The sequence below is a fragment of the Homalodisca vitripennis genome, chromosome 6, assembly GCF_021130785.1.
Source record: "Homalodisca vitripennis isolate AUS2020 chromosome 6, UT_GWSS_2.1, whole genome shotgun sequence".
Classification (NCBI taxonomy): domain Eukaryota; kingdom Metazoa; phylum Arthropoda; class Insecta; order Hemiptera; family Cicadellidae; genus Homalodisca; species Homalodisca vitripennis.
The window spans coordinates 110,372,449-110,516,627 of record NC_060212.1 but is presented as its reverse complement, the minus strand read 5'-3'; the positions used below and the strand labels follow the sequence as shown (position 1 = coordinate 110,516,627).

The window sequence follows — 144,179 nt, the reverse complement described above, 5'->3', positions numbered from 1 at the left end:
GATTTATAGTCAATAACAAACTAAAAAAAAGAAATGCTACTTCACTTTGGCATAGTGCAAAGCTTAGGACGTATTTCGAAAACCTTTTTGGGTGAAGTGACAAAATAGTTGGAACATCACGACATAATATAAATTAAAGTCGATTTTTGTGTTGGTCTGTTTGTTCATCGATATTTTATGTACTATTTATCGAATTTTAATACGAATTTCACTGTCGGTTTCGTTCAGAACTAGGCTAGGTACCTAAATATGATATATCAATATTTTAACCATATAAAGTAGAGAAAAGTATGATGCGAAAATTGTTATTTTGAGCGCTTACATTGATTATGCTGGCAAAACCTTATCTCATATAACAAAACAATGTACTATGGAATTGTACCTTTAAAAAACCACAAAAGAGTCCGCAGTGGCATATAGCTACATCAAAAAATCAAGCCACAATAACCATTTCTCTCTTTTATCTATATATATAAAAATGAATGTTTGTATGTTTGTCCTTTATGGAATCGTGAACTATTGGACCGATCATGATGAAAATTTGTACGTATATGTATTTTTCCACGGAGAAGGTTTATAAGCTATGCCCATCCCTTTCCCGATTCAGGATTCCGCCCCACTGGTTACAGAAATACCCATAAGAAATGCATTGCAGCAAACATATGTTAACGTCTTTTCAAATTTTTAATCAGCTGTTCTTTGTAAACATATATTACACTTATAGTTTTAAAGCATAGAGTAAGCTTAAGAGAAACGACAAATTTTGTTTAAACTGTTTTTGCAATCACTGTTAAACATAGACTTTACTATCCAGATAATACAATTCAAATTTGACGTAAAAATTCACCTTTAACTGCAATATTTATTTAATATAAACCATGCTCATGCTTGATCAGAAGAGTAATGCAGATATCATAATTACTATCTTACGTTGGCTACAAATATAAAGAATGTTATAAAATCAACCTTAGTTGTTTTTTTTGACAGAAGTATGGTTCTCAAAACTCCGTGTGTACATATTCTCTCGATCGAGACAACAAAGCAAGCTCAATCGTGGCATCGGAGATATAACTAATTTAATCTAAAATTTATTATAGTAAAAAAAATTTACTAAGTAATATAAGGACTTCGGTTCTTAAGATTTGCGTGCGAAGCCGTGGGTAACAGCTAGATAGAGGCAGGAATATGGTACATACCTTCATAATACGCCCAAGAGGCTCACGATGGAACGACTATCAATTATCTCAGCAATGTTTAGAATGTGATAGAAAAAGAATAAGTGAATATAGTGTACTGTTTTCAACGGGAAATTGCGTGCGAAGCCGCGGGCAACTTTTGCAAAAAATTATTGAAATGCGCAGCAAAGCGCGCCGGGCCCGCTAGTAGTTTATATTTTTATTACCATTTACGAAGCTTTTTCTTGATCGGGATGAAAATCAATATTACTTATACCACCAGAAAAATAGAAGACCGCAAATAAACGCTTTTAAATTTAAGTTGGGTTCCAAAACCCACACATATATGTGTGTGTGTGTGTGTGAGTTTATTTTCTTGGCAATACAACAAAATAAACTCAACTGTGGAACCGTAAATAAATTAGAGCGGAAGTGAATTTAATCGGTCGTATCTGACTCTTTTGGACCGCAGTAACTTTTCGGTTATACGTAAGTTATATATTTTCTTAATCTGGACAAAAAAGGAAACTATCGGTATGTCACTTGAAGAATCTTAGACAGAAGTAAAAATTTAAAAAGCCGAAGATGGACACTTTTTAATCGAAGTTAGTATGTTTACTTATATTACAGAAAATTGTGGTGTTCCATTATTTTACATCATAAATGCATTCACTAAGGAAGCTATGCCTTTCGATTTTGAATTTTGAATTTGAATTTCGTTAAAAGCTGCGGGTAACTGCTAGTGTTATCACATGTATATGTAGTGTACCTTATTAGGTAAATGCAAAGATACACAGATAAAAAGAATATGTGCATATCAAACGTTTCGTGTGAAATGTCTACTGACTAAGTCTTTTAATCTCCACTAGTTTGCACTGTTATCTATGAAATTACTGTTCATCTAGTTGACAGACTATAAGAAACAAGTATTATGGCTCACATTTCATCTTTAATGTACGGCTGACCCCCACATTTTTACTTTCTATACACAAATGGATATACTTATATGGTATATACTGGATATGCTATCGTACCAAAGACATGCGATTTGCATTGCTGATACGATGCTGCCTACTGGTACCCTTTACCTTGCACGCAACTTTGAATATGTATCTGAGGTCAAGGAATACTCGCTCTGGTGTTTCTACTTTGCACATGCCACACCACACCATAACAGTCTTCAATAAATCTTATAACAGCACTGCTTGAATAATCTGGAATGTCTTCCTGAATCCACTTGCGCAATAGGTATCCGTGTAGGTTAATTGGTGTTGATTTACTTGACCAGATTATCGTGGTGGAGAAGCTAAATATCTCTAGATGTGACTTAAAATTATGTACGCTAATTTGTGAATTTATATATACGTGAGTGGAAATTCAAGTATAATTACCTATTTATTTGTTTATGTCTGTAGTATGCGTATGTAAAATCTCTTCCAATTTTTTTATAGTTTAATTAGTGATAAATTAGTAATTAACGTAAAAAACAATTGTTGGAGTAGATTTAGAGGTTAATTTCAGTCTATGTGACTGAATGTGTTTTTAATATTACTTTATTTTTATTAAATGTTAAATGATTTATTTTTAACGCTTTTTAGCGTCAATGCCATTTTAAAAGTTCTGCAATTTTTAGTATGTAACAGGGCGCCCACTTTGAAGACTGACCTCGTTGAAGGTGGTGAAAATTGGCGAGTGACTGGAATGGATGAGTGCAAAATCTGTATATGTGGATGTTACACTGAGGCATAAATCCAAAATTGTATATTAAATGTCTGACTTCTGCTATATAATGTATATTTTATACGTCAATAAAAGATTTGAATTGAACTGAATGGACTATTTCCAAAGTATAGCCCTTCTTTAGTTGTGATGAAAAAAACTAGATAAGTCAATTGCATATACATGATAACGATATTTAGTCAGTGTCACGTACGAACAAGTAATGTATCGTAAATCCTAGTAAAGCAAACTGTTGGAATTTGTATCTCTTTGAATTGTTAATCATATAATACTACGTTTAGTCTATATACATCCTTTTGAAATATTTTCTTTTGCTAATTATCAACATTAATGGTTACACAAACGACCAAGCCTCCTCTGAATTGTCAACACTACAAGATTTTTAAAAGTAGACCACAGATAATTATAAATTCCACTGTAATTTACAACGCTGCCTGAGTAGCGTCACTCAGACACCGTGTTCTCAATTATCCTAATGCATGACATAACATAATATAGCCATAATGGGAATATAAGTAATTTTGATAATTGATAACTTCTGTTTCTAGCACAGAATATTTTATGTATCGCAGACTGGGAAAATTACGGTTGTTACTGGTAACTACTTCTTTTGGCGGACTATGGATGTATGTTTTGCACGGGTAGAAAAGTTTGTTTCGCGTCACGTAACGTAACGTCACGCTTGTTCGCTCTGTAACTGCTAGGGGTGGGACTAATTTGTATTTCTTATTTATGAAATACAAAATTGTACTGACAATAATACTGACCAAAAAAATGGAAAGGTGAATGGAAAGCCAAACGATCACTACATTTTTATGGCCATTATATTACAAAAATGAGATTATGGGTTTATAATAACTGAAATAAAAAATAAGATTTCTTGAATAAAATCGTTGTACTGTGTTTTTATTGTTTGAAATTGTCAAATTTAATTTATCTTTTAAAATGCTAATTAATGATTTTGACGTTTCATCAGCAAAATGTGTTAAAATCTGTTTTTACGTAATTTAATTTTAAGCGTATAAGGTAAGGCCCAATATAATTGAGTAAAGGTTATAATTATAATAAACAGAAATACTAATTTTCTTCCATGATTACACTACGGCTTTGTTAGACAAGATGTAATCAATTTATTTTGAACCCTTTTTTAAATCTCGTCAGGACGAAACTAGTTGTGAACTAGTAGGAATCAATATTAACCGTGCTGAAATTCAATTTACAATCTGATGAACTTTAACATACTGTAATGAAATTATGCAGTAAGTTAATCACTTTTACATTGAATTAATTAATAAATAAGTTAGTAGAAACCAGTATTTTCCCGTATATTTTAGTCTTTGTCTGGTTTTATTCACAGGTCGTTATAAGAAGTAGTCACTTCTGTCGGTCAGTCCCGCGACTGCCTTTCCATTTTTTATCTTACACTCAGAGAGATACATGCCAAAAACTTTTTTTAGTACTTTTCTTTCTTCGCTATCGATTATACAACGAAACACCTCGGTAATTTATATGAAAACCTTCAACGGTAGCACCAAACAAGGGCGGCACGACTTACAATACATTACAAAATATGCGCTCTGGCAATTTGTTAAGGATGTTACAAGAAAATACTTTTACAACTCCTTGACATTTGATCTGAAGGTGACCTTCACACCTTGAAATAATGTACCATACTTTGGCTGCACCTTCGCTTTGCTCCACACTCTCTCGTGTTGACTCACTCGCACAGCTCATGGAAATTTAGAGGAATTGCTTTAGCCAACTTATCATTTTGAGGTTATGTTCGACAAATTCTAACAGAACACTTTAATCTCTTCTTTTAAATTAATTTAAATAGCTAAAAAATATTCTCAATGAAATAATATGATATAGTATAATATTTCGTATCTTGTTTACACCAACAACATTTAAATAACCTAGAACAAACCTGCATACAACCAGGTCTTACGAGAAAATACAGCTACATGTGTTACCATGATACATGCATACTCAGTTTTTTCACAAATACATATATTCTGCAGTTTTCTTATAATTACAAACAAACCATTATAAACATCAACTGACCTACATAACGTGACCATATTAGAAACACATTCAATGGCGCTCAGTTTTTTGTAAAATATCTAAACACAGTTTTCTCCAAAAGAACAGTTTAGTGCATCACGAGATCGGAGAAAAGTTAAAATTAACAATAAGTCATTTTAATTGGTCAAATTTGAATACTTTTAACGTATTGAAACGACAGAAACCAAACCAGTTTCTTGTAGCTATTAGTAAAATTGCTCACCCATTTAAAACACCAATCTTTCATTTACATTCTCCTTCAAAACGTTCTTGGGTTTGACATAATGTTTTTTGGTTCTTTTACAATACAATGTAACCTTCATTCTAAGTCCCTCTCACGAAGCTCTGAAGAAAGAAAAGCTCTGAAGAGGGGTCGTAGGTGATTCATCGATGAATGCAGACCTGTATGTTTTAAAGTTAGTGAAGTTGACACACAACGTGGTGGTTGTAATTTCTGACAGGCATGTCACACGATTTTTTTATTTTGGCCTAGTTTGTAATTATATGTTAGGTTAGTTATTTACTTGAAGAAAAGATCAGACTGCAGACCTCGAAACGTAGTGTTACTGATTTTTTGTTTCACTGAACGATTGCAAATGTCCGAACGAATTCCTGTTTCCTTCACAATCCTTCAACTGTCAAAAATAAACTTCAAACAAAGAAGAAAGACAATGTAGTCAAACTTGAACTAACAGAATTCAGTATCTTTATTACAATAAACTCCTACATCCTAAACCTGAAGCCGATGAGAATGTGCCTTAAAATGTGTTTTAGATTCTTCTTCTAGTCCTTGATTTGCAAATCCTTGCGATCATGTGATTCACTTTCCTCCCGATATCCGGAGTGACCTCGACCACCTATCGGTCCTCCGCTCTGATTAGGTCTACCAGAGCCTCGATGTGCCGAAGGTCGAGAGGACAGGCGAGGAGTCTTTGATGGAGATGACGCGACTCCCGCACGTCACGGCGTGGCCAGGTAGGGCGCTCTTGAACACGTCCCTTTCACGGAGACCCTGGACCTGGCAGAGGTCACGTCTGAGTCACTGCCACGACTTCATGTGAACACAATGCCACATTGACTCGATCTGAACGTTCTTTATGAATGGAAGCGGGCGGTTGCCAAGAGCGTAGCCAGGAACAAATTTGGGGGGTGGGGTCCAGCCAACTGATATTTCCGTAGTAGACAGAGAGTAAGGCCCCATTTTGTTCCTTGAAAAGTTCTTGACCCGTTTCTTTTTTTAGAACGATCTTTCAGCAGTACATGTCAGTGAATCGTTTAAATAATAATAATCGTTTACCAAAATACTTACTGAAAATTGGGGGGGTCCGGATCCCTTGGATCCCCTTGCTGGTTACGTCTCTGTTGATTAACTAAAATCGCGATTATGAGAATTCCACAAATTGTAGGAATTCTTTGTATCTGAATGTTAATTTATCCCCAGTTCACCTTCCTGTTATTGCAGCGTCTGGTATCTGACGCTGTCTCAAACTTGATTACTGGAATATGGATTCATGTTCGTCTGAAGGGTTGAAATAAAGTCAGCGACGAAGAAGCTGTAAAACGAACCTTTACATCTTTTTGACATCAGAGACTATACTATAAATAGGTGAAGTGGCAGTTTCATTGTCTCATCAGGGACACAATTGAGTGCACTACGGTTTGATAAACACGATCTCTAAGCACGTTAGAGTAACCGAGTTGTCTACACATAACGTAGCTATGGTAGGAAGGGTTTATTAAATTTGAATGTTAATTTAAAATTTAAGGAAGGAAATCGAGCTACATTAACAATCAAATTTAATCAACCCTTCCTACCATAATCTACATTGTCTCTATATCTGCTAATCAAAACATCCATGCATTATTCAAGTTTCAAAGTCTCCTACATAGTAGTAGGCAAAAGAGCTTGAAGATTGCGGCCAATTGGTGTGTAAGTTCTTTAGCTATACAAACCCTACTGCCTGGTCGAACGTCTGAACCTTTCCTTTCATTTTTTTGGTATTTGAGATTAGAAATAATTGCAAATTCTGAATTTCGTTATACAGTGTGTCTTATAAGACCTCCCTCTCCCCACCCTCCCCCCGCTATTAACTTTCTTATGAATAGAAACGAAGTGGCTTACTTTGACGCATTTATATGACCAAATGGGGAGTTTGTTAAGTACGATCATTTTTATTCTTCCAGTTGGGGTAGTTTGGGGTAAGTCCAGATTTTAAAATAAGAACCCCTAGTATGTGACACATTATTTTAAAGGTATTGAACTAAGAAAAAGGATGGCAAAAACTACAGGTCTCCAGAGTTACTCTACCGAATTTGGTGGCTAATTAAATTTTGAATCGTTATATAAAATTATTACATGTGAATAATTTTGAAATCTCACCTTATTTTCAATCAGATGATATGCTCGAAATGACTACCATGTACTTCTTGACAAAAAGAAAGCGGAGGTAAAAAATTGTCATTCATCTAAATCTCCCCAGTTTGTTACATAAACATGCCCCTAACTATATCACTTCATCTCTGTTCATAAGAAAATTATTGGGGGAAGGTGGGACTTTTAAGACACCCGGTATAGTGTACTACATTATGTTTCAATATCTCAAAATATCCATTTTGATCCTGGGTGCAAAGTTATTAAGGCAGGATAACTGGGGTTTGTCAATCTAGACCTTGGTTACTCATTTAATTGGAATTGCTCAGCAGCCTCTTCCTAGCAGGTGGCCTTGTTACTCACCTGTTTTTGATAGCCCGGAAAACACCTTCTGTCATCATACACCCGGTTAAGTTCTAGTAACTGTAGTCTCGTTTCACATGGTAATGAGTTGACAGATACACGCGAAATCTATCTTTCAACCCTCTGTCGGAAAAGACTTTTTTCCCGGATCGGGACAAAGTCTATGAGGCCAAAATCGACTTATTTTCTGGCTCCTATCTGGCTATTGGCAGAAAGGTGAAGATAGGTTCTTTAAATCTTTGAACATTTCATTTATTTATTTCCAAACAATTCATGAATACAATTGACTTACAAAATAGTAAAACGAAAATTGGAATAATACCTGCAGAGACTCCACGTCTGTGTGCAGGATTAGAGTTCTTAAGTCAGTCCAGCAGCACTAATAAACTTATTTAATTGAACTTTGCTAGCTTACATTAACATTAAATAAATGAACTTCTAAATGTGATATAATTTTAAACTAAAACATTGTATACATCCTGCATATATAAGTAAAAAAGTAAACACGACATTCTACGGTATTCTATTAATTAATATAGCTAAAGAGAGAGTTAATCCAAGAACTAAGAGAAAGTTATATACGTTACTGTCAGAATAATCGGAGCTAGTCAAGCCAATCATAAATTATGTTGCAGAATAGGTGCAAGGAAGCGAGTTACTTGTAGGTTTTGTGCGCGTGCGTGCGTGCGTGCGCGTGCGTGTGTGCGTGCGTGCGTGCATGTGTGTGTGTGTGTGTGTGTGTGTGTGTGTGTGTGTGTGTGTGTGTGTGTGTGTTGTGTGTGTGTGTGTGTGTGTGTGTGTGTGTGTGTGTGTGTGTGTGTGTAAGTGCTTGTGAAAGAGTGATCGAACGTGAGTGCAATTTACCATTATGTGTATGGCGACTGAATGAGCGCCTCCGCTGCCGCCCAGCCCAGGCCGAGCAACCACTCGCCCACCCTTCGCTTGTATGCAGCAGCACCACCACCCTCGGCCTGCAGTACATCAGTTGGGAGATTCCTATAAAGTTGGTGAGCTAAATAAAACGAAATATTAATTTCCAAGGTGTGTGCCGGTCTGGGAATATCAAATCCAAAATTTACTCTATTTCTTGTTAAGTATGTATGGGAACTTTCTTGGAACATTGTATTTTTATTATTGCGAATATATATTAATAGGGACTTAATAAAAAGCTGTCTTATATTTAAAACAGGAAACCGCTCGAATAATGATTCAGTAGGATATCTTCTGTTTTTCATAAGGATAACTTTCATTATGGATCTCTGAGCAACCGCCAGCGGCTCGAGAGTAGACGAAGAGGCCGCCCCCCACGCCAGAATGCCGTACTGCAGTGTCGACTGTACATAGGAGAACCTCCCTACACTGACCAGCAGACAGCACCCGCGCCAGCTGCATGAATGCATAAATCATGGTTCGAAGCTTCTTTTTTACATACTGGACGTGTGGAACCCAACTTAGCTTCCGATCGATAATTACTCCCAAGTACTTGTATTGTTCCACACGCTCAATAGTGCCACAGCCGCAAGCTATCGCACGGTGGTCACCGCAGGAGTGCATCCTCAGTTGCCTCGGTCCTGGATCGTTCTTCATGGAAATCGGTAGGTGTTTTGTTTTGTCAACGTTTACGCTAAGCACATTGTGGTCAAACCAATTCTTAATTCTCATGAGATCCAAGGACGCGTGGTCATATGCCTCCTCCCAAGTGTCACCAGTTGAAACTAGAAGGCCGTATCGTCCGCAAATAGAAATAATTTCCCTTTTAAATCAATTTTGACAATGTTGTTTATGTAAACATTAAACAGAAGTGGTCCTAGGGTACTTCCTTGAACTACACCATAGCTTACAGGTATGGTGTCGCTATTAATGTTGCTGATAGAAACCATTTGGGTTCTATTGTTAAAGTAACTGTTAAACCAATTAAGAGCGTTGTTTTTAACTCAAATAATTTCCAGTTTTCTAATGAGATTTGTTCTATTAACGGAATCGAAAGCCTTAGCTAAGTCTAGGAATGTCACTATAACATGTTTTTTTTCTCCAATTTTATGTGAAATTAATTTAATAACGTCAATTAAAGCATCGGATGTATTTTTTTCTTCTCTAAAACCATACTGATCTTTATCTACAATGTGAAATTGCTTTAGGTAACTCGCTAACTGAATTTTTACACATTTCTCGAGAATCTTATCTATTGATGTCAAGAGTGAAATTGGTCTATAATTACTGTGTTGTGATTTCTGGCCAGACTTATAGATAGGAATGACTTTAGCGATCTTAAAAGCGTTAGGAAATTTTCCGGATCGTATACTTAAATTTATTAAGTGGAGAAGAGGCTGTGCCAATATGCAAAGATTGTTTTTAATTAAATTTGTTGGAATTGCATCCCAACCAGGAGCCGACCGCGAAATTTTCGACCCTGAAAAGTTCTTGTTGAGTGACAGGCCTCAGTTCAAACACGGCATTCAAAGCGTGGTCAGCGTCCTCGACCTCAGAAGGCCCACTGGGGTTGAGATTGCCCGCCAACCGCGACCCCACTGAGGCAAAATAAACATTAAATTCGTCACATATGGTTTTCACATCTTGAGGTGTGGCAAGGCCGCCGCGCACACAAAAAGCTTCAATCGGGAACCGTTCCTTTCCCCCGAGGCTTCCCGCAACCTCTTTCACCACAGCCCAAAACTTCCTAGCGTCTCCGGCAGTTTCCACCATTTTATTTTGATAAAAATTGTATTTAGCCCGTTTAATAGTTGCGTGGAGAGTGTTTCGGTAACGTAAGTATCTATTACGCAGACTAACGTTAAAAGGTTCCTTATTCAATTTAGTATGCAATTGATCCCTACGCCTAATTGATTTAATGATTCCTAAAGTTATCCACGGTTTCACTTTTTTAAATTTAGATGTGATTTTGATTTTTTTCGTGTATATTTCTATCAGCTCCCGTAAACTTTCCATAAATCCCTCAGTAGCAGAATCTAAATCTTCATTGTCTGTGATATGGTCCCACTTTTTATCTTTTAAGATCTCGCCAATTAGGTCCTATGACAGTCTACTTTTTACCACATAACTTATTTCTGTTAAAATATAAGTAGTAATTATTTTGGTTTAATTCAAATGATTAATTCTATAGAAACTAAAAATTAAATACGTTTCCCTTGTGGGAAACGTGTTAATTCGCATTAAGAGGTCATCGATGGGAAAAACGCTAAGTATCATATTAACTGTTCATATTTTACTTGTTCAATACATAATAATAGTAATCGTCACGACTCCTTATTGCCGCCTGCAGGACGCCTTCCTCCCACCTGACTCTGCAGAAGGCAAGTAGGTGAAGGACACAGACATGTCAATGTTAATTTCCTGGGATCCTAGGCTCCTCAAGTGTTGGCAAGACGCTTTAAGGACCTGTAATGGTACGTAACAATTCCCGTACAAATATTATTTGCCTCCTTGCCTTCCTTCCAAAGTTTTAGTTTTGAAAAAAGATTACAGATAGTGATTGTTTTAATAATGTGTAAAATTTAAACTTAGAGTAAACCAGAAGCATTACAGAATCTGTAGTGTGTGTAACAATCCTCGTAAAATCTTAGTTACCTCCCTGCGCTTCTTCTAAACCGTTGCTTTTGAAAAAATGACCAAAATTATTATTTTGATAAAGTTTAAAATTAAAAACCTAGATTATTTAAGAAGCATTACAGAATCTGTAACGTGTGTAACAATTCTCGTAACGTACCAGTAACCTCCCTGCGTTACGTTCCAAAGTATTGGTTTTTGAAAAAAATACATATAATGTTTGTTTAAAAAAGTTTGAAATTAAGAACTAAGACGCTAGCACCTGGGATTGGCAATTGTGCACCTGATGGGATAATGAGAATACTCCTTCATTTAGACTCCACAACTGTTTTCTATTCTGGATGTCTCTGATGTCGAGACGATGCAGAGGGTTCGTTTTGAGCTTCTTCGTTCTTCGTCGCCGACTATTTTTGGACCCCATCAGACGAACATAATACCGGATTTCAGGAGTCAAGTATGCAACACCATTAGATTTAAGATGTTTCACGTAAGAGGAAGTTGAACTGGAGCTAAACTCAACATTCACATTAAAAACCTAGAGTTATTAATAAGCATTACAGAATCTGTAGAGTTATGTAACAAGCCTTGTAAAAGTATCATTTACGTTTCTACGCTTCTTCAAGTTTTAGTTTGAAAAAAAGGAAGAAGTTATTGTTTTAAAAGTTCAAAAAGTAAATTCAAAGCATGAAAATTTTGAAGTAAATGAAGTTCACAACACGTTTAATCTTACTGCGGTTACACGTGCGCTGATGTATGGTTACTGAAGTAATGATTACGTAACTATTCATTGTGTAGTGCATTGTTGTTATGTAACTAGCTATCTACTGGTGTATCTGTACAATCTAGCTGTAGTTACCGTCTTCAAGCATTTAATTTAATCATAAATATTCATTTTATTACTATAGCTGTTTTAACGTTTTTTAATCAATCGTATCATTTTTGAATATTGTTTAAAACATTTTGAAAAATTTGTTACAAGTATGATAATTATTCTTCCTTCAAGTGTGTTATTGACAATGGAAGGTTTGTAGGGATAATAGGTTTTGAGACATTGGCCACCGTTTGTAACAGATAACGATGGCAAATGTAAATGGCATTTCATTTTACTAATTTATGACGTTGATATCGTTTTCTGTTGATAGCAATGGTACATCACATAAACCCGAGGAATATTTATGTTTATTAGAAATCTAGGTCTAAAACATTTACTTTAAATAAAATAATTGTAATTCTTTTTGTTAAATCCAAATCTCCAATTATATTTGTACAGTTGTTTTAATCCTTTAATATTATGATAGGCCTACTCTTGTGTTTTTAAATGTACAAATTAATAAACAATCCAACGTTTTAAAGTGGAATTATTTTGTGAAACAACTTGAAAAGGGGTTTAAGGAGTGGAAAAATTACAATGGGTAAATTGCAAAATACTATTAATATAATGTAATTTATAGACGTGTTAGAGAGGATGGATTTTTAAAGTAGCGCAATTATTGATGTTGGGGTTGTAAAATTGTTTTTATGTTAAATTCATAGTTCTTTAAGAAAACTTCCCAGAATACAGAAAAAAGCAGATTTTTTTAATCCTTCCACGTGAAATTACGTGCATTAAAATCAGGCAATTTGTATTTATTTTGTAATCAGACCCAAATAAAATCGGCTGATTTGAGATACAAATTTGAATTTTACAGTATGTACATTACTTACAGCTGTTGAGAGTGACATGTATTTTATTCATGACTTAACAAAGCTTAAGAGTGCCTTTAAAAGAAACTGCCCACATTTTATCGTTATGATAGACTACTATTTCAGTAGGACATATTGCACGGATCTTATATCATTTATCAGTCTTTATTGATTCTTAAAGGAAACACCCTAGTTTGCCTCATAGATTACCGTGCTTGCTCATTTCGCTTGCTTTATTATTGCAAAGTTGTTACTTAAGAGCCTGTACTTAAGGCTGTACAGGAATGACTGAGTTTTACTCCACAAGAATAATGACTTCGTGCATTATTGCAGTCTAGAACAGCCATGAATAATAGATGTTTCATTTTAAATATATAATTAATATACATCATAACACTGTTAGGAAGTGTTTTTATTAAAATTTGTTATATAAATTATGTTTTAATGTTTAATCGATACAGTAATAAAATGTATCAGAATTGTTCTTTTAATAACCAATAAAAATATAGAAAACAATATAAAAGCGTTTGTATGCATGTTAATTATATATTAAAATTAGACATCTCCCATAATTAATTATATTATTGACAATAAAGACGTAAAAATGCATGAGGTTTAAACATTGCTCTTATGAGCCACAATTAAGAGTGGTAATCCTCTGTGAAAGAAAATATTCAGAGTTATAAATGTACACTGTACAGTACAAAGTAAACCTATATGAAGACTGAGTGAGTGATTTAATCAAAGTATTACTACAAACCAAGACGAATTAAACACAAAATAAAGTTTTAACACATTATTCCTTGGTTTATGTCCACCATATGAATTAAAATACACAGTGCTTTTCTTATTCCTTTATTTAAAATAAAAACAGTTATCTCGTAACTATTGAAAGTGATTGAAACATAACGTTTGTCTTAGTCGAAAAATACATTTGGCAGCAATATTTGTCGAAGCGGATATTGTACAAATCATTGTGACATAAAAGGCAGTATTATGCTGGTAAAGTGTAAGCTTTCACATTAGCAACACAACTGATAAGAAAGTAAAGAATTGTCGTACTAAATGGTATAACACTTCTTGATAAATACTAAATTCTTTTAAATTTTAATATTTTTACTTCTATTGTTATTTTTTATTAATAAATCGTATTTTATCTTGCATGGTCTTAATATGTTCTAACGGATGCGCCATTGTCTATTGCATGAGTCCATAATCCACGGTCCCTCAAAAAATGTTGAACTTGCTCTTCAATTTAGTAATAGTCAAAACTTGACAGCTATTGTGTCCTTTTAATTCTTAGCTGGACTCGTGACTGGGACGACCTCAGAGCTCAACCGTAAAGCGATTAAGAACCTTCTTAAAATTCGTGCTACCCTCCCGTCAATACGACAACTACTGATAGAAAGGTCCTTGAGACTTGAAACTTAGTAATTTCGTTACCCTTGGTCCAAGGAAGAACTCTATTAATTTTTTAGTAAAAAATAAAAATACAGTCCTTCTGTCTGTGCGATAACTCTTCCGTTATGTTATATCGGATCCTTCGATACTCCGTTATATTGGTATACCTATGTAATATTTAACGAAACTGCACTTAATACAACTGCACGTATTACAAATAACAATCATTTTTCATAAAAACGACAATAACCTTCTACAAGTACCGTAATTAATCTAATGAGTTTCTAAATTTCTACCCAAGAAATAGTATTACTAACCTGTAAGACTAGAGAACAGTAATTATGTCCTTTTAATGACCTCTTTAATAATAGGCTTTAACTTATTGCCTAACCGTTCCGCATAGCTGTAGTGTTCCTTTTCTCCTGTAGCCACTTAAAATAGTTTGGAAATAGAAAATTTACTCACGTAAAATCTAAAAGATCTAGTAATTTACTAGCATTTAATATATTGAACAAAATAAGAAAGAAATTTTGAATAATTATTTTTGGACAAATTAAATGAACTCTTCCTAGTTTATGAGGCTGAATATGTTTAAATTACTCTTTGAATTTAGGTTCGTTCAAAGGTTTTTTTTATTAGTACGGAAAAAAGTACCATCATTAAACACCTCTACGGCTAATATTCTTAATCTAATCCGGATCAAGAGGCTTAAACAGATTGAAAATAACAGTACGGGTTTTTTAATTTTTACAATATTTGAAATACATGATTGATAATGAGCTCATATTTCTTGCATTCATTAGATCATATAGAATAGAATAAAATAGGATAGAAATGTATTTTTTCACATTTTACGTTAAGTTTTCAAAACATAAATTAGTAGTAGTTTGTTGGTTTGTAGAAAGTAATACTAAACTAACATATTCATTGTTTAACGTATATTAATTAATAGACATTACAATTTATAAGGATAACAAACTTACGGGCGTATGCTGCTATCCTTAAATGTTGTTAAAACAGAAGCACGAGTTTTAGAAAACTTGCATAAAATCCTGAAACATAGGGGTGTAGCGGAAAATCAATTCCAACACCAAAACTGGTGTTGGAGTTACCAAAGTCAAAGTTGGCAACAAAGAAGTTGTACGTCAAAACCACGAATATTCTTTTTAAATGCCTTATGTTTTAGTATTCACGCATGACGAAGAGAGCAGATACTATTTTCGAAACGTCGTGCTTCAGTCGGCGTAACAAAGTCCATAGTTATATAGTGCTTTCAAGCTAACATAAATAAAATAGCCCATAAAACAAAACTGTAAGCATAAGAACTAAACAAAACGGTTAGACCGTGATTTTCGCGACCTTGACTTAAAGGAAGTGCGGGAACTGTAGGTGTGAGAGATGAGACAAGACAATGGGATGAGCAGAGTTCCTGGATGTGATGCCTGGAGGCACCGCTGTCCTTGGTCCGCGGCGCTCCGTGCTGCAATGGTAATTTAGATCGGTACGTGTGTGTGTGTGTGTGTGTGTGTGTGTGTGTGTGTGTGTGTGTGTGTGTGTGTGTGTGTGTGTGTGTGTGTGTGTGTGTGTCGTGTGTATGAGAGGTGATGTCACAAGTTCACGCCCCTCAAGGTCGCCGAGCCCTATGACCTTGCAGTTGCTGCACCAGTTTAATTCACCTCACGGATCTTAGAGGTACGTCACCTCCTTGAGGAGTTCTCAGCATCCGTGAACTAGCTCTTCATCACACTCCTCACGCTTCATCGCAACTTCATTATCACGAAATGGTGAACGGTACCTTTCCTGAACAATAGAAAGATGCTAATATAGCATACTGTACCCAAGACTCTCACCTGGTTGGTTTTGTTACGAGTGCTTATCACAAGTGTCACACTATCCCACCATTTTAATATTTCAGTTAAATTTTATAATTTATAATTTTTGATTGCGATTTGGTATTTACCATACGATGTCGGTAACACTTTTGAATGACTTTAAATCGACTTTAATAATTCTACAAGCAGAGATGACAAACCACGTAAGAGATAAATCATTCATACAAACGTAGTCTGATCAGATGCGCGAATTATTTCAGTTAGTAATGAGATCCGAAGCTAGAGTTGCGCCACGTAACTTTGTTTTTTTTTTTTTTTTGTTCTCTTTTAAGCCTCAGCTTCAGCTATGTAGGCTTCGATTTACACTGGTTTATTTTCAAAGTACATACACTGTTTCGTGTCTATACATTGTTGGCCCTCCCCGGGATTTGAACCTGTGACCTCTCAGTTAGAGAACCGAGACTATAACCATTAGTCTACGGAGGAGGACATAACTTTGATTGTTACGTAGATTGATTGTTTGTGTAAATATTTGCCACCTGACCTCTTACTCCACAGATGGCAATCTGAGCACTCACTTTTGCAGTGCCTCAATTTATAGCACTGGATGAGTTCTCTTGTGTAACTAATCCAGTAACCCTGTAGGGTTCACTTCTGGCTGGTTTATGAGATAATGAGATTTATTCCGAAAAAATATAGACTTTACAAACATAACTTTGATTGTTACGTAGATTGATTGTTTGTGTAAATATTTGCCACCTGACCTCTTACTCCACAGATGGCAATCTGAGCACTCACTTTTGCAGTGCCTCAATTTATAGCACTGGATGAGTTCTCTTGTGTAACTAATCCAGTAACCCTGTAGGGTTCACTTCTGGCTGGTTTATGAGATAATGAGATTTATTCCGAAAAAATATAGACTTTACAAACAAGATTATTAAGGAATATAATCTAACCACATTAACAAGTTGCGTGGTTAGATAAAACTAAACAATAGACAAGGAAAGGTCTGATAACAGTCCGGTCTTCTCTGAAAAGGACTTGATGTGCAGATCACTGCGGTAATTGAAAGTTTCTCACTACATTTAACTAAAGTTAACCTGAAAAGAAAAATACATTAAAGTTGATAAGAGCACAACTTAATAAATGTAAACTCTAGTCAATCTTATTTTTACATACAATGTTTAAACATACATAAAAGACTGATATATTGAAGACTTTAAATCATCAATTTAAAAAATACAATTTATATAATGACAATATTATCTTGACATTATAGACTATTGGAAATAATATTAAGATTATACAAAATGTTTTGTTATATTGGTTACTAATTAAAAGAGAAATACAATACAATCAAATACTTGTGTTTGAACATTTATTTCACATTTTTATAACGGTAGGCTTCAACTTAAGCCCAACAGGGCAGTGGTCTGTTAAACCTATGTCAAAAATGGCACTATTGAATAAGTTTATATTTTTGAACTTTATAAAAATATGGTCAATGTTTAAACATACATAAAAGACTGATATATTGAAGACTTTAAATCATCAATTTAAAAAATACAATTTATATAATGACAATATTATCTTGACATTATAGACTATTGGAAATAATATTAAGATTATACAAAATGTTTTGTTATATTGGTTACTAATTAAAAGAGAAATACAATACAATCAAATACTTGTGTTTGAACATTTATTTCACATTTTTATAACGGTAGGCTTCAACTTAAGCCCAACAGGGCAGTGGTCTGTTAAACCTATGTCAAAAATGGCACTATTGAATAAGTTTATATTTTTGAACTTTATAAAAATATGGTCCACACAAGTGGAGCTGTGCAGAGTAATTCTTGTGGGATTATTTATCACCGATATGAAAGCATTATTCGACATTAGGTTCATATACTTATGCACACAAGGAAGATCTTTTAGAAGATCTAAGTTTGCATCGCCAATGAAAATTGTATTGTTAGTTATATTTAAAAGTTTGGTTTCCAATTCATTAATAAAATTATACTCAGAAAATTCGTGTAATCGATATATACAAACAATTTTGAAATAATTGTTATCAAGTTTGACATTAAGTAAAAGGCAATCCGCAATTGTTATTGTACACTCCACTTCCCTAGCATTAACATTTTCGTTACAAAAACACAGCACTCCTCCGGCCCTGTAAGTTCACATTTTTTTCACTGCATTTCTTCTTAAGTTGGCCTAGTAAATGTTTCTTTTCTGGTGACAGGTGTTCATTCACGTATACGGCTTGCTGTATAGGGAAGATAGGATTAATATCCGATGCCGTCAGGGTTTTCTTCTTTTTGAAAGCTGTGATCCAGGCATCCCGCTGCATCCTTCCCGTAAATTGGACCACGATGGAGGGCGTCCTGTCGGCCTTGTAGGTTGGAACTCTGTGCACCGCTGACACCTGGGCTTCCACCAGTTCCTGTCCCATAGCTTTCCCTACGTCCTTTAGCAGATTAAGGCTGTTCTCGTTAGGTGTCTGGGGAATTCCACTGATCTCGATATTATTTTTTCGAGTGTACTGTTCAAGGTTTCTGACTCTGATTCTTAAATCAGTCACAGTTTCATTCAGTTTTTTATTTTGTTCTTGCAAATGCTCGTTTTCTTTCCTCATGGCAGCATATTCTTCTCTCAACTTAGCAGTTAGATCATTTGACTTGTCAATATTGTCTGAGAGGAATTGTACAGATGTACGAAACTCTTCGAATTGCTGTGAATTCTTTTTAAGCTCGCCTGGGACTTCCTGCTTAAACGATTCCAATACTGAGATTAGAAACACTTTCGTCACTATAGTAGTGAGACTTGACGAAGCATTGCTACTTACAGATGTAGGATTATCCCTTTTACAGTCATTATACTTGAAGTCCTTCAGGTTCGTTCTGGTAGTAACTCCATCCGTCTTAATGCATTGCACGTGGAACACAGCCGAACACAAACCACTACACTTTATAACATTTTTATCACCTGAGTGACATTCCTTCACACAAATACCGCAGATCACTGGCATGCTAGCAAATTGAATGTAGTTTAACCGTAATTATCTCAGGCTTTTACTCGCACCAAAGCAAACAGTCGCGTGACCTTGAACTTGATAGCGCAATACGCGTCTTATCTCCTTGGCTGCTAGAGCCGGACTTATACCTCCAGTTGAACCCACACTGGGTACAGTAACAACTGATGTTTCACTTAAAACTGGGCAACCTTATGGGTGTCCAGGAGCGGCACATAACTAACAGAAAATATTAAGATTCTGGGATGTAAAGGTAATTCGATAGGTCTAGTCTACTGCGGGAGATGACTTTTGCAGTTGGTGGGGTTCGTTCCCTAAGTATCAAAGGTCTTGTTAGCCTAGACAGAAGAGTGTGCCACTCCCTGCCTGCTTCGACCTGAGAGGCTGGTCCAGAGCTGGCTTCCTCTTCTTCCGAGAGGACATGACTTGAGATTAGTGCTCAAGTTATTCCTCATGGATCTCGACAGGAGGCGGCCTATACTCCAACCTTACCCATCCGGAATATCCTGTCACTCCGGAAGCAGCGAGAAGGTCCTTATAGGACTAGGTTCGAATTTTAATCTTCTTGTCCTAAGTAAAATCCAAGTCAATATATATTTATTGAACTAAAAATTCTCTTGACACTTTGTTGAGTTCATCTTGTTGATAGAATGTTAATCTATTTTGATACTTTAAACCCCATTCTAACATCCCTATATTGCAGAATGAAGATTTATCCTCTGAGATCCATCGCCCATCCCAAGTTCATCAACCCCAGGGCCGCCCACGGGGGGGAGCAATGGCACAAGTTGCGCCATTGAAACAAAAATTAGGGGGGATGAAAATTTTGGGGGGGAACTTAAAAAAGCGGGTTTCGGATACGTTATTTACAAAGTTAAAAAAATGTACAAGTTTGCAGTAGTTTTAAAAAATTAAAGCTGTGAGAGGCAAAAAAAAATAAATAAAAGCAAATTAAACTTTGCAATTCAAACGAGGCGAATGCAGTAGTTCTATTTTTAGACCAACAGACCCCCGCCTTGCCAAGGTCGTTGTCAAGGGGAAGTCCACGCACCTCATCCCTTCCGCGCCGCCCAGTGCTCAGTCAGTCACGCATTGTCTTCAAGTGTAGTGTGTAGTGTGTAAACATAACCTCAACACAACACAATAATTAGTGTCTTTACGAACGTAGTGACCACTTGAATGTCGTGTGTGCGTTTCTGTTTCGTTTTGTTATACAAGTTTAGTATTAAGTAGCTACTGTATTTCTGTGCTAACTATAACTTTTTGTTTTATAGAATTAAATAATGCATCGTAAATTAAAAAAGGCATTCAAATATAAGTGTTTGGAACTAATGTGCAATACGGTGCACCGCCATGACAAGCGGCTAGAACACTGTAAAAAGAAACACCTCTGTAAGTTCAAAAACAATATTGATATAAAATATAAAATAACAGAGGAGAAAGAAGGTGATGGACCTTGGATACCCTACACGGGACGTGGAGAACGTTCTACTTTAACTATGGACGACGAACCTCAACCATCAACTTCTGCGCAATCATCGGCTATTGAAAGGTACCGCAATATTACAGTAACAAAATGTCCATATCTTAGTTTGTTCAATTTTATAAGCAGGGAGTAAACACATATAGGCTATGCTCTATTAATGACTCACTCCTACAGCTTTCAAAACATTAAAACCTTTCTAAGTAACAATTAATTAAGGCATTGAAGGCCATAGAAAAGGACAAAGCTTATAAAAGAAGTGACTAACAAATGATAAAAAAACTTCAAAATGCAAGTAAATATTATACTGTATTGAAGAGATGAGGCCTGCCTGAAATGGTGACAAGCTAAATATATGTAAATATTAGCATTTTACATTTACAAACATACTATCAGCCAAATATTAAAGTAGTATTGGTCCAATACGTTATAAGCAAAAGCATCTAATGAAATAAAACTTCAAATACAATTTAGTTTAATAATGCATAAGCCTATTGGTCTATAGAGTTTTTGTAATTAAAATATCAAGATCGTTTTACTTGTTACTGTTACAGCTTAAAGCTTTTGCTTTGTCCCTTCAACCCTATTAACACTCTTTGTATGTAGAAAGGAGTTGCTATCTTTAAAAAAAACATTTTGTCATAATTACCACTTTAGTATGATATTACCATTTTGAGGTGCCCTGAGACAAAAGAGGTTTCTCTAAAAATATATGGCTTTATGTGTGTTCGTTTATCTCCTGTTCGGTGTAGCAGAATGTGGCATATTATTGATAATAAACTCAAAAACAGTTCTAATTAATCTGTACTTGAAAAAAGGGTTTATAGATTTTACTAAATTTTGACTAGCAGATTATTGATATTAAAGTTTACAGTGAAGGTATTTCTCTATATTTAGATTGGTGGTGCCTAGGCTAGAAGACAATCCACATTCTGGAACATCAGCTGTCCAAGACCGCAACGACGAAGAAGTTGAGCTGCAGTGTCACCAAAGAGGAGATGGATCTAAATATACGCCTCTAATACTTGTTCACGATAAAGAAATTGAACTTCCAACGTCCTCCATGGAAACTAGCCTGCCAATGTCAACACCAGAAGAAGAAGACGAAGTTTTAGAAAATATAGAGGACAACATAACCACAGAGAAGATACCTGAACCTATTACTTTGACCGAACTTCAATTCTCTACAATCGATCCTTCATATCCAGCATTTTATGCGAACAAAAGACTCTCTGCTGAACTAATTAACGAAGCACTAAAGCTGGAATCTCAAGACCTAAGTATAATAGATTTTCCTTCCTCATCTGGTAGAAAATTCAACCCGAAAGTTAAAAAAAGTCTTTTACCTAATGGAACAACCAAAGATAGGAAGTGGCTTGTTTACAGCAGACATTCTGATGATGTATTTTATTTGCATTGTTTGATATTTGCTTTGCCATCAGAAAGAACAATTTGGAGTACCACAGGTTATAGGGGTTGGACGGATCATAGAGGAGATCGAGATATTGAACTTCATGAAAAATCAAAAATCCATATTTATTCTCAAATTGGTAGATTGCAATGGATATCCAAAAAAAGAGTTGATACTGATTTGACTGAGCTAAATGATAAATTAGTCAGCCATCACCGTGAGGTTCTATCGGTCGTTATAGACTGCTGTCGGTATCTGACCGAGGAGATGTTGGCTTTTCGAAATAAAGAGTCTCTAAACGGAAAACTAGTAAATTTATTTCGATTGCTTGCTAACTATATTTTTAGTTTATTTGGAGAAGCTTGATAAGTCAAAAGAAAATAAAACTAAACTTGGTTCTAATTTTCTGAGTTACAGAAACATTTATGATTTAATAAATCTCATGAATAGAATTGTTGTTTCAAGAATTGTGGATCATGTTAATGAAACTAATACGTATTCTATAATTCTTGACTCCACACAAGATGTTAGCAAGAAGGAATGCACAACAGTGCTAATTCGATATGTCGATCACAGATATACATTCGGAGAAATCAAAGAGAATGTGAAGCCAGAAGACCGGCTTGTCAACGTTTTTACTAGCGGAGACACAACTGGCAAAAACTTATCAATTGAGCTATTAAAAAATCTCCAGGAAATTGGATTTGATAGGAATGGTATGATTGGGCAGAGCATGGATGGTGCGGGAAACATGCATGGTCCATTTAGTGGGGTCAAATCATTTGTCCTCAAGGAATGCCTTAAAGCATTCTACATTTGGTGTTGTTCGCATAGATTTGCCTTAGTTGTCGAAAAATCAATGGAATTGTGCCCACAAATAAGGGACATGTTCTCAACTCTGCAAGAACTGTACAATTTCATGTCTGGACATAAAAGACATCATATTTTCGTAGAGAAGTTAGAAAAAGGTCCATGTCAGGCTAGAGAAAAGCGTTTGAAAAGAGTCGATACAACAAGGTGGTCAAGCAAAAACGATGCCGTAAAAACCGTTATAACTTGCTATGATGTCCTAAGAGAAACCCTGGAAGACATATCTGATAACACTCAATCTGAAACGGACTCAAGAACATCAGCAAAAGGACTTCTGAAAGCATTATTTGATTATGAATCTGCTGCAGTTATGATCATTGCTGCCGAACTATTCAAAATTCTGTCACCAGTGACTGTTTGTTTACAGTCTAAAATTATTGACTATGGAATGATTCCGACAGTGGTGTCTGAAACTATTTCTAAACTCCAATCTATGAGAACCGACGAGGGATGGGACAAAATGGTGGGCAGTATTAATCATTTTGCTCAAGAACACAATCTCCAGAAAACTTCAAACTAACGAATCCGAAAGAGAAAAAGATTCATGGACTAACTTGCCATTGATGAAATAATATTAGATCCTATGGCAAAACTGAGGACAGAAGTCTTCTTTAAAGTGCTTGATTCCGTGATCACACAACTACATGATCGTTTTCCTGAAAGGTCATTACATTTTGTGCAGCAAATGACTCATTTTTCTCACGAAAAGCTGCTAAACACTGGGGACGACACTCTAACCCCAGGCATTGTCAGTGACCTGTGTGGTTATCATGGATTGGATACCGAGAAACTTTGTGAGGAGTTTGATGTTTTCAGCCAGTTATACAAAGGCAGCTATCAAAATATTGACGTGTCAGATGTCCTTTCTTCAAAAGATGATAAATACAAAAATGCAAGACTAACCAATGAAGAAGTTGAAGTTGAAACCCAAGATTCTTCTGATGAAACATTGGATTGTACAAGTACAATTGCAAAGCAATGATATCTTAATCAATGGATCAAGAAGGGCTTTATAAGACCCTATCGCTGTTTATTGAACATATCTGGGTTTCCATATTTGACATCATTGTATCAGATAATTCTCGCCCTGCCAGCAACAAGTTGCTCAGCTGAAAGAGCAATGAGCAAACTTAAAATCGTTAAAAATAGATTGAGAAGCAGTATGGGTGATGCCTGGTTGTCTGATATGTTGGTTTTGGCATCCGAAAAGGATATTTTACAATCAATTCCAAACAGTGAGATCATAGACAAATTTGGCATTTCAAGTAAGAACAGGAAAAAACTGCTGCTTTACAAAGGCCATCAAGGGTAATCAAGAGTTAAGTTCATCAAGTTAGTACCTTTTTGAAACACCTCTAGCCATTTTGACTTTTAATTATAGTACTGTACATTGATTTATTATTTTGTATGGCATATGTCTTGTTTATACATTTTATAAAAAAAATTGACAATAATTATACTGTATAATTTATACACCCCCATGAATGGTAAATTTTTTGGGGGGGAATGCGCCATAGCCTTTGGGGGGGATGGGCACCCCTGATCAACCCTATACAATAAAATCCAAATTTCTGAAATCCATGTTCTACTAACATAACTATGTCTATAACTTACCCAATTGTCATAACCCAGTCACGTTTTCGATAATTTAGTATGTATAGATTACAACTCACTCAAATATGAATTGTTACATATTTACCTCGTCTGATGGGGAAAACGAGCAGCTTGCAGAAGCTTTCAGGCATGAAGAACGAAACTGGTCTTGCTGCTCACGTACCATTTATTTGACTTCTGGTAAGTCAACTATACATCTCAAATTGTACTATATAAAATGTAAAATAACATTGTACAGTATAAAACTCACATTTAAAACACTCGTTTAGTTATCGATGGATAAAATATTGCTGAATCAAAATTAACATATTTAAAATAATTTAAATCGGCACAATTCATTTTTTCCAAAATTATCTGTTGACGGTAGATAGCTTTAGGAAATAATACAACTACGGACATTAAAGATCATTATGTTGTGTTACAACAGGCTACAACGTTTCAAGAACTGGCGTGTTTCCTCTTCTTCAGGTGCCTGTCAAATCTTTAACGATAATACCTGTATACATTTGAGTTATGCCATTATTTTTGAAACTGGTGCTGGAGTATAATTATATACTTATTGTTTTAATTTATTCCTTTTTGTTACCAACTTTAACTTTGATAAGGGATGTGTCACTTGAAGAAGAGGGCTACACCAGTTATTGAAACGTTATATTCTGCTGTTGTAACATATGACATATTCTTAAAACAAAATCAAACAGTGATAGAGAAAATTATGCTGTAATTTTGATCACAATTTAGTGGCTGAGCGTTAGTGAAGCCTATCACTCGACGGGCTGGAAATATCATTTCGGTTTTTCTGTCCGCACGATAGGTCGACAATTTAACATGAGGAACACTCAGTTAGATGATGACGCATCTCGCTACATAGGCTTTGGCTGAGCGTTTTACATTTGTCTAATAGGTAAACATGATGACAACGTGAAAAATAGATGAATAAACAAAGTACACTCAAAGAGATTTTGACATGTGACATATTACATATGTATCCTAACTGTTTCAACACATATAAGCCTATCACTCAGTAAACCGACACAATGTATATTTTGCTTGCCGGGAGATGTACAAAGTCTTTTCTCTATGATTGCATATCGTTCTATCTACCAGTAATGTAAATGTGCTATAGACTTAAACTTTTCCTGTTGAACCTCAGCGAAGCCTGTTACGCAACATTTGTGGTGTTATTTGAGATTATATTTTAGTTTGGAAATCTTGGAAAACATAGCAAATGTGACATGTTACTAGGTTAAGAACAATGCCATAACTTGTTTTATCTCTTGAGCGATTTCAATAAATTAGGTACAGTTTGTTTTAGAATAAAATGTATACGATTTTTTTTATTCTAGTATATTTTTATACAGGAATAGTTTTTATGAAATTCATTATCAAAGATTTTAACAAGTCGTCGTTTTGTGTCTTGTTGACAAAACATTTTCAATTTTTTAACAATTGACGGTGTTTACTAGAAGCATATGTTGAAAATTTTAACTTTCTTCCTTTAATGATTGTTTAGAAAACATGTTAATGTGAAAAACACAAACAGGTGGACAGACGGAAAACGATGCATTTTAGGACAAACATTTATAGGAACTTTTTTGTTTGTTTTGACCTCAGGAACAACCCCCTGAAGTTTGTCGGTGTGTTTTAGTTACACCCTGTATATTTACCTCGTTCACACACACTCTTGTCTGGAAATCGTTAACCAGGAGAACGTTACATTTTCAACTTTCCTTTCATCTACACACGATTTTCTTTTATAAATAAGATTCTTCTCATTACTTTGAATCTTATTTTATCACTTCACTCGCACATCTAAGATTCAGAGAGAGAGGAAAGTTACTGCAAAATTGAAGAAAATTGCAAAAAATGTAACCTGTAGATTTGAACACATATACACAAATTTGAAATGAACATTCGAAACGCATTCCTAAGGCAAGTGTTGATCGTCTGAAGTGTTTTTTTAAGAAAAGACCCCAATGATTGATTTTCCTTATGGGAACTTGTTAAAAAGTACGGGTTAGAGGTATAACGCAATGAAAAAGATGTCGATTGCATATCAAAGGTTCCTGGTATACGTTTACAAAACAAATAATAATATCAAAGTGGTTACAAATGTATCATGTCCAAATTTTATGTATTTTTTTATTTATGCTATTAGTACAAAGTAGGAGTACGCAATACCATATGTCGCGTAAAAAGCTTAACTGAGGTCGGATGCAAAATCTTTAACTACATGTGTTACTATGTTGCATTGTTACTCAGTTTTCTCACATATTTGTTTATTCTGAGATTTTCCCATTGACTCTATAGGAATAATTTTAAAATATAATAACCGAATCGCCTGGAGTGTCACATACACCATCTTCAAAACTCGATGTTTCTTATATAGAAGTGAAGTTTCATGCAAAATTTCAAGACTATAGGTTATTTTGTTCTCGAGATATCGTGCGAACAGACAAACAAAAGGAAATAAAGTTTTACCAGCTAGCTCTTAGCCAATAATATACTATAAAAGGGTTTTAATTATACATCTTTACTTTTTATGCGTTTCTTTAAATGTTTTATTCAACAGGAACGGCCGAGTAGCAATAATTGCAATGGTATTCCTGCCATTAATACCAACCCACTATTACCACGGATCGCCAGGCAGAGAAGCGCCCGCTCCCACAGTTGGCCAACCTGTTAGCATAATACCGCCATTGTGTCTGTTGAGAAACCGATTTCCCGCCAATTAATCTTACGATTATCAATCGCTTCTTAGGAAACATCCTGCGGTTGTTTTAAACTGGCAGCGTGGAAGAGATACGGCGAGAGAATGGACCCACGGATCCTCGATTAATCGACCTGTCATCTGAAACACTCCAGATCTGTACGCTTTCGGAATGAGGATATATTTCATTTTCTTGAAACCCAAAAATCTGTGAGCTCAATGGTTTTGTATTTCGATAAAACTCTAGTAAAAATGTTGTGTATGATGACAACACCAATTGTGATGACGTAACTAATGTAGGCTTTATTTATTTAAAATCGTCGGAAATTGCTCTTCATTTTCAGCTTGAAACCATCGTGGTTTTTGTCCTCAGAATTATTTCACAGTTAATAATGTTCAATGTACTCAACGGTTCATGTTAAGACTCTGATCTGTGTACCTTGAAAATTTTTAATTCTTATTTCTCACCACCAAGTATGGTTTTGTTCCACTTTAATTCGGAGTGTGTGAATTGAAAACTGAGTCGACATTGTGTAACTGCTGCAGCCGTGAAACTAACTAAACTGTTAATTCTTGACGATGGAAGGTTTGACAGGATAACAAGATTTCGGACATTAGCTATCGTTATGGTTACAAAAGGTATAACACAACATTTCGAGGATTGGAATCTATCCTCATCGTCAGGTGGGGGAGGTAAATTGTTAATCTGCACGTAGCCACGGTTCAGTTAGGTTGGCTGGACTTATCACAATGGAATATTCATGAATTGCAATTAGAGCGGTTGATTTGGATTTGCAATAGACTGACAATGGAGCGCATTCATTCTCTCCATCACTTAAAAGCTGCACGCCTTTCACTATTTATTTGCTTTCTACGTCAGTAACTATCACGTGGTACTTTAACTGCAAATGTTCAAAATTGATTTGTATTTCCTGAGAATGGAATTCATGCCGGATATGGAGCCGCCATCTCGTCTCTAAATAATGAAAGAACTCTACCAATTTCAAACGTTACCTTATTAAAATAATTAAATTAACTGTCTAAGGAACACCGTTGGCGTCAGACAAGATCTCAAGTCCACACGATGACAGGACTGTCATCACGTCCATCCTCAATGTCAGACGAAGGTGTGAATGACTGGGCTGGAAGTAATTCTTCGTTACATAATAGGACGCCACGTGCACGGAATTTTGTCAGCTCATCCTTCCAAAGATGTCCCTAGTCTTGACCTCTTTGGGCCTGCAAAAGCTGATTCATACCTCCGAGCTCAAAGATCTCTGCAGTTCCACTTCTATTCTTCTGTATATCCGAAGAATTGTACCTTTTATTTTTTTTATTTAAATCTACCTTTAACAAAGGCAATCCAAACCCAAACGTTTCATCGAGTTAATAACAGAGACTAGTGAAAATAATTCGCAACTGATACAGAATGTCACTCCAGTGGAATAGCTATTATTATTTTTAACCGGCATTTTAACTATAAATGATATATTTTTAATAGCTCAAAACCACAATTTGTATTCATCTTTTCATTTTGGACGTCTAAACGATCCATCCATCTGTCCATGGAGGCATAAAATAACCCCAAACCGGGTAGAGCACAAATCTTCTTCACTTCTTCCAATAGGTAGCTCTTATCATTGGATGATCTTCAAATGTACTTTCCACATACGCACACCCTGTATCCATGTGCCTTTCAAGTAATTTGGCATTTACATACTTTGCAATAGCAAAAACCAATTAAACCTTAGGATTTGAAAACTTTTCATTATACTTTGCACTGTGCACCTGATGAGGCAATATGGATTCTTCTTCTTCTGGACTACAATGGATAGCTGATGGGCAAACGAGAAAAAGCACATTTGTGGCCTAGGTGTCTCTGATGTCGAAAAGACGCAAAAAGTTCGTTTTGTACGTCTCTTCAGACAGACGTGGACTCAAGATTCCAGGAGTCGAATCTGCAACAATGTCAGATCTCAGACGCTGAACTAAGGGGAAGATTAAATTGAGGTAAATTCAGTATTATCATATAATCAACCCTTTATTCCTGTAGTGGTATAAACATATTTCACATAGGACTTTTAATGTCCGATAAAAAGTGTTTATATCCTTAAATGCTTTAGTACTTTACTCGGGAAATTAATCAGTGTTTTTATATTTATTGGAATTATTTGTTTTTATCAATTAATTAAAGGAAATAACATCAGCCTATGTGATTTACACAGCTAAACCATCAATTGTTTCAATCCCAATAGAAAAGTACTGGAAATGAGGTCTTTTAATCTTCAATAATGGATTTTAAATCACAACTTTGTTATGCTCAAGGGGTCAATGTAAAATAAAAAACATGAGCTTGGGTACCTTAAAGACGTGTTGCGTAACAATCGGGTTCAATTTCTCTTTCGCCTGCCTGAAGAATGTAAAATTGTCTTTACTGAATGATTGTCTGTCTAACTGTCCACCAGATATAATTGAGGATATATTGAGAATGAAATGAGCCATAGACTTTACATATTGTAAGCAACTTCTGTGTAGCCTGTTAGGCGACACGTGTTGTGGCGTACTCCTATCTTGTTTATAGTGTAGGAGCTAAGAGCCAAAAATTGCACTGTATATGCACACAACATGGTTTTTCCTTGAAATCGATGGAAGAATATTATTCTTGAGAAAGAAAGCGATCGACAGCCGCACTAATTTTGAAACAGGAGGTATAAAAAGGGTTAAAATATGAAATGGTAATTTTTTTCTCAGATTATATTTTTTATACCTTGATACAATTACAACCGACCGTCAGAAAAATAAATAATAGATATCACCGTCATACAACTAGATAAAGAGATTGGAAGACTTCTGTAAAGGGTCTGTTTATGGTTTGTTGACACTGATTAAATATTAATTTACGTGCCTGACAATTAGCTTTAAATGTGTCGAGCTAAAAATTATGATCTGAGAAAATAATTTACATATCATATTTTAACCCCTTTGTACCCTCTAATTTCGACCTTCACCAAAATAGCAAGGCTGTCAGTTGATATTTTCCTTAAGAGCACGCCGAATTGCATTTACACTCTATCTTAAAGGACACATTACACAAGCTGTAGGCCATGCAGCTTTTTTTATTTTTAAATTTTAGTTTTTTCTAGTTCCTCACACAATACTTGTCAAATATATGAAAAATGTGTAGAAATATGACTCTTTACACAAATATTTTTGTAGACTTCTTTATTTCATGTATATTTTGAAATATCAAATAATATCTGTGTTATGAAATAGATGTAGGTACATAAAATATGTGGTAACAGTTTTTTTAACTTATCTCGAACGTTTTTTCAAAATGCGAGCCTTAAATAATTAAATAGGTTTTAAAGAATCAGGCAAAATGTAACAGCAAAAATTTTACATTTACCTTTTACTAATGTCCTCACCAATAAATGTAAGCTTATCTGGATCTTCTGCTGGTTCATACATGTCCTATATTCTTATTTTAAGTAATGTCCTTTTCTGCCTTATCTTTCTTCAAGCTCAGTAACAGCCTTTTCAGTAACCTCCTTAGGTTTTACAGCTTCAAGACCAATATCTTTCAATATCTTTATTTTAGTTATGTAGCCATTATTAAGAGACAATTCTGCTTCTGATACACTAGACTTCAGTGTTGGTATGCTGACTAATGTTCTGTTCGGAATCAACCAGATCAAATTATTAGAGATTCGGCAGGATTCTGGGTTTTTCCTTCTAAACATTTTGTAGCAGTTCAAGATTGCATAGCTGCTTAAAAAGCAACTTGATAGTCTGGGAAACGGAAGTGATTGTTATGGTCATAGATGGTGATTCCGATAAAAGAGTGCATTTTGTAAGGGTTGATAGAGGATTTGAATAGAACCATTTTTATCCAATACACATGGGATCGCAAATGTTTCGTTTCTGAGGAAATTGCGAATTTGTGAAACGCCTCCTTGTAGGCAAAACCTTTGAAATTCGGCAAAAAAAAGCAAAGCTGCTGAAACAAAACTTGATTTCTTTCGTAATAACACATAAAAGAACCACATAATGTGAACAAGAATGTAAACAATTATGTTCAAAATTTATTCCATTTGTGTCTATGCAAATCTGAGCTCTTCGTAACACCGTCTGTCTTATATTTTGAAAAAGTTGGGTGTTTTCTCCCACTTCTGCTGAAATGTTTTTTTATTTGTGATTAAGAAGGAAAATACATTTAATTTCAGTAGCTTTGCGTTTTTCTGGTATAAATTTAAAGGAAACAATACGTGTTACCTACAAGGAAACTTTTCACAAATGCTCAATGTTTCCGGAAATGAAACATGTGTGAAAAATATTGGGAAAAAATTGTATTCACATCTTCTATCGACCCTGAAAGAATGCGTACTTTTATCGGAATCACCCTGTATATTTCTATGGTAGCTAAGTCTTTGATCGTTGGTTGATCAAAAATACACTCTAAGACGTATGTGACACATGTGTTTCATAGTTTGTCTTAGCACAGTAAAGGTTTTTTATTCTTAGTGTCATATATCTTTGCAACGAGGAAATTGCAGCGAAAAATAATCAATAAAAACTGAAAATCTGAAAAAAAAAAAAAAAATACTTTGCAAGTTTACGCTGTTTTTTGGGGAAATTTATCTTTCGATTTCAAGAAAAACCATGTTGCGTACGCATACAATCCAAATTTGCACTCAGCTCAGGGGCTATTTTGATAACCAAAACACGGTGCTAATTTCGTACACATCTAAATTCGACTTCGAAATAAAAGTATTTCAATGTGACGAGTATAAGGAATGTACAGTGAACTTCACAACGAGGTGTTTGAACAGGACAACTGTAAGAAAGTGTTCATGAATAAACTAGAAAACGAGCACGTGTTGGTGTCGGTTTGTTTGCCGTGTTTGCTCACGCCGCTAGACCACTTAGCGGGGTGTGGGGCGACTCTTACTTTCTGGCCAATATTGACTCGACTGCGGTCACTCTCCAGGGGAAGTGGTAACGAAGATAACGGGGGAAAGTGCGACTTACAGGCGGGAGATTAGCACAATGCAGTAACACTGACCGCCATGCGATACATTGCGTCATTTCCTATCGCTAACTCATGTCATTGAAAATGTTACGCGGGTCATTAAAAGAATTGTAGGACCCATCGAATAAAGATGATAATATTGATTTTACAAAGTGTCTTTCCATAATTTAACATAGAGATTTAGATGTCTTCATACGTGACATGGACTTTTTCTGATACATAGCCTACTAGCAGTTACCCGCTGCTCCATAAGCAATTTCGTAAGATTTGCACGTCTATGACCACTTCTGGTTGAAGTGAATTATATTTCCGACGCCCATGTTGAGTTTGCCTTGTTGCTAAGACCAAGAAAATCAGTCAAAAAGTGTATATTTATTGTCATTGTAATTCACTCCAGTGTTTTAATTTGTTTTTCCATAGTTTATTTTGCCTTCTTTCTCCGATCAAGAAAACATAAATACATACACAGATGTGAGAAGCCTACTTACTTTTAGGCCATTGTAATTTTCTTCTAGTCAACAATATTTCTAGTGCCAAAATTGAATTTTTTTGTTTCCCTGATCAAAAAGATACATAAGCATGTATGAGAAGCCTACTTATGTTAAAAGACAACTAAGATAGGTTTTATAACAGTCTTTAAATTTATAATAAGATTTATATAATAATTTTGCACTGCATACTCAATATTTGCTAAAACGTACAGTTAAAAGTTTATTTTTCCTAAAATCTTCAATTTTATTTTCTGGATATTTTTTTGCTCTGTGCTCAACAGCGGTCGGAGAAAATGTTTAAATAAGAAGTGTTGTTACTCTATGCTTTCAAAACTATAGATGTAAAACATTGAAAATCGTGGTTTTAATAATTAAATAAAGTTAATAAAGTTAAGTTAAATTAAGTTGTCCTGTTATAAAACATTTTGACAGACCAGTTGAGTATATTAATAGGTTCTATTTAGCAACTTTAGAGACCACGATGGCGACTTTTCACTACTTTAGAAACCAATGGGGCGTAGCCCGAAAGGGTTTTCTAAATATCGGTTGAACAGTTTACGCGTGAAATAGTGACAAAAAACAAAACCCCTATCGCATTTATAATATTAGTTACGATAAAATCCATATGCACAAGAACTGAAATGAATTACAGGGAAAAAAATGGCAACATGGACAATAATGCATTGGTGGAATTTGGTATTTAGATACTAACTTTATGTAGATAACTCAATTATTATGGTATAGGCTACATCTAATTCATTGACTTGTATAAAATAAATAGCAATTTCAAGATATTCAATCATTTATGACTACTGATAGAGATTATAAAAAGTACAAAATAATAAAAACATTTAACACTAAATTATGAACTATTAAAACTACACTTTCCCAATATAATTTATTTTCTGGACGAGGCCTATCGAAACCAAAGATTAAATGCTTGGAAATCTCTATACATAAACAGGAATAAAGAAAACATAATAACAAAAGAAGAAAGCCCTATTGAAAATTCAATTTTTTTTAAATTTAATTTTATTAAAAAAAGCTAAACTGTAATCATATCTAATTTTTATACTGGCTGAAATATTTCCAAATTTTTTATTTGCATATTTACATTACATAGTATTTTAATATTAATTGTACTAAATAATAATAAAGTCAATATTTATTTGTGGAGACGGCAAACATCTTTGGTTGTAGCCTGACGAAGAGTGTTGTTTACAACACTTTAATAATTGTTTATTAATTTCAAACCTACAGTCGTATTGCTTCTGTCCCAAAAATTAATTTAATTATATACACTTATTTCCCAGTAGCTTAACCCGAAAAAATGTTTAGGCCGGTGAGTTATTAAACTCTTGGTCTTATCCTTACGAAACCCCAGCATTATTATCGTGTATTTCGAGGGAGGGGGGTTAAACCCCTAACACCCCACCCGCAAGCTACGGTAAAATGTGATGGTTCCGAACGTAACAACACATTTTACAAAAAATCCAATACATTTAACAACTATCTTTACGCTATCAAAACATCAGTTTCACTTTATTTCCGTCCTTTCATTATTTTGATAAGATGACCACCTGAGAAGTTGTTGGGTTACTCGTGGGGCGTCTTGAATAACGTCAAAGTCTTTCAGTTTTCAGTGTCTAAACATCCCAAATAATTATCATCTTGAAATATTTCGACCTCCCGTGGAGGAAACATTTCAAGAAGATAATTGCGTAAGCAATGTTTCTACGCGATGTGACCCGAAAGTCCTTCTAACAGGTTGACATCTTAGTGGGTTTGTTTATTTGGTCAGTTGTTATCTTGTTTTAATCCGGTTTAATCCGGTTTCAACCCTGGTGTAATCCTCAAATCCTTCAGCTACCAACCAATTTATAGTAAAACGTCTGTGAAGTCCCCACACACTTAAAATAAAAGTTGTTATGCCAAATCTATTTGTATCAGAAATCCGGAAATGTTTAGCGTCACATCGGCAGCCTCGCTGAAGATTCGGCATCCAAACTAATGCAACAACATTGCAGTCATTGTCTAGCGGTTCCTCTGCTGGTATCTTAACTTAATATCCTTCTTAGCAATTCAATTTTGCACACCAGATAATAAGTTCGTGGAGCGACGACTGTTTGTCAGTAAGATGTAGTACTGATCGGGTTAACAATACATCTTCTTTTTTTAAGTAAGATATCACAGTAATAACTGACATGAAATCCAATTAATTTGAAAAGATCGTTTTTCCTGTTAATACAAATGTGTACTGATCTGAAAATAAGCACTTGTTTATATCGAGTAAAGTCTTGAAACCTCCAGAGCCAGCATTTACTCAGCGAGACAAATCCGCGTAACGTAAATATGTATTTAAAACAGGCTGTAGTAGCAGCCATCTTGATTTTGTCTTTCTTATATCAACTATAAATAACCAACACTTACGCCCTTATTTACGCGCAAAGAGTTAAGGAAGATGTGTAATTTAAAGATATACCTAATACGTATCGAAACGCAATTTATTGTTTGGAATATTTTTATTTCTTAATTTTTAATTATATATTTCAACTGTGACATTTCGCCTAATTCTAACTTAAAAATAAGTAGAAGTGTTTTACAGTGCTCGGGCAGAATTCAAGGTCATTGTGTTATGATGATGTTAGCGCCATGATGGCTTCTGGTGTAGCAAATATGATTATATTTTGATTCAGGTGCAGTTTATCGACACTTATGATGAATATCGGAAGTCCAATACGATCTGAAAAGTAAGTCAAGGATGAAAGTAGCCAAATACTTAGATGTTCATTCGTGAAGACTCACATAGGCTGCGCATCGTTAGGTACTGCCCTTTCTTCTCCTTCTTGTGGCATTCAGTCAGCACTGTGGGTACCAGCACATGAAGTGCAAAGGTAAAAGGAAGATGCAAAGGACGAGCACTATGAGGGATGAGGATCTTAACGTCGACAGCGAGCGTGATCAACATCGATGTATCGATGGTAAGAGAGCCTTGTCAGCTGAGAATAGTGCCAAGGTTTCTCCAGGCTACTGAGAACAGCTGATAGTCTTTCACCTGGTGCATGCACAGCTGCACCAAAGAGTCCTAAGTATGATTGTTCAATGAAATAAGTAGAGGCTTTGACGTTCCTGAGAATAGGTTTTGCATCTATATGTGAGCCAGAAATGTTCGGTAACGCTACTTCTGTTTGATGAAGCACAGATAGCGCTACTGTACTAATCTTTTGTCCAGAGTTTTTATCCTATAGCAATCGCCTCATTTTTATGAACTCAATTTAAAATTTTGAGTACTTCATACTATTGTTAAAGTTTACTCCAATATAACAGAGGTACTTTGATATACTTAATGTTATAAATTTACAAACGTTGTTTCCTTCGTTTTTAATTAGATAGCGCACAACCATGTTTCAAGTGGCACCAGATTTTAGCATTCGGTGAAGTATCTCCTGTAGAATAGTACAGTATCAATGGTATAGGAGACACCATGTTGTGGATTTGCTGTTTCTGCAAGGGACAATATTCAGATATTTACACAATTAATTGTGTAACAGTTGTTGTACTGAGCTGTCCAGAAAACGACGGGAATGTCGAAACTGGATCATTTTGTTAATTTCACATTCATTAGCATAGAAAAAATGCAACACTTTACTTTACTAGACCATCAACAATGCCTAGTAGAATTAATTGTCCAGGAGTCTAGATACAATTTGTATTGCACATTATGGGTTTTCTTAAAATCTATAGACATATTCCCTAAGAAAGGAATCGATCGATTTAGTTTTTGGAAAGGTCGAAATTGAACAGTGTAAAAGGGTTAAAAATATAAAATTTAATACTATTTTCTCAGATCATATTTTTCTTAGCTTGGAACGTTTAAAAACAACCTCCTTAAATCCTCCACCGCTTAAATCGGCGTTAGCTACTCATGTACAAACCCTTTAAGCGGCAAGTTTCAATCTCTTTATCTAGCTATATGATGATGATATATCTATTATGTGTTTGACGGTAGATTTTTAGTGTATCAAACTAGGAAATATATAATCTGAGAGAAAAATATAGTTTCATCTTTTAACCATTTTGATACCCTACCATTGCGACCTCCTCCAAAATTAGCGCGAATGGGGATCGATTTCTATATTTAAGCAATTCCTTTATTGAAATTCCTCCACAAAACCCAGATTGTGTGCTCATCAGTTCAAGTTGGGTCTCGGCTCCAAGACTATACGTAAACCGCTCGCAAAGAAACCTGCGCAGAAGACAATATCTGAGCAGCCACGCGCATGAGGGGCCCCTCTAGTGGTGGTGAATGAGCCAATCATCTCCTCGTCTCTGTGTTATCAGATGTGTGGGTCGTGTTTCGCTCACGCCATTTTGTTGTCACTGCAGTTACTTACAGTATATTGTATTTTTGTGTCTAGGCATATACAAGCGTAAAATACTAATTGAACAAACTAATGTAGCCATAGACATATCCAGGGAGCATGCATTTTGGTGTGAGGTTAGCCGCTAAGTGACAGTGGCCAGTTCAGGGGATAGAGTAAGCGGGCGAGTGCCGAGCAGTGGTGGGAATACTGTGAGAGGGCGGCATCGCAGCGGCGGAGGGGTATTTACCCCACCCTGCGTGAACTTAAATCGCCCAGTTTTTTTTTTGTAAGCGGTTTAACTTATAGAAGGTATCATCAGCACATTCAAAATCACAAATGTATTAACTTATTACTCTATTTCATACTTAATCTCCATTCGTAAAAGTACCTTAACTGACTTACTCTCTCATTACTTATTATGACAGATGATAAAACTCGTAAATTGCATTTATACGTAGGCTACTATAAGATGATTATCTAATATTCACTCAACTTATTGTTTGATTATGATATGTACAAGTATGTATATCAATATTAATGTTTTGGTGTTAACTTAATTACAGTTAAACTTTATCTTTGTTAAATAGATTTTACTAACAATCGCGACTTTGCTATTGAATAACAGGTACGCCATATTCATATCCTTTATAATGGCTAAACTCTCGAGAAAATTATTGATTGTCACTGGAAGATATTCAAAGATCCTGATCAATTTAAACATAACTAAAATCTAAGTTATAAGGCAATTAATGTTGGCTTTCATTGTTATACTTTGTAATAAAGTGTGGTATGATGCCTGCTCGCTCAATCAGAATACAGAAGCCGTTCTTTGGCCATTAGACGTGCAACCAAAACACGCGGGCTTTTAAACGTAATACCTATCTACTAAAATATTAATTGAAGTTATTTGCTTAAAGAGTAATTTTATCTAATCGTTACGTATCTTAATATATTGATATGGATACTTTGTTGATCTAAATAGCTTCGGAAATGTTAATAAAAATATGAACTTTAAAAGAGAAAAATGGTTGTTGTGGGTTATTCTATATATATATATATATATATATATATATATATATATATATATATATATATATATATATATATATATATATGCCACCGGGTACTTTTTATATGCCATTTTGTGATGAACAATTCCGTAGTATAAATTATATTGTTATAAGTCGTAAGGTTAAGCAATATTAACAATACAAGCGCTCAAAAATATAAATCTTCCCTTTATACAAACTTTTCTTTACTTTCTATGAATAACATATTGATTTTTCGTACTATGAACCTGCCCTAGTTGATAACAAAGCCGACAGCGAAACCCGTATCCAAATCAGTTGAGTAGTTTGGATAATATCGATGCACAAACAGGCCAACACAAAAAGCGACTTTAAATTATACTATGTATTGATTAACTTTTGACGTATCAACTCAAGTTTCTGCTTTTACCTTTTTATGAGGACTACAAAACGTATCTCCAGCGACATAATAACAAATATGACACTTCATGTATTTACATAATCGTTCAATGTTCTTCATTTCTAATTCGTTCTCGACACGATAGGTACGTCACGCCGCTGTGGCTGGAACCCAGGTGTAGGCTCTATCCGTAATGATATAACTCTCCTGCATTTAGTGCTGGAATATGAACCTATTGAATTTCCTTATTCACTTAGGGGATTGCCCTGTAGTATTTCCTATTTTGGCAAAGAATGTAGACATACCCATTATTTTAAGGGGGTTCGGTAGGCCCTATCCTTACAGTGCTATATTCCTATATTTTATGTACCTTCTTCTCAGGAACAACTGGTTCGATTACAGTAAAATTTTTATGTGTTATTTTTTAGGTCCTTATCATGAAATAGAGCGCAAAACATTTTGGTTTTTAAGAAAATTTCATTAAAAAAGAATTTTTTTTTAAATACATGTTTTTTTGAAAAAATTGTATGTTATTTATTTTTTTGCGTAATTATTAAAGATTTTTTTTACAATGTTACGCGCTTAAGATGTGTATATTGGTGGCATGTACAAGTGGTTTTTTTTTCATAATGATCCATCTAATACTTCCTGAGATAAAGGTACATAAGTAAGAAAAAAATTAAATTCCGGGAAATCAACGTTAAAGTTAAAATATACATTTGGTCTTACTTGGTAATATGTAACTGAAGTTAATGGCATCCTGCTCCATAACTGGGATCATCAGGATCCTCCAAATCTTCCCATTCATCTTCCAACTTCCTTTTAGCACTTTCACGGGACTGTCTGCTTCTTTTTGCAACTTCCGAGATCATGCGCTGAGCTTTTTTAGCCGGGATATATCTTTATTTTTCATAGCATCACAAAAATTCTGCCCAACAATCAATCCCAGTTTCTTAAATACCATACACCTTGCTATGTTTCCTTTATTAAAAGTATTGATGGCATCATATACACCTAAGTGAAGTGTGTGAATGCTTAAAAACACGGTTTTCGGTAGGCGAGTCCAAATTATTTGGTTCACAGACTCATTGGGATTCTGTGATTTACCATGTAAGCACTTTTTTAGAAGGTCAGGAGCACTAAGATCTTTGAAAATAGGTTTTAGCCTCTCCATTATGGCAAGTGGTAGGTGAAAATGTTTTTCATGATCATATTTTTCATTTTGGACCAATGATTTTTGATATTTACACCAACTATCACTTCCTTTCGGGCAAAGTCCATGTTGAGGATTAGAGTTACTTGATAGTAAATGGTAGTATTCTGCCCATATAGCTTGCTTCATGTCATTCAAATTACCTATATTTCTGCGTATGGCTAATCCGTAGTATTTCTGAATTGATAATATAGCAGCATCTGTTAGTCGGTTGCGACCGCCTAAGGTTTTTCCATCAATTTGTTTTGCCTTACCTTCTTTTAGTTTTAATGTCCTTAGGCGTGTGCCCATACGCTTTTGGACATGTCCAATGCACTCTAATTTTGTAACTGGACAGTCATTACCATAAGGCATGCTTTCTAATACACTAGCAAACCCTTTATAGTCGCCGTCTCCAAGATATTCAATATAGCGAACATCATAAGTTGGAACGGACCGTTGAAATATTTTACAGGCTCCTACCACTTCCATACCCCCACTTACTCCTTGGTAATTAGCACTGCAATTATCATCATGATGGCCAGTAAACTTGCCTCTACAACGACAGTACTTAGACAGTATGACGGCATCTACAACTTTACCAGTATCAACACTTGTAGCAGTTACAACGCCATTTTGAGATGTATGTCCACGCTTTTGCCAAGTGCCGTCGATGGCAACACACAAATCCCTATTTCCATCATTTATTTTCACTGCTTCTTCTACAGCCTCTTTCATAAATGAAAAACATATATCCTCAGCTGTAGACCCTAGAACTCTAATGTATTCACTAAACTTTGTAGGAGGTTTAGGCAAGTTTAGCACGCCGCAAAGAGTTTCACAAGCGACCTGGCCCCTTCCAATAGTACGCATACCGTACACTAACCTAACATTTAGGTCATACATTTTATTGTGTGATGGGTTATCAGGTAAAGTACAGCAATTTTCATATGAAGCTAATGTCTTTGTACTACAACCTGAACATGTAAAATCACCTGAAAAGAAAAGTCCAACACGCCTACCGACTTTGAAATCAATTGCTTCATGGCAATGTTTACAAACTGCTATATTAGAAATTATTTTCAACAAACTATTCAAATCAACTATTTCATAGGCTAGACTAGGCTCACCATCAACAATAGATTGGTAGTTATTGGAAATATTTCCTAGTTTTGCTTTTGAAGCACTAACTGGTTCATCTAGACTAGTCATATCTTCCAAAACATCAGCATTAGGACTATGCCTAATTTCAGTTTCTACTGTCTTCTTACAAAATACTCGTTTCCTTTTCTTGAAAACACTAGCACTCCTAGGCATTTTGAATAATATATTCTTCTAAAACACTAGACACAAAACTTTAGAAAAATAATTGTAATGTGTATTTACTTTTGAGTTTTCACAATAAAGAATAAACTCATGAATGTAAACAAACAATGTTTTCTTACTTCTCTTGTCTGCTGTTTATTGGCACAATACTTCAGGTTAGCCAACCATTGAAAGAAAAACAACTGTTTCTGGATGCTAGTTATTATAACAAATAAATAATAGTATTGTCGTTACCATAGATACAATTCTGGTAAAAATTGCAGCTGTGCAGACAATATGTTGTATATATTTCTTTAAATACTTCCCATTGTCAGAATTAAATAATTTTTATGTCAAAATGTTCAGAAAACAACACAGAAAAATAAATTGAAATAAAAAAAAAAAATTTATAATTTTTTAATTTTTAACCTACCGAACCCCCTTAAGGAGCTGTTCAATCATCTACCAATGAGACAATAAGTCCTATAATTTTCAGTTAAAAGATTAAATATTGGCAGATTAAACCAGACGTTTAATGTAAAACATCATTTTCAATTGCGGTTAGTGATGCGCCGCTCCTAGACATCCATAAGTTTGCCCAGATTTAAGCGAGACGTCGGTTTTGACTGGAGCCTGCTTTGACTGGAGAGTTGGCCTCCCCTTTTCCTGGGGGACATAATTTTGAGATTACTGCCCTAATTCTTCCTCATGGATCTCGATAGGAGGCGGCCCCTACTCCCTAACCTTACCCATCCTGAATATCCTGTCACTACGAAGGCATTGCTAAGGTCCTTATAGGACCAAGTGCAATTTATAAGCTTCTTGTCCTATGAGAACAAAAAAAGATCCATATGTATAACGAATCCTTCTTACGAGGATTGCGTGGCAGACATTTTGTGCAATAAATCATGTTCTGTGCAGCGATTTGTAGATAACCTCACTGAATAATGTTTAGATTGATTAATAAAAGTGAAGAGGTATATCAAGCTCATGAGACCAATAAATTTTGGTATTTAATTGAAATTAATTTCACTTTAAAGAAACCAAATGTGGATAGTAAGGGGGAGTGTACACAGAGCGAAAAGAGTTCAATAGAAGAATGATGCCACCCACCGTAATCATCTTCACATGTCACACGCTTAACATGGTACATCTGGGATATCTCATCCTCCCAGAAAAATGCCACAAGGTCTCTGCACTGTCTATAGGCACATTTACAGATGAGAGTAGAGATGGAGTATACACACAGTTCACAAGAGTCACTGGCATCAGGAGGAACAAGTAGTTAAACATCACATCTGTCCAGGGTTGTGAAAACGTGCTCCACAAATTACATTCAACGCAGATGAAAGGGGTTCTAGGGAATACTCGCATTGCGTCACAGAGTTTCAAGGATGTAGCCAGTGAGGAGATCCAAGGGTTCCGGATCAACCAAATTTTCATTTTTTTTCAATTACTTTTATAGCAAACTATTATTATTATTTAAATAATTCTGTATTACAGACATGACCTGCTAAAATATAGTTGTTAACATTGAAACTGGTAAAGAACGGAAATCGGAAATGAGCAGTTAACTGCACTTGTCTTACTTTCGATTTCAAGAAAAACCCGGTTGTGTTGTTATACAATGCAAATTGGCTCTGGTCAAGAACGTAACCATGAAAAATTTTTCGTGGAGGTCAAGACGACTGATATTTTCTCATAATGTACAGAAAGTAAAGCAAGTGCAGTCAATCACTCATTCCCATTTTGTCAATTAAAAAGTTCTTGACCCATTTCAATGTTGAGAACGATATTTCAGCAATATATGTCGTTTGGTAAAAAAGTAATTTTAAAAATCTGAAATTTGGGGGGTTCGGAACCCTTGACCCCATTACTGGCTATGTCCCTCGCTCTCGGCTACTAGACTACACCAATAAGAAGATACTTAGTATATATGATACTAAGGGTTGAAAGGACAAGACCCTTAGTATCCTTGGGTGGGGGGGGGTGACCTATCACCGCAACACTGAGGATCTCTTTCATGGACTGTAAAGACCAGTTAAAAGATGTTCACTAACACTAAGCCAAATCCCATGGAGTGCTATCGTGAAGGTAATAGGTCCAAAACTATTTCTTACACTGTGTGTATAATGTGAGGTGGTTAAAATTTATAATGAACTAAATGAATAAGGGAAAAATTGAACATAAATTCCCCAAGTAATAATGAAAATATTTTTATCAGTATCAAAATATAGAGAACCTCAGATTAACAGTCAAAAGTTTTAATTTTAATATTAAAGCTTGACTGGTTTGTACATACTTAATAAACCTAATATTTTTATCAAAATTGAAAACTTTTAAATGAGGCTACTACAGGTTCCTTATGTATTCTCTGTTATTCAACTTTGGCATATGTATATTAGATTTTTGGACATTAAAAAATAACATTATTCAGACTTTAGAACAAACTAAATCTGTATTCTGAATCTATACAAAAATACTTTTAAATTATTACACCAAGTACAATGTAAAATGCCAAGTTTGTCAATATTATTCTAAATAGTGTTTTATTTTTGGGCTCCAGTGGTTGACAAAATGTTTGACTTTTGAAAAATCCAAGTTACATTATAATGTAATATTGAGAAATAACACCTCTTTAATTTAGTACTAATAGATTGTGTTTGGTAAATATTTAAGATTATCATATTTCCAAGTTTTAAGCTCAAGTACATTTTGCAGTGATATGTTAGACTAAAAGTAATTTGTGTTGGTTTTCTCATTTTTACTATCGCACACATATACTGTATGTGTGTGTGTCGTCTTCAAGTGTGTTCGGTGGAAGGACTACAGAAGCAGCACTGAAGAAATCATAGGCACTAGGCTCTCCCCCTCGAGCCTAGTTACCAATATGATCGAACAAGAGGAAAACTGGTTTAGCTTTTGCAGCCTACGCACAGCACCTTTTGAAAGAAAAGACCGCAGAAAGGGACCAGTAACCAGGATCAGGCATTGTGAGATGTAGGACTGGATTGATGTAATGCTAATGCAGTTCCAACCTAGTAGTCCTCCCTGTAACATCTACGCGGAGAGGAGTTTTTTTAGTGGGTAAAAATCCCACAATACCGACCATCATCTTTCAATTTTTGCTTCCAAGATTTTTTTCACTTCTTTAAAAAAAAGTATTTTGTGTTTAAGAATGAGTTTTTGTTAAAATGTTTGTGGGTATAAACTGTGTATAATTTTGTTTTCTTTTGAGATACATTCTGAACGATTTTAGAGCTAGTATATCCCATTTAAACTACAACTTTTTAATGATTGAAAACTTGTGTTGTCACCAAACGAAAACACTGTATTTTCTGTTTAAAATCATCTTTTGGAGTAATTTTAATGTTATTGCTCGATTATAAACACCTCTACAGATACTATGCAAGTCGAATGCTATGGTTTTTGTGGAAAATTTTTGCTGTTTAGATATAAAAAGACTGAATTTTAAAAGTCTTGGAATTTTAAGTGAAAACCTCTTTTGCTATGGGTAAAAATTTTAAATCCATTTTTAGCATTAAGAAATAATAATTTGTTTGGTGAGATGTCAATTAGCTTAGTTGTAGTAGTCTAGCTTTTTTAGAAGATACATTGCGTTTCATTAGTGTATATACTGAAATTGCTCATCATCTTTCAAGTCTTTTACCAAGATATTAAGTTTAAATGCAAAAGATAAATGAAAAGAACATCTTATTTCACTGGGAGAAATTAGAGGTATGAAGACCTCCCTCACACTTAACCTGGGTTCATAATCCAGCCCAGTTGCATTTACAATACAATAACCAGGTTTACATTTTAGATGTCTCGAAATTTTAACCAACTTTTGTATTCAAAAAGAATAAAACATATTTTTACTGACTTTATAACATGTCATTAGGGGTAGATTCATTTACTATTAGTTCAACTTTTTCTTTAAACCAATTTGGACGTAATCAGAGTTACTATATACAGATTAATTCCAGTTTGACTACTCTGCAAATTTTATGATGAAAATTATACCAGTTGAAAATCTTTAACAATTTCTGATTTGAATAAATAAATAGGAATGTATATATTTTTTTATATATTTACCTCTTTTTGGACAAAGTATAAAATTCACTTTCTTTATATCAAAATACAACCTAGGAAAACATGTCATATTACTTAGGAAAAGGTCTGATCATGCAAAACCATCAAAGATATCTTTATATTCATTTTGACCAGACACACTCAGTTCTAGAATGTCTTTTATGTCAGCAGCGGAGACTGAGGTACTCATGACGAATTTAGGCTTGTACGGAGACACCAGCTTCCTACTCAGCAGACTCAGCCAGTTCATTGTGTTGAACCACTTGTGTCGTTTTATACTATCGACTCCGCCCTTCATATTCCCTAATCTCTGTGTAATATCTCCCTTTAGAAACTGTGTAACAAGGTCCTTAAGATCTGATGAAAAGAAAAAAGGTATCTTGAACCTACAGCCTAGTATTTTGTTGTATAACTTAACCACGTTTCTAGAGTAGAATGGGGTGAACCCAGCATTCATTTCAAATATCAGAATACCAACGGACCACCAGTCTGCAGACAGCCCGTAACCTTTGTGCAACAGAACTTCTGGGGCTATATACTCCGGAGTTCCACACAGAGTGTACGTTCTCCCCTTCTCAAGCTTTTTGCAAAACCCAAAATCTGTGAGTTTCAAGTACCCCGTGTGGTCAATCAGAATGTTTTCCAGTTTTATGTCTCTGTAAATAAAATTTAGATAGTGCAAGAATTCTACAGCTAATATTACTTGTGCCGCATAAAATTGTGCTTGTGCTTCATCAAACTTTCCAAATTTTCTCATATGAGTATACAGATCACCTCCAGGTATGTGTGGCATTATGAAATATATGTAACTGTTATCTTGGAAAGCAAAATCTAGAGTTGTCATAAAAGGGTGGCACGCACACTGTAATATTGTTTTTTCTGTTAGCGTATTCTGAACTTGTTTCTTATCAACCAATATCTTCTTCTCAATAATCTTCATTGCTTGAAACTTGTGTTTTTGTGAACGTTTGTTTTTCACTAAAACAACTTTTCCAAACGTACCACGTCCCAGAATTTCAATGTGTTCAAAGTCGTCTAATTTCTCTTTCCATTCCATTTTTTCATTAAGTTTTGCATTAAACCGTGTCTTACCCAGATTGAGAAATGAATCATAACTTGTGATCTCTAATGGACCAAAATCAGAATATCTCATAAGGATATGTAAATTAACTCAGACATTAAGGATATACAAATTAAATGAACCATGTTTAAGGTTATGTAGCACTTTTATCAAAATAAACAACAGCTGTAAAAAACATACTGAAGCAGATATCAATATCAAAAATAATGTTTATTATTTTGGAACAATGCTTTTTTTGTACATCCAGAAAACTATATCAAATAAGTAAATTGTAAGATATTAGGTTGAACTTTAATTTAGGGTAATTATAATCTTTATAAACACTGGGTGATACAATATTTTTATAATAATAATAACATTTAAATGCAACAAAATGGCTATTCCATGGTTTTCAGTATAAAACAAAGCTAGCACAGGGAGCAGCAACAATAATATTTTATTCCTCACATAATATAATATAATATGTGATGTCTTGTATTCAATTGTCAATAAACCAAATAAAATAAAATTATAATTAATTGCAACCTACAGTTTTTATCTCTTTGTATCCTATTAAATATTTGAGGGTTTTTATGCTAAGCAGCTAATTAATTTGTAAAAATTTATTACTCCTTTATTATTATTTATTTATAATAATTTATTAATAATAAATTTATTATTATTTATTATCTTCAAACAACATAGCATTGCTTTCACCAATAAAACCTCGCACCCCCATTTTTTTATACACTCCCCAAAATTCATAAGATTATCCAAAATCCCCCTGGGAGACCCATTGTATCTAGTTACGGGTCACCGACTGAAAGGATATCGTCTTTTGTTGATGATCAGTAGCAACCACATGTAAAATCTCTTCCATCATATGTAAAAAATTCATTGCATTTCATCGATCAAATTTCCTCTATCAACCAACCATTACTTGATGACTCTATTTTAGTAACAGTGAATGTCAATTCCCTATACACTAACATCCCACATGAAGATGGAGTAAAAGCAGCAGAATATTTCTTAAATTCACGACCAAATAACACTAAACCTATAACACAATTTATTATAACATTAATCAGAATGATACTTACTGTGAACAATTTTAAATTCAATAACCAAAATTATATACAAACTTCTGGTACTGTAATGGGAACTAGAATGGCCCCATCTTATGCAAGTCTATTTATGGATGTATTTGAAAAAGAATTTTTAGATTCACAATGCTTAATACCTTTGAAATGGCTACGTTATATAGATGATATTTTTTTCATCTGGGATCACGAAGTCGATTTATTAACACAATTTCTTAACAATCTTTAAGATTTCTCTTCTTTAAAATTTTCATGAATATATTCAAAATCTAAAGTCACGTTTCTAGATTTAGATGTTTTTATTGAATCTGGATTTATCCAAACTAAATTAAACATAAAAGAGATTAACACTATGAATTACCTACATTTCTCCAGCTGTCATCCAATGTACGTCAAAAAATCCATTCCAAAAAGCTTGTCAGTAAGAACAAAGAAACTATGCAGCAGCCAATCTGATTTCTTAAACTACATTGAAAAATTGGGTAAAACCTTCAAAGATTTGGATTACCCCAAAAAAATTGTCAAAAATAAAATTAATAAACCAAAATGTTCAAAAAATTCATATGATTATTCAAAAGAACCTAAATTTATTACTCAATTCTTCCCTGGTCTAAACAAAATTAATTCTATTATAAAAGTTGGATTTAATTTACTTCAAAGTTCCCCTGACACTTCAAATTTTATTTCAAAAGCATCTCGTGTAATTTTAGAAGACCTCCAAATTTGAAAAACAAGCTTGTTAACACACTAGTTCCAAAATCTATCAACTATACAAGAAATGGATGTGATCCATGTAAAAAAACACAATGTGGAACATGTAAAATTATGAGTTCTTCAAGAGAATTCAATAGCAGTAGTACTGGAAGGACCTATCCTATAATTGGCAAAATTGACAGTAATTAAAAAAATGTAATATACCAAATTAATTGTAAGTATTGCTCCAAACAATATATTGGCCAGACATCGAACCATTTAAGAATCCGCATGACAGGGCATAGGTTTGACATTTTCCATAAAGATGAAGATAAACCATTGGCAAGACATTGTCTAGAACATAAACAAGACAAAATTGAAGAGTGTTTTAAATTAAAAGGAATACACCAACTACCACAATGCCCTGATGAAAACTACAACAGATTAAAATTAAAGCACATGGAGCAAGCACATCAAATTATGTTGAAGACAAAAAAACCATTTGGTCTAAATTTAAGATAACTTTTTAAATAATTTTAATACATTCAAAATTTGTCATAAATTAAGTTTGTTGTATTCCATCCTTTGTAAAAATCAACTTTTCCAACAAGATTGAATTAGAAAAATTTCATGTCAGCTGGACTTTATCAAATGTTAAGCCGCGTTTACACTGGAAACAAAACATGTTTATAAACATTGTTTCTGGAACTTTTGTTCCAGAAACAATGTTCCTGGAACTTTGTTTATAAACTTTATTTATATTTTTCTACTATCATGAAATATTTTGCACACAATGTTCCTAAACATTTTAGGACAGCCACTCTTGATGTCGTCTGACGAGGAGGATGTTCTTCTTCTAGCTGCCGCTACCTGTGTTTTGTTATGTGACAGAGAACCCAGGAGGTTCTGGGTAAGGCCTTCACTTGCGTCATGAGGTGTTTATAGTGGAAGTGACCTATTCAAAGATCTTAACCCTAGAGAGCTAACGTGTTCAAAAAGTTACGTTAAAGCTAACGAATCGTAAAAATTACGACAGGATTAAAAAATGTACAAATACATTTTATTTTTTTAAAAATGTCATTTAATTGCGTATTAACACTTATAATACAGCTTAGTAAACCTTTTTAAAACTAAGTCTATGGTTAAATCTCATCTATACAATGGACACAGCATCTTTCGCGATGCTCGGCACAGATTGGCTTGGCACATCGGCAGGAAAAGATTGACTTCATCCTCCGTTTTGCTGATGGACATATTCCACAAATTGGTCGACGGGGGTGTTGAGGGACATTAACTTTGTTTGTTTGAAGAGGTGCCTTAATTATTTCAGCAATTGATTAGCGGAGTTTTCTTGACAAGTTTGGGTAGTTCATACGGTGCTGAAGCCATGGTGTGATGAGGTCATATTGGATTTGCATTGCAAAGTTTCTTCTTGAAAGCGGTTTCGGGCCCATTTTCACCATGTTACTAGTGTAAATAACATATGAATTTACTAGCATGATATTTATCATGCAAAAAAATACACATGATGGCCACCGCCTCGTCTTTCGGCTGCACGTCATTTGATGGCACGTTTGATCCAAAGTATCAACTGCACCTTTGGTTGCGTTGTATGTCTCAATGATTAGAGGTTTTGTTGAGTCCTTATCAATTCATGGCTTTTCATGACAAGTCGATAGAAGCAACACATTTTTGGAATTCTTGACTTTGTATGACACCATTGTTTTCATTCCATTGAAACAAAACATACTGACAACTTGTTCTACCAACAGAACGCATAAAAAATTATTGGTAGACCTGATGATTTATGTTTCTCAACAATGTTCCTATATCTAAACGTCTTGTGTTTCCGAAACATTCCACAATGTTTATAAACACCCTTTGATCTTACCGCTTTCTACGGGAAACAAGAAACATGTGGAGAAACACCGAATTTCTGTTCCGAAACATTGTTCCAAGTAGTTATTCTTCGATTTGAGGAACATTGTTCCGGAACACTGTTTATAAACATGTTTTGTTTCCAGTGTAAACGTGGCTTTATGCACTGTGTTTACATTTATGTTTTCTTAATTCTTGTTTACGTGTTATAGTTTAATATTAATTATTATTTATAACTTCCTGAAGATGGGGGTATTAAATCCCCCGAAATATAGAAGTGAAAAATAGTTTATTTGTTTTCTTCTATTCAACACAGTGAAGTGAATTGGAAACCAAACTGATTTACTGATTTTCATTTTGTATTGAAAATAATTTTTTATGTTCAAGGCTGGCTTGTAAAATAGTGTCCATTTTGTTGGAAAAACTGAAAAGACTGAAACAGTTTATATAATTCCAACATATAATTTATAACATTTCCAACATTATATAAGTCCACAAGTAATTCTTTACTTATAATATTGAAGTTATGTAAGTCATCAATAGCACCTCTCATCCAGAAACCATTCACCAGACCTAACATTTTTCATATAATATGGATGTACTCCCTTTAAATTTGTGGGGGATATTTCAATCCTAGGGATTTATCTCATTTGATAACATTTTTTCACATACTGGACAATATAAAATGAATTAGTATAGTATAAATTTACTTGTTAGTGTTACATGTCAAATTATTATTTTGGTCTTAATTAATGTGATATTTGTATCAACTGATGTTTACAGCTTGTTTTGTATACTACTCATTACATACTACTCATACCAACATTTTTGTATATTACTCAATTCAGTTCATCTTGTTCTTTTGTTGCATTCGTATGAATATTGGCATGTATTTTTATTGGAATTATAATCAAGTGGATATCATACTTTTAGATGAACTAGTCTAACTGATTTGAAATTGTATTTATTCCATATTATACTTCCAGATTTAGTACAAAATGGGAGGATTACACACTGACCGATCCACCAAAATTACACTAGGCTAAGCTTTTTTTGTACAAACCAAAAAATATTGTGTGATTTTCAACAGAATAATAAATTTGCCCATGAATTGATTTTTTCTTCTTGTAACCGGTGAAGATTGGCTGTGTAGGGCTAATATGGGATCGGCCTCCCTTTAAAAAAACTTAACGACTTTCCATGTTAGTGGTCAGGTAAACAAACACAATGTTCGAATTTGGGGCCTACCGAACCCACATACAACCATTAAACATATAAGAGATTCGCCCAAAGTCAATGTGTTTTGTATGATAGCCCGATCATCTGTCTACGGCCCATTCTTCTTTGATGGAAACACAGTTAAGATTATGAACAGTATTTCGGTATGTTAGAAATCTGGTTGTTCCCAAGGCTGCATGAAGACAACTTCATTTTTCAACAAGACCGGGCACCCCCTCACTGGAGTCGCCAAGTGCATGAATATATGAAAGAAACTACTGAAACGTTGGACTGATTGTCAACAAGCTAGCGACTTAGCATGTCCCACATGGGCTGCACTGTCACCTAATTTGACACCCTGTGACTTCTTTCAACAACTTTTATTTCAACCAATGCTGATCTTCACCGAAATGTTTTACTACACTTCTGCATCAATCTCTACAAGAGGATAGTTGATAAATTTTGCTCCATGTATTGTGCTTTTAAAATCTTGGAATCATTGATCAAATCGATCTCTTTGAGTTCAGTGCTCACCCCGTTCTTTGAAGAATTCTACCGATGCAAAACTACCGTTCTTTGAAACGTTGCAAAACTCAGCTTCTACTAAGCCAACAAACCTCTGTATGAAGCAACAGATCATCATACTGGCATTCTAAATCTTTTGTTAGTTCACTGAACAGTAGTCTTTGAAGGGCATGCGCTCTCATTTTATTTTCTACTTTGACAACCGTTTTCTTGCCACTGTTCATACTTTCCACACAATGACTGCTGGTGTATTATGCAATGGTAGGAAACAAATTTTGGTATGTTACTATCTTTACTACACAAGGCAACAAAATCCCTTCTCCACGCCTACCATTGTAGGAGCTCAATCCGTAGTTGTGCCCACCAAATTCTTCACAGGGATATTTTCAGATTCAATAAGCTTTTTAAATGCTAAAAATGTATCATTTCCATTAGTATACCTATTAAGCAGTAAAAACTTTAACAACTCTTCTTTAGTTTAAAAATCCTCAAATACCATTCTTACAAAAACAGCCTACTGAGCTGTATTAACTATACCAATTGTGAGGAAAAATAAATACATCAATCAAAGTCACTTTTAAGCTGTGAAATTACATCATAGCTTTAACTCTTTGCATCACTGTATTAGCGGAAAGATGAACAGATTTAACCCCCAGCCATTATATTAAGTGATGTGCTTTTATTGGAGAAAATAAGTGTATTTAAATGTATTGTAAAAATCTCTTAACTAGGCTATCTTTTAAGATATTAAGCTAATTATTTTTTTAGTTTTACTTATTAGATGTAGTTCACAAACATATTAAAAAAATAATATCTTGAAAATATTTTATTTTTCAGTATTTATATACAGGGTGAGACAGACCACCCGTACAGTACGTATAGCGGCCAAACCAAACGAGGTAGATTATTCGTAACAACTTAAACCCCCCTATTTCCACCCCAAAGAATTTGGAGAAATTATTTTGAAATCTCTAAAACTCCCCAAAAGGGTAGTTTTTGGGGGGTAGGGGTGGTTTTTGGAAAATTTTCAAATGTAAAGGTATGTTGAGTTATACCTCATTTTAAAGGTATTTTTTCACTGATTATTTTGATGCAAAAATTTTGAACCTATCTTGCCGCTTATGTACAGGGTACACCAAAACGTTAAAAAATCAGGGGTTTGTGGGTAAATTTATTGCAACTACCTGCACAAATGTAGAGAGACGATATTTTTATTCAAAACTAACGATGAGACAGCTTATCGAAAAATATCATCAAATGCCACCCTACCCCAAAATTTACACATTTTAAAAATACATAGAATTTTGAAATACTTAACAGCCCTAATCTAAAAAAACTCAAATAGCAACCTAGGTTGTGTTGTACATCATTAGAAAGGTCTTTAAAAAATAAACATTTTCTACATTTAAAGTTTGTCTCTATCTCCAATGGTTTCAAAACTGTAGTACAAAAATAGATCTTTTAATAATTTTACTGTTAGTTTGAATTTTAATATCAAAACCCAATGAAAAAATGGTAAAAAAGTTGAACTTTTAAGTTTAATTTGTTTTTAAATAATTTAATAAAAACAGGATTTCTATCAGTGTAACATGTTTCAAAAGCAATCTAACCGTGGTGTTCATGTTTTAATAATCCCAAATACACGAGTTGCCCTGTAAGAATTTTGGAACCAATTCCTTGGTCTCTTATCTAATCTCTGTTATTATTGTCTCCCTATTCAGTTGTTCTTGTGACCACGTGGTATGAGGTAGATATTAGTTTAATTTTTTTTTAAGTACGTAGTGTAAGTTTTGTTTGTTCTAATATGCCATTCTCAAATGAGGAGGGATTCCAGATGCTTATGGTATTAGGGGGATGTTTCCAAATTTACTCAGCTGCCGCTCTTCTTTATGCCCAACGTTACCCAGACCGCGAACATCACTCCAGGAACGTTTTTCAAAGACTTGCTAGTCGAGTTCGTGAAACAGGTCATGTTCAACCTGACCACAACAAAGGAAAGGAACTCGCTAGACCCGTGAGAAGTGATAGGGCACCCGAAGTTTTGGCAGCCTTTAAACTGAATCCGCATGATTCTACACGAAGAGTAGTTCTTGATTCTGGTATGAGTCAAAGATCTGTTTTAAGAATTGTTCACGATCATAAAATGCACCCATATAGGATGTCATTACATCAAGAACTCCATGGAGATGACTACCTTCATAGAATGAACTTTTGTTTGTGGGCTCGAGAAAAACTACAACAAAATCAAAACTTTCACCACCGTAACATTCTGTGGTGTGACGAGGGTTACGTTTAGGAGTAATCGAGAAGTGAACCGCCACAATATGAGATACTGGGTGTTTGAAAACCCACACTGGATGCAAGAAGTGGACAACCAAAGGTACTGGACCCTAAATACCTGGTGCGGTATTATCGGTGACAAAATTGTAGTGCCATTCTTCTTTGACGATCGCCTAGACCGAGTAGTTTATATCAACTTTCTAATCGAAATCCCTGAGAAAGTCTTACAACGTATGTGGTTTATGCACGATGGGGCACCAGCACACTACGCCGAAGATTCTCGATTGATTCTAAACGAGCAATACCATGACAGATGGATTGGAATAGGCGGCCCTGTGAACTACCCAGCGAGATCTCCTGATTTAACGTGTATGGACTTTTACTTGTGGGGTAGACTAAAAGACCTACTGTATAAATCAAGACCAACAACTAGAGAGGACATGATGTGGTGGATAAGGGAGGCTATAAACACAATCAGTAGAGAAGAGATATTGAGAGCTGTAGATAGCTTCACCTCAAGGATTGAACTCTGTCTGGAAAACAATGGGTTGCAGTTTGAGCACCGGTTTTAACTCTTCATGAGGTCAGTTACTAGGTTATTGTTAGTTTTAGTTTGATAATTGATAATTGTCATATTCATAATTTACCATGATGCTGCTGTAACATGGTAGATTTGTTTTCAAAACCAGTTTTCAAAACAATCTTTTTTAATAATGACAGGATACTCTTTCCTTCCATGGCACTCACATCAATGATTAAATAACAACAGGTTTTCTCCTATACATTTTGTGTAATTTAAGTGTAAAACTTTTTATAATTCAAAATTTACTAATTTAATAACTGGGTAATTTTCCTGTTTCATGAGAGAACTCAGCACTTATCGTAAGACATTGTAGTTTACAGTGTTCCAATACCTTTTTAAGTTTTAAAAGACTTTTAAAAATTGGGTACAGTATTTTTTTCAATCATAAACATAAGAGACCAGTTTACTGTTGGAACTTTTTTTTACTTGCACATTGCATTAATTTTTATAATAAATACATTGAGTAAAGTTATTAAAAAATCTATATTTGTACTACAGTTTTGAAACCATTGGAGATAGAGACAAACTTTAAATGTAGAAAATGTTTATTTTTTAAAGATCTTTCTAATGATGTACAACACAACCTAGGTTGCTATTTGAGTTTTTTTAGATTGGGGCTGTTAATTATTTCAAAATTCTATGTATTTTTAAAATGTGTAAATTTTGGGGTAGGGTGGCATTTGATGATATTTTTCGATAAGCCGTCTCATCGTTAGTTTTGAATAAAAATATCGTCTCTCTACATTTGTGCAGGTAGTTGCAATAAATTTACCCACAAACCCCTGATTTTTTAACGTTTTGGTGTACCCTGTACATAAGCGGCAAGATAGGTTCAAAATTTTTGCATCAAAATAATCAGTGAAAAAATACCTTTAAAATGAGGTATAACTCAACATACCTTTACATTTGAAAATTTTCCAAAAACCACCCCTACCCCCCAAAAACTACCCTTTTGGGGAGTTTTAGATTTCAAAATAATTTCTCCAAATTCTTTGGGGTGGAAATAGGGGGGTTTAAGTTGTTACGAATAATCTACCTCGTTTGGTTTGGCCGCTATACGTACTGTACGGGTGGTCTGCCTCACCCTGTATAAACAAATTTTAAATTTCAAGTTTGATGATGAAAATTGTATAGCATAACACAAGGTACAATATTCACAATGTAGTGAAATACAGATGTACATGACAATCAGTGATCAGTCAGCTGGAATTAATTGCAATTTCTCAATAACAAGCTGACAAAATAAGAAGTCAAAGCTTCACAAACAATTATATTTTGATGCAATATCTTTTTACACAAGTCTGGAATTTTAAAGCATTTGGTAAAATAAGTGGCCAGTAAAATAATACAAAGTGCACGTCTGCACAATACGAACATCGGGAGTTAACGCCTTATTCACGGCGTACCAGGGGTTATAAGGGTTAAGAGCGGACATCTAATATTTGTTTTTGAAGTTCAATAATGTATCTGCAGCTTCTAAAAGTGCAATTTCAATCAACTCACCATCTTTGTATGGCTTCCTATGTTGGATGATAACCTAGGTAACCAACCAGAAATGACACCTCGATGGCTATCCAGTGTGTTAAAAAATGTTGAATGTTGAGCATTTAGTTTAGATTTTTCTTCTCAGTGATGAATCCAGTGGATAGTCTTTTGAATTCCACTATGAACAGTCTTGAAATGACACCCAACTTTTCCTTTCTTCCCAACTGAGACACTCATATTACAAAGCAAACATTTATCTTTAGCTTGCATAAAAAGTAATTGGTTTCTCACTCTATATGAATAGTTTTTGGCCTTCTGCTTAAACTAGCCATACTAAAAACAAACAAGGAAAGTGAAGGCATAACATATGCAGCACAGACATAACCTGTCTGGCAACACGAGAGACAGCAGCTGACTGCGTACTACTATAGATGCATCGGTTACCATCGGTAAATGCTACCACAAGTAGTGTTACCAATTTGAGCATAGTCATGAGCTACCCAAAACTAGCCCTGCGAGCCATCAGTGGCTTTGCGATCGATTGTTTGGCAACCACTGCTCTAGGCTACCATGTCGTTTTCTTTCAATATGTTTAGCAATTTTTGTGGCTAAACCTGTTTATTATCTCTTTATTACTTGTAAACATTCCTATTCTTGTGTATTTTACTGAAATTTGATCTTTTAAGACACTAGTGAAAAAAACGTGCAATAAAATTTCTGACTTGAAAGAGCAGAATAACATTTATGAAATTGGAATATTGTTCTTCTTCCTACCATATAAACACTTAAACTGTCAACTACAAATAAAGTGTACTCATACTTTCTTTCTTTTGTTGTTGACAAAGAGTTTAATTATCTTGAAATATTTCATATATGTTCTACTTTTTTTTGTATGAAAAAGACTTCTAATCTGGAAAAATTTGTGCGCTCTTTTACCCTAACCAATCTATTTAATAATACAAACTTGATTTTTCTCTTATTACGAGAAAAACTAAATTAAAAATAAGTTAACATGGTGATTATTAAAATAAAGAAACACTGCTTTGCACATAGCATTTATTTAAAATCTAAATACACTATGGTATACAAAACTTGTATATACGTATAATTAATTGTAATGATCAAAATAAAGTAAAAAGTAATTAAAACCTGATGATACCCATTCATTACTACACGAATGATCTAACAGTTATACACATACGATCAACAGCCACAAAGACATTCACAGCTCTAGAAGCAGTCAGGGATAAAATTCGTTGAATTGTAAGATGGATCAAGCACACATGCTTCAATAAGTTAACAGCTGAAGAGTCAGTTTTACTGAGGATTAGGCTGGTAGTTGTAGGCGGGGTACTGGCCCTGCTGGGTGGGAGGGGCCCCAGGGCCCGGAGGACCCGTAGGTCGGGGGTACTGTGAGGGATAGCCTCCTGGAGCCCCCTGACCTGGAGGGTAACCTTGTCCTCCATATCCCTGCTGAGGATAGCCTTGTGGGTACGGCTGCTGACCAGCTGGGTACGTCTGAGTGGAAGGGTAACCCTGGGTGGGTTGAGGGGGTTGGGGAGGGGTGCTACTAGTGGTTGAAGTAGGGTAACTGCTAGGGGGGTAAGTCTGTGTGGCGGCCGAGGGAGCAATCGTCGTCTGAGGATAAGAGCTCTGAGGGTTGGGTGAGGCAGCGTTTGAGGGACCGTAGTTGCTCGGCTGGTTGGGAAACCCTGTCTGGGGAGGAGGTGCGGAGGACTGAGTGGTCGGGGGAGGATAACCTTGCTGACTTGGAGCCTGGGGGTAGTTGTTAGGGTAGCTGTTACTGCTGGTGTTGCTGTAGTTAGCTGGAGCACTCTGCACCGGAGGCTGGCCACTTGGACCGTAGCCAGACTGGTAGCCCGCCGGTCCATACGTGCCAGGCTGAGCGTTGGAGGGAGGGTAGCCAGAGGGAGGAGGATTGCTGTATCCTTGAGGACCCTGCTGGGGGTAGTTGTTCGGGGGATTGGTATTGGAAGGTCCGTAACCTTGAGGGGGTGGCTGGGGGGGAGGCCCTCCATAGTTTGATGGCTGTCCTGAACTTGGATAACCCTGTGACAAATTTTCAATACAGTTAAAAATAAAGGGAGTTAAATTCAAATATCTCTGGATTAAACAATGCTTAAAAACAGTTATATTATTTTCCTATTCAAATTAACCAATACATATAACGAAACTTGATTAAATTTTAAATATTTATGTTTCTGATGTTAATAATAATAGTATCAGAACAATAAACAAAATTGTTATTTCAGTCATCAAATAATCCTAACCATTTATAGTTATATTTTCCAAATGTACTTTAAACTGCCAGATCAACATAAAGGAACCATCAAGTTTCAATAACGAAGATGAACTCAAAGACACTGTCACTGGATGGCTAAAGGCGCAAGCGACAGAATTTTTTGAAGAAGGCATTTCTAAGTTAGTTAATAGATATTAGTGCTTACATTTTAATGACAATTATATAGAAAAATAGAGGAAAGATGTAGTATTCACTGTATATAAATACATTATTTCATTGGGTGTATTTTTAATAACTAAATGGCGGTTACTTCTCACAAGGCGTTTCAAATATACTCCAAAACTTTTCAAATACAATCTCATTTTCTAACTTAATGTACATAACAAATATTAGAATATGTAAATCAATATTTCTTTAAACACAGGAAGTAAGAAACATGCATTATCTATTATTTTTATTTTCAGTGATAAATTTAAGATATTTTCCATCTCTCAATTTGTGCTAAAAAGTAAATTATACTATCTTTTGAGACCTAAAGTTAAATTTTTCATTGTTACATATTTAAAAAAACTCCTTTTCTAACATTTCAAATATAAAACATTATAGAGGACTGGTAACTTAACTCTGCTTTCTTCATAACAAACTTTCAAAGTGTATATATGATTGTATTCAAGTGACAAAAATATTTCATATCAACCTTTGAAACAATTTTTTCATGGCACCAAAAACTGCCAACCATTAACCAGTTTTACCACTACCAGTTGGAGGGTTAAAAAAACCATCCATGAAACCAGATCTCTAAAGCTGCTTATTATTTACAGAATTATGCGACCACTTACAGTCAAAATATTAATTACTTATCTACGGTAAACGTATACAACTAAAATGTTCACTGTTACAACATTACCTGTGGAGGGACCTGGTTGGGTGCCGGATACTGGGGGTTGGTGTAGCCTTGTTGTGGGTTCTGCTGTGGAGGGTAACGATACGGCTGTGGTCCACTGGCAGTCGTTGGTCCTAGAGCATACCAACATATTATGACCAAATGTACAGTATGCAGAGAACTAAATTTTACATCATATTATTTTCTTCTGATGATGTTTTTTATAAGTCTGAAGGAAACTTGCAACTCCTTCCCATTCCTATACACTTAGCATAAGATTGGTGCTGTAAGAAACTGAAGTTAGAGATTACAAAAGAAATGGAGACTTTGTCTTTTCATTTAAAAATGATTATACAGCATTTATTTAAAAAATAGAACATATCGGAAAATTTATTTAGCAACATTTAATTATAGTCTTATACTTTTATATAATAAAAAATAAATAATAAATTCTTTATTTGCTAAATACTCTAGCAATACCAACCAATACAATAAACAATGGGCGTTTTGGGTTCATTATTTTTTTACTTACTTCTTTCACAACTGAAAAATTTGTGTTTATGTTATACACTTACAAGATGGCATTATGCCGAAAAATTTGTTGTGTTTGGATTAAAAACTGTGGTGGTTGTATAAATAAAAAATAAAATTGAGTGTTTTTAATTTATGAACTAGTGATTCTCACAAATCATTCCATATCTCTGATTAGAGTATTACTTTTATATATCTTAATTAAATGTATCTTAAAATCAATAAATAATTTTATTGAAACATTGAAATGAGTACCATTTTTCCATTTACCATTGACTTGGAGAAACTAAATAGTACAGAATTAGGAAGTCCCAAACAAACTGGTGAGAATGTTTCAAAACAAGATTTTGAAAAGCCTCCACATACAAATATGTAATCCCAAACTGGTAAAAAGTTGTCGCTGCTACCATTTGTGGCCAAACAAAAATAATATAATAAGAAATGTAGGAATGGTATAGGCCAGCCATTCACTAGACATTCAACGGACTATAAAAAAAAGTAAAGTAAAGAGGTCTTATTTTACCAGGTGAAGTTAGGCCCCTCACCACCAACTGTGCTTGGAAAATGACTTCTAATATCTTTTACAAAGCCATCATGCTGTATATCTCCAGCTGCTCTGGTTATAGGAATGGTAGCCTATATGTTGTAAAGCCTTACAATAATTCAGTGACGCCCTAGTCACGATCAGATAATTAATACTTGTCCTGACAGTTCACAACTTATAACAACTTATTTGTGAATTATTTGTGAATAAACAAGTTATTCTTCCTTTACGTTTTAATGAAAAATTAAATGGTATATGTTAGAGATGTAGCCTCTAAAAGTGTTTTATAAATATGTATAACACAATATGAATAAAGTCCTACTGTAAGACTCAAGCCCTCTCACTTGGTTGTCTCCACTCAATGTCAATCCCTAGTCATAGATCAGATAGTTAAAAGTAGTCCTGACAGATACATCTCAAAGCCCTCTTACTTGGTTGTCTCCACTTTACATGAATCCCTAGTCATAGATCAGATAGTTAAAAGTTGTCCTGACAGATACATCTCAAGCCCTCTCACTTGGTTGTCTCCACTCAATGTGACTCCCTAGTCATAGATCAGATAGTTAAAAGTTGTCTTGTCAGATACATCTCAAGCCCTCTCACTTGGTTGTTTCCACTCTACGTGAATCCCTAGTCATAGATCAGATAGTTAAAAGTTGTCTTGTCAGATACATCTCAAGCCCTCTCACTTGGTTGTTTCCACTCGACGTGAATCCCTAGTCATAGATCAGATAGTTCAAAGTTGTCTTGTCAGATACATCTCAAGCCCTCTCACTTGGTTGTTTCCACTCGACGTGAATCCCTAGTCATAGATTTGATAGTTCAAAGTTGTCTTGTCAGATACATCTCAAGCCCTCTAATTTGGTTGTCTCCACTCAATGTGACTCCCTAGTCATAGATCAGATAGTTAAAATTTGTCTTGTCAGATACATCTCAAGCCCTCTCACTTGGTTGTCTCCACTCGACGTGAATCCCTAGTCATAGAACAGATAGTTCAAAGTTGTCTTGTCAGATACATCTCAAACCCTCTCACTTGGTTGTTTCCACTCGACGTGAATCCCTAGTCATAGATCAGATAGTTCAAAGTTGTCTTGTCAGATACATCTCAAAGCTCTCTCACTTGGTTGTTTCCACTCAACGTGACTGCCTAGTCATAGATCAGATAGTTCAAAGTTGTCTTGTCAGATACATCTCAAGCCCTCTCACTTGGTTGTTTCCACTCGACGTGAATCCCTAGTCATAGATTTGATAGTTCAAAGTTGTCTTGTCAGATACATCTCAAACCCTCTCATTTGGTTGTCTCCACTCAATGTGACTCCCTAGTCATAGATCAGATAGTTAAAATTTGTCTTGTCAGATACATCTCAAGCCCTCTCACTTGGTTGTCTCCACTCGACGTGAATCCCTAGTCATAGAACAGATAGTTCAAAGTTGTCTTGTCAGATACATCTCAAACCCTCTTACTTGGGTGTTTCCACTCGACATGAATCCCTAGTCATAGATTAGATAGTTCAAAGTTGTCTTGTCAGATACATCTCAAGCCCTCTCACTTGGTTGTTTCCACTCGACGTGAATCCCTAGTCATAGATCAGATAGTTCAAAGTTGTCTTGTCAGATACATCTCAAGCTCTCTCACTTGGTTGTTTCCACTCGTAGTGAATCCCTAGTCAAAGATCAGATAGTTGAAAGTTGTCTTGTCAGATACATCTCAAAGCTCTCTCACTTGGTTGTTTCCACTCAACGTGACTGCCTAGTCATAGATCAGATATATAGTTTTCCTGTCAGTTCTAGCAGTTCTTACTGTAAGTCCTAGCTCTGTTATTTGGTGTTTCCACTCAATCCGAAAAAGGTTGTAAATTGTTAATACTGGATAGCTAAAACTATAACTAGCACAGCTATCATCTCACTCTGTGATGTACTTGAGTCACTTTCAATTGCTAGCTTTGCACTGTGATATCTTTTAGTTTTGTCATGTTACAAACGGTCTATTCAATATTTGCGTTCTTTGCAAATTAAAACAAAGGAAAAGTTTCTCTATGCACTGATATAACTGAAAGTGTTAATTTGGAATAATATGAGAAGTATTACAAATAAAAACCAGATGAATCAGTGTGGTGCTTATTAACTGAATGTCAGATATGCTTTTGTTCAAAAAGCTTTGCTGCAGCTGTTATCTTATTAAGAACAAAATATGAAATATCTTGTATATCTTGCAATTTTTATTATTACATATTCAAAATAAATTACACAAATAATTAAAAAAATTTTAATCTTATTAATGTGCCAGTCAACAAGATTATGTTTCTCGTCATTGTCAAAATGAAAAATGCTAAGTACAGTACAACCCCGATAAGTCGGCTCTGTTAACCCGGAATTCCGGCTAACCCGGACAGATTTTCAATTAAAAAATAAAAAATCAGACAAACATTTCAATAATAAAAACGTAATATTTTTTAGTGGTATAGTATCCGTGAATCGATGTTGCATCAGTATTTGATGGGACTGTACGTCAGTGAGTGTGTGACTCATGGCACACGGCGGCCGGATTCTCGGAAACAATAACTGACGTGTATTTTCCCAAATCCTCTCCCACGCTACCGCCACGCCTGGCCCCTCAGTACCGTTCCTACCTCGCTCCGCTCGCTTGTGCCCGTGTTGTGTGTCTATTGTACTGTATTGTTTGCCTCTGTTCTGCAATCGTACCTCAGATAGGGTGCTTCATTTGTGTTGTGCATTTGTTTTTATCTACGCAATGGCAACAAAACGTAAAAATGTTGTAGTGACAATGGAAAAGAGACTACAGGCATTAGGTAGGATTGATAAAGGCGAATCTTTAAAAACAATTGCAGCATCTTATGGTGTCGGTACATCTACACAGTATCGGATTGGAAAAAAAATAAGACAAAAATCGAAGAATTTTGTTTCAAGATGAAAAACAAAAGACAGTTTGGGCAATCGGTGTAAAGCTAAGAAAGCTAAAAACGAGTTTCTTGACGACGCTTTGTATTTTTGGTTTTGTGCGGAAAGGGAACGTGGTTTGCCAGTGTCTGGGCCTATCATTCAAGAAAAGGCAATCAAGCTGAATAAACAGTTGCCTGATTGTGAACCAAATTTTACTGCGAGTCAAGGATGGTTGGATAGGTGGAAAAAACGGCATGGTATTTGCAAACTATCTATCACAGGAGAAAGTCTATCTGGGGACAACAGCACTGCTGATGACTATAAAAACAAGTTTTTGGATTTTGTTGAAGAAGAAAATTTAACGGCAGATCAAATACTTAATGCCGATGAGACGGGTCTGTTTTACAGAATGTTGCCGAGCAAAACTTTGGCCTCAAAAACTAAAAAAGACGCGAAGGGATATAAAAAAGCAAAGACCTATTGACAATAATGGCCTGCAGCAATGCTTCGGGGAAGCATAAATTTCCTCTACTCTTAATAGGAAAAGCGAAAAATCCGCGATCACTGAAAAACGTAAATTGGGATTCTCTACCAGTTGTCTACAAGTCTCAAAGAAGTGCATGGATGGACAGCAACACTTTTAAAAACTGGTTTTTTGATTGTTTTGTGCCAGGTGTGACGAAATATTTAAAAGATTGTGGGTTGCCAATTAAAGCTGTCCTACTAATTGATAATGCTCCATCACATCCGTCTGCAGATGTGCTGGTCAGTGGGGACATTACCGTCAAGTTTTTGCCACCTAATGTAACAGCGTTATTGCAGCCCATGGACCAGGGGGTTCTCGAGAAAATCAAGAAGGTTTACAGAAGACAGATTGACAATGAAGGAGAACATGGTGTAGTTGAGATTCTCAAAACATTTAATGTGAAAACTGTAATGTACATGATTGCAGAATCTTGGAAACAAGTCACTAGAATCAGCTTAATTAAATCTTGGAAAAACCGTGGAAGGCTGTATGCGACTTGCCTGAAAATATAATTCAACCAGTGGGGAACTGTAATATGGAAAATGACTCTCCAGAAGATGTCCAGCCCCAAGAACTTTTGCATATGTTCCAAAATATTGATGGCTGCTCTGAAGTCGATGAAAATGACATTACTCTGTGGTTAGGGGCAGACAATAACGGAGGCTATGAGCCACTTACTGACGAGGAAGTGATCGCGTCGTTTTTACCTGATGCTAATGAATCAGATGCAGAGGAGGCAGACGGGGACATTGAAAATTCAGTGATGGATGAGTCATGAAGATGCAGTGACCAAACTAAACGAACTAATGGTTTATTTCGAGCGGCAGGCAGAAACATCGCCGGCTGAATTGCTCATGTTGAAGAGACTGCGGGATCGCACAGTACGCAAGCAGCAGACAACAATGGCACAACCAAAGCTGACTGAGTTTTTTACCAGGAAATGAACAGTTATAAATGTACTGTAAGGATTAATAATAATTAAATGTGGATATGTTTGATGTTTTTACAATTTTAATGGAGTTTATCTGTAAGTATACCATATTTTATTAATTTTTACCTAATTCTCCGGCTAACCCGGATTTTCATTAACCCGGATCGGCCGCGGTCCCGATTAATCCGACTTATCGAGGTTCCACTGTATTTTGATTATTCTTTATATTATATGTTTTTCTGAAAAAAAAAAAAAAAAAAAAACAATATGATATTTAATCGTATTTTTATTTTTTAAATATAATTTTGTAAAATACCATGTGATATGCTTGAAATGGGCCTGCACTTTATAGTGATATGCAGTAGATAGCACTTGGAGAGCTAAGAATATCTTTTTAGTGTACCTGATGTTTTACTGGACCAGTACAAATCAGACTGGATCCTACTGTGAGATTGCTGTCTTAACTAAATAATGTACAAGTCTTGTCTTAACTAATTAATGTACAAGTATTAACACGTTAGCTGCCACGTCGGGCCAAATGGACCGACGCTCTACGTCTTTAAGAGATTTGCACGTCGGGTAAAGTGGCCCGACAGCATAACAATGACGGTAACCCGCCATTTTGATTACCTTCGTGCCTGTGCTGCACCCTGACGACTCTAACTGAAACTGATTGAACTATGAAGAGTTCTGCTATTAATAGAACGTTGTTTGTTGTGTTTATTTTCGTTATTAGTGATATGAATGAGATTGCTATATTGGACATTTTCCGTCGGGCCACATTGCCCGACGGGTATTTTTATAAGTGTTAGAATATAAATAATAAGGTTTTAGCCTTATTATTGCTACAGGAAGAATAAAATATATGATTTGTTATTTTACAGTAAAAAGAGATTTATTTCACAAGTTTCACAAAAAGTAAATGTAGTAAATAAAAAGTTGTATCTTATTTATTTTCATATTTTTTGCTTTCCTTACTATTCTAATAATTCAATCTTTATAAGTAAAGAAAAATAAGTAAATACAAAATTACCCTATACAAAAGATGAATGAAGATATACTATTTGTGTATAATTTTGAAGCATTTTTCACACAAAAATGGTTTTTTCTGGACATTCACTGCAAAAACGTAGTTACTTGTGTCAAATTTCTTGCTACCTTACGTCCTTTTTCCTCTGATACATTTTTGTAGCACAACTTGCACACCTTTCTTTGTCGGCGTTTTTGTACTCCTCCACCAACAAAATCAGATGACGTCAGGTAGTGGTGCCCTGTAGTGGTCACATTTTGGAATGCGTGGCTCTTCCTGCACGTTCATCAAGGAACAGGCCAATTCCTCTCTGAACTTAGTGATAGAGACTAAGTTTTGTTTATATTTTTATTATGAGATGTAGTGTGGTTAAGAAAATTATTGTAGGCCAACCAAACTATTTACCACTGCAGTTCCAAGAAGAAGTTCTTCAGCTAGTTTGTTGGAACCAACGCATTGTCTTCTGTACTGCAGTGTTGTATGATGACATTTGATCGGATACGTCCTATCCCAACCTTCGCCTTATTGTAGTCAACGATGACTAATGGCTTCATTACATTTGGCCCTCCAACTTTTTTTTGGTCAAGGACAACGTACTCTGGCCTATGGAATGTGGAAAGCATGTGTACCTCCCTTTTGTCTTTCCACTTGGTAACAACTACACCATCTTTATTTTCGGAACAAACCATTTCACCTTTACAAAGTTTTTGTTTTAAAAAGGTTTTTTGGTAGGCCTTTACGACTTTTTTCTCAACGGTACCAGCAAGATGTGTTTTGTTTGACAACAAAGCATCAGCCAATTCTACTGATGTATAGTAGTTGTCCGTATATAATTTGTGGCCTTTATTTAAAAAGTTTGTCATGAGTTCCAGTACCACTTTAGTCGCAACAGATCTGTCTTTTTGTCACTTCAACAGTACCTTTCCCCATGTATACTTTTACTTGCATAAGTATAACCCGTTTTATCACACAGCTTGAATATTTTTTATCCCATACTTGTGGGCCTTTCCGGGAATATACTGCCGGAAACCTAGTCTACCCACGAAACGGCACCATAGTTTCATCAATAACTAAATCTTGCTCTGCTACTTTCAAAGTGAAGAATAAATTGTTTAGTGCTAGAAGCAGAGGTTTTATTTTACCAATTCGCCCATCTCTTTTGAGGTTTTCATTACTGTTAAAATGCCAGAAACGTAAGAGTAACTGAAACCTGTTTCTACTCATTATTTTTTTTGGGCAACTGAGAATTTATACAAAGGATTTTTTGACCAATAATCACTGATTCTTGGAAGTCCTACTAAACCCATATATAAAAGAAGGCCAATAAAATTGTTTCATTTCCCCATGATTGGTATTTTTTCCAGTCTTTTAGCCTACTCTTACGACTTAGTCGCAGCTTTGAAATTACTTCATTTGCATTATGATTAGTTTCAACAACCATAAGTTCAACTACTTCATCTGTCAAGTAATGACGAAAAAAATCTATTGGTTTTTCTGTTGTTCGGTAAACAAAAATTAAATTTGTTGTCTGAGTGAACTGAAACGTTTTTCTGCTTACCCTCAAACATTTCCCAGCCCAAATCATTGTCCTTGGCGTTTGTAGAAATCAAGGAAGTACCTGTGATATCTGTAACTGTTCCATTAGCATCAGTAGAATTAAGTTCCACGTTTGATTCTTGATTGTCATCAGAGTAATATTCTGAATCAGTACCAGGAATAAAGTCTAGGTCGCTATCAGTGTCATCCGGTATATCACTAACCACCATTGACTCCACACTGTCATCATCACTTATTTCGGCAAACAAATCACCCGGGGAAGACGGATTCTCAATCATACGTTCGATTTCATCCGTAAGAAGATTATCGCCACTTATCTTTACCGATCAGTAGTTATACACGCACACAACTATCGAAACATTACTTATAAAAAAACACAATGTAGGATTCCAGTAACAAAACGCGTCAATTGGCACTCAGCTAGGAGGAAAAGGCGAGTTAGAAGTAAGCTGATGCAATTGCAGACAGAGAACTAAAGCGCGGGGAATTATTCAGGCTGCACATCAACAAAACGAAATATCCCTGAATCAGGCGTCGGGCGTATAGGCCCGACGGCAAATGATTTATGTAATATATCGCCTTGTAAAAAGCTCTGTCGGGCCAATGTGCACGACGCTTTATAAACGTAATAAATCATAAAATCATGTTTTTATTAGTAACCAAAGAAGAGAAAAATAACAAAAGGTTACAACAATTTATCTTTTAAAAATTTGGCGCTTTAGCGCTAAAACGTATTTTTCGGGGTTGGCAGCTAACGTGTTAACAACTAAATATTTCGCTAAAGCATTAACTCTAAGCCATAGGTATGTTTTCAATCCATGGGATCTGAAGGTGTTAAGGAGTAAACTGGTTTAATTAATAACATATCTAATTTCTGTATAGAGGCTTAAAGGGTTAAAATTTACATCAATAGATGACAAACTACCATTAAATATTCTTGTTCTTCTCTTGGACAAATTGTTAACCGAAGAAAACTAAAACTTAACCTACTCTGAGGAGGCATGGCCTGAGGTCGGTAGCTGGGCTGTGGAGGGAAGTTGCCAGGTCCAGATGGGGGCTGTGACGGTGGGGCTTCAGGTGTGGGAGCTCCAGGACCCCCTGGCCCGGGCATCATGTTGTGCTGGGGATGGGAGCCGGGCATACCTTGTGGAGGCTGGAAACAATGATATGACAAATTATGTTAAGAGTAATTAACATAACGAGTTGGTTTAATTTTATCTATTATTTTACATGATTATTACTATAAAGAAATGAATTTTTTTTAAGTACGTGGCATGGTTTTTAAGTACCATTGTGAAATTCTGCTGCTGTAGCACCAGAGTCAGAGTCCACCTGATTGCACACTGCGTACCTTCATAAGCTAGCAAACCACAAACTCAATTACAGCAAAAATCAATCGTTTTTACATGTGCTGTTCAATTGAGAATCGCACAGACTGTTATTTTGTTTTTGCACTAAATTCGTCAAAGCAGCTGACATTTACTATCACAATTGAGAAGTTTATGGACTGTCATTGAGCGATTGAATGGCATTCAAATGGGTAAGAGCTTTAAAAGATGGCCATCATTGCTTTGATGCTGGCAAAATAAGGTAGCAGACAAAATCTGTGTGTATTCTATCCACTGTGAAATTGAAAAGAGTTTCTGATAAACCAGGCTTAATTCTCATACTATTTCAATGCTGGTGAGAGAGACTATAAAACGTAATCTAGTTTCCTTTATAATTTATTTAGTAAATTTTTGTGTTTCATAAGAAATGGGGAAAAATTGGCAAAGAATATTCGGTAGTATTGCATTTGCTTATAAGATGGAATAAAGTTTAAATTTATTTCTTTTCATAATCATTTTATCTCAAAGGCTACATTCATATATTATTCTATTCACAGTTTATGTCATTTAAATTCAACATGTGAATATGATAAAAAGATATACAACACTTACAGGAAGAAGTGCCTGGATGTTTTGATTTGCATCAGCAATAGAAGCCAGGTACACCAGATTTCTGTGTAAAACTTGTTGGTACCTAAAATGAGAAGGCTCAGATTATTATATTGTATTAATGCATTCTCAGTTACAGGGTAACCGTCAGTGGCGTAACTACCTTGGGTGGCACCCGGTGCGGAAATTGGTGGTGTCACCCCATCCAAAGTAAAAAAAAATAAATTTTATATGATAAAGGTCATGGATAATTTATTATTTATAATATTGAAGAAATAGCAAAACAATAATAACTAAGACAGAGAAGGAATTGTTATACAATTAAAATTTCTTCTTTCTACCTTTGACAGATGCAAACTCATCAATAACTGCATCGAAATTTATATTTTGTATTGCCTCGTGTTCGATGGCTGATATACCAAGATTGTTAAGCCGCGATTGGGTCATCATTGCCCGCAAATAGTTTTTTATTAATGTTTTATTTTGTGCTAGCGATTTTTTTTTTTACATTGTTCTTAAAGTTGAGAGACCGGGTAGGTGTGACCTCAAAAAAGGTGACACCCGATGCGCCCCCCCCCCCCCGCCGCACCCCCATTGCTACGCCACTGGTGACCGTACAAACTCTTTCTTTATATTACCTGTTTTTCCAGTAAAAGTTCCAATTTTCAAACCAAATGTAATACTGTATTTAAATCATATGTAGAGTGCAACAGTGACAGTTTTCCGTCACAAGCTGTATTTGCAGAAAAAGCCACTAAGCTGTGGTGGCCCAAAACATTTCATTGCTTGCAGTATAGGTGAGAAATTCAGTGATACTATACATTTGCATCTAAAATGTTAGTTTTCTAATTATATGGTGAATATTTTATTCATTTCTTACTTAGTATTAAGGCAAAGAAGTTACAGGCTTGGAAATAAATAACATTTTTATGAAACTACAAATTCTTGGATTTTCTAAGGACAAAATGTTTGTACCTTATAGTTAAAATTACATATTCTCTAGTTTATGTTGTTTAAAATTATTCACTTCACTCTTTGTTTGGCTTCATCATATACATTTTATAAACATTTAAGTTTAAACAAATTCTTAAAAATCATTGTTTTATTCTGGCAATGTTATGTACCAATTCAAAATTTGTATAATAAGGGCAGTCAAAGCGTGATCTGGGTTTGGACTTTGCAAGCTCGAGTTAATTTTTTTTCTAAAAGAGCAAGCAGCGCAAAGCGCTGTGCAGCGGGCAAGCATCGCGTGATCTGAGTTTTGAATAGGCAAGCTAGGGTCTTTTTAGCGTGTGACAAGAACCATCTCACGCCATGTCAATAACTTCACTAATTATTCCTTGTCCATGTGGGTTTGTTTGTTTACGTCTGGCGGTCAATCGAAGCCGTCCTAATTTTATAGATCATGTGATCCGCCCGGCCAATCGGAAACTTTCCTGTTTGTCACGTGACTACTGTCAACTCATTAAAACGACCATGGTCCGCCATTGTTTTTAGTTTCATAGTCGAAAATCTTGTTATTTATGTGTTTTGTATTGCCAACATTGTACTGCCGAAAAACTAGTTTTTAAATGTTAGCGATAATCGGGACTATTTTTTCCGTGAAATTACGTTAACCTGTGTTAGTATGCAAAAAATTACGGCGATTGGAGCGGTAGTCGCTGATCTTAAGATTTACCGATATTTTTCTTGTATCATTATGGTAACTGAACTGTACCAGTTCTAAATTTGTACAACAAGTGTAATTGTAAGCTCCAAAATCTACTTACTGCATGCATTCTTGTACTTTCCCCTTGCTCTGATATTCTTGAATAGTTTGTATAAGTTGACTGTTTTCATCCAGCATCTGAAATATTTCAACAATATAAATAAATGTCTTACACAGATTTGTTTTACATGTTAAAAGAATTGTGAAGATAACATAACAAATGTCTGAAAAACAGACATTTGAATTGTTCAGTGATAAAAAAAATTATTATTATATTTATGAGTGTTTAAACAATGAAGTATGACAGTATGATATAAACCAACCAAAAATGGTTTCTCTGCTTGTTTTCTTTCATGCAGAACTGGTATCATGAATTTAAAAAATCATAACTTGTTATATTAATACCACACCAAAAATACATACTGCTAGATTAAGTAGCCCTCAAATTTATTTATTTATTTATTTATTTATTTATTAAACGGACAAACCATTTTACAATAAATTACACAATAGCTGATACAAGCGATAAGGCAATAAAAATACAAAAAAAGAATAAGTGTATAAATCGAGAGAAATGCGTATACAATAACATTATGAAGCTTATAAACAACAAGATGTAAACAAAAAATATAAACTATTGAAACATAAACAATGAAACTGCAAGATGTGTTCTGCAAATACAGCAATTAACAACAAAAATCAGATACTAACAACAACAATACATATATATATAATAATAAATACCAACAATAATAAAACTATATAAAAGTGCAATAACAGGAATAAATAAAAATATAAATAAATATATAAAAAGCAATGAGAACTAATATTAACAGCTAATAAACTATGTAATTTAGCAATAACAAGAATATTAAATATATTAGTATTTATAATAAGTAATTAATATGTAGCTAGGAAATAATTATTATAATAAAATTGCAAAACACGACACTCCGTAGAGGCGCTTCCAATCACTCTTGAGCTGCGATAAGTGTGAGGTTCCTTCCTCCTGAACAGCTCACTGCCAGCTGTTGTAGTATAATCAGTAGCTTAATTGGTGAGAACTTCCACTCCCCGCGCGATGGTCCGCGCCTGTACAACCCCCAGCAGAAAAAGAAGAGAGAAGGCCTGCGCGAACCTGGTGAAGTCCATTCGAAGAACAGGTCACACCCAGACGCAACCCGATTTCCCAGGCGAATAATAAACCTTGCGAAAGGACTGTTGAAGTCGAAGTTGGTTGAGTGGTATCTTCGACCCAGCAGATCTCGAGATCTTTGTGTTTGCCGGAACTCTGAGGTCGATTTCAGCTAGGAGATCTGGACAGTTCATTGCGACCATTCACTATCTTCCAGAGAAGGACAACATCAGCCACGTCACGTCGCCAGGGGCAAGAGGTGACAAGTTCAGATTGCTGGAGAGTTCCTCCACAGCACACATCAAGATAGGCAAAACCCAGCCGGACACCTCAAGCCGAAGCAGAAAAAAAACGCCTTTGTAGAGCCTCCAGTCTCGTCCTAATGCCAACAGTGTAAGGCGACCCACACGGGACTTGCATATTCCACAAGCTGTTCTCACAAGCTGTCACAAGAACAATACAGAGAGCGAAGAGCAGAAGGATTGTCGATGCCTCTGGAGAATCTTGCTATGAAACCAAGCATCTTGTTTGCTTTGCTACTGATGTGGTCTATATGTCCAGAAAATCCCATGTCGCTGGCAAATATAACGCCTAGGTCTTTTATACATGGGACCGTGGAATGGATGTACCAGAAATGGTTATACGTATATGACTGGAGATTTGATGCGGTGATAAGTTATACAAGAGCACTTACTGGGATTTACAGACGTTAATTCCTGACACCCAGACACAAAACCAAGAGAATTCCGAAGAGCTATTTTTGAATTTCTTGAGAGAGTCTTCTGGTGTAGACACAGCGATGAAAGAAAATCTTCAGGTCGTCAGCAAATTGTAAGGCCTTTACAGTTAATTTGTCTAGTAGTCATTGACAAAGACATTGAAGAGGCAAGGTCCCAGCAAAGAACCTTGTGGAACTCCTGAAGAAGGTGAGAACTGAGTGGAAGTGGCGGAACCAATCCTCACGACCAGAGAACGTTTTTTTGAAGATAACTAGAAATCCATGACAAAAAGAGGTTCAGCCACTCCGTAACCCAGCAACTTAGACACAAGAATTGTGTGTGGTCGACCTTGTCGAAGGCTTTTGCCATATCGATGTAGGCTGTATCAACTTGTAGTTCTTGCGAAAAGCAGACAAAACATATTCTTGAAAGAGCAGGAGGTTGGAGACAGTAGACTTGCCCTTCATAAAAACCATGTTGGGAAGGATGGATTATTTTGGATAGAAAAGGATTCAGTCTATCTACCACGATACTTTTCAAATAACAACTTTGCCAATTGCCGGCAGAATAGTGATTGGACGGTAGTCCGTATGTCGCTGGGATCATTTGTTTATGTAAAGTGAAAGGAAATGATGAAGCCCAACTTTAAAGAGCTAGGGAAGATTCCTTTGTTGTTAAGTGATTCATTGAACAACACTTGTGAGGGGTTCAGCTAAGAGAGATCGGCAGTGATGAAGCATAGATGGCGGTATATTGTCAATTTCCAGCTCCCTTTGTATGTGTCCAGATTCTTAAGCTTGCTGAGAACTTCTTCTGTTGAGGTTGTTATGACACAAAGAGAATCGAAGACAGCATAGCTAAAGCTAGGTGAAACTCGTAACGAGGGAGAGAGAGACTGAGTTGAAATAACTGGAGAACAGCTGGCAAATGCTTGTTGTGTCACTGGCCACTTCATCATCTAAATGCAGACCTAGAATGCATATCAGGAGTATTTCTTTGAGCTTTAACTAGTCCCCAGAAAGCTCGTGGATTAGAAGATATGTTTTGATTGAACATGGACAAATATCGAATGTGGCATTTCACGAGACAGCGACCTACAAGTATCTCTCAGCCTCGAGAACTCATAATAATGGGCAAGAATTGAAACTTCTCCTTGAAACGTGCGTGTGCGCAGCTTCTTTTTTCCGATAATGCATTTTTTTAGGTCATTATTAAACCACCTAGGGAAGGCGTGGAGATACAACAATATTCTTCAACGGACTTGCATTTTTGACGATTTTCTCTAAGGAACTTTCCAGAATGTCGAACTTTTTCATCAACTGAGATCGGCTGGTGAATAAATCCCATATCTGCCTCCTGTAGGGCTGTAAAAGCAGCTGGGAGGTCACATTTCCCCAAGTTGTAGCCGCTGTAGCTGTTGTCACAAGTAGAGGGCATATAGCACTCAAGAGTAGGGACAGAGGAGATGATGAATTTCAGGTTTAATCAACCAATCATTAGCCCTGCTAACTTGCACCTCGCTATCAAGAATGAAAGACCAAGTCCAGTGTTACTCCTCTATGGTTCTGAACATGATTTATCTGGAAGAGAGAGTGCAGGGAAGACATTCACGGAGGTATTCGCTGCAATGTTGAGGGAGGCCAGATACACAGGTAAATTGACATCGAAGTGAGGCAAGTTGAAGTCTCTCCGAAATGAGTGTCTCCTTCTTTGGAAATTTGCCAATTCGACTGTCTCAGTAACCACATCACAGAATTCACGGTAAACAGAAAGAGGACTTGAAGGGGGGATGTAGACACAGGCCAGAAGAAGATCAAAACCAAATCCTAATTTCACAAGGGCAAAGACGCTTTCGATTTTGAATTTCCAGAGTATAGTCGCTTAGACAAAACAGCTTACGACGAACTGCAAGTAGGGTTCCTTCCACCAGAACTTTTGTGACTTGTACGCAGCAGCACCCTATCACATCTATGAACAATGAAGTCAGTATCACCAACAACTTCGGAGTCGGGATATCAGGAGAGATGAGATTTGTTTCACATAGTAATAACAACATCAAGGCATGCAGATAAACTATTTTTTTAACTCAATAAGCTTCACGAACGAAGACCATTTTACATTTTGGCAGTAAAACATTCAGAGAAGCATGCTGCTGTTTACCGTTGGAATTTATTCGTTTTTTGTCACAATAGAAGGCGTTCCATTCTTATATCTAATCGTTAGGGAAGTATCACCAGCATCCTGTTTGGACTTTAAGGTGCACGAAGAGTCTCCAGATGTCCTTTTCTCTCGAGGAGTGCGGTCCATGAGAGATTGATATTCACGCATGCTATTAGGAACATCATTTTCCCTGAAGTTTTTGAAAATGTGAATAGCAGTGCCTTCAGACGGCATACAAAGCATGAGAGGACGATTTGTCCCTTTTTTTTCCCCAATCTAAAATGACGAACATCTGAATACTGAACATTAGATTTCAAATGAACAAGAAAATCCTGGACAAAAAACGGCATCCGCAGTTCAGTTGAGGTTGGTGTTTGACTCGGGGATGTTATGTACAATAACATTTTTTTGGCACGTCGATTACGATCGTTGCATTCGGATAAAACATCTTCAAAAAAGCTGATCACAACCCGCTACCTGTTTATCCTTGATAGTGCTTATTTCAGATTCAACATAGGCCAAGCGAGGCTCAAGTTCCCAGTAATTTGGGAGGTCACCAATTCCAGGTCTTTTTTTATAAGTTGTAGTCCTTCTGAGAGTTCTGTTTTAGTGGCAAGGGAAGACAACTTAGAGAGAATGTATCCAGCTTGGCATCTATTGGGCTTGCCAGTGTCTTTTTACAGTCAGTTCTATGACAATACCATTTTGTATTGTTGTCGTTGCTAAATCGTTGGTATTCAGATTTAGACATTTTTACACATTCTCTGTGAAACCATCTCTCACACTCGGCATCACAGCACAAGCCTTCTTCTGTATCTAAGACTTCTTTTACGCAAACAGGACAGGAAGTAGACATAATACAAAGAATGTACTGTATTTTTATATCTCAAAACTATACTTTGTGAAATGCAACAACGAGAAAGCAAACAGCTCACAAATCAGTAGCTACTCAGTTCACCACTGAAAGTGTGCTTTTTATATCACCTAAATTGAATAATGTTGAAATAATGACTGGCAACACTAAAGCCAATAATTTCAAAACATGAGTAAATTATGTATCATAAATGGAAAAGTAAGTTGATATTTGTCACGTTGACTGACGAACTATGTTATAAAGCGGTGAGAAGCAACAAGGAATGAGAATGAGATAATACACTCGTCAAAACAACCATAACTAAGCGAAGCGAATTAAAATATACAGGCTACATGCATAAAATAACCTGCCAGGCTCTTGGGATTCAGTTGATTGAATTTTAAGTGTCTATGACTTGTTGAGTGATGATGACAGCTGGAAACCGTTTTGCACTCTCAACGGTAAGTGAAATAGGGTTGAAAAATTAATTAAATTATGCCAAAGATTAAACAATAGAATTTTAAGAACTAATAGGTAGATGCACTCACTCTGGTTCAATTGATGATATAAATATAGTCTAAATACACCTGAGCACCAATAACAAAGTATAAAACAGTAAAATAACTTGCACTAGTAAAATACGTTAGATTCAAACTACTATCCAAGGACCAAAAAAAAAAGAAAAAAAAAAAAAACTTTCTCAATGAGTTAAACTGGATAATGTTTACATTAGCCGTATGTTACCTATAACAAAATAAAATCACTTTTATGAATTGCTTAAAATAGTATATTTTCATTTCCAGAAAGAAGTTTTAGGTAGTAGCGATCAATATATTGCAAAATAATTAATGATATTCATGATTTATTAAGTTTTTTACACGGTACATAATTGCCTTTTCATTACAATTCAATTTATATTTCTGATCAGCCCCTCTAGAATTTGATATTTTACTAATAGGTAATATCTCGAGGGATGTTTTTCTTTCCTTGACATCAGCGCGAGGCAGCGCCCTGCCGAAGCCCGCGGTGATGGCCGGAGGCACTCATCTCAACTCGATAACAACTAATTAATTTGTAGCTCGAAATTAAAGAAAAACATTGTTCATTTGGATCAAAATTCTGCTCATTTTAGTATTATTTATCATTTACGTTTGCAAAGATGGCGCCGCATCCGATGACGTCATCACGAGGTTGAATCATGGTCACGAAAGGTCATGTGATGCCCGATGTGGATGTAGAACATGGAAATATTGCTTCGCGCTTGAAAAGTTGTTCCATTTTTTATATTCTAGAACTTCGTTGTTTCTCATTTCCACTCCGTCAAACCTTATATAGTTTTGTTCTGTAGGACGATTCCAATAAGTTAATAACGCGAAACTCGTATTTTGCCGCTCCGGCCGTTAATGTGACAATTACCATTAAATTCATATTTTAATTAAAAACATACGGCTTTTATTGAGGACTATAGATAATTTTATACCGATTGATAGTCTAGGATTTGAGACGCGAATATTAGGCATCGATGATTACATTCTTCGATATAAAAAACCAGATCCGCTTATCCGTACTCTACCGCATACATTTAAGATTACTATGATATAACATTTTTTGGTACTTTGGGATTATACCGACCACACCAGTATGAAGAACACAAAAATATAAATTTATAGAAATAGACATGATAGAACGGAAAAAACAACTCTTTAATTGCAAAATTAACAAACTTACAAGCATTTCCAAGTATTGTGATCGGTATTTTTGTCGCTGTTATCTTATCTTTCTCGAGAATCCCGATTACGGCAGGCCGTGCGACATCACATGATTTGCACTGTACATAATTGCCATTCCATTACAATTCAATTTATATTTCTGATCAGCCCCTCTAGAATTTGATATTTTACTGATAGGTACTATCTCGAGGGATGTTTTTCTTTCCTTGACATCAGCGCGGGGCAGCACCGGAGGTGCTGCCGAAGCCCACGCTGGTGGCCGGAGGCACTCGCATTTTGGGTGGCGGAATGTGATCAAGAATAAAAACAAGTGTTGAGTGTTTTTTCAATAAAGAGTTTAGTTTTAGTTTGGTAATGTTTGTTTTTGTTGAATTTTTGTGTTTGGAGAAATGTAGAGGTAAAACACGGAAGTATAACAAAGCGACGAACCAGCTGAACGGGCGGTGAGACTCTGCAATCACGTTATTTACTAGACCGCTCGACTTTGACCTCTGTCCGAGGATGGGGAGGGGTTTGCGATAAGACAATTCCTGTTTTATATTGACGAAATATTGTTCTACGCTAATCTAGTAATCAGTAGAAGCAAAATGTCAAATAACGATTCATGTCTGGGTGTGGTCGGTATAATCCCAAAGTACCCATTTTTTGTATTTGAATTTAAAGTACCTACCTAATATTGCATACTGACCTACAGTACCAAAAACCATTGAATTTTAGACCAAGTTGCTAGGTTTTTGTAAATGTTGTGGTTAGGCTATATAGGCTAGGCTACATCTTGTATAGGGTACGGTCCAATAAGCGGACCCGGTTTTTTTTATATCGAAGAATATTTAATCATCGATACCTAATATTCGCATATCGAATCATAGACTATCAATCGATATAAAAGTAATAACAATCATATGTTTAAATTAAAATGTGAATTTAATGATAACAAATAATAAATGAACATAACCAAAATCAGGGAAACTCATAACTTTAACTAAATGAAACTTTTTACTAAAGTTGTGTCCACCATTACCTTCATTTTTTGCATCTGAAGACGACCATGTTAGCTCCTCTGACAGTTACATTTGTTACCTTTCCACAAATATCACATAATGATTCTTAGGTACTAACCCAACATCCTGAAGCCATAAAAAACATATTTTATCGTCAAAGCAATTTCGTGAAGCTTCCTAAGATTGACGGCCATTTTAATACACAATGTTACGTAAAATTTAAAATATTACCTTAATGAAACAGTGTTTACAGCTGTTCATATAGATTATTTGGTATCAATTTACAATATCGTGACCATGGAAAGGTATGTTCCACCATTTTTTTTCCTTACATTTTTCCTGAAAACAATAGTGAAGAAAAAATTCGTCGGCAACTGACAAAGGAGTTACGATTTTTTGAAATCCTCTGAAAACTCTGTTTTTGACAGTACCTCTGGCAATATTACTGAAATGATACGTTAACCTGTCAACGATGCCTGCACTGCTTGCTTTTAGAAAAAAAAATTAACTCGAGCTTGCAAAAGTCGAATCCCAGATCACGTGATGCTGATCCTTAACCCTCCAAGTGTTGTTCGACAAAATTTTGTCGGTTATTTTCCATCTTTAATGCAATAATGCCCGAAAGGCATCAATATAATACAATGATATACTTTCCCCCCAGTTTATATGCACCTGTGATAATAATACTTGGCTATAAATGCCCAATCCATGAAAAAAAGTGTTTCATGGTCAGGTATTGTTCATATAGATTATTTAAGTTGTTAAAAATAATTCATCAGTATCGATTGATTATATCGATGGTTATGATTAAGTAATATCGTTTGCCAATTTCGATATAAAAAACCGGGTCCGCTTATTGGACCCTACCCCTTGTATATTTTTACACAATGTATATCTTTTAATTTGATGATATATTCTTCCTCTTTTAATTATTTTAGTTTTTCCAAAAAAATTGGTACATGGCAAGGGGAACTCAATATTTGTGATTTAATGATAAAATTGTTCCTATTATTTTTTTGCCAGTTCAATGTCCAAACTGAAGTAAAAATAAATATATACAATAAGCATAAAACATATATTTTTTAAGTTATAACATTTAGAACACTCTTGCAAATCTGCCAAAATGAGCTTGCCAGTACAAAAGTTACTGTACGACCAGTTAGAGGGTTAAGATAATACTAGGTATTCACTTACGCCTGTATACCGGTAATCTAAAACACAATAACTCACCTTTTGTATTTGGACTGTTGTAAGAGGCTGCCTGCCCCTTTGAACGAAAGCAACAGACATAACTTGGAAGCTATTTACTACAATTCGATAAGAAAATAAAATTCTGAGTTTACACTTTCCAAAATACACTGCACAGAGTTTTGACAACAATCAGTTAATCGAAGTTTGCACTGAAACCGATCAATTCAATAATAAACTCACAACTCAGTTGATCACGGATTTGGTTAGATATCCAAATTTTTCCTTGTCGGTGTCAATGAACGTCAGTCCAAACGATCAAAAAATAACTCATACGGGTTAGAGTCAGGGGAGGGTGGAAAGGTTTAACAACCGATGTTCTGCAGCGCGCTTACTCCTTGTGGCAGACTGTAATTCACATCTACATGATGGTTAAATATCGACATAAATAAATGTAAATGACAGACAAGATTTAAACAAAGATGAGTATTTTTACGTATTTAAATTTTCTTTAACTCTATAAAGATAAATCTAAATAATATAAAATGGTTGTCTACATTAATGTTCTTTGTACCATATCTAACAGATAGGTTTGGGAGATTTTCGTCTGTGGAAATACAAACTGATCTCATTGTAACGTGCTTAACAATACTTTTTTTATAGAGTTTACGTATTTCAATGCTGTGATTGTACTGTTCATTTTGTATAAAGGCCGCTTCATACTGGCGAAGCGAAGCTTGAGCGACGTCTATCGAAAGTGCACTAATTTTTGTAATGTACTAAAATATCCATGTTTCAGTGTATTAAAACTTAGTTAGTGTATTTTTTTAATATGGTATTGACATGACAAGTTTTTTTTATTTTTTTTAATTCCAGAGACTAGTTCTATATAGAGGAAAACAAGTCGAGAAACAATGTGTGATTGGTTATATAATACTGCCGTAAAGATTGCTTCTGTTGGATTGATGAATTGTTTGGAGAACAGGAATTTTTGTGGGGATGGTGTAGTTGTTGTAATTGGCGAATGCGAAATTTGGAAGAGGAAGTTTCTGGGGGGATATAGAAGGTGTTTGGTTTTGAGAATTATGAAAATTGAAACGGGTGTAGAAACGTAAAAACGTGGAGAACGTTACAGACTATAACCAGAAAATAAAAGTGATACAGCCACACCCAATACCTTTAATAATAGTAAAACGTGTCGTGTAGAAAAATAATTAAAATTAATCAATAAGTTATTTGATAATAATTACTTTAAAAGACATTCGGTGGACCAGTTGGGGTCTCTAGCTCCTAACAAACCTAAAGAGAATTTATGAATAAGAAATTTCATGGAATGTGCCAAAGAAGTCATTTACCAATAGAGGTTGTTTTTTTTTTTCGAGCAAAAGAGAATACTCGGACCAGACGCACAGATCAGGGAGAGTTCCAGGGAGGGGGCTCCAGAATTCACACTGACAGAATAGTCCACGTTCACGGAAGAACTTACGCTTTAGCACGCACACAACGCGGCACATAAAGGGTGAATAAGGGATAAGAAACTAGGTAAAATAATAAAGGAGAATGATGGTGAGCAAAAGAGGGTGAGTTGGGATAATTAGCAGAGAAGTGACTAAGTGCAGAAGGCACACAGACACAGTAGTAATGTAGAGGAAAGGTAGATCGTGTAGAAACTGGCAGCGACCATATCGGTAAGAGAGATGCAGACCCACTGGCTAAGCCGATCAGTGCGGGCACAGAGTGGTTCGACCGTGATATTTTTGGAATTGGTATTTTAGGGCTGATCTCGCTCGCACATTGATTTAATTTGTTTAATTAAATAAGAATATTATTAAATGTACTTAAAACTAAAAGTACCGGCCCCTTGAAGCACACAAGCTTCAACGTTATAAAAACAAAAGATACGTATTGAAAAAAGTAAGAATTAACCTAGAAATTAAACTAGGGGCGTATGTGAGTTTTATTTAATTTAAGGGGAGTGGGGACACCTTAACTACATAGTGGTGAAGGTGACAATTAAGAGTCTTAACAGTGATTACGCGTACTAAACCGTCTGGTCCCGGGTGAACGGCTGTAACTCTGCCGAGAGGCGAAGTCGGAGGTAGTAAAGTTGTGTGAATCAACACCGTCACCTATCTTCAGGTTTGTTGTGGCTTGGTAATTAAGCGAGATTGAACCAGAGATTAAAGAGTTCACTAAATTTGCTAACAACTGTTCTGGTCAAAATAAGAATCACACTCTAGCACGATTATTATTGGCCTTAACACAGATAGGACGGTTTGAAGAGATTGAACAGTATTTCCCTGTTAGAGGACATTTCTTCCTTCCCTGTGACAGGAATTTTTGGATTATAAAAAGAGTTCTAAACAAGTATGACCGCCTATATGATATAAAAGGGAATTATTGAATTAATAATTCAAAGCAGCAAACACTTAAAATTCACCGTAAAACAATTTGAGACCGAAGAAATCTTAGACTAAAATTAATGGTGGAAACAGTATTACAAAAAAAACTGGTATCAGAGGAAACCAGACCTAGACACATTCCTAGGGAAAACAAATGCCCTTTGGTATTAGTTCTTTTGAACATTTCTCTTACAACAAAGAGATTCCTGGTAATATAATAGCTAGAAAGTTTATCAATTGTCTGGTGAAACACATTTTGTTTGTCTCAAAACCAAGCTATGGTACGTCCGTTTCCACCTCCTATAGTTTATCCTGTAGGGAATGTCTCCCATTAAAAAAAGTAAAATTGAGGACATCAGGAAACTTTTGAATTATATTTCACAAGAATATAAACAATTTTACGTGGATATTTTGAACCGCCCTACAGTAGACAAAATTGATACAGAGATTCAATATTATTGACTTGATTATAGATAGCAACACGCTAAAACATTTTGTAAATAGATGTAGCTCTCAATTACTATGTTTGATACTTTAATAAATAACTTGCATTACATTGTGTGCTTAATTACTAGCTTAAACTCCAACACTCCATTTGGTTTATTGAATAATTAAAATAAACATTATTAAATAAAACCCTTAAGGATTACGTAAGTGAAAACATTGTTCTATACAAAAAAGGCTTCAGTCCACCTCATACAAACATTTTTTGCAGCTAAAGTAGATAAACATATATTACTTATTGTAAAATAAACGTAACGTAATAATAATTAAAAAATGTAAAAATATTGTTAATGTTGATTTTATAGTTTAAAAATGAGATTTTTATTCGTTTTGCGAAAAATCAAGTTTTTGGACTGAAACCCTTTTTGCATGGACCGATTCAAATATGTCAAGAGATGGGAGGTTTAGCACTACTTCCATAGCAGCGGTTGGTGTACCTTTCATGGCGCCCATCGTCCCCAAGCATGCCAACAACTGTACCTTTGACAGGTTTTTTGCGGCAGTTACCTGTTGAACATTTGGCCACCATAATCGGTATAATGACACTAGTGTATAATCAATATGACATGCCGGATCAAAGCCCCCATGTACATCCTACCATACGTCTCACTATCATCAATGTAGCCTGAGATAGACTGATTATGTATTCTAGATGACTGTTCCGGGTGAGTTTATCATCCAGTTTGACTCCTAAACACTTGAACTCCCTGATTACCTGTATCTGGCTCCCACATAGGACTGGCTGTGTAATTTCCAGCTTCCTCCTATTTGTAAATGGTATCACAATGGTCTTCGAAGAATTCACTGCTAGTCCTTGAATGTAAGGGACAATTGATGAGAACTGTGTCCCTTAAATGCATATCCAGAACCTTCTCCATGGTCTTGAGGAGGAAGGCTGTTAGGCTTATTGGTCTGTAAGCCTTTGTAACCTCATAGGAGGATTTACCTGGCTTCAGGATAAAAATAATCCCAGAGGTCCTCCAAGATGAGGGTATGACTCCTCTTGTTCTAAACAGCCGTAGGCGCGGCAGTATCCCCAAGTCCGCACTTTACCGCAGGAAAAATGTCATCGGTACCTGGTGAACGTTTTAAAAGATTTTATGTCCCATTTTATCCCTGAGTAATTGATATCAGTCTTTGCACAGTTCCAGTTCTCCTTAGACGAGCTATCTAGGTTCTCGCCAGCATTCACTACCAACCGTTTCACTGGTCTAGAAAGATCCTGGGATGTGTTGTTCAGTAAACACTGAAGGGTCTCCTCAGGATCTTTGGTGCGAGTCCCATCTTCACTAGTATATTACTCACCGAATATGCAACTTACTTGCGGTGATGCAAGTTCAGAAATACAGACAAAATATTATTTACACAAATTAGTTTATTAGGTATTTACTGCTTTTCAAAAAAAGTAAACAACAAAAATATGATATCGGTTACTCTCTGCCAATATATGGTAATGCGGTAACATATAAAATACTAATTTGCAAGAGTATGGTAATTTGTTAACTAATTTATTTATTTATGGGTTTAAAACGCAAAGTACAGAAAACACACATTTCAGCAATCGACAATTTGTGTACTGCTGATAATTAATTATGCGGTGGATCTCCGCAGATGTGATTGTTGAATCCTGTTAATCGATTTTTGAATCTGAATTTTTGCTGAAGATTCAACTTCTAGAAGTCACTACTTTTAACCAAGAAGTTAGTCTTCCAAATAAATTTGACATTTTCAACAGAGGGAAGAAAAGACATTCGGGCTAAAAAAATGTAAGAAATTCCAGAGATATTTGAAAACTTTCTTGATCTTTACCAGTGTTAACCAAATACCCTTTTAATTTCCTGTTTTCACTGATCATAGCAATGCTGGGAATGAATCCAAGCCTACTAAATTGGTATGACCAAGTTCCGTCATCGATGCTCATCTCAAACCCAGTGATCGATTGCCTGGAAATCCCATTGAACTGTTCTCGCTTTATAAATGATGCTTATGAACCTTAATTTTACAGCTTTTTGTCCACGTAGGTATTAAGAGTGATTATTGTTTTCACAGCCTGAATAACTAACAAAATCATTCCACATCAGCCTTAGTACAAAACTCATAAGAATTCAAGTCTCCTACTTAATATTGAAAATAAAGATTACCAGTATGATTGAGCATTGATTCTTATGACTACAATCTGTAATGGCATTGACTCAGAACTGTAACAGAGAGATTTATTCAAGGGTCTTCACCTGAGTTAGCCCCTGAATTTCCGGGACCCAAGTCTTCACTTACCTTAGCTTTGTTTTTACATCATTCAAGAAAACATAGAGGTTTCTTACTATTATTCCACTCCTCCTTTTATAAACAGTTTGAAGGAGTATTTGGTTACTATTTCGTCAAAGAGCATATTCAAGATGGTATTGTTTGTTACCAATTAGTTGGTGTATATAACCTGTTATTTCCACGATCTTTTCAAAAATTCTGGCAGGAAAATAAAATGTCAGGAGGTTCAGAAAATGTTATACTCCAAGTTATAATAGCATTTATAAATGGTATTATAAGTTTGACAACACTGGCAAACCTTTGTAAAGGAAAAAGTAAGGAAAGACCAAAATGGATGAATAATGTATTGGACAAGTATCAGCGACTCCCAGAAATACTTTTGAAAAGCTAATCTTGAGTTAGCAATTCCAGTAACATAACATATTTTTTTTACAGAATATACTTACAATTATGTCCTCATTCTATAAAGATGTTACAAGATATACAGTATATTGTTTGTGTACCAACTTACAGTTCATTTTCAAAATTTAGTTGCATGACAAACTTTCCTTGATCGAGTTATACTTAAAACCATAAAATGATTAACATGTTCACGACGGCTTTTTGTAACGGACTTTTTTATATGCCATAACATTTTTCAATAATAATGGCAAAAGGCCGTAATAGTTTTTAACATTAAACGACTAGATATGTATATAGGCTTTGCAATTCCACACAAAAAAATAATTCAATATGTTTTTTGTGTAGTCCAAGTGGTACCTAAAAAGTTAATTTACCTTAAAAATTAAGCAATCGTGTGCCTGACGGGGCACACAATAGTCTAAGGTATTTATTTAAGCACAGATCACATTTAACAAACTACAAAGACAGGCAAACAATAAAAACGCAAGAATGAAATTCATAGCAACGTGTACCTGACCGGGTACATGATGGCAGTTGTGAAAGTTCGAGTGTACCCAATGGGGTACACAGCATCGTGAACATGTCAATATTGTGGGTTTGATAGACAACTCAGCTGTTCGACACACGACTTTGTTACATTAACTTTTTTAACACCATGTTTCTGCTCTGCCAACTTTTCTAATGATTGATCTTATAACTAGGAAATGCAGAAAGGATTTAAAAAATAAAATTTGACACCATAACATTTTATATACTTGTGATAAAATTTAATTAGTGTTTCCTGTGACAAATATTGCACAATACAGATACAAACTGGGGTGGCCAGTTATTAGTTTATACAACTTATATGATATGTCTCTATTTACAATAACTCTGGTTTGTACAATAGATAGATCTATAGTATTTACAACAATAACTCAAGTAACTAATCTGAATGAGATCAGCACAACATAGATATCTTCAGCCAACAACAACAATGATCTTCTTGTGCAAGTCACCAAAAGTTATAAATATTTTTGAAATTTTTATAAAATAGAATAATAGTAATAAACTAATTTGTACTTTTGTAACAATCTCATAATAACAATATAAACAATGATAATTTCACTGATCACATTTCTAATCTCAACTTTAATCTACTCAACACTGTGATAGCTGCTGATTGGTTAAAAAACATCTCGGTTAATAATGTACAAAACATACATTAACATTAAAAATTAATTCTAAAATAAAAAAATGATGAAACTTGCACTTTTATAATTAAAGTTAGGTAATAATAATGAAATAAATCTATTACTGACTTAAGCAAAAGGTTATGTTAAGTAAAAAAAACAAAACATATAAAAACGATTTGGTTCGAGTACTGTACACCAAGTACGTCTAGGGGTAAAATCAGAAATATAAATAACAAAAAAGAGCTAAATATAGCAGATGACTGGTTGTCTTTTTATCTAGAAACAGATACATAAATAAAGCTCCATCACACTTTCTGTTCACAACGTAACACTATAGATGCAACGTAAGAGTTAGTTCATTAGTTTGTGGTTTATTCCGTGTTTGATATATTTGTGTATTGGTACCATGTCATGTAAGCTAATACACAAAATGGTGTTTACTTAATCAATAAATGCTTAAAATAAACTTTAGTTACATTGTAAAAAGAACCCCACCAATACGTAAACTATCGACTAATTCTTGACATTGAGAGGTGGTGTTGTCTGCAAGACGACAGATCGCCTGGCTTGTGGCAGAGGTTCAAATCCTGGTTGAGGAGTAATTTTTTCAGTCTTCTGTTTGGACAAAAAAATATTTTAATCTTAGATTAGTTAAAATTTAAATGGGTTGTAATAAGGAAGAGCCAATGTAAAATGAAAGATCGCAAGAAAAATACTAACCTAAGAGTTCTAATTTTGTTTTAAAATACTTGACTTTATAGTTTCATTCACTTCCAAATAATTCCATAACAATACGAACCATGGTGATAGAAAAACAAAAACCAAGGTTTATGTTTAAGTGAAAGTAATTACCATAACAATACGGCTTAAATTTTGTTATTAAATAGAGTGCTTAGCCCAATGGGCTAATTGAATGTTCTGATGGTGCGTGAAACTAAACTAGCAATTTATATGGAAAAAAAATGTTATTTAACGTTGTTTAAAAAACCAGCCTACAGTTGATATTTAAAATATAATTAAGTTTTAACTTTTATTACATATTTTTGCTTATTGTAAAACTTGGGGGTTAATTTTTTTGTTATTTTTGAATTTTTAGTTATAATTTTTCTTAAACCAAAAACTGTTTTAAATTTGTATTCTAAAAAAACAAATTGACATTTTTATTCCAGTAAAATATTAAAGAGTTTTTTTTTAATATTAAAAAGCTTATTTGCATTAGTGAATAATAATATATAATTTCCCATAAAATAGAAACTTTGAATATATTGTTAGATGAATGGCTTTGTTAAGTTTATGACAAGTTATTTAAAACTCGCGTCTGACGCAAAATAGGAGAATTTTAGTAGTTAAAATATATAGCCGTACCGGTACTTGTATCTGTAAATAAATATTTAAAAATTCGGTAAATTCAAAAGCTTTTACTTAAAAACTAGAGTGTATTCGTACCTTATCAGGATCTGTGCGTTGGGGTGACAACAATTCTTGCCGATCCCTCTCCCGCTCCTTCCCAGGCCGAAAGGCTTCCAGCAGAGCCTCCACCCTCTCCTCGGTAGGTCCCCACCGCTGGTAGCCTGCATTGTTCTGTAGCCAAACCACTAGTGTGCCATGTGAAGACCTCACATTCAGCTCTGACCTGTTATACACATGTGACGTTAGACTTGTGTTCACAGCGAATATCTCCTAAATAACCTGGACCAGAACTTGCTTTATTCATTCTACAGAAAAAAAAGGAACTTGACACAAGTATGTTAACACTGTTGAATCTTTTTGATTTCCATCCACATTTTAAAATAATTTAAACTAGGTAACAGATTCAAGATATTTTTATTTTCATGAACACATTGGCTGCGGCGGACGCACATCACTACTCCTCCTACTATCCTAAAGTCAGTAAATGAGTCTTGTCACAGTGAAGGTGTTAAAAAACGTATAAACAGCTAGATAATTATGTATCAAAACCCTTTACCCTTTTAGCGCTAACTTTCCAATATCCGGACGTCTAAAAACTGTGCATAAAGTGCCAACGTCCTAACATCACAAAAATAAACATTTAATTTATTTAGAAACATTTTTTTTTATTTATGAACTTTATTTATTTATGAATTTTATTCATGGTTTTACATAAAATCCATGATTATAGTATAAAATTTTATTATAGTAGAATATAAGACAGTGGCTTTTAGAACAAGAGTTTAGACCAATGTGGCTTACATAACAAATGTTACACCAAGGTGTCCTGCCAGAAGTTCTGGAGAGATACAAATCCTGACATGTATTTTGTAAAAATTCCCAATGATAGGGAGAAGAACTGCTGTATTTGTATTGCAGGCTGCTCAAAGGCTGGTGGGAAGAGAAGAAAATCAATATTTGTGTGCATAAAATGCAAAAAAAGGTTTGCAACCCACGTCTTTTCTTTTTCATAAGTTTTTGCTTTTTCTTTGGTAAGTCTTTTGGACTTTAATTTTAAATATTATCCCACTTGAAAAACCAAATAACTTTTACAATGTATAATTGATAGTTTAGTTTTTATTGTGTGTTTGTTAAATTTATCTGTATTTTCCCTTAACTTTATGTTTTGTGTCAAATCATAAAACGGTTTTTACAACTTCAAAAATTGTGGCAATTGCTAAGATTTCTACAAAATGCTACAATATTTTTAATTTGTGAAAATTTTACCAATAAATATTAACAGTGTGTTCATAATTTAGTGGCCTTTAGCCCAGCTATTTTTTTCTTCACCATAAGGAGATCCAAATATGGATTAAATTTGTGTGACAAATAATTTACCAACACATTGCAAAAAGGTATGAAAACCCTCTGACACTGGTAGAGCACTTGAAAATACCTATAGCAATCAAAGGTTTCACACACTGATTGCAGCGGACGCAGTACTATAGATATTGCAGTGAAAATTATAATCACAATTCCAGACTATGCAATAGAGGAAATCAAACATACCTTAGTGTATAGAAGTCTTATACACAAAATTAAATTAAGATCTTTTGAAACCTACTCGCTTTTAATACAAGAAAAAGATCATATCATGCAAAAAAAAAAAAAAAAAAAAAAAAAAAAAAAAAAAAAAAAAAAAAAAAAAACTGTAACAAACTTAAGTTTGAAACATCATTGAGCTATTATCACACAGGTCAGGTAATCACAAACAGAGTGCTTCTCAGTCAAGTTTCCTTGTAAATGTTAACTCTGCTGACTGGGCCATCCCTTGCTCTCTTCCTGACAATTTGTTAAATAATTTTATTTAAAGAAATATACAACATAAAAGCATTCCTACAAGAAGTTCTTCACTTAGCGCCACCATATGGACGATTCATTTTGATAATGGAAACCCCTCTTGATCCTTTCCACTAGCATATTGGTCATCATTAATTCAAATGAACTTTATTCATGATTTGCACAAATGATAAATACAGAATGTCATTAATATTAACCCTCTCCCAGTTGAATTATTGTGACATGTTTCTGGCACTACCAAGCCGAATTCATTAGACTGCTCTGCTCCAGGAGAACAATTTCTCGTTTTAATTATTGTAACAATTATTCTAACAAAACTGTTACATATTATACATTAATGTACAAGATTACTGATTTTTCTTTAATAGAGTAGTACTTAAAAAAATTATTAATCTTGTCCAATTCTATGCAAAAACACTGACTTTGACCTGCCATCTTAGTAGTCATCATCATCATCATCATCGTCAGACGTTTCCGTTCTCACGGGTCGTCGTACACAGCCTCCTCCACTTTAGTCTATCGTTCCAGGTCTCCTCTTCATCCACCTGTATTTTCTGTAGTCCCCTTCTCTCTATGTCTTTCCACACTTGGTCCTCCCATCTTCCTCTTGGTCTTCTTCCTCCTTCCTCCTTCTCCAGTGCTATTCTAGGCATTCTATTATCTCCCATCCTCTTCACATGCCCCATCCACTGTATTCTTCTTCCTTCCATTGTCTCTTGCAGTGAAACTACCTTCAATCTTTCTCTAGTTATTTCGTTCCTTATTCTATCTCTTCTTGTAGTCTTCTCTATCCCTCTTAAAAATCTCATTTCTGCAGCTTGCAATCTGCTTAAAATCATTTTTAGTCCACGTCCACGTCTCTGCTCCATATAATAAAATTGGTTGGAAATAAGATTTATACATCAATACTTTTGATTCTTTCCCAATGTTCCAACTCCACACAATCTTCTTTACCATATTGAAAAACTTTCCACTCTTCCATATTCTGTTTCCTATCTCTTCTCTTATTGTGCCCCTATCTGTTATGATACTTCCTAAATAACAGAATTCCTTCACCTTTTCAAGTCTTTTTCCTTCAACTAACACGTCTTTGTTATTTCCATCCCTTCTCTCTACTTTCATTACTTTACATTTTTTTATGTTCATCTCTAAACCATATTTCTTCGCCACTTTTGCCCATTTGTTTAACTCTCGTTCTAACTCTTCTTCCCTATTTTCCCATATCATTATGTCATCCGCATATGCTATTGTCTTAAGTTCTTCTGCTCCTCTGTTTCCTTGTACTTCTAGAATAATTTCATCCATTATAATATTGAAAAGGAAAGGTGACAATATGCTTCCCTGCCTTACTCCTCTCTCTGTTTTAAAAGTATCTGTATATTTTTCTTCAATTCTTACCCTGTTTTTACATATGCCGTACAGGTTCTTTATTCTTTCTACTATTCCCTCACGCAATCCTCTCTTTCTCATACTCTCCCATATCCTTTCTCTCAGTACCTTATCATATGCCATCTTAGTAGTAAAGTATATAAAAAAAAACTAATGGTAAAACTGTGAATGTAACATACAATATGATAGTAAAATAGTTGCAAAGATATACAAATAGTTCCAAAGATTCTGGGAGATATCAGGACAAGTTGGAGGGAATTGTGATGAAAAACGACAAAATCACTGTCAATGAAGAGAAGAGATCAATAAATGTTTCATATACTCAATGAACAAAGACGACACTACTGTCAACAGATATTTTAAATAACAGTTCCAAAAAGAGCTGTATTATAGCAGTACAAAGTTGAGAGCAATAGTGAAGCAGTTGGTGACGATCTAGACTTTAGCTGATGGCCCAGGGGAAAACAGTATCTGCAACACTATAAATTACATAATTGCTTTTAATAATACTTTCTATTTATTGTACAGTAATTGAGACTTGTTCCCAGCTTTGGTAACTTGCCATCACGAGCTTTAAGATCAAGACTGCTTCCAAAATGTACACACCATTACCACTGTCAGTATGCCTTGGAATAGGCTCAATGTAATTTAGATACTGTATTAGATAAGACAGTTTGTGTAGTTTAGATTCATTATAGTTCTTATGGTCTTCGCTGAATTAATAATATGTTTTTAAGGCTGTTTCCACTACTCCTTATACAATTCCAATTGGTATGTGAAAGTGAATGTGGGCATAAGAAGACTTTATTTTACGGTTTTTTAATATGGCAGATACAGTCCAGTATACATTTATAATTGTTAAACCTAATAAATTCACATACTTTAATTGAAAATTTCTGTATTATCAATTTCTGATAATGGTTTTATTTTACTATTGTGTTGAACAGAAAAAATAAAATCAATTTTATCTGGCTTGAATAGTTCCTTTTTCTATTAAAGTACTTATTGATAATTAAATTATGTTGATATACTTGTACTTTCAATTTCATCAAATGTTTTACCTCTCGCAACTAAAATTAAAGACATAATAATTTACTGCTGCAATTGGACACAGTAGCAGAAAGAACTTGAAAGCAAATAAACAAAATGGATCTAATAGTAATATATAGAATCTTGTGGCATTCCATGTTTTATTGTTTTCAAAGTAGATTTAACATTACATTTTTATTCTGTAATATATGTCAATTCAACAAGCTGCTTTCGTTTTGTTCAGATATGATTTAAACTACTGAAAAGGAATTAGATTTATTCCAAGATTTTGCATATAACCAGAGTTTTGTCATATGCTACTACACTGCCAAAGGTTTAGGAAAGATCCATACATATGCCAACAGTGTTATCTCTCCTATCAAATTTCATCAATAATATCTCCTATAGAATAAATTAACTAACTACATTGTATGTTTCATGCTCATATCCTCCGAATTTATATTTTTCGGTATAATACATTTTGATATAATGGACCTTTATATTTTGTGTGCCTTGGAATGTTATTATATTGTGTTTTCATCCTAGTTTGAATTTTGTTAACAATGTTACACCTGATGTCTTGTTATTATATAGTCTTTTTATTCAACAGCGTAGTGTTTACGTTGGATTTCTCCTGCCAGTCCAATAGTGAACTAGAGATGTACTTGTAGAAGTAGATGGACTTTACAGTTGTTGACAAAACATTCTAAGTCACAACTTTCTATTGAGCCATCCCATCTTTCTTGTGTATGTGAGATTCATATGGTTGTTTTTGTCTGACAATGTCAGTCTTATCTTGGATCGAACTTTGGTACTCCTTCACAGAAATAGCTTTCAGGTGTTCATTATAAAGATTCGCTCTATAATTGCATTTCACAAGTTCTCTTTATGAAAAGTTGGTTCACACATTTATGTTGGTCCAAAACTTTAACTTATAGCTTGTTTAGTCAGTTCAAGAAGTTCTTAAAGTACGTTTTCAATTTTTAAACTCTTAAACATAGTCACCAAACAATTTTAGGCCCTTAGCATAGCGGTGAACTACAGTAGGAGTCACGAAAGAGTGCAGTTGGCGGCGACCAATAGAAAGGATAGGCCAGCGCGACGTTGCCACTCAACAGGTCCCCAACAGCCCGGCACGGCGCGCTGCGGTTACAGCGAGGAACAAGTTCGGCAACGTCGCTTACTCCTCATTGGCTGCTCCAAGGTCACGCTCCAAAAAGGCTCCTCCCTCAACTGCACTCTCTGGTGATCCCTACTGTAGTTTGGAAATTCTAGCATTATAAAATTCTGCCGCTTGAGACTTCAACCAGAAAATCTCACCCTCCTGAAGTTCCACATTGCCATCAAAGCAATGCGTCGCAAGCCAGATCTTCATTGCTGGAAACATGTGGTAGTAGCTGGGTGCAAGGTTCAGACTGTAAGGCGGTTGTGGAAACACCCCAAACTTAGAAGCATCAGGATTTCTTGAGAACGATTTGCCGTGTGTTGATTTTCAGTACACATATTGCACAACAATTTTGTGTACCTAACAAACTCCTAGAAATTTGAGGAAAACTAAGTGAGAGTTTTGTTATTGTGAATCAGTGGTTTTCTTTAATTTTATCATCGACTTTAGAGGCAATTTCATCGCTCACAATGCTTGTTTATCACCATGCACATTAGTTCTGTCATTTTTAAAGCTAATGTACCACTGTTGCACTTCACCTTCAGTAATCATATTGCTCCCATAAACTTCACAGAGTTGGTGATAATTCTCAGTTAGTTTATTGTGCCTAGGAAACAAAAACCGTATTATCGACCGTGTTTCAAAAATCACAGGATTTTCAATTATGTCACACATTTTAAACTGCTATTGTCAAACAACAAGGAGCGATAGTAACCTCTTACCATCACTGATAGGAGAAACGACCTGGTATCAAAATGGCTGCGGTAGTCCCTTAGCGAATAATAACACATTTACTGTGGCAGGCTGGAATTCAGGCCCTGTGTCACTAGCTGTGGTGGGCTAGAAATCAAGTACCCTGCTCTCCCCCACCATTGCTTCAAAGTCCAGCAATTTACAGAGAATGTAATGAATGTTTGCCATATATAGAGCTGATTTCACTCTTTATTTTGGAGGAAATTGTATTTAATTCTGCAATTTTCTAGGTAAATGTCACTTGTTGTTCATGGGCAATTTTTATAATACAAGGCGGTCACTCAAAACCTCTTTTCAAATTCTCAGTTTTTTCCCGGTCAAAAATTTCCGATCATCTAGTCTATTTACAAAACAAATAGACAACTTTGAGATTCTCCATATCAGTAATGTTGTGAAATCGTGATTTTTCAAGGATAGTTAAGTACTTCTAATGGTATTGGAATCGAGGGAAAAGAGTGACAGTATTAAGTATAAGAAACAATTCATCCCTAGTAAAATTTCCTGGGACATTATAAAAATTCACGCTTATTCATGCATGCTTCCCAGAGTCCGAAATTCATGCATAGTGCAAGCTTTTCCAGATTCTCATCATTGGTGGTAGCCCTGGTTAGAGTCCTGTGAAAGTATTGTGGCTTCGAATATATCTCACTAATAACGGCCAATACAAGAAGAATGCATGAACATCGTTAAATTATAGTCAAGGACTATGAATTAACATGACAAAAGATAATATGCACGTTGGACTATTTGATTTGACCAGTTCGAATCGTCATGTGTGCGTAGGCCGTTCTGGGTAAATAGTTAACCGGAGAACTGACGGTATTTCTAGCCATCTTCCAACCAATGCTGCTATGACGATGAAAACTGATAAGCGTGGCCGATTCAATCGGCTAGCTGTCTGCCGCTTGTAGACTGGCAACAACATTAAGTTGCGTTTAAACTGGGGTAAGTAAAGTTGCGAGAGAATTTACACAACTACTGTAGCATGATGTGAAAAAAATAAGCAATTTTACTAACGAGAACTGTCGCAAGTACTGGCATAACTTGCTCCAGTTGTATCGCTGGTTGTTCCGGGAGTCAAGACAAAGTCTGTTCACACACGGCAGTGATGTCTCCGCAATGTTTATACTTGAAATTTTAATAGCCAACTCTGTTCTCCAGTTCTTATAATCAACTATCCCACACTGGTTGCGGCAGCGCTCGTTTTTTTCTTGACCCCACTTCGGCGATTGAATAATACTTAAGTACAAACAATCTGTTTGTATTGCGGTTACTACTGCTCTGCCGCGTCACCTCTTAAAGCGTACCACTCTTTACTTTTTTAATGCCAAAGTCAGTAACGATCAGTCGGCCGATTTTAATTGTCTAATGCATTGTTACGTATTTGGGGGGGCGAGGCGGAGACTTGCCACAGCACAGGAGTAGAACTAACCAAGATAAACTCACTACATTAGTGGAGGTAACCTTAGACAACTGGCTTCAGATGGAGCTCACAAACATATGTCGATTTTCATTCACAATTTCACGAGCCACGTTGCGTAAAGTACGATGTATCCAGATTAAATAGTTCTTGATTCAAGAAGCTGTCAATATTATGTCTTGATATTATACGTTCTTGGAGACGGAAAAATTGTTTTTGAAAATTTTCCGGTTCTCAGGAAAATTTCTGGCTTATTCCCGGTTGGGTCTACCCTCTAATAGTTTTGTCTTATTATCAAAACTTCCACACTGACTTACATACTTACCGGCACCAGACGTGGTAAGAAAGTGAAGTTGGCGGCTTTGGCAAAAGGTGGTAGCATAGAAAAGTATGCTGAACGTATAATTGTTGTCAAATGGAAGGATAAAAATATGTTCTGTCATATATCCTCTAAAGAAACTTGAAAATAAGAAACAATAAATAAATAAAACACAATCACAAAAGGAATCAAGAAAATGATTGCAAGATCTATGATGTTGGGTGTAAACATTTTTTCAAATAAATATTTGAAGATTTATAGGGATATGGGTTGAAAAAATGGACAAGTAACAATTGTATTGAGAATACACTACATGAGGAATGGCACCAGTGGTGTTGGGCTGCAATTCCGGCCCTAGAAATGACATTATCATTTCCAGTCAACAAGGCTACTAGAGATCTTTAATCAACTTCTTCAAAATCCAGACATTTTTGGTTGAGTAAAACCATTTTTTGCATTTTAGGCAGCAAATTTTGTACACTGAAAAATCTGGGAATGAATTTAAATTTAATCCTTTTAAAGTTTTTAAATAGTAATTTCAAAGTGGATACATTTAACGCACAGTTTCAACTACTAAAATAAAAACTACACACGGTTTTATAATAAATATTTTTACTCGGAATAAGTCCAGAACTGCATTTATTGTCACTTGTAATGTTACATACTTAGCGACAATGTGCTGGAAGCCGTGGCGGTACTCATGCTCAAAGGCAGGAACCACAACCTGGCGCCGCTTGAAGTGGCTGGCCTCCAACTTAAGAAGAGCGGCGGGAGCAGGATCACGCCACTCTGGCAATACTACCACGAACGACAATGGCTCTGTCGAGTCTGCTAGCAGCCGCTCAAAGTGATTCACCATGGCCTCCATCAACTCCTCGCTGAACGGTGGGTTGGCCTCGAATGACCCGCTGATGGCTTTCAGCTCCAGAATTGGCCTTGAAACAACAGAAAGAATTTTAAAAGAAGATAACAGGAGGAATGGTGATTTTTATGTATTTACACGTAAGTGTAATAGGATTACAATGTGGAAAAACAAAGTGTTTTCAAAATGTTTTACTTAACCCATTGCGGGCGACGAAAAACATTAGCGCTTGACAACCAGGGGTGTGTACACAGTTTACTTGCTGTAATTTTAATTGGACTATTTTAACACATTATATATTTTAAAATTATACTATATGCATTTATTTATTTATATAAATACTGAACTCAAACAATGAAATAAACCTCAAATAACTTTCAGTTTGTTTGTGGAAGGCTTCGCACAGCTTGAGATTGTAAACTAATATCCGAGAACGAACGAACTAATTCATTGTCAAGTTCTGAAGAACATCGGTTATCGTCCATTGTAAACAACAAATGAGATCGACCGCCATTTATCACAAACAAAAGTGAAAGTGAATATCATATTAGAAACAGCCGATACCATTCCAGCTAATATTATTTGTAGGATGCTACTGCGAAAATAATACAGTACTAAACGTAACTGAGAGCATCCGAGTAGAAAAAAAATCATGAAATAAGCAGTAATTGCTAAACGGTGAACAGATGACGCATAGTTAATGTCTTCCAGCGTTTGTTCCATTAACGGTTGGACGTTTAAGGAGTGTCTTTCACCCGCAATGGGTTAATTCCAAGAATTTAAAATTCTGGATTCGACCATATCTACTCTGAAATGTGCAAAATGACCTACCCTCTAGAGCCAAAGTAAGAGTCAGTGTCAGCGAAGGCAGAGCAGTACTGCCTGAAGTAGCAGTTGAGCGGAGAGGCGAAACACTCAAAGGTTACGCCAAACATGCGGTTGAGGCACTCGAGCACTGTTACAGGCAAAGCTGCCTGCGTGTTCTCACTGTTGGCGATAAATGTGTTGTAGCGTTTCAGCAGACACCAGACTCGCGGCAGGAACAACTCAAACTTCTTGTCGTCAAAACAGCTGAACCTGTATAGCTGCTCCTGTAGGCAAGACATTAAAATTTTAACTAAGGACTTTCACCATTACATGTCAAGTGTGAACAAGTCTATCTGAAAACTGAGGACAGTGAGTTAAAAACAAATTTTTAATGATGGATTTTTCACATTGTCAAAAGATGATGTGAGACCTCTATGGTAAGTGTGTTCTTACATCCTGAGTAAGCTCAGTGATAAAATATATATGAATTTTTGTTTTAATGTAAATTAAACTTAAAAAAAATGAATTTATGGAAATAATTATATTGATAGTTATAAAACATATCAATCTATCCGATCTATGTCATTATTCATTTCAAAGCTCATAATGCTACTGGCAGGTACTGTACATGCAGACATAACATTTTTGAGCCAATCTTACATATTCTAAATGCATTGCCTACAATTTATACTGTCTATCATTCATTTTTAATTTTTCTATCAAAAATATTGCAAAATATACTATATAATCAATAGCACCACTTCATTCATAAAAATTGCCAAAACTGTAAGTTCAATTAAATAATTCATTTAGTGATTAACACCTTCGCTTCGGCTCTATACTGAGTGACCGAGAGTAACCACATGAAGCAGCATGTCCAAAGCCATTGCTGTGGTGTTGTACTCAAGGAACAAATGAAGGAGAAGGCTTGATGTATAAAACCCTGTAAAATCTCGTACAGTCATAAAAATCAGGTTAAAAAATATCAATTGATATGTAAGTATACATTTTTAGATAGTTGATTTTCTGCGCTCCAAGACAATATAATTATAATTTTTCTATACTTACCAACTTGTGGAGGTGGGTGGTGTTGATGGCTACTGTGTCGCCCTGGAACCTGAGCAGTGTCTGGTCCCGTTCAATAAAGTAGTCGATGGCAGGCAGCCGTGGACACGGTGTGGAGAACTGTACAGGGTAGCACCATACCTTACGTACACTGGCCAAGTGCTGCGGTGGTGTCGGCTCTGCAACACGTTAAAGAGGCATCAAGTATATCATGCAGTTGTTTTTTTGGAAATTTTGTAACTGAAATTGTAAAGCATCAGTTCGTCAGTCTGAATACCTGCTATTCCGTTTTCCTTCAGGAGTTCGTAGTGTTTTTCCCGTATCTTCTTTCCATACTCCGAAGAAAGGTGGTATATCTTGAGACAGATTCCTTCCACAGATTCTTTGACTGTCTCTGTTAGGTGGGGTTGGCACTGTCGCTAGAAACATATTAAAAGCAAAATTAAAAATGGTACAACAAAATTGTATTAATTTGTTTCCATGTCTCCGTCATTGCCACTCTAAAAGGATGGAAGACTAACACTGTTCATTTATACAATACAGGCTTACATGTACTCAAGGCACTGAGGGAGCCTATTATCTCTCTCCCTCCCTCCAACTCCAACCATCATACTCTGTAGTGAACTAGAACTAGGCTTTAGCAAATTAGTAGTAAAATGGTTATTTACAACATTTATATTAGTAGTGTAACTTGAAGATATGACGGCTGCTCAGGAAGTAATAGATAATTTGAAATAAAGACAAACATTTTATTGTATACAATTCAAAGATATATTCTTAAACTATTTTACCAAATACTCACCATTTACATTAATACATTTATCGTGCAATGACAAAGTTTTTTTAACATCATCTAAATAGAAATCCACCATTTACAATTTCAACCACTGATTTACATTGTCATTAGAGAATTTGTGTGACCCCACCCAAATGACTACTTTTAATTTCACAATTGACATGCTTCACCTCAGTTATTAATGATCAATGTCCTTGTTGCCATTCGTATCGTAATCATTGAGGAAAATCAGTACGGTAGCCAGTTTTGTGCAGTAAGTTTTGTGGTCTTCTGGTAGACTTTCTGGAACCCTCAGCACAAAATTTGTAGTATTCAAGTTTTCCCACCACAATTTCATTCAAACTCCATGAAATTTTGTAAAAAGTTTCTTGGCAATGAAACGAAATTCCTAGATTTTATTGTTATCCTTATTACTTTAAGTTCATTAATTGCAAGGCTAGACTTACCACTGCGGTCATTATTGTCAACATTGGTGAGCCATTTTTGAAATCAATGTACCATTGCCTCACTCGACTTTCACTCACTAGTCCTTTTTGTAACAACACAAAGTAGACTACCAGAAACCTAATTATAGAATGAGCTCACAAGTATCCCATTGTTGTCATACCTTAAGGTGGCCGAGCCTGTCCTGAAAGTCATCATATGTTGCGCCAACTGTGCGCCTCAGCCACTGGAATGTGTCCTCAGCATTCCACTTGACAACTTTCCGGCTCTCGGGCGATGCATTCCTGTACATTACACATTTGTGTCACTAGGATTAGCAATTACATATGTTACTGAAAGTCATCATATGTTATACCAACTGTTCGGCTCTGCCACTGGAATGTGACTTCAGCATTCCTGTACATTACACCTTACACCTTTGTGTCACTAAGAGTGTAGCAAGTACACATGTAACTGAAAGTCATAATATGTTATACCAGCTGTTCGCCTCTGCTCCTGGAATGTACCTCAGCATTCCTGCACATTACACTTTTGTGTCACTAGGAGTACCAAGGACACATGTTACTGTAAGTCATCATATGTTATGCCAAATCTTTGCCACAGCCACTGTAAAGTGACCTCAAAATTCCTGCAGATTACACCTTTGTGTCACTAGGAGTAGCAAGGACACATGTTACTGAAAGTCATCATATGTTATATACCAGCTGTTCCCCTCTGCCACTGGAATGTGACCTCAGCATTCCTGCACATTACACTTTTGTGTCACTAGGAGTACCAAGGACACATGTTACTGTAAGTCATCATATGTTATGCCAAATCTTTGCCACAGCCACTGTAAAGTGACCTCAAAATTCCTGCAGATTACACCTTTGTGTCACTAGGAGTAGCAAGGACACATGTTACTGAAAGTCATCATATTATATTATACCAGCTGTTCCCCTCTGCCACTGGAATGTGACCTCAGCATTCCTGCACATTACACTTTTGTGTCACTAGGAGTAGCAAGTACACATGTTACTGTAAGTCATCATATGTTATGCCAAATCTTTGCCTCAGCCTCTGTAAAGTGACCTCAGCATTCCTGTACATTACACCTTTGTGTCACTAGGAGTAGCAAGTACATATGTTACTGAAAGTCAAAATATGTTATGCCAAATCTTTCTCTCAGCCACTGTAAAGTGACCTCAGCATTCCTGCACATTACACCTTTGTGTCACTAGGAGTAGCAAGTACATATAATACTGAACGACATCATATGTTATAACAGCTGTTCGCCTCTGCTCCTGGAATGTACCTCAGCATTCCTGCACATTACACTTTTGTGTCACTAGGAGTACCAAGGACACATGTTACTGAAAGTCATCATATGTTATACCAGCTGTTCCCCTCTGCCACTGGAATGTGACCTCAGCATTCCTGCACATTACACCTTTGTGTCACTAGGAGTAGCAAGAACACATGTTACTAAAAGTCATCATATGTTATGCCAAATCTTTGCCTCAGCCACTGTAAAGTGACCTCAAAATTCCTGTACATTACACCTTTGTGTCACTAGGAGTAGCAAGTACACATGTTACTGAAAGTCATCATATGTTATACCAGCTGTTCCCCACTGCCACTGGAATGTGACCTCAGCATTCCTGCACATTACACCTTTTGTGTCACTAGGAGTAGCAAGGACACATGTTACTAAGTCATCATATGTTATGCCAAATCTTTGCCTCAGCCACTGTAAAGTGACCTCAGCATTCCTGTACATTACACCTTTGTGTCACTAGGAGTACCAAGGACACATGTTACTGTAAGTCATCATATGTTATGCCAAATCTTTGCCTCAGCCACTGTAAAGTGACCTCAGCATTCCTGTACATTACACCTTTGTGTCACTAGGAGTAGCAAGTACACATGTTACTGAAAGTCATCATATTATATTATACCAGCTGTTCCCCTCTGCCACTGGAATGTGACCTCAGCATTCCTGCACATTACACCTTTGTGTCACTAGGAGTAGCAAGAACACATGTTACTAAAAGTCATCATATGTTATGCCAAATCTTTGCCTCAGCCTCTGTAAAGTGACCTCAGCATTCCTGTACATTACACCTTTGTGTCACTAGGAGTAGCAAGTACATATGTTACTGAAAGTCAAAATATGTTATGCCAAATCTTTCTCTCAGCCACTGTAAAGTGACCTCAGCATTCCTGTACATTACACCTTTGTGTCACTAGGAGTAGCAAGTACATATAATACTGAACGACATCATATGTTATAACAGCTGTTCCCCTCTGCCACTGGAATGTGACCTCAGCATTCCTGCACATTACACCTTTGTGTCACTAGGAGTAGCAAGAACACATGTTACTAAAAGTCATCATATGTTATGCCAAATCTTTGCCTCAGCCACTGTAAAGTGACCTCAGCATTCCTGTACATTACACCTTTGTGACACTAGGAGTAGCAAGGACACATGTTACTGTAAGTCATCATATGTTATGCCAAATCTTTGCCACAGCCACTGTAAAGTGACCTCAGCATTCCTGTACATTACACCTTTGTGTCACTAGGAGTAGCAAGTACACATGTTACTGAAAGTCATCATATGTTATGCCAAATCTGTTGCCCCTCTGCCACTGTAAAGTGACCTCAGCATTCCTGCAGATTACACCTTTGTGTCACTAGGAGTAGCAAGAACACATGTTACTAAAAGTCATCATATGTTATGCCAAATCTTTGCCACAGCCACTGTAAAGTGACCTCAAAATTCCTGCAGATTACACCTTTGTGTCACTAGGAGTAGCAAGAACACATGTTACTAAAAGTCATCATATGTTATGCCAAATCTTTGCCTCAGCCACTGTAAAGTGACCTCAGCATTCCTGTACATTACACCTTTGTGACACTAGGAGTAGCAAGTACACATGTTACTGAAAGTCATCGTATGTTATACCAGCTGTTCCCCTCTGCCACTGGAATGTGACATCAGCATTCCTGCACATTACACCTTTGTGTCACTAGGAGTAGCAAGAACACATGTTACTAAAAGACATCATATGTTATGCCAAATCTTTGCCTCAGCCACTGTAAAGTGACCTCAGCATTCCTGTACATTACACCTTTGTGTCACTAGGAGTACCAAGGACACATGTTACTGTAAGTCATCATATGTTATGCCAAATCTTTGCCACAGCCACTGTAAAGTGACCTCAAAATTCCTGCAGATTACACCTTTGTGTCACTAGGAGTAGCAAGGACACATGTTACTGAAAGTCATCATATGTTATACCAGCTGTTACCCTCTGCCACTGGAATGTGACCTCAGCATTCCTGCACATTACACCTTTGTGTCACTAGGAGTAGCAAGAACACATGTTACTAAAAGACATCATATGTTATGCCAAATCTTTGCCTCTGCCACTGTAAAGTGACCTCAGCATTCCTGTACATTACACCTTTGTGTCACTAGGAGTAGCAAGTACACATGTTACTGAAAGTCATCATATGTTATGCCAAATCTTCCCCTCAGCCACTGTAAAGTGACCTCAACATTCCTGCACATTACACCTTTGTGTCACTAGGTGTAGCAAGTACACATGTTAGTGAAAATCATCATATGTTATACCAGCTGTTCCCCTCTGCCACTGGAATGTAACCTCAGCATTCCTGCACATTACACCTTTGTGTCACTAGGAGGAGGAAGTACACGTTACTGAAAGTTATCATATGTTGTGCCAGCTGTTCCCCTCTAGACTGGATTGCGTGGGACCATGGTTTTTAAATATTTATTCCTTGAACTTTGAAACTTTAAGATAGCCAAAAGTCAAATATTATGTAGTTTTGGAAAATATATAGATTTTTAGGAATATATACAAAGAAACTAAAAATATGTGAAAAAATTTGAAAAAGTGCCTAAAACCCAACTGAATAAAACAGCAACTATCAATTTGAAATTTGGTAACAAAAAACGTAATTTTTTGAGCCATAGTAAAACGAAAATGATTAAAAACAAAGAATAAAGTAACAAAATTATATTTACCTTGATAAAATAAATCAATAACTAGTTTGTTTATTATTTGTAATGGTTTTATTTCTGACGAGCTATAACAAAACTATGATATGCATCTAAGTTTAGTAAACAAATATATTACTGTTAGTATTATTTATTGAATCTACTCAAATAGAACATTACAGGATCATAATTTAACACGTTTTATGCAATAATAAATAAATAATTACAGTTAAAGAATGTAAGAAATGAACAAAATAACCAATACTGTCAGTCAACAACTGTGCCGGGCTATAGCAACAGGGTTTAAAATAAATTCCACTTTATAAACAGCTGATTGCGTCATCCGTCCACTCGCTACAACTATTAAAAAACTGTCTGTAGACAGGACAGATTCTGATGTTTGCAGTGGTGCCCGAATCATATTGATACGAGTTTATGTACTATAATAAGTGAAATAGTGACGCCATGACGATATCGACGACTAATCGTCGATTGCCAACCACCATGGGACTGACATTGACAAATAGTCATCGATTGCCAACACTAGAGTTAAAAGTTTTATTTAACGTAATCATACCTGGACTCAATCATTTTCTTGGCAGCCTCAGCATAACGAGACAGTTGTTTCCTGGCATCACCAGTAAACTTGGGCCGGACAAGTTTTATGGGAATATCGTTCATGATCTCCTTGTACATACACTGGGAAATCTCAGGAAAACACTGACTGGGGAGCAGGGGGTCTGTGCCACAGTCAACCACTTTGCGCTCCATCAGCCATCTATTGAATGAATCCTTAGGTGCATCGATAGCTGTTAACAACGATCATAATTGTAGTCAAATATTCGTTCTGCTCGATTACAACAAGTAAACAATAGCAGTTAAGGTATAAAATCTGCAAGAATTTTGCATCTGAATTAAAAGTTCACTCAAGGTCTTCTCGTTAGTTTCTCGTATTCTTTAGACCCTTATCAAGGGAAGAAACTTATTGTAGTAATCTAACGTTACAACTACAATAATTTATTGTCTTATTTAATTAATAAGACAAAGAAAGCAGACAAGGTAAGGAATTTAACACGTTCACTACGACGTGTACTCCATCAGGTACATGCGATCTTTCATACATGAAGGCTTTTGTAAAGCGCGTCGTGTGCCCCATGGGGTACACATTGCTATGCATTTCATTATTGTGTTCCTGTCTTTGTGGTTTGTTAAATGTGATCCCATGTTTAAACAAATACCTTAAGATTATTGTGTTCTCCGTCCGACGCACGATTACTTAATTTTTAACATACCCCTTGAGGTACATGGAAAAACATTGGAAAAAAAAACAAATTGAAATAATTTTTTCTTGCAAAGTTGTAAAACCTACATTGATTTCTCATTATTCTTAAACGTTTAACAAAAACAAAATTACAATACCTATTTGCCATTATTATTGAAAAATATTACGGCAAATAAAAGTCAAGAAATAAGCCATTGCCGTGAATGTGTTAAATGGCAAAAAAACAATATTTAAATGTACAGAATTGTTCTGTCACAGCAACAATCTCCAAAGCTAATTATTTACATAACTATCCAAATAATGCTAAAAACAAGCAATTCATAACAAATAGTGTAATTGTTCATGTTTGTCGTTATTTCACCATATATACTTTTGTGAAAATAAATTTGTCGAGTATTATATTGAACAGAATTTCCCAACGCAAAATCCCAACTGTGATTTTTATTATAAGATTGATATATCTCTCTATTTGGTTTGGTAGCATCTTGAAATACTAGTAGGTAGACAAAAATGTAGTTCTGTTTCGTGCAGGGTGATTAATACTGTGATTACGTAACCAATGTGATGGATAATGTATGTAAAGAGAATATTGTACATATCATAAGCCTTAGAATAATTGAAAAGTTAAAAAACCTATCCTTATGATCATACATTATTTTATTAATAGTATAAATTAATGGAAAATGTGATTGAAGTATGGATATAAAAAGCTCTGTAGCAAACATTATCAATTTAAAAGTACAGCAAAGGCCTAGAGAGTATTCTACAGAATTGTAGTATCAAGGGCCAAAAACACAGTGATATTAATGTTTCAGGAAATTATTTTCATAGAATTACTAATCAATTCTCTCACATTCTCTGGAGTGACACAGTTCCTGGTAGCAGTTGCGCAGTTTGGCCGTGAGAGAGCAGCGGAAGGCCTCTATCTCAGGGTGGGGGTGAGGGATGACGGTGGGTGGACGCTCATACAGTATCACATTGGTTGACACCTCCAAGTCCCATGGTCCCCTGTACAATCATTCTACATTATTCTCTGGAGTGCCACAGGATCTGGTAGCAGTTGTGCAGGCTGGCCGTGAGAGAGTAGTGGAAGGCCTCTATGTCAGGGTGGGCCTCGACCGTGGAGGGGCTGGGTGCGGGGAATTATTACACTGAATCACATGCAATGATAGAAAGTCTATTGTTATAATAATGTCAAAGAAGCAACTTGCTACATTTATCTACAGTTAATGCTGTTTCACACCTTCTTTTAGTCTAAGTATGGGCGATTTGCCTTTTCTTACAAATTTTGACTAGTCATTGGCGAATCTATGGATGACCGCACGCCTCACCACTGCTGGACTTATATTTATAAATAAGTATACCAACCAGTATACAGTATATTAAATATACTTACGCAAGAATAAACTTCTTGGCAACAGGACTACCTCCTACTTCCTCTGAAGCTCTCCGTTTCACAGGCATTGGGGGGCCATTGATTGGTGTACCTGGTCCACTTATTCCCAACGGGTCTGTTATAGGATCAAACTGAAACAACAAAATTTAAGTTTACAGTAGAGTTGTACCAAGAATAACAATTGAATCCAAAATAAGTACAGACTGTATATCATTTCTGGATCGCTAACACAGACCCCATATCTATAATTGCTACTTTTTTTAAAGGGGGTTCTTTCTATGCCAACAATTTAATTGAGCGCACTAAATAATAAAATATTTACAAATTAATACAGGATACTCAATAAACTGGGAAAAGTTGTTGTAATCTCAGTTCGGAGTTCAGAATGTTAGTTCATAGATATATCTTTTACTATCTTCTGAACAATTGCTAGCCCAGAAAATTGAAGCTATTTAAAAATTTGTCTCTACCCTAACATGGACCTATATTAACTCTATCTTAGTTGAGTTACTACAGAACATTTTTTGCACTACTGCACTGAATTAACTCAGCCGCTTTGAAATGAAATGAAAAATGTCTTCATTGAATACAACGTGAAACATACTCAATTGGCGAGGTTAGGACTATTAAGTCCTCTCTTACATCTACCATAAATTAATAAACTATGCTATTACTGTAAAACAAGAGCCACAATACAGTTTACATTACTATTTTACATTCAAAAATTATAATCTATATTTATATAAAGTAATAAAATGAAATGAAGGTTCTCTATGAAACTAAAAATAAATAAACAGAATAAATCTTACAAGGAAATTAACAGACACTACCCATCACCATTCATACAAAGCCATCGTCCCATACTCTATGCCACGATATCGTCAACTTGACGAGGCCTGAAACAGATTGTCCCTAAGCACCCCCGAAACCGTTCCCGACTACGAATACCTCTGATATGATCCGGGAGATTATTCCAGAGTCGTCAAGCAGAGACTGAGAATGATTTACTGTAAATAGAGGATCTATGAACAGGAATAGATAACAGAGAGGCTCCACGTCGAGTATTCCAATTGCTTGTTTCAGAAATGAAAGAAAAGCGTTCAGACAGATAAGAAGGGGAATAATCGTTAAACAAAATAGAATGTAACATGCTAAGAATGTGGAAGTGACGGAGTAGATTCAACTTTAACAGATGTAACTGATTGATGAAGGGTGTTATGTGGTCATATCATCTAAGGTTGAAGATAAAGCGAACACAATAATTTTGAGCACATTGTAATCTGTCCGAAAGCTCAACCGTCATGTCATTTATAACTTTGCTACAGTAATTAAAATGGCAGAAAATCAGAGTCTTCACCATCATTACTTTCAAATTCAAGGGTAAATAAATGGCAAATTGCTTAAGACTATGAATACCAGCAAATACCCTGCTACAAGTCTCAGTAACATTATCAGCCCAACTAAGAGTTTTTGTAATAGTCAGTCCAAGATTTTTGTCCTTGTCACTGTATGAAAGAGGGCGACCGTTCAATATGAGTGTAGGAGAGTTGTTCAAGTCGATACTGCTCAAAAGTCTGGAAGTTCCAATAAGAATAGTTTAATTCTTACTTTCGTTAAGTTTCAATCCGTGTTTGAAGGCCCACGTTGCAATAGCGTCAATGTCAGTGTTCATGTCAGCAACAATGTTTGGATAGTTTGAAACGGAAAAGTGGCTGCTTTGCCGCAGAAAAAAGTCTTATTTCCCCTAATTTTAACAATTCCATTTGAAAAAAATCTGTTACATATTGTAAAGTATGGTAAACCTATCACTAAATTCTTGTATGATGTGATAGTATAAAGACAACTAATACACTTATGAGGTGAAATAATAATTTGCACTTTCTTTACTCTTATTATAAAATTAAAATGTTGACCACCACTATGGAATCGATTAAGATGGACATTATAATGTCGATTGCCAGTTTAAGAGTTGAAACTGGAGTTATCACTCTTTTATTGCTTGATAGCTCCCAACCGATTTAAAAGCTAGAATTACCTTTCATTTATTGGTCAATATCTCCCAATTGATTTAAAAACTGGAATTACTTGTAATTTATTGCTTCATATATCCAAACCAATTTAAAAATTGGAATTACCTGTGGTTTATTGTTTGGCATTTCCCACAAGGAGATTCCTGTCAATTTGTTCCAGAAATATGGACGGTTTTCTCGTTTGCTCCAAAGTTTTTTCCAGCCCTGCTGAACCAGTTCTGGAGGCAAATCCTCCATAAAGGGACCAGGCACAGGCACTCCCTGATTAACAAAGGTATGCAACTATAACAGAAGGGTTACACCCATCATTAGACAGTTCAGTACTATGATACAATTGCAAGACCAATAAATGTTAAAATAGAAAATTAATAATATTTCAAATAAGAAGACATTTTAATTCTAAAACACTATATACTGGTTTACAACATTATTTATTTAAAAAAAATTACTTAAAAGACTTTATTGTGTATTAATCAATCTAATATATATCTAAATTGTACTTCAGATTTTTGAAAACTAATTTATGAACCATTAAAAAATTAAACTGGTGGTATTTTTTCATGAATAACAAAGAATTGAATAAGAGTTAATATTTACCAAAAAGCAACTTACCTTTTTTATGGAGTAAGGCCGATTATATAATTTTTATTTGATGTATTGTGTTGTTTATAAATTGTACCATTGTATAATGTTCCAAAGCAATTACAAAATGTTAAAATAGTTTTCTTATTTTCATATTCTACAAAAAATACAGGTTATTGTTGTATATTATAAATAAGATTCTCATTTTTCGAGAAACAAAAAGATAAAATTCTTTTGGAGTAAATGTGTACACAGTATTTTCACTATTGTTGTTTATTTTAAATTGTTTTGTCAACATAAAATGCATAATCGTCTGATGAAAAAGGTTAAATTGTTTTGAACAATATGTTTTATTTTGTTTACATACACCAAACAAATGTTCAATAAACAGGATAAAATCATAAAAATTTGTCAGTGCTTTAGGTGGCTTGTCTAGATATTTCAGATACAGACAGCCATTTTGTACTTTACATGGAACACAACCTGGATTTTAATGAAACCGATAGTTGAATTTTTTGAAAAGATAGAAATTGACCGTCAGTCACGCTATTTTTGGTGAAGGCCAAATGGTAACACTCCCATCATAAGGGTTAAACATATGGAATGATAATATTTTTTCAGATAATATTCTTCATAGCTTAACATACTCAAATTTGGCAGATGGCACATAAATAATAGTTATATCACTGTCAGATAACTAGATAAACAGTTGCCACTTTAGGGTCTGTATATGGTTAGGTTTTACTGGTTTAACATTTATTTACATGTCTGATGTATGGTTTTTAGTATTTCAGGCTAAGAAAAATACGATTCATGTTTTAACCCTTGCTCCCATTTCGACTTTTACCAAAACTAAGCTAATGATTGATTTGGTTTTTAGGATTTCCAGATAAACCAGGTTTTATGCTCGTACAATGCAAATTAGCTCTTGGTTTCTGGACTATGATGTGAAAATCTAACATTAGCAGAAAGCTGGTGGTCGTTGGATTACGATGGTGGTCAGCTTATCATGACTTTACTGTATTGGAAAGACTCTTAGGCAATAATAAATTTTTCTTTAAGGAATTAAAATAAAAAACTCTCCAAAAATTAAAATTACTATGGTAATTTTTTTAAAGTAATGTATTAGCCTAGGCAATTACAAAACTTGCAGGTTTAAAAAAAAAGATAACATAATTAGCGTGTACATTAACATCCAAAACTCAGTCCAGCGGATTTAACTAAAACGAGCTACAAATGCTTATCTACAATCCTTTGATTTGTGATATCAGTACACAGTCTGCAATCAGAATCGGTTACAAGTTAGTAAAGGAAGGAACAACCACTACCACTTACATGGGGTGTTGGGGGCATGAGGGGCACTGGCATGACAGGATGCTCCATGCTCATCTGAGGGACCATCTTGATAGGGGTGGGGACCAGGATCGGCATGGTGTCATGCGGCAGGGTCACCTGCGGCATTGTCATGCTGACCGAGTCCCACCCTGACGTGCTCGGACTTGCCAGCTCCTGCTTGCCCATGTCATTCATCATCATAGTCACCTGCCACATCAACCATAAATGGCCTAGTCCAATAGTCAACGAAGGCAAATTGTAAATACTATATGCGATAGGCTTTGGTTGTACAGTGTGAGTTAAAAGTTGATACACTCTGTTTTTCTCTAGTTTCCACTGTTTTTCTTTTATCAAAACCTTTCCAATGAGGTGTCACTTAATGGGTATTTACAAATGTAAATAAAATATTGAGTTAAACAAAAATCTTTAGCCGCCCCCACCCCTAAAAAATTTCATTTCGGGGAAATGGTAAAGTTGTAACGGCAACAAAAACGGTCAATTCTATTTCCTAGAAAGGAGTCCTGAGTTCCATCCCTCCCTTTTTATCCATCAAATACTAAACAGAGTGTATCCATATTTTTAACTCACACTGTTACTACATTAGTATATTATAAGTTTTTTATATAATTGAGTATATTATATACCAATGTCGAGTTTTACCAACTCCAGTTAATGTAAATATGTTAATTAAGATAACAGGTGTTTTGATAACTAAAACTATAACCCATCATTCTTTTCTCTAGTGAAGTTAAATACTAAATATAGACAAAGTAAAATAGGCCAAAACCATCTAAGATTCAACAGCAATTTTCAGAAAAAAGGAAATAGGTGAACTGTGTAGTGCTGAATTCAGTATAAGTTTTATCTCAAACAACAAGAGCAAATGTATTACAGAATTTTTTGTTATGGGACAATAAAAAATAAATGTCTATAGTATATGCCTTTATATAGAATAAATTAGAACAATTATGTTATTCTGTAAAATTTATGTTAACTGAAAGGACAATAAAAAAAAGGAAGTATCACTATGTAGCACAAAAATATATGGCAATCAGATTCCACATGACTTAAGATTTCGAGACGTCAGAACCAGAGGGTTCTATCTGCATTTTAACAAATTTTACAGTAGAGCGTTTTAAAGTTTAAGACCTTCTGCAGGGCAACTTTATATTGTACTGAAAGAAATTCTAGGTTATAAATAATCAACAGTTTGTTTAGTGTTTACAAAAACCCCAGTTTATTGAAAATTAGTAAAATACAATTTTTTAGGCATTTTTAAAACAAAACAAAACGTGCAGATGGAACCTTTTGTCCCTGAGTACAAATCAATATTTAAAGTCCAAAAGGTCCTTTAATTCAAAACTGTATTTAAATAGTCTACATCAACTGTAGGCATCCATTTCATCATAGATTTTATGTCTTTAATCTTGTCTGAAGGTAATTTCTTCCTGTCTCGCACTAACGTTTGCTCCCCAGAGAATTCTCGGCAGGAGTAGTTGTTGCTCGTCCTGTAGATCTGTTCGACTTATTTTTTTTCACCAAGTTTAATGCAGTTCCAAGGTTCCAAAGGATCATGGCTGGTTTTAAACTTTACTGATAGTAAAATTAGATTGGCAAAATTGAAGTTTGGCACACTTTAGTATAAGGGCAATCTTGATACGCAAGGTTCTTGCTTTGTGCTTGGAAGTCGAAGAAGTCATTTGTCCAACATTTGGATTACTGAATAAGGTGACTTTTTATTAGATGCGATGATTACTCTTAAAAGAGAAACAGGGGACCAAACCTCAGTTACTTTGAGTGCCTTTTCAATGTTGGAATGCACATTATCTACTTCCTGTATGCATGAATGGCCTGGAGTAGAATATTTCATTGTTACTCGTTCAATGTGTTTATTTTTTGCCATAAATAAAGAAATGGCATATGAAATGACAGAGTTTCTGTTTTGGGGAACACAACTGTCACTCCACAAAATATAATCTTTAACATCTGGAAAACGCTGAACTTATTTTTTCCATTATTTTACCACTGCACTGGCAATATCATTCCCAGAACGACCACAAAGCGCTTCATGCCAAAATGCGCAATAGCCTTTTTTGTCTTTTGAGCAATGGTGCAGTTAAGTTGTATACGTTCAACTTTCTTTTGTAAAAAAAACAGCTTACGTTTAGCCCTAGGTAGCGCTATAACATTTTGTAAGTCAAAACATACAACGACTTCATTACTCTCTCGGTCTTTTTTTCTTTCATTTCTCATAAATGTTTTATTGAACATATGATCATCATATTTGGCAGCAAGCTCTTCTGTCATTCGATTTTCTTTTTAGGGACATAGAGTATTCTTCGCACAAGTCACATCTGTCGGACTTGGGTAGCAAAAAATCCAAATTATATTCATTATTGAAAATAGATCTATATACATTGATATGGATAGAGGTTTCACCTTAAGTTCCTTGCAATGTTCAAGGTACATGTCAAACATTCTACTGATATTTAAGTCAGGGCTAAGATATTCTTTTGCTGTTTTTGCCCTGCAGTAATGGACTCGACTTTTGCAAAAGATTCAATATGTTTCCTAAGAATATCTTTATCAGCTTTTTGCGTCCTGTCTTTAGTTTTTTTTTCCTCTTTCGTCCGATTTCGGTACTTCACTTGATTTGTCCTTATTATTGTGAACATTGTAAATGGTCTTCTGACTCACTAAAAATAGTTTTGGAGAAAAAAACTGTTTACAAACTCTAATCTTTTCGTTGTTTATATGTAAAAAATATGAAAAGGAATTCTTTTTCTGGGGATTATTTTTTCACCTTTGTTCTTACTGACATTTTGCACTCTGTATTTCTTAGTATGAAATGATATTTTTCATTTTGGTCTATTTTATAATACTCAGCATAACAGCTTCACGCTCATCTTTGCTTACTTTATTACTACATTTAAATTTACATTTGCAGTCTAAGTGTTGAAGGTTCTTTTGAGAACAATCTTACCACATGAGCTGGTGTATGATCTACCCGTTTGTCGCCTCTCCTTCCTAACATTTTTCTTCCAATTCTTCGGATTCCGCTGTCTTTTTCTAGTTTTTTTCTTTTCCTTCATCGGCGTTAGTTCATCAGAAGTGGAGTCTTTTTTCTGATTCTGTTTCACTGTAAGGAACTAGAGATCGATTTTATTTTTCCACTTTGGTTCACTGTTGGGCTAACATCACAAACAGAACTATAGCTTCCTTCATTTTCCAGAGCTGGATCGGTATTGTTCGTTTGGGCTTCACTGGAAGTTTTATCCGTGTCGTCTGCATCAAACAACCTGAAAAATAAACAAACGATGTTAGAAACATAAAGCCAAAAGTCAACGATAAAGCTTTTTTAAAAGGCCAAAGCATAAAAACATCATGTTTACATAATAAGTTTACAGTAGTTTTAGTTATTCTCTGCAAGATGGAGACATACTAGGCCTACGCCATGGTTAAAACTTCAAGTTAAGTAACATGAATATTTTATGATGACTAACTTTTGTTTATAACCGTCAAATCATTGTTAAAATATAACAGTTAGAACCCACTAACTGGCAGTTGAAATGCGCCCGAATGTCATAGATTTTTAAAGCGATTTTGCAAGGGTTGACTATAAAATCCGTCAAAAATAGTCAATTACTGCAAAGCTACCTATATTTGATATTAAAAATGACCACAGATATAATCTAAAACAAATCTAAAATAAACAAATATATATATTCATACCTTTTACAAAGTCTTTCGTCGTTTTTGGGTTTGGTGAAAGAATACAATCCTCTTCGCTGTTACTGTCGTCAGGTGAAGGTATATATTCATCATCACTATTGATGTTTTCTATTGACAAACTATCATTTAAACTGTCATCAATCCATTTATTTATGATATCACCATCCATTTTAATATTTTTACAAACACACAATGAAATTACTTTTAACACATTAACACGACAACATAACCTTACCAGCAGTGAAACAATACTATTCCCAGCTGATGCAGATAGAACTGTCTGGTTCTCAAGTTTTGCCAACTTATGCAGATGGAACTAAATTTCCCTGCTTGTAAAATATTAACTGTTCATAATTACACAAAGATTGTGTTTATATATTAGTACAAAAAAGGCTTAATAATGTACACATTAATACAATAAAATGAAAAAATCAAAAAATTGCAGATGGAACCCTCTGGTTCTGACGTCTCGATTTGTTACCCACAACATAGTAATGTTCATATAATTAAATCGCATGTTATTCTTTTATGATTTCACATAACTATTGAGTTCTCTTTTAAACGATTGTTTATCATCGTGTGTATTTGGCCATTGGTAGGAAAAACTGACTCTTTTATAAAAAAATTCTTGAGATTTTATATAGAAGTCCCTGAAGTTGACCGAAACTGAAAAACTAGTAAGTTTTGACGTTAAAAGCCCATTCACAAATGTACCAGTTTCAAAACTCTCAAAATCACTGAATCATGTCTCAAAGACCAAACATTACAGGAAAGAACTAAACTTCCTGTGCCAGTAATTATAGAACTGTTAGAACTATGCACTCAATGCAATTATTTTGAGTTCCATGGTTAAATTTATTGCCAAGATGAGGGGATGGTCATGGGTTATCCACTATCTCTTATTTTTGCCAATATATTTATGGAGGAATATGAGCCTTGGCATTAGCTCAGTTCGAACCAAAGATTTGGTGGAGGTATGGAAATTATGCCTTTGTTGTTTTTCTTTATGGAGACACTGAATTGAATGAATTTTGAATCACATTAATAGAATTTCTCTGTCCATCCGCCTCACAATGGAAGTGGAAGTCCAAAACAAGTTTCGTTTTTTGGATGTGTGTATATAGGAGCTGCAGATGTACTTTTTGATTACTGTTTTTTGAAAGAAATAGCTTATGCCGAGATAAAGATGGATTAAAAGAGGCATTTAATAAAATTGAATCGAATTTTAGACACAATGGATACCTTTAATCAGTAATAAACAAGTGTAAAAGAACCAGAAGAATCAGTCCTGAATCAAAAACTGCTACTGATTACATTATAACAAATGACTGGGAAACCACAGCCCAAGTAATTGAACTTGGTCTTTCAGATCATAATGCTCAGATAACTCGACTTTCTATAAACTCTGAAGTTCAGGACACGGCAATGGCTGTTCTAGCTAGGCATTTTAGTAGGAATAACTCAATTCAATTAAAACAAAGCCTTTCCAAAATAGTTTTGCATGAGATAAATTTCCCTGGTTCAGATGTCAATACAAAATTTCAAAACTTTTTGGACACAGTAATTCTTTTGTTTGAGGAATCTTTTCCAAAAGTTATCTTGAAATAAAAAAAACACCAAAAGAAAAAAAACCATGGCTCACTAATGGGCTGAAAGTGTCTTTAAACAGAAAAAGGGAGCTGAGTTTTCTATTAAAAAATTTAAAAAATCCGAACCTTAGTGCATATTGTAATATATACAACAAAACTTTACAGAAGTTAATAAAACTAGCTAAAAAGACTTGCTACGATAAAGATATACAAAAATCGAACAACAAAATCAAAACAACATGGAGTATCGTGCGTAGAGAAATCAGCAGAAATTTAGAGAAAATATATATAACCTTCCTAAATGTTGCAGAAAAACATGTAACAGACAAAAATTTCCTGGTGGAGCATTTCAACAGCTTCTTTTAAACTGAACCTTTGGCAAAAATTCGTCATTTTTGACCTCCTGTAGTTTCGTCTGTGTTTTTGGCTCCAGCAACTGAGGACGAGGTATCAAAAGTAATTCTATAATTGAATAATAAATTGTCTTTTGGTTGGGATGGTTTACCTCCAAAAAACCTGAGATTCTGTGTCTTGGGATTTGCTGCACCTCTCACTCTGTTAATTAATCAGTCCATAGAATGTGGAATTTTGCCGGACAAACTAAAGTATGCAATAATTAAACCATTACATAAGAAAGGTTAGCAGGAGGACATTAATAATTATCGTCCCATTGCTTTGGTTTCTGATTTTAATACAAAAACAAAACTATGCTTTCCACAGCACAGAACGGCAAAGTTTGAGAAGAGTCTGTTTTACTTTGGTATTCGACTGTTCAATAAGTTACCGGAACGAATAAGAGCAGAAACCTCATTTTCTGGGTTTAAGAGATCGCTGAAAACCTAGAGTTCAGTGTCTTATTCTCTTAAGGAGTTCCTCGAGTTTAATTTTTGACTTCCTTTCAATTTTTACTTAGAAAGTTAAGGTATCTTGTTCTTGCTTTTCCTTCATTTATTATACTTCACTCCATTATGTTACTTGACAAAACACAATATTCGTATATTTTTTGTAAAATTATTCAAATCAAATGTGTCAGTAAAGAATTGAATTCCTGAGTCAGTAAATCAGAATAGTGATAAATTTGTGTTTATGTCAATCCTTCATGCATTTGGATTATCTTGAAAAAATCAGAAGAGTAGGTAGAAAGTATAAGATTAGACCCACATTAAAAACACACAATACTCTTAGACAGTCTTGTATAAAAAAATACAAAACGACCATTAAACATAAGGATAAAAGAATACAAAGAAAACATGAGAAAGAGGCTAACAGAAAAGTTGAAAATTGAACCTCATTCATTGTTGGTCTGAAGACCTGATATAAATTGTAATGAAATAAATAGAATACATTGCAGAAACTATTTTTTTTTTCAAAGGAAATTAATTGGTATACCAACCAATCAGTCGAAATCAGGCCACTTTGGTTGCCAATTCTGAAAAATTAACTAAAAAGAAAACCAAAAGTATCAAACAGATTAGATAGGCCTATTTGTAATTAACCAATAATTAAAAGGCCCACTCCCACCCTCCTATTTTCCCCTGCCATCTTGTTTCTGTTGTGGTGATTGCCATTTACTATTGGTTTCTGGTCAGTCATGGTGGTTGGTCAGCGAACGCAGACCTATTGTGACCTGTATTCTGTAGTTTAGTTTTAATAATTAGTGATGTGTTTTGTTTTTATTAAGTGAATGTTTGAGAGTCAGTGAGTTTGACACACAACATGGTGGTTGTGATTCCAGATTTATGCGTGTTACAACACTCTAGTATGAATTGTTTATTTTTTAAAGCTAGATTATATTATGTTTTAGGTTAGTTATTCACCTGAAGAAGAGATCAGATTGCAGATCTCGAAACGTAGTGTTACTGATTTTTGTATCACTGAATGATGGCAAATGTCTGGAAAAATCCCGTTTCCTTCACAATAAAGGTGTAAACATTTCTAAAAGAACAAATTTTTTTGTTTAATTTCATTTGAATAAGTTATATGTTGCTACTCTTCCAAAAGAGACAAGACTATTGATTATAAATATAAAATAATAAAATAAATGCACAAGCAAATAGTAGGCTATTGAACTTTAACAAGAAAAGACTGTAATTTCAAATCGGACCACCAAAATAATCAAGTAGACTAACGAAAATAAAATAATTACAAATAATACTAAGTAATACTAAAACTTAACTAAGATTTAATATTTGTTTACATTCTATTTGTTTCTAAAATATAACTAACGAAAATGGCTGTTAAAGTAATAACTTTGTTAACTATTGATATTTGTGAACTATTTAATTAATGTAAGAAAACAAATCACTCAATACAAGGGATAGTATTTGATTTAGCACAATACCTAGCTGAATAACTCAACAGGACCAAAGTAAAATTATGTGGCAAGTAGCCTATCCATTCCCCCCCTAAAACAGTGAAGAAAATTTACTCTGGAAAACAATAGGAATTTATAACGGTTTAATTCATTTTGATATGTCGTTTGTTAGTTTTGTTCATTAAACTTTTTTAATATTGCTATTTAATGGCAGATGATGAAAAACCATAAACTATACATCTAGTACTATAAAAAGTAATGGGGGTCAAATATTTTAGTGAATAGTTTTACTTCAATATTACATTCAATTAATTTGTTGGGTCGATATGGATCTGTAGTCCAAGAAAAGTTGTTTTGATTGCTAGATAAGCTAACTAGGCCTATAAAGATGCGTACATTTATATTATGATAAAACAAGAAAACTGTATGTGTATCTCTACATTAAAACTGTAAATAGATAGGCTATGAGATTTATCTCGTTGAGTAAGTCTAAATACATGTTCTAAGTTTGGTTTAAAATTATTGTAGTAGTAATGTAAGTTATATTTCAGGTGGACTATGATAAGCGGACCCATTTTTATACAGGGTGTCCAAAAAGTCCCGGGTCGGTTAAATATTTTTCAAAATATTTAAAATAGTGCTACAAAACCTTACACAAAGTTACTGGACATAAAAATCTATTTTATCACATATTCAGTGATCCGCTACTTCCTCAGGGGGGCGGCCCGCTAGGAGTCAGAAGAAAATCTTAAATGTAAGCATAGGTTGATATGTATATCAAATAAAAGGTCTTTATTAGTATAGTACAGAGCCGTAAAATTGACCTCAAACGGATAACCGAGTCAAAAATGACAGAAGTCAAAGATGGCTAGAGTTTGCAACTTAGGTTTATGTATAAAAATACACATCTTTGAATGGCTGTAATATTTGACTCGGTTATCCGTTTGAGGTCGGGTTTGCGGCTCTGTACTCTAATAATAAAGACCTTTTATTTGATATACATATCAACCTATGCTTACATTTAAGATTTTCTTCTGACTCCTAGTGGGCCGCCCCCCCTGAGGAAGTAGCGGATCACTGAATATGTGATAAAATAGATTTTTATGTCCAGTAACTTTGTGTAAGGTTTTGTAGCACTATTTTAAGTATTTAGAAAAATATTTAACCGACCCGGGACTTTTTGGACACCCTGTATATTGATATTACCAAATGATATTGCTCAATTACTCCTGTAGAAATAAACAACTGATTGTGGTTAGTTAATGTAAACAATAACATCATCTGTATTGTTCGCGAGAGAAAAGAAGAGACCTGGATTCTGGCCTATCTGAAATTTGCAGGCGCTACTACTAGTATGTTGCCGCGCCTTGTTTCGTAATTCCATTATTGTTTCACTGTTCCATTGCTATGATAAACAATTCGCAGGGTTGGCTGTGGGGCGAAGCGCCTGAAAGTATCGCGTGGCAACACACTAGTACACAGCTGTTTGCCAGCACGGGCCAGGTCTCTTCTTTTCTCTCGCCACCAGTACAAATTGTATACACATTTTCAGTTTGATACAATATTTGTTTAGTTTTTTTTTTTAAGCGACTTCACATAAATAAAAATTATAGTTAAGCAACTTTATAAACTAAACAAAATAGCATTGAAGATGATGAACTGTTTTCAATGGTTTCAAGATGTTTGTTTTGTTATTATAGTTTTTTTATTAGGCATAAATGAGATTTGTTCAATAACCTGTCCTAACTGCCTCACTATATAGAAATCTGGAGACGGGGGAGTAAGATAAGTGGACCTGGTTTTTATATCAATATTAATAAACGATATTGTGTAATTACACCCATTGATATAATTGACAAAACACTGATTGATTAATTAATGTAATAGTTAACCTAAGTCATATGTACTATCATAAACATATTTTAAAATTGTAAACATGATATGTCATGAGTAACTTGGCTGGAGTAGGATATAGTAGGTGGCCAAATTACTGATTAGAAATACCTAACTTAATCTATCACATACAAAAACATTCTAACATTACAGTTAATTACAATTAATTATAGTCACCTCTTTTTAAGTACTTTGTACTAAGTATAGTTGAGGTAAAAATAATTGTATTGCTGTATTTTTATATTCATTTCATTTTAAAATAAAAACTTTTACCTCTTACAAACATATGGGTGGAATTTATTAATTAGCCTACAATCGTTATTCGGTTGTTTTTACTAAATGTTTCAATTGTTTTTATAAAATGAATAGGCCTAATTAGATATTAAAAGTTATGTAACTTCAAATATACCTCAAATTATCAATTATAACAATATTTAATGTTAAAAAAACAAAACAAAAAGTTATGACTAATTTTTGGAGAATTCCAAAAATGCTGATAAGGGTAGGGTACGAGAAGCGGACCCGGTTTTTTATATCCATATTGACAAACGATATTACTTAATTATAACTTTTGATAGAGATAAACTGATACTGATTTTTGAACAATAACTAACTTGTATCAACTATAAACACTTTCATATAGTAAACGTATTTTTTTTTATAGATAATAACAGACAGTTGAAAACTTGTGGACGGAGTTTAAAAAGTGGTATACAGCTGACCAGATCATCTCTGTGTTTGAGCAGAAGAGAAACGGTTTTCTAGAGTAGATGTTTTAACAACTTCTCGAAAATGGTTTAAAATCATTGCTACACAGGAGAAAACATATAAATAGTTACGCATATTTCGTATTTCCTGTTATAAATGCAGTTGTTATCATTTCATTATTATTTATAAATAAAGTTTTCCTATTTCCAGTTCTAATAGTTTGCATGATTGTTAGAGCTCATTTATTATTTATAAGCTTATCAATACGTCCATTATATTAGTTATTTTAATTTAAAATATGATTGTGATTATGGCTATATATATGTTGATAGCATATAAGTTATGTACGCGTATTTGACAAATAAATATTAAGTATCGATGATTATACTAATCAATATAAAAAACTGGGTTTACTTATCGTACTCTACCCACCAATAATATGAGATTGAAAGTTCTTGACAAGTGGTTATACGGGAGCACAATATTGGTAGACCATCATTGTGATTTTTTTACCGCAGAGAAGTGTTTCTGCCTGGGGAGAATCCTTTCCTCCATTTAAAAAATAGCAGTTGCTCACTGCTATCCGGGCAAGCTGTAAGTATTGTAAAGTATCTCTGACATGTCATTCCGGAACTGGAACTGTTCCAACCGGGACGGTCCAGGCACAGAACTAGTTCTGGTTTCATGTGTTCCGTTCTGACAATGCAATAATACTACGTTCCGATATTTGAATTTTAAACACAAAGATGTACAGTTAAATTAATAAAAATTAAACTTTGTGAATGCTTATACAGTAGAACCCCTCATATCCGGCCTCGGTTTTACCGCACCTCGGTTTATCCGGCCACTTCTCGGAAGCCAATATCGAAATTTATTTACCACGGCTTGCAGACGCGCAGTTGCACGCACTAGTCTCCCACGACTCTTGCGTTATTTTGGTGTATCTATTTGTTTACATTTTCCTGTGTTGTCCTCAGTTGAGCTAATAGGTTTAACCTGTAAACAGTTCGTTGATTATTTCCAGTTCGGTTAGTACAGTACAGTACAATTGTTTTGTTTCGTCAAGTGCTGTGTACTGTAGGTTGGTTTATCCGGCCGAATCATTATCCGGCCAGGGGCTCGGTCCCGTGGTGGCCGGATATGAGGGGTTCTACTGTATTTGCAAATATCAATTTAAATTCTAAATCCACTTAATCATATTGTCAATATAGGTGATCAAAGTAAATTAAACAATGCTATTAAAGACAATTTTTTCAAACAACACCAAACACAATAAGAAATATTTATGAAATGGATTAAAATTCACATATTTTAGAATAACGTACTGCATATAACAAAACAACAAAATCAACTATGGTCCGGACTTAGATATCAAAGAAACCTTACAATAATTATAAGCTTTTGTGAAATGTGTTACCAGGGGCCAATCCCACATGTTGAAACTTCTTAAGCAAATTTTGTTACTTTTGAGAAATATCTTAGATATTTTCCTCATATTCATCACAATTTGGGTAGGGTACGATAAGAGAACCCGGTTTCTTATATCGAAGAGTATAATCATCGATACCTAATATTCGCATATCGAATCATAGACTATCAATCGATTTAAAAGTATCTATAGTCCCCAATAACAATCATATGTTTTAAATTAAAATATGAATTTTAATAATGTAACAAATAATAGCCTAAATTAACATAAACAAAATCAGGGAAAACTCATAACTTTAACTAAATGAATCAGAACGAGAACAATCAAACAGCAAAACTCATAAATAATTAAGAAATGATAACAAACATTGGGAATAGAAAAATAAATTAGAACATATAATAATTAGAATAGAAAACGGAAACTTGTCGAACTATCTACATGTTTTTGCCTGGGTAGCAATTTTTTATTGCTTTTAAGAAATGATTGAACGCGTCCTCTTCAGAAAATCGTACCTCTCTTCTATATAAATATTCACAGAGGTGATCTGCGAGAAGGTCGGCTGGAATACCACTTCTTAGATTGCGTTTTACGGCTCTCCACGAGCTTTTAACTGTCTGAGTGTTGGAACCAGTTGCTGGGTTTAGTTTTCACTATGGTTGACAGTAAAATGGACAAAACCACAATCACTTAATCCAAAATAAGCTTTCCACATATCTGTGACTATGGTTGTTCCAGGCTGTACGTGTTTTAGTACGAGAGGAATGAGAGTTTTAGCATCTAGTTTGTTTTCAGGACAAATCTCTATCTTATACCTACCCCCACGTTTTTGTCCTTCCGGTATAGTTTCTATTAAACATAGAATCCAGGTTCCTTCTACCAACCTCCCTTTGTTATTTTTACGTTTTCCAATTTTACACTCATCAATTTCCACCACCACTCCAGGACCTCCAAGCTTTTCTTCCCTATTAAACTGAACATCAATCCAAACAAAACACACTTCCCTGAAAAACGACAGCCAGTCAGATATCATACTTCTTGATGGACTGTGTAAATCCAAACTACACTCAAAAATTAAAAAATTGTAATTTGTCTGATTTCTGGAAAAGAAGTACAATATTGCGCAGTCCAAACTTTGACCCTTCAAAAAAACTATTATTCAGTGCGTTTTTAATAAAATTGTGTCCATCATTACCTTCTTTTTTGCATCTGAAGACGACCATGTTTGCTCCTCTCACAGTTACGTTTGTTTCCTTTCCACAAATATCACATCATAATGGATTCTTAGGTACTAACCCAACAGGTTGAATCCATAAAAAACACGTTTTATCGTCTTTTAAAGCAATTTCGTGAAGCTTCCTAAGATTGACAGCAATTTTTTAATAAACAATGTTACTTAGCCTATGTGAAATTTGAAATATTACCTTACTTGTATTATTTGAAAGTGTTTACAGCTGTTAATATAGATTATTTAAGTTAATTGTTCAAAATAATTAATTAGTATCGATTGGTTATATCGATGGTTATGATTAAGTAATATCGTTTGCCAATTTTGATATAAAAAACCGGGTCCGCTTATCGTACCCTACCCTCAAAATATTAGTCTTATAAATATAAAAGTCTCAAAATATTAGCTACTTCTTGTTGTTTAATGCTTACATTAAAATTACTCAAGTTTAAATCATATGATAAGTTAAATAAATTGTAATATCGAATGATCATTCGGATAAAAATAATTGAACCATTCGATAATAGCGATTGAATAACGAGTGTAGGCTGCTTATTAAAGTCTACCTGCCTTAAACTATAGCTGTGCAAAAATGTAATTTGGTAAAGTTCATTGGTTAAGTCAATCCACACTACTACTAGTTATACATGCATTATTAGTTGTTAACGTTATAAATTAATAATTATTTGAACATATAAATAAAAAATATTGTGGAATATATTGTGGTTGGCTGGAATCCAGAGCGGAACTGGAACATATACCAGTCTAGTCCATTTTGGCACATCTAGTAAACCATTCCTACGGAACATGGAGTTCCAAGTTTAACAGAGCCAGAACGCCCAGATCTTCTAGGCATGTAACCTGTTCCAACGGAACATGGAGTTCCAAAGAAGTGAACTGTTCTAGGTCCGTTCCGTTGGAAATGTTCCAGTTCTTTTCGTACATCCCTACTGACATGTAGGCCTAAGTCTAGGTTACAGTTGGTTTTGTTATTTATAATGCAATTGTTTAATTGATTTTGTTATCATAGTGTGTGATTATTGTTGTTAATGTACTATAATTCTTGTAAGGTTATTATATATATCCAGGTTTGGTTATATATAGAATCTTTGGATATCAATCGAATACAGAATGTAGGCCACTTTATTAAAGTCCACCCACATATATTAAGTATTTACTTATAAAGATATTAGATCAAAGCTAAAATAAAAAATATGTTCAATTTAAAAAATTGAGTAGTTTGTTTTCTCCATTCAAGCCTAGGCCAGTATCACTAGATACATAAAATTCCTTAGTAGACCTAGGGGTAAGTAGGATTACATCAACTATGAATATCTAAGTTGGCATGATTTACTTAGTTATAATAGGATAGATATTACAAAATACTTAGTATAAATATATAATTATAAGATCCATGTTGTATATGGGACAAAAACATTAGTTGACTGCTGTTCTATTGACAAATTAGGCCTAACATTTGCCTACTCTAAATAAGCACGAAATGTGTATATTTCAACGGGCAAAAAGTAAAAAATGTAATATAAAACAATTATAAATACTTACCGAGAAAGTATTACGTTGTAAACAACTCTAAAAAGAGCGCGATTACGATTTCATTCATGAATTTCCGAACCGCCCAAACGTAAAGCTACTACTGACGACGCCATTTTCGCTCACATAACTGGATTTACAAGATGAACAACAAAAGGAAATGTTGGATCACGTGACTTCAGCCATAATAATTTTATTTCTTTTGGCACAATGGTACTATAACTACATACAATTGTGTAATGACATCAAACACATCTAAAGATATAAAAAGGTCTAAAATACGTGACTTTATTTAATGTTAGACCTTAAAGTATGATATACAATATTGTATATATATCTTAAATTTTCTTGAGGTTTGTAAAGCTTAAATCAATGCCGGAATTGTTTGTAAAACTCTTCTGAAGGACCGCACCACGATACCATAAAACGTTATTATGATTATCTTCTTCCATCTTAGTTTTAAATAAACATAAGAGTCATCAGTGAAAGCAAAACAGAATGGTCATATTGTCTAAAATTTAACTCCTTTATAGAAAAAATGTTTTTCAACATTGTTGTGAACTGAAATATAAATGTGCCTAAAGAACTGGAACAGTTCCAACGGAACGTTCCGAAACCGTAATTTGTTAAACTCGGAACTCCATGTTCTGTAGGAATGTTTTACTAGATGCTCCAAAATGGTTGCGGCTCTGTTAAGCGGAACAACTAGGCTAGTAAATGTTCCAGTTCCGCTCTGGATTTCAAGCAACCACAATATTTTCCACAATTTTTTTTATTTATATATTCAAATAATTATTAATTTATACGTTAACAACTATTCATGTATAACTGTTAATGTGGATAGACTTAACTAATGAACTTTACCAAATTATATTTTCGTACATCTATACTTTAAGGCTCTTGCTCGTAATGAAAATATTACGTTAATTTTAAACTAACTTTTAATTTGGGATCAACAGTAGCAATTAATTGAGTAGTAAAGCTTTAGTATTTAAATAACGGAATTCCTTTTAACATATCTATTTTACTGTTTGAAAGTAACCTTATGAATATATAGTAATGTTTCAATTTCACTCATTGTATTTTATATCATTATTAAAATATGTGAATTTCCACCCATTTCATAAATATTCCTTATTATGTTTGGTATTGTTTGAAAAATTGTCCTCAAAAATTGTTTAGTTTACTTTGATCACCTATACTTATTTATTTATCTTCTTCAGGTAAAGAACTAACCTAATACATAATTACAAACTAGGTTAAAATAAACAAATCTTACTAAAGCGTTGTGGCACGCCTAAGTCAGGAATCACAACCTACATGTTGTTTGTCAACTTCACTAACTCTATAGACATGCACTTAATACAAAACTATACAAAACACTAATCATTAAAACTAAACTACGGAATACAGGTCACAATACGTCTTCACTCGTCTGTGACGACCCCAGCATATAGTTCTAAGACCAGACCGGTAACATCGTATGCGGTCTTAATCAGCCAGTTTAAAATATTAAATCATCAGTAATATATTTTATTTTTATTCAGCATAACATTTAATTGTAGTAACGAGTAATGAATATATGCAGCCAGACTTATTAGGTTAAGCAGTGCAGGTGGAGAAGATATATATTTTAATTCAGCACATGAATTGTAAGTCCAAGTCTGTCAGCAGTAAGCCTGGTAATTTTCCATACCCAGAGCAGCTGCGCAGTTACTGGGTGGTAAACAGGCAGGAATTTGCTGAGGTAGCGTCTGGAACAACGCTGCTCCCTGGAGTTCGTTGTTCTGAGTCGCAGTCGTGCCAGGGTTTTGAACGCGTCAAGCTCGCGTGAAATCGCTCTCTCGCTCTCTCCCCCGTTCTAAATTTGTAATTGTTCAACTGATTCTAAATTATGCAATAAAATTCAAATTGTTTTCGCAATAAACTAATTGTTTTATTTGGCCAACCGAGGAGAGAATTTTTATTACAGCAACCTGGGCTAGTTTCCATCACCGTGTCCGAATTAGAACCCGAGAACTTTTTAAATTAAATTACGTGTGGTCGTCACGCCACATATATGGTGTCAGGTGTGGGGTATAGTTCTGCGGTTAGTATAGTTCTGTCATTTGGTTAGTCTTTCTAAAAATAAATTAGCGTTTCTTTGTTTCGTTGAAGAAATCGAAAAGTTGGTGAAAGAAGCCGGGACAAGGATGATGGGTAAGTAATTTTTATTCTGCCCGTAGAATAATGCTAGCCTAGAAACTGTTTATAAAACGTAATATTTGAAATTGTTGAAATCACGAGGTGACTAAGTCAAAGGTAATTTAATGCTTTAAATTTAAAACAAATTGAAAACTTTTTTTGATTAATTTTTATAATTTTTATTGAATTTTAAAGTAATACTTGTAATAGAGACGCCATGTTGGCTGAGAACAATAGACGCTAATAGTCCGCCATACTTGTTGTAAGCTCCCACAATTCCATTCGACATTACTAACTAGTTATATTCTTTGTTAGGCATTCGGTTGTCGATTACTTGAATCTCGACAATCGTTATTTCGGTAGTTGTGAATAATTGAGTAGTTATTCGGTAGTACTTTGTTTTGATTGGACTAGTCCCTCAGTAATTCAATTCTTATACCTAATATTGATCAAAAATAAACGTACACTCTAAGGTTTTAATGTACTGATTTAACTGGTAGTTAAAACCTGATTAACCTAAATTAACTGCTTCTAAAACTAACTTAATTATACAAATTAGTTGATAACCTAACCTTTCTGACTTGGTTAGGCTAACTCAAAGGTACCGGTACAGGGCAGGAGGCTAACCACGTTGTGAGAGAAGGAAGATAAGGGGTAGTAGTCATTAAAGGAAAGTGAAATAAATTATAAATTTAAATATTTTTGAAAAATTAAAGTTGGACTTGGTTATATTTTGTTGAAACTTTGGGAACTTGTTCATCTGATGATAGTTAAATTGTAATTAAACTTTAAACTTTTGATTAACTTTAAAGTTTTGACTTTTGATTTTTTTTTATTATGTTTTAAATTCTTCCTCTCGTCCGTGGTGGAACCAGCAAACCCTGATTGAGTTAGTTTGCTAAGTTTATTTACAGGCACGAAGAAAGAAGATTAAATTTTGTGGAATAGGTTTCGACATTCGTGATGAATTGTATGATGAATTGAGTGATAGTTAAAAGGTATTTTAAATATTTTTGGGTAATTTGAAGGAAAAGTAAATATTGAAATATTGGAATTATTCTTTGCTCAGACATAGCAGGTTGTCTTGACTTAGAATAAATCGTGGTGTAACTTCGTATTTGATTAGTGTTCAGGACTTAGACAAAAAGTGGATTGATTAGAGCTGAATTGAAAGTTGATTGATTGATTGCAAGTCGATACATTAAAATTATTTCTTGATTTTAATTACTTTTCACAAACGGGAGAGAGCACATAATTATTTAATTGAAAATTTAATTGAGAAAAATCTTTTAAAATTATTTTTGGAAAACTAAGTTGGGACTTGTCCACTTTTTTGGAAGTAAGTGTGCCTGAACTGATTGACAATGGCTGGTCGCGTTAGTATTGGAGGGCAAGAAATGGACCTCCAGGAAGCCATTGATGCGGTAACTGAACGGTTGGAGACTCTTGGTCATGCTAGGTTGGATCGAAGTGACCACCTGAACACCATGTTGGAGGAAACTTTGCGAGGTCATACAGAACGACCTACGTTCGACATGGTAGGCTCGATCACTCCCTTTGATGGAGGAAAGCCGGAGGCTGTTCTCCACTTCTTTGAGAGTATCGACAATGTCGGTGAATTAAGTCATTGGGGAAACGACGAAAAATTAAGGGTTGCTAAATTGAGATTGGCTGGAACCGCCTTGAGTTTTATTCGATCGGAGGATCAAGGCCGGTTGAGTACTTATGCGGGATTTAAAGAAGTTTTGACACAACGGTTTAGTGACAAAGCTCCGAAAGATTGTTACTTCCAGCAGTTGTCTGTAATACAGCAACGGAGGGGTGAAACGATTGAAGCTTTTGCTGATCGAGTGCGGACATTAAATGAAAAGACAGTGCGAGTCACTGCAAATCCAGAAGTTAATGCTGCACTAAGGGAAGAAGCCGATCGTAGAGCTTTGGATGCTTTTACCCGAGGTCTTATTGGACACGTTGGTGATCAGACGAGACTAAAATTCCCTACTAACATCCGAGAAGCCGTCACTACAGCGGTGGCAATTGATCACATTTTGAAGCAATCGAAAGATCCGTCTCGCGCTACAGATGAACGGAAGGTTTTTCAAACTGACCTTGTTTGTTATCGGTGCCATAATCCGGGGCACACGTCTCGTGAGTGTCGAGACAATAGGGGATTTAGTAGACCCAGTAATGACTTGAGGTGCTGGCGATGTAATAAGCCAGGGCACAGACAAAAGGATTGTCGCGTAAAACTTCCAAACAGCACTCCTAGTGCTAGTCAGTCGGGAAACGGGGCAGGGGCCAGTGGAGTCGCCGCCACCCGTCCCCGACAGTAACTGAGCCACAACCGCAGGCCAAGGCGACGAAAAGAAATGTAACAACTGGAAAGAACACTTGTGAACCTAGAGTAGGAGCCTTAGTTAAGAGTCGTGAAACCGCCCGAGTAGATAAAGAAATACGAATAGTTCCGGTTGTGAAAGATTTAGCCGAGGAACTAGTTACCATGGGGCGTGTGGATAATGCCGAGGGGAAGATATTAATTGATACCGGTGCTCAGGTGTCGCTCATCAAACGTGGAGCCGCTGTAGCTCCGATGACAAAGCCTGACTTGATTATCCGGGGAATTTCAGGACGAACTCTGAAGATTTACTGCAGACAAAAAGTGACTTTGATGTTAAAGCCGGGTGTGCCGGTGAAAGGGAACTTTGTTGTGAGTAACCTACCCCGTGGGTATTTAGCCGTGTTAGGTTGTGATATTCTGAAAGAGGGAAGTGCATCGATAGACATCACGGAAGGTGTTCTCCGTATGTCTGGAAATGACATTTGGTTAAATCGGTTGCACAGGGGTGAGAGTGTCCCCGATTCAGGTAGGCAAGTAGTTGCGCCGCGCCACAAAAAGGCACAGGCCCCTACTACGACACCTGAGGTTGTCCGAGTGGCTAAACGCCAGGACAGTTGTATAGAGAATTACGTGTATAACGCAAAAGATGTCACAATACCCGCGCGGAGTGAGAAACTGGTTCAGTTGAAGTTAAGCAAATTTAGATCTACGACTAATGATAATCTGGAGGGTTCGGATGTAGTGGTCGAACCGGTGGGTCTTACCATACAGGGCGTGTATTTGGCACGAGTATTAACGAAAATAGTGAACAATAAATGTTGGGCGAAGGCTGTGAATGTAAGTGGCGAAGAAGTATCCCTTACGGTAAATTCTAAATTTGGAATAGTGGAATCAGTTAGTAACGATACGATAGATAAGGTCAAACGTAAGATAGTCTTGATAGCGGATAGTCACGGTCGCGGAATTCAGCAGTTATTGGAAGAGAGGTTGCCAGGGAACTTTGAGCTCAGTTCGTGGTTTGTACCTAATGGTAAGCTTAAAGATGCGATGAGTAATCTTAAAAGAGAGATTGCACAGCTGACTCAGGGTGATACGGTACTGGTGATGGCAGGAACCAACGACGTGGATAGAGGTGCTCCTTACTCGCGCACCCTACAACAAGCCTTTCAAGCAATACCTAATAAGTGGGATGCTCGCATTGTAATTATGGGAATTCCTGATAGGTTCGACAAGAATGTAATAGGAGATCTGAAGAGAGCGAATGATCTACTTAGATCCTTCGTAAAAGGAACCAATTCGGAGGGACGGGGAAGGATGTCCTTCTGTGAGATGCGAGGAAGGTTTGCTAGGCGCTTGTATACCAAGCATGGGCTACACCTCAATGAAGAGGGAAAGCTGAAACTCGCAGAGTTGATGCGGAAGACCATCTTGGATGATGTAGATGTGACAACGAAGCGAGTAGGACTAGCTATCAAAGAAGACGAATCGTTTGATAAATGTGTAGATGAAAAACTTAGCCATTTGAGACTACCCGAGCGACAAGAGGTTAAAAGAGTACTAGAGGAATACAGGGACGTGTTTGCGCATAGTGAGGCCCAGCCTCTGCATTGCACATCCATCTGCAATGCCGTAAAACACGTTATCCATACGGGAAATGCTGCGCCGATTTATAAGAAAGCTTATCGGGTTCCATTTCATCAGAAACCCATAGTGGATGAGTTGATTAAAGACCAACTGGACAAGGGAATAATAACTCCTAGTCATAGCCCGTGGGCGTCGCCTGTAGTCATCGTCCCGAAGAAATCTGTGGATGGCAGTAAGAAATATCGTTTCTGCGTAGACTTTAGAGCAGTCAAGGCTGTGACTGTACCTGATGTATATCCTCTACCCAACATCGCTGAGACACTTGACTCGCTGGGAGGTTGTACCATGTATACTACACTTGACTTGAGAAGTGCTTATCATCAGATTATGGTAGATGAGGAAAGTCGACCGAAAACTGCCTTTAATGTGCCAGGAGGTCACTATGAGTATCTACGTATGCCCTTTGGACTGTCTATGGCGCCTGCAACATTTCAGCGCCTGATGGATTCAGTTCTTATGGGATTAAAAGGGGAAAAGTGTTTAGTGTATCTGGACGATATTATCTTGTTCTCGAAAGATTTGGCTTCGCATTTGTCGCATTTAAGTGAAGTGTTGAGTAAGCTACGTGATGTGAATTTGAGCGTGCAACTCAGTAAATGTAAATTTGCAGTAGGCGAGGTTAACTACCTGGGTCATGTAATAACTGGCCATGGTGTAGAACCCGACCCAGGAAAGGTTAAGGCTGTAGAGGGATTCCCTGTACCTAAGACTGTAAAAGATGTACGGTCCTTTTTAGGTTTGGCCGGATATTACCGCCGGTTCATAGAAGGCTTTGCTGCCATTGGGAAACCTCTTTTTGACTTGACCAAGCAAGGGAAGGATTTCGATTGGGATCAAGAGTGCCAAACTGCGTTTGAGACACTTAAACAGAAGCTAGTCTCATCACCAGTGTTGGTCTTCCCCGATTTCAGTAAGCCGTTCACCTTGGCTACTGATGCCAGTATTGACGCTCTAGGGGCTGTATTGTCCCAAGAAGTAGATGGAGAAGAACATCCAGTCGCGTACGCTTCTCGCACTCTTTTTCCTGCTGAAAGGAATTATTCTACGACCGAAAGAGAACTGCTAGGTTTAGTATGGGCTACAAAGTATTTTAGATGTTATTTATTAGGCCGTGAATTTAAGGCTGTGACAGATCACGCAGCACTAAAGTGGATGTTATCTTTGAAAGATCCAAGTAGTAGACTAATGAGGTGGGCGCTGAGGCTTGCTGAGTTCACTTACACCGTGGAACACAAGCCGGGAAAGAGACATACCAACGCTGATGCTCTCAGTAGAGCTATGTGCGCAGCTACTCGCAGGGACGAGCTCCCTGTGGTTGACCTAGCCACACTGCGTGAGCATCAAAAGAATGATCCTCATTGTCAAGAGTTAAGGAAGGCCAAGTGTTTTAAGTTGAGCCCAGAAAAGATCCTGTACAGAGCGAGCGGAGGTGACAAGAAGATTGTGGTCCCCTCATCTCTTACTCGTGAGGTGATCAGATTGAACCATGACCTGCCAACGACGGGACATGCAGCGGTGGCTAAGACGTTAGACCGTATTAAGGCAAAATTCTGGTGGAAGGGCATGGATAAGGACGTATTAGACTATGTGCGTTCGTGCCACAGTTGTAGTCAACGAACCAACTATGGAAAGGCAAAGGCCCTCCTTGGAACGTTGTTTAACGAGCCCAAGGTTCCTTTCGAAGTAGTGGCAGCCGACATAGTAGGGCCCTTGCCCATCAGTGAGTCGAGAAACGTGTACATCTTGAGTGTGATGGATCATTTCACACGGTATTGTGAATTTATACCATTGCCTGACCAAACAGCAGACCAGGTGGCTCGAGCTCTAGTGCAGAGAGTGATTACTAAGTTTGGTGTTCCCAAGGCTTTGATTACAGATCAAGGGGCAAACTTTACCTCTGACCTGATCAAACAGTTGTGCAAATTCTTGCACATCAGGAAAATCCAGACTACAGGGTTTCACCCACAGAGTAATGGTCGGCTAGAGAGAGTACACGCGACTATTGCCAAAATGCTTAGTCACTTTGTGAACCGTCATCAGACTGATTGGGATGAATATCTCCCATATATAACTATGGCTTATAACAGTCAAAGCCATGAGGCTACGGGATTTTCGCCGTACGAAATGTTGTTTGGGCGAAAAATGGAAGCTCCTATGGAGGGTGACTTGACTATCACGGAAGATAACGAGGTATTTGGTGATCATGTAGAGACTCTGCGCGCGAAGTTAAAGGAAACCCATGAAGTTGCTGCGCGACGTAAGGCATTGGCCAGGGCCAAGTATGAAAGGCAGTACAACAAGAAAGTGAAGGAGTCGTTGTACGAGGAAGGCCAGTACGTTCTGCTGCACGTGCCGAGTATCGGACGTCACAGAGTGAAGAAACTGTCAAAACTATGGAAGGGTCCCTACAGGATAGTCAAGGTGTTATCGTTGTTGAATTTAGTTTTGAAAGTGAGAAATAGAGAAATCGTGGTTCACGTAAATCGAGTAAAACCGTACGTGAGTAGAACCAAGGTGAACCAGGTGCCGGAAGTGCACGTTGACGACGATGTTGGCGATATCGAGATTCCAGACTCGAATATCTGTATTGGTGAGGGAACACCATCAGCAGATGATGGTATCCCTGTACCAAGTGTTGGCACACCTCGTACGGGAAATAGGTTGCCACGTGTAAAAAGGAGGCCAGCACGCCTCGAAGACTATGTGCCATAGTTGGGAATTATATCGGTGGTGCTTTGACAAGTGGGAAGTGCTTGACATGCTTATGGGACTGGTGTTTCGTGTTGTAAAGGTAAAACTCGATATAAATTTGAAGTTCTGTTTTAGGATTGATTTTTATAATCCTGGGAGTAGTAAGCTGCTTCCAGCAAGGGGTCATATTTGAAGGAGGCAGAGATGTGCTGCTGACGGACAGCCATTGGAGGGTCACGTTGCAGTACAACTTGACGCAGATTGAAGAGGAATCCCGAAATCTAAGTATCTTGGTAACTGAGGTAAAGAATCATTTTAATACATTTTTCGAAGATCTACTTAATGAAAATATGAGTTCACACTCTCCATTAATTCAATTGGAAGCCGGATTTCGTTACGAATTTGTGCTATTACAGCAGTCAGTTAGTGAATACCTAAATGAAATTGATGATCTAATAAAACTGTTACCACAAAGACGTGGAAAACGAGGTTTAGTAGATGCAGGAGGTCATGTGTTAAAGTTTCTGTTTGGTACACTTGAAAATAGCGATTTAGAAATTATTGATGGAAAAATGGATTATTTGTACAACACCAACGAGAAAATAGTGCATCAAGCTAAGGAGCAGGTGACTGTTCTAGCAAATATGCAGGCGGAAATAGTATCACATGCAAAAACAATAAATAACGTAATTTCTATATTGAAAGAATATCATTCTAATATGCATGAACAAATGGTTAAAATTTTCACACAAGCAAATGCTGCTCTAATGAGCATTGTCAGTTAAAAACTCTTTTTGAATATTTGAAGTTAAGTTCTGCGCTTTCGGATACTAAAGAAACAGTAAGTAGTGCAAGACAAAAGATAACTAAATTCCATCAAGCAATTGAGAGCTTAGCAGCTGGGAAGGTTGATAGTAACTTGCTAACACCTCATGAGTACCTGAGAATTTTGAAGGAAATTGAAAAGGTTATACCTCCAACGACTAAATTGTATTCACCTGTTAAATTAGAAAATATTCATCAATTTTATTCTGCTGTAGTTGTTCATAGTTATACAACGATTCACACCCTAAGGGTAGTGATGAGGTTGCCTCTTTCAAACGATAATAAGATGTTCCAATTATATGATATTATTACCTATCCGGTGTATGATGCCTCTCTCAAAGTATGGACCCAGTGGGAAGTTGGTACCCAAAAATTATTGATCAGTAAGGATCGGTTGATGTACTCGATGTACAATCAATTGGAATTCGACCGAGAGTGTCGAGGGGAACAACTGATTGTTTGCCCGTTATCGAATGTCCTATTAAGCGTAAGCAAGAGACCAAATTGTGCGGTTGAGATGTTTCATTACGAGCAAGTGAGGCTCTGTGGTAGAAAATTAATATCGGGATTAAGGTCCCCGGTACTTGTCAAAACTCCAAGCCGATGGATATACAGTGCCTCAGAGGAGCACAGATTGACTTTGAACTGTCTAACTAGTGACGGGACCCTGAATATAACTTCCGCGGTAGTGAAGGGGGTCGGTGAATTTAGAGGAATTGATATGTGTGATGTTGTCTCTGAAGAATTCAAGGTGCCTGCCCGTATTCACGGCAGCTCTGTGTTCTCAGAACAGATAAGTGAAATTGTGTTTCCAAATGTGGAAGAAATTTACACAAGCGAGGAGAAGGAGCTGTTTAGCTCTGAGCAGGAAACGGCTGTGAAAGTCCTGCAGGGACTGAACGAACGGCTGGGCACATTAGGTGTTAAGGAGTACCGTCCGGAGGACGTAGTCCGTCATCTGAAGTCCCACATTCTGTTTGGTCGAAGATTTTATGCTGCAAAAGTGGCAGCTGCTGGTAGTTTTGGGTTAGTGTCAATCCTGATGCTTGTGTACATGTGTTACAGATTTGTTATGCCTGTGATGGCATGGTGGTCGAGTCGCCGGAACCGTCGCCGACAGCGTCGCTCCGCTACTCTGACCGAGGTCTTCGCAAAAGTGAGAGGCCTGACGTCACTAGACAGTCCTGAAGGAGACCAAGAGGGTGTGAACCCTGGAGAGATAAACGATGTTGAACAGAACGTGGAGGCAGTCGAAGTTGTTAATCTCGAGCGACTGCGGGACGTGATACAAGCTTTGTAACTGTGAGTAATGACACTCTGAATAAGTGTGAGTCCCTCAACACACTGTGGTATGGTGAGGAAGTTTTGCTTGGCAAACTCCATACCGATTGCTCCAGACATTCGTGTTAATGCTGTGACAGAATAATCTTTCAAAGGCCTTGAGTAAGGAATGATCGATTTGTGTTAATTGTGGTTGACTAGTCAAGTTGTGTTGAGAGATGTGTGCACACGGGACAGTTGTTAAAGGAGACACTGGAAGATGTATTAAGGAATATACTCGTAGTTATGTTAGATTGGTGATTGTTGATGTAACCATGTTTTTAGATGTAACATTTTCATTTGTTGAATTGTAGTGTTGTGGAATGTGTAACTGATCTTATGTTTTGATCAGGCAGACTTGGAGATATAATTTTCCAAATTATTCGATAATTGGCTAATATTTTAAGCGATTGACAAAACGTAAGTAAAATAAACATGTGAGACAACCACATGGGGCACAGGAAGGACCTGCCGGCCATCCAAACATACCCTTAACCCTGATCCTACCTTTACCCCAAAGTTCTGGACTGTGTAACCCATTGTTGGCTTGATACCCATGCGTTCAACAATAATTAATTGTTAGACTAACTTGTCGCAACTGCCTAGTTGGCTTGCGCAACCAACTAAGCGGTGTAACGTCTCCAGTCTGGCCGAAGTAGTAAAGTTGTAAGTTGTTTGTTAGTTTTCTTATAAGTGAATTGTGAGTTCTATATGAATATGTTTGGCTTAGGTTAATTTTAAGCTCTAAGGCATCAGCAGAATGTAATGAAATATAGAAGGAAGGTCTCGGTGAGCTACCCTGTTTCCAGGGGTAAGCGAGGTGAAAACCTTGGGGAGCCCCCAGGTCCACAATGCCCTTAAAAACCAAGCGTGGGGGGCGGAACCTTTAGTTTTAGTTTTTTTTGTTGTTGTTTCTGCCATGAACCTGAAGAAGGTCGAGAAGTGTGAGGAATGTGTCCTCCAGTTGTTGGATGTTCAGAAGAACGTCAACGCAAACTTTTTAAAAGATGAAAGGTTTTTGAACCGCTTTTCCAGAGACCCCCCTCGCATTTACAGTGTAACGGCCACCCACTAAACTGGGTCGAGCCACTAGTTTTAAGTCCTTTTGTCAGGGCCCTTATGGAATGTAGTACTGTAATGGTTTGGTCGATGCCTTAGTAGCTTAATAAAAACAATTAAGATGTTAGCAATTTTTGTACTATTCTTGAGGATGTTTCTTAATGATTTATTTTGTTAGTTAAGTTTGATGTCATTCATGACATGCTACTTGTTGGCTGTGTATATTATAATGGTTTTGTGTTATAGTCGATGTACAAGTGAACTAACTCAGGATAACTCCATTATAATCCATAGTAGGGGTGACTGAGGAAACCGGCCCCGAGTGAAAACCCACGAGGCTTAACCAGGAATGGGGGAGTAGCGTTCAAAATTCACAAAGAAGACTACCACTTTATAATTATTTTAAATTTAATTAGGCTCTACAAAATGTGGTATGTTATCAACTAATATTTTTAATCATTAAAATTAAACCCATCAAACCATAGTTATCCTGGAGTGCTCAACCAGATTATTAGAATGTAGTTGTGTTGTAGTTCAACTTGAAATGTTTAAGTATTTTAGATTAAGTTTAGAAACTCTGGTTAGTTCCCTTGTACTACGTATTGCTTTAAATGTGTTACTGGTTAGGTAGTCGTATTTGGGTCATTAGAGATAATGGTTATCTGATGTTAATGACTGGTCTTGAATTAGTATCGTAGTATACCATGATATATGTGTTGTAAGTCTGAAATCTTTTGTGTTCAATCATTGAGAAGAGAGCGAGCGATCGGATCGAATTAAAGAATTACGTATCGCGTTTGCATACTTTTTTTTTTATTAAAAGAAATTTCTGCCTTTTTAGGGAACTCAATTGTTTATTTAAATTTCATTTAGTTGAGGCTACTGAGTGACAGCTGGCATGGTAATCAATGAACATATACTAAGATTTTCTTGCTAAAGGATAGGACAGAGATCCTCCCCTGCAGATTAGAGACTTTTCTTCTGGCTGCTGGCTGATGGTTCCTCATACTTGGGGACAAGTATGGTTTTAAGGTGGGGGGAGTGTGACGACCCCAGCATATAGTTCTAAGACCAGACCGGTAACATCGTATGCGGTCTTAATCAGCCAGTTTAAAATATTAAATCATCAGTAATATATTTTATTTTTATTCAGCATAACATTTAATTGTAGTAACGAGTAATGAATATATGCAGCCAGACTTATTAGGTTAAGCAGTGCAGGTGGAGAAGATATATATTTTAATTCAGCACATGAATTGTAAGTCCAAGTCTGTCAGCAGTAAGCCTGGTAATTTTCCATACCCAGAGCAGCTGCGCAGTTACTGGGTGGTAAACAGGCAGGAATTTGCTGAGGTAGCGTCTGGAACAACGCTGCTCCCTGGAGTTCGTTGTTCTGAGTCGCAGTCGTGCCAGGGTTTTGAACGCGTCAAGCTCGCGTGAAATCGCTCTCTCGCTCTCTCCCCCGTTCTAAATTTGTAATTGTTCAACTGATTCTAAATTATGCAATAAAATTCAAATTGTTTTCGCAATAAACTAATTGTTTTATTTGGCCAACCGAGGAGAGAATTTTTATTACAGCAACCTGGGCTAGTTTCCATCACCGTGTCCGAATTAGAACCCGAGAACTTTTTAAATTAAATTACGTGTGGTCGTCACGCCACACGTCTACTAACCACCTACGACTGACCAGAGGGACTAGCCAATGGTAATCGTGACGGCTGGCTAAAACAAGATGGCGGAAATACTAGGGAAGGGAGACAGGAATGGGCCCTTTCGTTATTATTGGTTCATGCGAGATGAACTTCTTAAAACCATATTGTGACTCCGCATTGGTTTATTACAAATATCCGATCCGTTTGATACTTTTGGTTTTCTCTTTAGTTCATTTTTTAGAATTGGCAACCAAAGCGGCCTAATCTCGACTGATGGTTGACTGATTGGTTGGTCTGCCAATTTAATGTATGTTGCCTCAATTAATTTCCTTTTGAAGAAATGTGGTTCCCGATGTATTATGTGGGCTTCATCCCAATTCATATGATGGTATTCGGACCAACAATGGTGTGCAATTTTTGACTTTTCTGTGAGACCCTTTCTCGTGTTTTCTTTGTGTTCTTTTATCCTTACGTTTAGTGGTCTTTTTGTCTCGCCTATGTATTCCCTATTGCAGCTACATTTTATACTGTAAACACAGTTTTTGGAATCCTGTGTGCCATTTTTTGGTTTAGTTTTTACGAGACTTTGTCTAAGAGTGTTGTGTGTTTTAAACGCGGTTCTAATGTTGTACTTTCTACCTACCCTTCTAATTTTTCCCCGATAATCCCGGCACATAAGGGATTGACATAAACGCAAATTTATCACAATTCTGTTTTTCTGACCCAGGAATGATTCTTCTGGTTCGTTTGCACTTATTAATTACTAATTGAGGGTCGGCAGGTAAGATTTTGACCGTGTCGTCTTTCCCAAGGATCGACCTGGCCTTTTTCTCCTCTATTGTCAAATTGGGTTTTGTGGGAGGAAGTATTCCGTATTCCGTAGTTTAGTTTTAATGATTAATGTTTTGTATAGTTTTGTATTAAGTGCATGTCTATAGAGTTAGTGAAGTTGACAAACAACATGTAGGTTGTGATTCCTGACTTAGGCGTGCCACAACGCTTTAGTAAGATTTGTTTATTTTAACCTAGTTTGTAATTATGTATTAGGTTAGTTCTTTATCTGAAGAAGAGATCAGATTGCAGATCTCGAAACGTAGTGTTACTGTTTTCTTAGAATTTATATTGATACTTGTGAATATAAGAATTCACAAAGTTTAACTTTTATTAATTTAACTGTACATCTATGATGCACGATAACAACTTTAGCAGATGGACTTTGTGTTTAAAATTAAAACATCAGAACGTAGTGTTATATTGTACCGGAAGGAAATCGGCCAGAAACGTAAAAAAGCAGACAAGCACTGTCGGAACGGAACGCATGGAACTGGAACTATCTCGTGGAACTAGTTCCGTGCCTGGAATGTTCGGCGGAACGGTTCCAGTTCTGGAACGACCTGGCACAGCTCTGGACTGAAATGTGTGTAAATTTGCATCTTATTGTTGATGGTTGCTGGTAGCATCGTTGATCGTAAGGCAATTTGGTGTTTTGATAGAAGTTAGTAAGGTTGCGGTATATTATCAAACCATACTCAAGACGGTCCTGTTATTGATGGGAATAGATCGACATCAGACACATAGACTACAAATGTAATCTAGATAAAGCCTTGTCTAGATAAGAGAATCAACCCCCTCCACAAAAAGCTACGGTATGTGTAGAGAACTCAGTTGCTCCACCTTGCTTTTGTATCGGGTCTAAATTAATTAATTTGGCACCTCAACAAGTGAGCCAATGAAAAAATTCTACAGGTAAATTAAGTCATTGACTTAATTGTTGCATTAATTTCCATTTATGACTAGAAAATATTGCGTTTGGTTGGGTAAACATTGTACTTTGAAGATATTAAGAAATTCGTCTTGCAATTACTTTTTGTGACTAAACTTCCGTCTTAACGTTCACATGTTTCCATCAACCTGTAGACATTACTAGTATTGGTTAAGGCGCTTTACTCTCTAACGACGTACATAGAGGGGTTTACAGATAATGTTTGTTTAGAAAAAAGATGAGGCCGCAAGAGGACGGAGGCACCTCAAGCAGTGAACTTGAAAGAAACAGAAGATAAACTAAAACATTCCAGTGCACTTCGAAACCGGCATAGCTGACGCTGAGGCTTAAATGAGATAAAAAACTGCAAAAATAAATTGGTGCCAACAAAGAGCTTTAAAAGTAGCTTTGACTCCAAACGTCTATGGAAGTACCCAGTAAATGTTCCTTAAAGAAAGTATTGCATACACGTTTTGATTATTTTTGGAAATTAGCTGTTTATTTAAAACAAAATATTATCTATGTGATTGTAAGGATATGCAGGAATCAATAATCAATATTCTTCAAATCAAGAATATATTATAATATATTATAAACGGAAACTAACCTAACTTTACAGTTTAAAGCGACTATATAGTTTTAAGCGATAAAACTAGGTACATATTATTTAGAAAAAAAAACATGGTTTCAAAAATCCACTATATTACCACAAAAATGAATGTATAAAAATGAAGGTAAAAGTAGTTATCAGTGTAATTATCAGTAACGGTAACAGCGTTCTATATTTGGTGATAAATAATCATGGAGGAGTCATATAACAACCTACGAGACTTTGATTTGTTTCACAGGATTCGACGTCAAGAAGTTTTATGTTGCGCATGTCAAGCATTAATTGGTTATCGCTTAAGATATAGAATTGCTTACTGTGCAGGGATTTAATCTGCAACACTTTATCCACTTATTCTTTTACATAATCCTAATATGGTTGATAGTAAGAAAAAGAAGTTTAGAAGTTTCGTGGCCATTTTTGTTGAGTTAAACATCCTCCCTATCCATACTCTGTATATTTTTTAAGTTTTTAAAATATTTTTATAGCCTAACAAGCTCAAATTTTCGATAAAATGAGATATTAATTAATCATTAAGAAGATACCAGGTCGTACCAGTGCCTAAGTCAAACTTAAAACTGAATAAAAGATATTTTACTTGCACAGCACGTCTATATAACCCAGTATCTCCAAAGAGGGTGAGTTTTTTTATATTGAAACAATTCTATGCTAAGTTACATTTGTGGATTTTTCCAAAAGAAGATGCTTATGATATTCTGAAAACTTTTAGTTAAGTGTTTAATAAACACAATAACTAAAGTTAAACATGCATCATTATGAGCTGTCTTTGTTGAATGTAGATAGGTCTTGCTTTATTTTCAGACTGCCTTAAGCTGATGATTTGTATATGGTATTACTAAAGTTCATCATACTTGCGTTTATATGTATATGTGAGAGAATGAATTTTTATATCATGAGTATCCATTAGTATTTGAATCCATTCTTTGTTTAAAGGTTATTTTTGACGATGGAAGGATTGTGAAGGAAACAGGATTTTTCCGGACATTTGCCATCGTTCAGTGAAACAAGAAAACAGTAACAGTAAGTAATGAAACAGAAAACAGTAAGTAATGTTAATTGAGGCAACATACATTAAATTGGCAGACCAACCAATCAGTCAACCATCAGTCGAGATTAGGCCGCTTTGGTTGCCAATTCTAAAAGATGAACTAAAGAGAAAACCAAAAGTATCAAACGGATCGGATATTTGTAATAAACCAATGCGGAGTCACAATATGGTTTTAAGAAGTTCATCTCGCATGAACCAATAATAACGAAAGGGCCCATTCCTGTTCCCCTTCCCTTGTATTTCCGCCATCTTGTTTTAGCCAGCCGTCACGATTGCCATTGGCTAGTCCCTCTGGTCAGTCGTAGGTGGTTAGTAGACGAGTGAAGACGTATTGTGACCTGTATTCCGTAGTTTAGTTTTAATGATTAGTGTTTTGTATAGTTTTGTATTAAGTGCATGTCTTTAGTGTTAGTGAAGTTGACAACAACATGTACGTTGTGATTCCTGACTTAGGCGTGCCACAACGTTTTAGTAAGATTTGTTTATTTTAACCTAGTTTGTAATTATGTATTAGGTTAGTTCTTTACCTGAAGAAGAGATCAGATTGCAGATCTCGAAACGTAGTGTTACTGTTTTCTTGTTTCACTGAACGATGGCAAATGTCCGGAAAAATCCTGTTTCCTTCAGTATTTGAATAATATGTATGTTTACTGTGTACTGTTTAACACACGTACTGTTTATCTAAATTAGTAGTTTTAAAAGTATGATAATTTTGATACTAAGTTGTGTACTCTTATCACTGTTCAAAATGACTAAAGTACCAATTCTGAAAATATTGTTTTATATTGGAAAAAGCATTGTTCTTACATTTGATTTTATTAGTATCTTTAGAATTTTGAATTGAGTCTTTGTGCTTTTCACTATATCTTCTTTGTGTTCTTTGTTTTAGGTCGTAACAATATCTTAAAACATAAATATGTTTTAGTAGCACAAAGTTTTACTTGTTTCCTGTTATTTAATAATTGCTACTTTTCTTAGTCATAGTTTCTTGTTTTCAGATTATTTCTAATTTATTTTACTAGTATAGAATGGAAATTGTTTGTAAAACTCACATAATGTTATACATGCTACATTTTTCTGTTAAATTAGCTACCACCTAGTATTCTGCTTATTTTAAGTGATGGCAGTCACAAATCAGGTTCCACCTACAAGATTCCTACTTATTATGCAGTATTTAGATTTTTAGTTGTTAAGTATTTTTCTGATGTACGTGTATATTAAGTATGTTTGTGACTCATTTAATTTCTTATGTTAAATTAGAGGATGTATGTATAAATGTGTAGGCTATGTACGATTACCTTAGAATTAATTTTAAATATGAGTTAAGCATTTTGTATTTTACAGCAGAATAAAGATTTATTATTATTTATTTATGCAAAACAAACAGGATCTTGTTACATCATTAATGAAAGGGAAAAAGCAGACTCGGATATTTTCTAAAAGGAAGACTGTAGGAAGGTCAGTTAAAATTTACTGCATATCAAGCAGCATAAGTTATATCCCACAAAGAGGCAAATGAATGATACAAAGAAAGGAGAGCATGGTTTCATTTCTTCCTTTATACCTTCTATTCACCAATGCTACTACACTGAACTTCCAGGGTCAATGACATCACGATTGAATAATCTATATTTAAACCAAAAACATTGAAAATGAAAACAACCAGAATGTGTTTTTGCACGTAAATATCTTAAACACAGTTTTAAAACATTATTAAACCAAAGGAACTGTTATTCTAGTAACTTTTTAACTTTTTAAAAATAAAGATTTGGGCGAAAGAATGTTAAATAAAGAATTACTAAAGAGTTGAGCCTGATTTAACTTTCTTACCACAATCCTTTTGATAGAAGGTGAAGTCCGCCATCCTTCGCAAAGGACTTTACAAGATACACATTAAATTAAGTAAATAGCACTAAGTGGAAGGTGAACTGGAGCTATACTCAACATTCACATAAATTAAATTGTTACAAACCAGCTGAATCACTGTTTGGCAAACATCTATAGAAATTCGAATTACAAAGTTAAAAAAATGTGGGATTTAATTAAACATACAAACTTCAGGATCATATTTGACCAAAATTAGGTTTTACGGAATTACTTCACTTTAAAACCGCTCCTCCATTTAATAATTATGAGAAGTGCACAGTGAGAAGAATGGGTTTCTCTAGAAAACTCTAGGAGTCGTAAAATGAGATCGCTTGTGTTTGTTTATAGTCTGTGAGAACAGAAAAAATGGCTCAGGAAAAGATCTTGCCTTTACCTCTCATAGGT

At 35.5% G+C, this 144,179-nt stretch overlaps 3 protein-coding genes across 4 annotated transcripts; all 3 read right to left on the bottom strand.

Moving 5' to 3' along the window:
* Positions 1-45,218: 45,218 nt before the first annotated feature.
* Positions 45,219-46,426, bottom strand: LOC124365247 (cAMP-dependent protein kinase catalytic subunit beta-like). Its single transcript, XM_046821212.1, has one exon. The coding sequence runs from the start codon at positions 46,370-46,372 to the stop codon at positions 45,311-45,313; it is 1,062 nt and encodes a 353-aa protein (XP_046677168.1). The 5' UTR covers positions 46,373-46,426; the 3' UTR covers positions 45,219-45,310.
* Positions 46,427-57,219: 10,793 nt separating this feature from the next.
* Positions 57,220-79,950, bottom strand: LOC124364722 (basic proline-rich protein-like). The gene is made up of 6 exons (XM_046820417.1): positions 79,681-79,950; positions 70,914-70,990; positions 69,148-69,229; positions 68,198-68,360; positions 59,212-59,321; positions 57,220-58,111 (listed from the first exon to the last, which is right to left on the bottom strand). Exons 1-6 carry the CDS (start codon positions 79,738-79,740, stop codon positions 57,359-57,361), a joined length of 1,245 nt encoding a protein of 414 aa, XP_046676373.1. The 5' UTR covers positions 79,741-79,950; the 3' UTR covers positions 57,220-57,358.
* A 6,003-nt stretch (positions 79,951-85,953) lies between these two features.
* On the bottom strand, positions 85,954-124,880 carry LOC124364721 (mRNA (2'-O-methyladenosine-N(6)-)-methyltransferase). Of its 2 annotated transcripts, none has more exons than XM_046820414.1 (13): positions 124,770-124,880; positions 110,317-110,523; positions 108,505-108,681; positions 106,370-106,500; positions 105,827-105,981; positions 104,269-104,500; positions 99,848-99,968; positions 98,722-98,863; positions 98,448-98,623; positions 97,404-97,663; positions 96,376-96,645; positions 87,833-88,019; positions 85,954-87,001 (listed from the first exon to the last, which is right to left on the bottom strand). In XM_046820414.1, exons 2-13 carry the CDS (start codon positions 110,515-110,517, stop codon positions 86,900-86,902), a joined length of 2,154 nt encoding a protein of 717 aa, XP_046676370.1. In that variant the 5' UTR covers positions 110,518-110,523; positions 124,770-124,880; the 3' UTR covers positions 85,954-86,899. The 2 variants fall into 2 exon arrangements, with proteins under 2 accessions (XP_046676370.1, XP_046676371.1); XM_046820415.1 differs by having other exon boundaries at positions 108,505-108,660.
* Positions 124,881-144,179: the final 19,299 nt, after the last annotated feature.

Bases quoted from the DNA above. Each gene is read 5' to 3' on its own strand.
- LOC124364722 (XM_046820417.1), bottom strand. From the start codon at position 79,740: ATGTCTGTTGCTTTCGTTCAAAGGGGCAGGCAGCCTCTTACAACAGTC. The intron at 69,230-70,913 runs GTAAGTAGATTT...TTCTCATTTTAG, and splicing joins AAAGTACAAGAATGCATGCA to GTACCAACAAGTTTTACACA. The intron at 68,361-69,147 runs GTAAGTGTTGTA...CATTGTTTCCAG, and splicing joins ACATCCAGGCACTTCTTCCT to CCTCCACAAGGTATGCCCGG.
- LOC124364721 (XM_046820414.1), bottom strand. From the start codon at position 110,517: ATGATGATGAATGACATGGGCAAGCAGGAGCTGGCAAGTCCGAGCACG. The intron at 97,664-98,447 runs GTAAGTATAGAA...TCTTGCCTACAG, and splicing joins CCACCCACCTCCACAAGTTG to GAGCAGCTATACAGGTTCAG. The intron at 96,646-97,403 runs GTAGGTCATTTT...TGTTGTTTCAAG, and splicing joins TCTTACTTTGGCTCTAGAGG to GCCAATTCTGGAGCTGAAAG.
- LOC124365247 (XM_046821212.1), bottom strand. From the start codon at position 46,372: ATGAGATATTCTGATTTTGGTCCATTAGAGATCACAAGTTATGATTCA.